Raw genomic sequence first — 144,179 nt, forward strand, 5'->3', positions numbered from 1 at the left:
TAAGCGTCCCCTTACCTAGGGGTTGCGCCTATAAATTCCCTAAAAATCCAAAAAAAATCAGGAGATCATCCAAAGTACTTTTCCGCTGCCGCAAGCTTCGGTCTCCGCAAGATCCCATCTAGGGCACGTTCTCGTGCCCTGCCAGAGGGGCGATTCAGACACGGAGGGCTTCTTCATCAACACCATGACCTCTCCGATGATGCGTGAGTAGTTCACCATAGACCTACGGGTCCATAGTTAGTAACTAGATGGCTTCTTCTGTCTCTTGGATCTTCAATACAAAGTTCTCCATGATCTTCATGGAGATCTATCGGATGTAATCTTCTTTTGCGGTGTGTTTGTCGAGATCCAATGAATTGTGGATTTATGATCAGATTATCTATGAATCTTATTTGAGTTTCTTCTGATCTCTGTTATGCATGATTTCATATCCTTGTAATTCTCTTCGAGTTGTGGGTTTTGTCTGGCCAACTAGATCTATGATTTTTGCAATGGGAGAAGTGCTTGGTTTTGGGTTCATACTGTGCGATGACCTCACCCAGTGACAGAAGGGGTAGTGAGGCACGTATCGTGTTGTTTCCATCAAAGGTAAAAAGATGGAGTTTTCATCATTCGTTTGAGATTATCCCTCTACATCATGTCATCTTGCTTAAAGCATTACTCTATTCGTCATGAAATCAATACACTAGATGCATGCTGGATAGCGGTCGATGTGTGGAGTAATAGTAGTAGATGCAAAACGTATCGGTCTACTTGTCTCAGACGTGATGCCTATAAGTATGATCATTGCCTTAGATATCGTCATGACTTTGCGCGGTTCTATCAATTGATCGACAGTAATTTGTTCAACCACCGTGATACTTGCTATTTTGAGAGAAGCCTCTAGTGAACACTATATGCCCCCCAGGGTCTACTCCACGCCATATTTTCAGCCTTACACTTTTTACTTCGTTGCACTTTCCGCCTTCAGATCTCACTTTGCAAACAATCTTGTAGGGATTGACAACCCCTTTGAAGCGTTGGGTTCAAGCTTGTTTGTGTTTGCGCAGGTACTCTGGACTTGACGAGACCCTCCTTCTGGATCGATACCTTGGTTCTCAAACTGAGGGAAATACTTACTACTCCTGTGCTGCATCACCCTTTCCTCTTCAAGGGAAAAACCAACACAAGCCCAGCCTCTGTCAACGTGTCAATTTCTGGTGCTCTTGTTTGTGGGATAGCAGAAGAATTTCTGGCGCCGTTGCCGGGGAGGAAGATCAAGTCAAGAACTCATCCAAGTAAGTGTCGCAAACTCATCTCTTGCATTTACTTTGTTTGCCAGTTGCCTCTCGTTTTCCTCTTCACCAATTTTCCTTTTTCGTTCGCCTTTTCGTTCGCCCTTTTATGTCGCTTGCTTTCTGTTCGCTTGTGTGCCATGTGCCTTCAATATGCTTGCATCTTCGCTTGTTGAAAATCTAGTGATATGGATCCTCATCCACTTGGTAATCTCTTTAAGAGATCCAATTATGTTGATCCAATTGCTAGTGAGTTGAGTGCACTTGACTATCTTTATGGAGTTTCGCTTGAGATGCGTGAATCTGAAAATTGTGAGGAAGAAATTTATGAAGTGATTCACGAGGGCTCCATGGATGAAAAGCATGATTGCAATGGTTTCACTATAAATTCTATTAGTGACAATCATGCTAAAAATATGCAAAACCCTAAGCTTGGGGATTCTAGTTTTGCTATGTCCACTACTTGTTGCAATGATCATTAGTGGGGAGATGCTTTTTCTTATGATCTTCAAAATTTGTTTAAGCCTCATGATGAATATGATATTTTCAATATTATTGAAAGTGGGTTTGGAGAAATCATGACTTTGGTTGATGATAATCCCATTATTTTTGAAAAGCGTCAACTTTGCATGCATGTGGATCATGAAAAGGATATCCTTTGGGATAGCTATATTGTTGAATTTGAATATGATCCCACATGTAATTGCTATGAGAGAGGAAAATATTACGGTAGAAACTTTCGTGTTACCAAATTACCTCTCGTCATGTTGAGATTGCTATCGTCTCTTTCTTCTTCCTTGCATTTGGTAACTATTGGCTTTCTTGCCAATTTGTTTTCCTATAAAATGCCTATGCATAGGAAGTATGTTAGACTTAGATGTGATTTTCACATGCTTTATGATGCTCTCGTTGTGCTTCAATTCTTGTCTTTTGTGTGAGCATCATTGAATTATCAATGCCCAGCTAAGGGCGTTAAACAATAGCTCTTGTTGGGAGGCAATCCAATGAATTTATCTTTTTATTTCTGTTTTTTTGCGTCCACACTTTCATAATTCTGTCGTGATTGAGTTTTTTGTGTTTCTTTTTGTGTTTGAGCCAAGCAAAGCCTTTATGACTAGTCTTGGTAATGGTTGTTTGATCCTTCTGGAAAAAGACAGAAACTTTTCGCTCATGAGATGATTTTTCATTTTTATTCAGAAAGAGCTTTTGAGTTGATTCTTTTTGCTGATGATTGATATGATTTTTGCCCAGGCCTTCGTAATTGTTCAGATGTTTTGAGGAAGCAGAAGTATACGAAGTATACAGATTGCTACAAATGGTCTGTTTTTGACATATTCTGTTTTTGTTGAGTTGGTTGCTTGTTTTGATGAAACTATGGTTAGTATAGGGGGGGGGGGTACTAGCCATGGAAAAGTGAGAATACAATATCCCATCATCAATATAGATGGAATTCAAGTTTGCTACAGTACCAAAAGAATTCGTAGTTTGTTTTCTTGTACTAATGTTATCACAAGTTTCTGTTTAAGTTTTGTGTTGTGAAGTTTTCAAGTTTTGGGTGATGTTCTCATGGACAAAGAGATAAGGAGTGGAAAGAGATCAAGCTTGGGGATTCCCAAGGCACCCCAAGCCAAATTCAAGGACACCAAAAAGCCTAAGCTTGGGGATGCCCCGGGAAGGCATCCCGTCTCTCGTCTTCAATCCATCGGTAACATTACTTGGAGCTATATTTTTATTCACCACATGATATGTGTTTTGCTTGGAGCGTCTTGTATCATAGGAGTATTTTCTTTTTGTTTGGTCACAATCATCCTTGCTGCACACCTTTTTGAGAGAGAGAGACATGCACTCATCGTGATTTTCCTAGAATGCTCATAGTGCTTCACTTATATCTTTTGAGCTAGACACTTTTGCTCTTGTGCTTCACTTATATCTTTAGAGCACGGCGGTGCGTGATTTGGTAGTTGGCTTATGCTATGAAAGTAGTCCCAAATGTGCTAGGTACCCAAAGAGGATGCAAGAACCTCCATCTTCATGTGCATTGAGTAGAAAGAGAAGTTTCGATTCCTCTCAATTAGTTTTAAGACGTGGATTCGGTAATATTGAGAGTTATGTTAGTAGGGTGTTGTGAATCTAGAGATACTTGTGTTGGAGTTAGTGATTCCTGTAGCATGCACGTATGGTGAACCGCTATGTTAGGAAGTCGGAGCATAATTGATCTATTGATTGTCATCCTTTGTGGTGAGGTCGAGATCGCGTGATGGTTTACACCTACCAACCCTTCCCCTCGGAGTATGCGTTTAGCACTTTGTTTCGATTACTAATAAAAACTTTCGCAATAAGTATGTGAGTTCTTCATGACTAATGTGAGCCCATGCTATAGATGCACTTTCACCTTCCACCATTGCTAGCCTCTCAAGTGCCGCGCAATTCTCGCCAGTGCACAAACCCACCAAATTCCTTCCTCAAAACAGCCACCATATCTACCTACTATGGCATTTTCATAGCCATTCCGAGATATATTGCCATGCAACTCCCACCGTTCCGTCTCATTACTTGTGCCGTCACTCTCATATTGCCATTGCATGATCGTAAGATAGCTAGCAAGATGTTTCAACATCATACGCCATGCTAGATCGTTGCACATCCTCGTACACTTCCGGAGGCATTTCCTATGGAGTCATCATAATTGTGATCTTTGAGCAGTGAGTAAATAAAAGTGTGATGATCATCATTATTAGAGCATTGTCCCATGTGAGGAAATAAAAAAAAGAGGCCAAATAGCCCAAGAAAAAAGAGAAAAGAAAAGAAAAGAAAAAAAAGAGAGGCCTAAGAGCCCAAATGAAAAAAATAGAAACAGAGAGAAGGGACAATGTTACTATCTTTTTCCACACTTGTGCTTCATGTTAGCACCATGTTCTTCATGATTGAGAGCTTCTTGGTTTGTCACTACCATATGCTAGTGGGAATCTTCATTTTATAACTTGGCTTGTATATTCCAATGATGGGCTTCCTCAATATTGCCCTAGGTCTTCGTGAGCAAGCAAGTTGGATGCACACCCACTAGTTTTCCTTTTGAGCTTTCACATACTTATAGCTCTAGTGCATCCTTTGTATGGAAATCCCTACTCATACACATTGATATCTATTAATGGGCATCTCCATAACCTATTGATATGCCGAGTCAATGTGACCATCTCCTCCTTTTTTGTCTCACAACCACTACCACACTCTATTCCACCTATAGTGCTATATACATGGCTCGCGCTCATGTATTGCGTGATAGTTATAAAAAGTTTGAGAAAGTAAGAGCGCGAAAACAATTACTTGGCCAATTCCGGGGTTGTGCATGATTTACATTAGTTGTGTGAGGATGATGGAGCATAGCCAGACTATATGATTTTTTAGGGATAACTTTCTTTGGCCTTGTTATTTTGAAAGTTCATGATTACTTTGCAAGTTTGCTTGAAGTATTATTGTTTTCATGTCAATAGCAAACTATTGTTTTGAATCTTACGGATCTGAACATTCATGTCACGTGAAAGAAGTTGCAAAGGACAACTATGCTAGGCAGCATTCCACATCAAAAATTCATTCTTTATCACTTCCCTACTCGAGGACGAGCAAGAGTTAAGCTTGGGGATGCTTGATACATCTCCAACGTATCTATAATTTTTGATTGTTTCATGCTATTATCTTGTCAGACTTTGGATGTTTTGCATGCCTTTTAAATATTTTTTGGGACTAACTTATTAACTCAGTGCCAAGTGCCAGTTCGTGTTTTTTCCATGTTTTTGACCCCTTTCAGAGGAGATATTGAAACGGAGTCCAAACGGAATAAAATTCCCGAAAAGATTTTTTCTGGAAATGAAGAAGATCGGGGAGCTTGGGAGCCAAGGCCGGGGAGCCCCAGGGGCCCCACAAGCCCCCACCCCGTGGCCAGGGGGAGGCCGTGCCATCCAGGCTTGTGGGCCCCCTGATCGTCCTCTGACCTAGGGGTTGCGCCTATAAATTCCCTAAAAATCCCAACAAAATCTGGAGATCATCGAAAGTACTTTTCCGGCGCCGCAAGCTTCTGTCTCCGCAAGATCCCATCTGGGGCACGTTCTGGTGCCCTGCCGGAGGGGGGATTCGGACACGGAGGGCTTCTTCATCAACACCATGAGCTCTCCGATGATGCGTGAGTAATTCACCATAGACCTACGAGTCCATAGTTAGTAACTAAATGGCTTCTTCTCTCTCTTGGATCTTCAATACAAAGTTCTCCATGATCTTCATGGAGATCTATCTGATGTAATCTTCTTTTGCGATGTGTTTGGCGAGATCTGATGAATTGTGGATTTATGATCACATTATCTATGAATCTTATTTGAGTTTCTTCTGATCTTTTTTATGCATGATTTCGTATCCTTGTAATTCTCTTCGAGTTGTGGGTTTTGTCTGGCCAACTAGATCTATGATTCTTGCAATGGGAGAAGTGCTTGTTTTTGGGTTCATACCGTGCGGTGACCTCACCCAGTGACAGAAGGGGTAGCGAGGCACATATCGTGTTGTTGCCATCAAGGGTGAAATGATGGGGTTTTCATCATTGGTTTGAGATTATCCCTCTACATCATGTCATCTTGCTTAAAGCGTTACTCTGTTCGTCATGAACTCAATACACTAGATGCATGCTGGATAGCGGTCGATGTGTGGAGTAATACTAGTAGATGCTGAAAGTATCGGTCTACTTGTCTCGGACGTGATGCCTATATGTATGATCATTGCCTTAGATATCATCATGACTTTGCGCAGTTCTATCAATTGCTCGACAGTAATTTGTTCACACACCATGATACTTGCTATTTTGAGAGACGCCTCTAGTGAACACTATGGCCTCCAGGTTGTACTCCACACCATATTTTCAGCCTTACACTTTTTACTTCGTTGCACTTTCCGCCTTCAGATCTCACTTTGCAAACAATCTTGAAGGGATTGACAACCCCTTTGAAGCGTTGGGCGCAAGCTTGTTTGTGTTTGCGCAGGTACTCTGGACTTGACGAGACCCTCCTTCTGGATCGATACCTTGGTTCTCAAACTGAGGGAAATACTTACTGCTCCTGTGCTGCATCACCCTTTCCTTTTCAAGAGAAAAACTAACGCAAGCTCATCCTCTGTTAACGTGTCAATTTCTGGCGCTGTTGTCTGTGGGATAGCTGTATCCACCTTGAGGATACTCGCTAAAGGATCTTGGTAAGATCACATGAGTTGGTATCACCCGAGTACGATGAGAGTAGTCTGATATAGTTAGTTCTCTGTTACTGATTTAGTAATAACAACCCTTTACTTAATCTTGATTGCTATGATGTTATCTTGGCTTAATGCTAATGTTTGTTGTGAGCTTGCGAGTACATTCAAAGTACTCACCTGGCTTGTCATGCCAGTTTGCAAGTCATGCCTTGATTGCTTGATTGTCGAGGATTCCGAGTTTCGAGCTAGGATGCGCGTTCCAGCCACAGTCCCTGCGGAGTGGAGTTCATCACATCGGTAGCTATTCTGCTGCTAGCGTGATTTACCGTAGGCAGGTGTAGTATCGCCATGGCGATGTAATCTATGTATTTATGTAATAATTTCGATGGTAATAAAGAGTTGATTTGTTCTGTGCCAACGGTTCCGTATTCCATAAGACTTGTCCTTGGGATGGAATACGGGGTGTTCCGGTTTCCTCTAAGCCGGGGTGCCACACCGACCAACCCCTCTCAAGCCGTCACATGGTTGCGATGGCCTCACACCTAAGTCCTTGCATGATGACATATGCTGTGACAATACCACGACACTGGATGAATGCCTTGTGTGTATCAAACATCACAACGTAACTGGGTGACTATAAAGGTGCTCTACAGGTATATCCGAAGGTGTTTGTTGGGTTGGCGTGAATCAAGACTAGGATTTGTCACTCTGTATGACGGAGAGGTGTCTCTGGGACCACTCGGTAATACAACATCACAATGAGCTTTCAAGCAATGTGACTAAGGAATTAGTCACGTGATCTAATACGTCTCCATCGTATCTACTTTTCCGAACTCTTTTGCCCTTGTTTTGGACTCTAATTTGCATGATTTGAATGGAACTAACCCGGACTGACGCTGTTTTTCAGTAGAATTGCCATGGTGTTGTTTTTGTGCAGAAATAAAAGTTCTCGGAATGTCCTGAAAAGTTACGGAGATTTTTTCTGCAATAAAAGAAAAATACCTACGCAAAGATCCACCGGAGGAGGCGTGCGAGTGGGCCACAAGCCCATAGGCCGCGGCCACCCCCTGGCCGTGCCGTGAAGACTTGTGGGGCCCATGTGGCACCACCGCCCCAAACTCAGCTCTATATCTTCCGTCTCGCCCGGAAAAAAATCAGAGTGAAGGATTCATCGTGTTTTACGATACAGAGACGCCGCCACCCCCTGTTCTTCATATGGAGGGAAGATCTGGAGTCTGTTTTGGGCTTCGGAGAGGGGAAATCGTCGCCATCGTCATCATCAACCTTCCTCCATCGACAATTCCATGATGCTCTTCATCGTTCGTGAGTAATCTCATCGTAGGCTTGCTGGACGGTGATGAGTTGGATGAGATCTATCAGGTAATCGAGTTAGTTTTTGACGGGGATTGATCCCTAGTATCCACTATGTTCTAGATTGATGTTGCTACTACTTGGCTATGCTTAATGCTTGTCACTAGGGCCCGAGTGCCATGATTTCAGATCTGAACCTATTATGTTGTCGCCAATATATGTGTGTTTTAGATCGTATCTTGCAAGTTGTAGTCACCTACTATGTATTATGACCCGGCAACCCCGGAGTGACAATAGCCGGAACCACTCTCGGAAATGACCATAGTATGAGGAGTTCATGTATTCACCGCGTATTAATGCATTGGTCCGGTTCTTTATTAAAAGGAGAACCTTAATATCCCGCAGTTTCCATTAGGACCCCGCAGCCACGGGAGGGATGGACAATAGATGTCATGCAAGTTCTTTTCCCTAAGCATGTATGACTACATACGGAATACATGCCTACATTAGATTGACGAACGGGAGCTAGTTACATATCTCTCCGTGTTATAGCTGTTACATGATGAATCACATCCGTCATACTCATCCATCACCGATCCACTGCCTACGAGTCTTTTACTACCGGTCCTCGCTATGTTACTTTGTCGAGGCTTGTCCCTTGCTACAAAAGGGATTGGGCCACTTTGCTGCCTTCTGTTGCTACTGCTGCTGCTGCTGTTCCTTGCTACTTCATTGTTACTTGTTGCAAGATCCTTTTCCGACACTGTTGTCGGGGAAGAATAGTTACTCACACACGTGCAACTTACTGGCGCCATTGATACAACAGTTAGGAATAGTCTGCCGTGAACAGATCGTTTCTGGCACCGTTGTTATCATACTACTTTGCTACTGATACTTTGCTTGCAGACACTAATCTTTCAGGTGTGGTTGAATATGACAAACTCAGACGCTAATAATTGAGAATATTCTTTCGCTTCCCCTTTGGCGAACCAACAAATTTGGGTTGAATACTCTACCCTCGAAAACTGTTGCGATCCCCTACACTTGTGGGTTATCATGATCTTGTATTACGGAACGAGTAAGGTAACTTGCCGGTAGCGAGATTGAACTAGGTATGGAGATACCGACGATCGGATCTCGCGCAAGTAACATACTAATAGACAAAGGGAATTGTATACGGGATTGATTGAATCCTTGACATCGTGGTTCGCTCGATAAATATCTTCATATAATATGTAGGAGCCAATATGTAAATCCAGGTCCGGCTATTGGTTATTGGCCGGAGAGTGTCTATGTTATATCTGCATAGTTCTCAAACCCGCAGGGTGTGCACACTTAAGGTTCAGTGACGATTTGGTATTACTCAGTTATGTGTGATGGTAACTGAAAGTTCTTCGGAGTCCTGGATGAGATCCGGACGTCACGAGGAGCTTCGAAATGGTCCGGAGGTAAAGATTTATATATGGTAAGTCATATTTTGGCTACCGGAAAAGTTTTGGGTTTTTTCGGTATCGTACCAGGGAGCTTCTAGAAGGTTTCCGAAACTTCCGGAGGAGTCCTGAAGTCCACCTAGGGTTTTACCACCAAGGGTTTTCATGGGCCGAGGGGAGACATTGTGCCCTTATTGGGCCAAGCACACAAGTCCCTCAAGGCCCATGCAGTTGGGAAAGGAGGAAAGGCATGAATCGAGACTAGGATTCCACCTCCTCCCCCCTTGGATGCGCTGTTCCCCATGCCCCACCACCTATATATAGAGGAGGAGGGGGCACCCCAAGAGCACACACGAAGCCCTTGGCGCCCTTCTCTCTCCCTAGATCGTTTTCTCCTCCGTTCGCGGTTTCGGTAGCGCTAGGCGTAGCCGTGCCGGGACAACACCACCACCACCACCGTCATGCCATCGCGCTGCCGGGGAATTCATCTACCGCTCCGCCCTCACTTGATGGATCGAGGCGGCGGAGACATCATCGAGTTGTACGTGTGCTGAACGCGGAGGTGCCGTCCGTTTGGCACTTGATCGAGAGTTCGTGGGACGGATCCTGATAGGATCGCGGAGACGTTCGACTACATCAACCGCGTTATATACGCTTCCGCTTAGCGATCTACAAGGGTATGTAGATACAACCTCTCATCTCGTAGATGGTCATTACCATGGATAGATCTTAGGAAAAATTTGTTTTCCATGCGACGTTCCCCAACACTTAAAGCAAAGATTGGTTTTGTTATACTAACGGATCTCACAAAGATTTTGTTAAGTTCTCTTTGATTGAAGTTTTGAAGTTTTGGGAGAGTTCATGATGGATGAAGGAATAAGGAGTGACAAAATCCTAAGCTTGGGGATGCCCATGGCACCCCAAGGTAATATCCAAAGAGGACCAAGCAACTAAGCTTGGGGATGCCCCGAAAGGCATCCCCTCTTTCTTCTAACGACCATTGGTAATTTTACTTGGAGCTATATTTTTATTCATCACATATCATGAGTTTTGCTTGGAGCGTCTTGTATTATATGAGTCTTTTCTTGCTTTTCTTGTTAGTTTGTCATAATAATGCTTGTTGGACACACCTATTTTAGAGAGACAAATTATGCTATGATCTGTTAGAATCGCTCTCTCTGCTTCATTTAATTTTTCTTGAGCCATGACATTGCTCTCATACTTCATTTATATCTTTTTGAGCACTATGGTTCTGTTATTTTTAAGAAATATGATCTCATGCTGTACTTAGATTATTTTGAGATTTATTAGAAACTTTGAAGAAATCCTCTCTTGCTTCACTTGTATTATTTTGAGAGTTGAAAATTTTAAAGAGACTTGTGCTCTCGTGCTTCACTTATATTTGTTTGAGAGCTTGTCATTATCAATGTAAATTTTCTTTAAATTAAATTGGTCCCAAAGTGATAGATATCCAGGGAGATATAATAAAACTTCCTTGAAGACCAATGGATGTTGAACTTGATTCTTTGCAATAGTTTTGCGATATGAAGATAGTGATATGTGAGTTGTGTTGATGAGTAATTATGCTTTACTAAGAATATTGGTATTAAGGTTTGTGATTCCCTATGCATGCACATGAAGACAATAATTATGCTATGAAATTATATCCTACTTGCGTTTAATTAGTCGGTGTTAGTTATGTTTAATGTTTGCTTATGATGGTTTTCGTTCCTTGGTTGGGTGCTTCACAATCTATTTGCTAGCCTTCAATTGTACTACGCGGGAATGCTCCTTGTGCATCCAAATCCTAAACCCAAAATTGCGCCAAATGAGTCCATCATACCTACCGATATGTGGTAGTTCAGTGCGGTTCTAAATAAATTTGTATGTCCCAACTCTATTATTAAAAATAAACTTCTGTTTTGTGTGTCCGTACCTCTCATGAAGCGGCAAGGGGTGGCCGGTATCTTCCATGTTAAATAGGTTATTCTCAATATGAGTGTTTTTCACTTACCATTGCACGAGAGTATGGGGGTAATAGGGATGCACAGTCCCCGAATGCAAAGAAAATTTATTTTATGTTGTCAAATAAAAAATTCCTTGAAAAGTGTTGGTATAGACGGTGCACATGGATGCAGCTAGTCGTGGAGTGTGAAAGAATGGTGGAAAAAGGAATAAACTTTATTTTTTGTTTGGGAACCGCCTATGATTTGTTTAGCATGGAAGATATTGGGAACTCTAACTCATTTTCGTTGAGCGGAAATGCATGCCACCCAAAATATTTTATCTCTCAATTGTTTTCGTTTTGAGCTGTGGCACCGCTACAAATCTTTGCTTCCCTTTCTGAAGGGCCTATCTACTTACTTTTATGCAATTTTTATTTTTATTCGAGTCTACATCTTCTCTTATAAAGCACCAACTACAAAACACTCTTATCATACTTGAGCATTAGATGTACCGAATATTTGGGTGTTGCATGAATGGATCAATGATGGAGCATGATAGGCTAGGGATAGCATTCTTTAGCGTTGATATTTTGAAAGACTTGGTTGCTTATTCATATGCTTGAGTATTAAAGTTTTCATGTCAAATTATAGACTATTGCTTTGAATCATCTAGAAATCCATATGTCCATGCCTTAAAAAAATAATATGATGAACATGTTAGGTAGTATTCCACATCAAAAATTCTGTTTTATCATTTACCTACTCGAGGACGAGAAGGAATTAAGCTTGGGGATGCTCACATGTCTCCAATGTATCTATAATTTTTGATTGCTCCATGTTGTTATATTATCATTCTTAGATGTTTTACAATCATTTTATAGCAACTTTCTATCATTTTTTGGGCCTAACCTATTGACATAGTGCCTAGTGCCACTTGCTGTGTTTTGCTTGTTTTTTTCCATAGAAAATCAATATCAGGTGAAGTTCAAATGCCACGAAACTGTCTGGAGATTTGTTTTGGACCAGAAGGAAACGTGAGAACCAAGGAAGCTCACCGTGGGCTCCTGGCATGCCCTGGTGGGTAGTGGGGGCCTTGGGCACCTCCTCCGCCACCTCTTGACTACATAAATACCCAGATATTCCAAAAACCCTAGAGGAGTCGACGAATAATCATTTCAGCCACCGCAAGTTCAAAAAGCCATGAGATCCAATCTAGAGACCTTTCCGGCACCCTGCCAGAGGGGAACACGATCATGGAGGGTTTCATCATCCTCACTGGTGCTCCTCCAATGATGCATGATTAGTTCACATCAGCCTTACGGGTCCGTAGGAAGTAGCTAGATGGCTTTCTCTCTCGTTTTGCTTCTCAATACAATGATCTCTTGGAGCTCTAGTTGTTGTAACTCTTTCTTTTGCGGTGTGTTTTTTGGGATCCGATGAACTATGATTTTATGATCAGATCTATGAAATTATATCCATATAGCCTCGTATTTCTTCTCCAATATTTGGGTTTTGTTTGGACAACTAGATCTTTCTAACTTGCAATGGGAAGAGGTGCTTTGTGATGGGTTCGATCTTGCGGTGCTCAGTCTTAGTGACAGAAGGAGACATGCCATGCATGTATCGTTTCTATTAAGGTTAAATAATGGGGTCTATTCCTACATGAATAGATCTTGTCTACATCATGTCATCGTTCTTAAAGCGTTACTCCATTTCTCCATGAACTTAACACACTAGATGCATGCTAGATAGCGGTCGATGTGTGGAGTAATAGTAGTAGGTGCAGGCAGGAGTCGGTCTACTTGTCTTGGATGTGAAGCCAATATACATGATCATTGTCTTGGATATCATCATAATTATTCGCTCTTCTATCAATTTCCCAATAGTAATTTGTTTACCCATTGTATGCTATTTTCTCGAGAGAAGCCACTAGTGAAACCTACGCCCCCAAGTCTATTTCTCATCATCTATTTGCAAGATCTATTTTTCTTATCGCGTTTCCAATTTATTTTCTCTTTTATTTTCAGATCTATATTATCAAAAACCCAAAAATACCTTCCCATGTTTTATTTGTCGTTACTTTATTTGCATCTATCAATCTATCTATTTACCATTTTGTCTTACCCACGAGGAATTGACAAACCCTACATGCGCTGGCTTGCGAGTATTTTTGTGTGTGTGCACGTACTACTTACATAGTCTTGTGGATCTTCCTACTGGTTCGATACATTGCTTCCAAATTGAGGGAATTCTTGTCGTCGCTGTGCTACATCACCCTTTACACTTGGAGGGAAAAACCAACGTATCAGCAACACCAAGCAATCTACAAGGGTATGTAGATACACTCCCCCTCTCTTAGCTATGCATCTCCATGGATTGATCTTGCGTGTGTGTAGGAAACTTTTTTTTTCCCATGCAATGTTCCCCAACATCAATATCAAGAATACTATCCCCACCCAAACTCAACTTCAGCCCCTTTTCACATAAGTGGTTGCCACAGGGGAGTACCATGTCATTTTCTCACTCCTCAATGTCACCATCATCAAGCCAAGTACAAATGCAACAAAAATACTTCATGTTTTCCTTTAATTTTATAGAAAAATGGAAAATGTAGAAAACTAAAACTTAAGCCATTGAGAATATTTGTAAAATTTGAGTTCATTTTGGTAAAGACTTTAGGGCAAAGCCACTTACTTAGGATTTCAACAAACCTTTGGTCCAAACTTCAAAGTTTCTCGAAAAATCCGCTTAAAAATAGTCATAATTTTTTTGATGGGTTAAAACAACAGGAGAGACTCCTAGTGTTACTTCATTGCCACAAAATAGTTACAAAATGTTTTACAAAGCCATAGCTTGTAGAGGATAAAAGAGATCAGTTACAAGTGGATTGTGGAAAGTAGCCTATTTACAAATGTAGATTTATCTGGTTGTAGTCTGAACTAAAGGATTTCTAGATGTTGCTTGAGCATTCTTGTCCAATCTGGTTTTGAGGCTTGGATTCCATCAAATACAACCCTGTTTCTCTGCTTCCTAATGTTCCAAGTTGCCAGTATCACAATTTCCTTGAAGAGTGGTTTGTCTCAAGTAGACTTTGCTAGGTCAATTTTTCTGTGTGTATGTGACTCTAGTTCCTAGACAATGTTCAACTTATCCAGCATGCAGTGGCGAAAGGGCAATGAAAGAATATGTGATCATTAGTTTCCAGCGTGTCATCATTGCATAGCATGCATGAGTGATCTTCCCCTATTACGAAGTGTTTTCTAATCAATAAATCCCTTGTGTTTACTCTATCCATTCACTTCAACTAGGAAAAAACTTTGTGCCTCAAAATACATTTGGATTTCCATAAGCTTGTGATGTAATTCGGCGCTTGCACATTTTTGAAAAGGAATCTATTGAATTTCTTAGGCTTTTAATCCACATCTCCTTAGCAGTAAATCCATTCATCTGTTGATATGGGTTCCAATTGTATTAGGTCCATGGTGATCATCAAATCATCGAGTTCCAAACGTGCCTCAATAGAACGCGGTAAGTGGAAGATTGACTTTGGATTAGGATCATTATAGAATTGGGCCAATAATGTGTCCTTGTTGGTTGCATAGGTGAACATATGCTCATGTGATTCCAAACAGACTTGGTTGTTGTGCCACTGGTCTTTCCATAGCAGAATTGTATCACCCGCATTCGGTATGCATGTGGTAATCCCCCTATAAATATGAGATAGGGATGATACATCTTTCCACCAAAACGAACCACAACTTTGGACAACATGTGGTGGTGTTCTGTCATAGTATGCATTCCAAACTAACATGACCCATGGTATATCTGCTTTGTGATAGAATTTATGTAAAACTTTCAGTAGCAGTGCCTTGTTATGGATTTTCAAATCAATAATACCAAGCCCACCTTTATCCTTTGGTCTGCAGACGAGATCCCATGCTGCCAAGGAGTGTGTTTTAGCATCTTTGTCTTTGATTTTGCTCCGAAGACAGTGTATGCAAGCTCTATAAAATATACCAATTAACTTGAGTGGAAGTTTGAGCACACACATTGCAAAAGATAATAGTGAATATAGAGCTGAATTTATAAGTTGCAACCTCTCCCCATATGATAGCCATATCGTAGTTATGGTAAGTCTCCTTTAAATTCTATCCACAAGTGGCATAAGGTCCCGAACAGTTGGTCTAGTAGTTCCCATTGGGAGTCCCACGTAGGTGAAAGTCATTGAACCAACCTGGCAGCCAAGAATTGAGGCAAGTTATGTGGCTTTGTCGTTGTTGACATTAATGGGCATGAGTTGTGACTTGGAGTAGTTGATCTTCAATCCCGTTATGTTTGCATAAGCATCCAAAAGTTTTTTATTCACCCATATCTCTATACATTTTGTTAGTAGGATAAGCAAAGCATCATCTGCATATTGAATTACTGGGTATAATTCTGAAGCCGGGTGTTCAATCGGTAGTGTTAGATGTCCTTCCATCCAAGCCCCATTTACCATCGATTGCAGCAGATCAACTGCTAAAACAAATAAAAGAGGTTAAAACGGGTCTCCCTACGTGACCCCACGTTTGCATTCAAACTCTTTCCCACGCACTCCATTCAGGAGGATAGAAGAGGATCAGATTCAAAATCATTTTAACCCATATACACCATCGCTCATCAAAACCCTTACATTTGAACATGTTGAGAATGAAAGAGTGGCTCATTGTATCAAATGTCTTAGCAAAATCTAGTTTTAGAATGACAATCTCTGTACTAGAGTGCTTGCATTGATGAAGAAACTCAAATGCCCAAGCGAGATAGTCATATTTAATCTAGATCTTAAAAACCCATACTGATTGCGGTGCACAATTTTCACGATCCATCGTTGAAGTCTTTCCGCAAGCAATTTCATCAATACTTTAAGCACACGGTTAATCAAGGATATTGGTCTAAAATCATTAACCTTTTCTGGAGAGGTGTTTTTGGGTATGAGAGTGATCAACGATGTGTTTAAGCAATTTAGATTGATTTTGCCTTCCCAAAAGTCGCGACACAACTCATAAAAATCCTCCTTGATGACATCCCAACACATCTTGAGAAATTGACCATTGAAACCATCAGACCCTAGTGCTCTATATACTAGAATAAGCATGATAACTCTATCTATTTCCTCATGAGAGAACGAAATAGATAATTCAGCTCTGTACTAAGTCAGCAAGGTCAAATTCAGCTCTCGTATCTTCTACAATGCCCATTCTATTCTAGAAACATGGATAGAAAGCCGCAGCTTACTCTTCATGATTCTCAATTGTTGTGTCATCCAAAAGTTGCAGAGAAGGAATGGCATTGCACCTATACCGCTCAGTGGACCTATATTGGAAGACTTTGAATTCTGTTCACCTTCCACCGCCATCAGTAGGTACACCTTTTCTTCCAGCAAGCACTTTGATATTTGAGTAGTCATAGCAGATGTTTCTTTACAATACGATGAAAATTAGCTTCACGTATGGTGAGCAACCTGTGATCTTCCGGGTATCTAGATGGGGTAGTTGAGTGTTACAATTGTCAATTAAGAACTTAAGATTTGACAGTCTTTTACTCCATTGTTTAACTGCATATCTCAATCTCTTCAGTTTGGTTGAGATACGAGTTGCACTAGAAGTTGCTCTTATTGGTTTGTTCCAAGAATTTTTAACCGTCTCCATGGAACCAAGGTGTTGGGGACAAAAGTGTGAGGTAAAAGTCTGTATGGATATGGCACAAGGAACATGATCATAAATGAGTTTCGCAAGCGGTTTTACCATAGTAGTAGGGAAGTGAGATGTCCATTCAAGTGTTGTGAAGAACCAGTCTAGCTGTTTAAGTAGTGGTGTGTCTTGCATATTACTCCATGTGTATCGTCTGCCTTTGATTGGGACTTCATGGAGGGCAAGTGAGCTGATAATTTCATTACATTTGATAATATCATCAATATTACCGCCCAGAAGATTGCGGTTTTCCATAGATCTAGTGAAGTTAAAATTGCCATGAAAACCCATAAATCATCTACTTCTATATTCACGCATTCAAACCATTGTGTGGATACTTCTCTCTCAGGGGCATTGGAAGGTCCATAAATATTTTATAAAACCCAGTTTTGATTAGATTTAACTAAAGTCATTTTTAGAGTCAGAGCAAAAGATAACTTATGAATAACCAGGCCTGTGAACTGACTACCGCACCAGATGATAATAAGTCGACCCGAAGCTCCAACAGAAGGTACATATTCAAATTTATCAAATCTGTAAGGGCAACATTTTCTAATAAAAGATGATCAAAATTCTCTCTTTTAGTTTCATGTAGGCATATAATAGAGCAATTTGATTCATCCACTTTGTTACGCAAAGATAAGCATTTTGAGTCATCATTCATAATACGCGTGTTCCAACATAATATGTTCCAAGCTACAAACGACATCGAAGCAAAATAGTCATAAATTCACTTAGTAAATGGTAATAATTTGCCTCATTTGGAAGCATTTTTTGATAAACACTCTAATTACTTTTCTACCTCAAATTAAGCCTATTTAGATAACTTGGGATGGTTATGTAGACTTTATCAAGTACATAGAAGATGATGTGTTACTGACAGTCTTGCCATGACCTAGATAAAAACCTCATGAACTTGAGGGACGGGGTAATATGAAGAGTATATTCGATGGTTTAGGAGTTTGTGGAGCCGCAAACTATAGAACAATCGTTCTATGGTAATTTTCATCAACTTAGAGAGTTAATAAATATATATACAAAATAAAGAAAATAAAAGAGCTATCTAATCCCAAATCAGACAAGGCCTTTTTCGGGGACAATGGTAACACTATCAAGGGGGTCTTGTTGTAGGTGCCGACATCATAAATGAGCATAAATCCATTCCTTTAACTGGTTCAATAATTGGCTTTTATCTGGCGTGGATGCCTCCTAAAGAGTCTCAATACAAAATTTACAAAACAACCATGACAATTCAATATAGAGTAGAACTAGTAAGCTTCACTTAAAATTATGTTAAATATCAGTGTATTAATGTAGTAAAAGGGGCACATGAATTTTTTTGCATGTCTTGTGCCATTATCCCAAGAAACTATTTGCTTTTCTATCGAGACATGTGTTTACATGGGTGTATGATACGTCCATTTTGCATCATGCTTTTATGTTGATATTTATCGCTTTATGGGCTGTTATGACACTTCACGGTACAATACTTATGCCTTTTCTCTTGTTTTGCAAGATCTACATGAAGAGGGAGAATGCCGGCAGCTGGAATTCTGGCCTGAAAAAGGAGCAAGTTTGAGATACCTATTCTGCGCAACTCCAAAAGCCGTGAAAATAAACGAGGAATTATTTTGGAATTCATAAAAAATACCGGTCGGAAGAAGTACGAGAGGGGAGCCACCAGGAGGCCACAAGCCTGCTAGGCGCAACCTACCCCCTGGCCGCGCCTAGGGGGCTTGTGGGCTCCCAATTGGACCTCTGGCCCCCCTCTTTTGCTATAAGGAGGGTTCCGTTCCAGAAAAATCAAGAGGAGGCTTTCGGGAGGAATCGCCGCCGCCACGAGGCGGAACTTGAGCAGAACTAATCTAGAGCTCCGGCAGGGTCTTCCTGCCGGGGAAACTTCCCTCCCGAAGGGGGAACTCGTCGCCATCGTCACCACCAACACTCCTCTCATCGGGGGGACTCATCACCATCAAAATCTTCATCAGCACAATCTCATATCCAAACCCTAGTTCATCTCTTGTAACCAATCTCCATCTCACGACTCCGATTGGTACTTGTAAGGTTGCTATTAGTGTTAATTACTCTGTGTAGTTGATGCTAGTTGGATTACTCGGTGGAAGATTATATGTTCAGATCTTTGATGCTATTCAATACCTATCTGGTCATGAACATAATTATGCTTTGTGAGTAGTTACTTTCATTCCCGAGGACATGGGATAAGTCATGCTATAAGTAGTCATGTGAATTTGGTATTCGTTCGATATTTTGATGCATTGTATGTTGTTTTTCCTCTAGTGGTGTTATGTGAACGTCGACTACATAACACTTCACCATTATTTGGGCCTAGAGGAAGGCATTGGGAAGTAGTAAATAGATGATGGGTTGCTAGAGTGACAGAAGCTTAAACCCTAGTTTATGTGTTGCTTCGTAAGGGGCTGATTTGGATCCACTAGTTTAATGTTATGGTTAGACTTTGTCTTAAATCTTCTTTCATAGTTGCGGATGCTTGCGAGAGGGGTTAATCATAAGTGGGAGGTTTGTCCAAGTAAGGGCAGCACCCAAGCACCGGTCCACCCACATATCAAACTATCAAAGTAGCGAACGTGAATCATATGAACATGATGAAAACTAGCTTGATAGTAATTCCCATGTGTCCTCGGGAGCGCTGTACCTCCTATAAGAGTTTGTCCAGGCTTGTCCCTTGCTACAAACTGGATTGGGCCACTTTTCTGCACATTTGTTACTATTGTTACTTGCTACCTGCTACGAATCATCTTATCACACAACTATCTATTACCGATAATTTCAGTGCTTGCAGAGAATACCTTGCTGAAAACCACTTGTCAGATCCTTCTTCTCCTCGTTGGTTTCGACACTCTTACTTATCGAAAGGACTACAATAGATCCCCTACACTTGTGGGTCATCAAGACTCTTTTTTGGCGCTACTGCCGGGGAGTGAAGCGCCTTTGGTAAGTGGAATTTGGTAAGGAAATATTTATATAGTGTGCTAAAATTTATTGTCACTTGTCGCTATGGAAACTAATCCTTTGAGGAGCTTGTTCAGGGTATCTTCACCTCGAACGGAAGCACAAGGAGTTTCTCCTCAACCTACTGCACCTACTGAAAATATTTGCTATGAATTTCCTTCGGGTATGCTAGAGAAACTGTTGGCTAATCCTTTTACACGAGATGGAACATCACATCCCGACTTGCATGTAATCTATGTTGCTGAAGTTTGTGGTTTATTTAAGCTTGCAGGTTTGCTTGAGGATGAGGTCAAGAAGAAGGTCTTTCCCTTATCTTTGAGGGATAGAGCATTGACATGGTATATGCTATGTGATGATACTGGATCATGGAACTACAACCGGTTGAAATTGGAATTTCATCAAAAGTTTTATCCTATGCATCTAGTACATCGTGATCAGAATTATATTTATAATTTTTGGCCTCGTGACAAAGAAAGCATCGCTCAAGCTTGGGGGAGGCTTAAATCAATGTTATATTCATGCCCCAACCATGAGCTCTCGAGATAAATTATCATTCAGAACTTCTATGCTTGGCTTACTCATGATGATCGCACCATGCTTGACACTTCTTGTACCGGTTCTTTTATGAAGAGAGATATTGACTTCAAATGGAATTTATTGGAAAGATTGGGAGTTTGATGAAGGTAAGGAGTAAGGTATGAATCTTAAGTTCGATTGCGTTAAATCCTTTCTTGAAACAAATACTTTTTGTGATTTTAGCGCTAAATATGCACTTGACTATGAGATAATAGCTTCATTGTGTGAATCATTTGCTGCTCATATTGATCTCCCTAAAGAGAAGTGGTTTAAATATCATCCTCCCTTAGAAGTCAATGTAGTTAAACCCAATCCAGTTTAAGAGAAAGTCATCGCTTATAATGATCCTATTGTTCCCAGTGCTTACATTGAGAAACCACCTTTCCCTGTTAGGATAAAGGATCATTCTCAAGTTTAAACTGTGATACGTAGGGGATACATTAGAACACCTACACCCCCTGAGAAAATTAGAGTTGAACCTAGCATTGCTATTATCAAAGATCTCCTGTCCGACAATGTTGATGGCCATGATATTCACTTCTGTGAAGATGCTGCTAGAATTGCTAAACCACATGCTAGAGACGAACATAGGCGTGTTGTTGGCACGCCTGTTGTTTCTATTAAGATAGGAGATCATTGTTATCATGGTTTATGTGACGTGGGTGCTAGTGTTAGTGCAATACATCAATCCTTATATGATGAAATTAAAGACGAGATTGCACCTGTTGAGATAGAACCTATTGATGTCACTATTCAGCTTGCCAATAGAGAAACTATCTGCCCTTTGGGAATTGTTAGAGATGTTGAAGTATCCTGCTGATTTTCTCGTTTTTTCTACCACACAAGATAGCTTTTGTCCCATCATATTTGGCAGACCCTTCCTCAATACTGACAATGCTCATATTGACTGTCAGAAGCAAACAGTCACTATTGGCTTTGAAGGTGTGGCACATGAGTTCAATTTCTCCAAGTTTGGTAGACAACCTCATGAAAAAGAGTTGCCTAGTAAGGATGAAATTATTGCCCTAGCTTCTATTGCTATGCCTCCGACTGATCCTTCAGAGCAATACTTGCTTGAGCATGAAAATGGTATGCATATGGATGAAAGGGATGAGATAGATAGAGTTATCTTTGAATAATATCCTATCCTTAAGAATAATTTGCCTTTTGAACTGCTTGGAGAACCACCCCCACCAAAGGGTGATCCTGTGTTCAAGCTCAAACAGTTGCCCAATACTCTTAAGTATGCTTATCTCGATGAAAAGAGATATATCCCGTTATTATTAGTGCTAGCCTCTCACAGCATGAAGAAAAGAAGTTACTAAAAACTCCAAGGAAGCACCGTGCTGCTATTGGATATACTCTTGATGATCTTAAGGGCATTAGTCCCACTCTATGCCAGCACAAGATTAAAACCGATCCTGATTCCAAACCAGCTGCCGATCATCAACGGACATTAAATCCGAAGACGAAAGAGGTAGTAAGAAAAGAAATACTAAAGCTCCTGGAAGCAGGTATTATCTATCCAGTTGCTCATAGTGATTGGCTGAGTCCGGTGCATTGCGTCCCTAAGAAGGGAGGTATTACCGTTGTCCCTAATGATAAGGATGAATTGATCCCATAGAGGATTATTACTGGCTATAGGATGGTGATCGATTTTAAGAAATTGAATAAGGCCACTAGGAAACATCATTACCCTTTGCCTTTTATCGACCAAATGCTAGAAAGACTGTCTAAACACACACACTCCTGCTTTCTAGATTGTTATTCTGGTTTCTCCCAAATACCGGTTGCACAATCTGATCAGGAGAAAACCACTTTCACCTGCCCTTTCGGTACCTTTGCTTACAGACGTATGCCTTTTGGCTTATGGAATGCACATGCCACCTTTCAAAGATGTATGATGGCTATATTCTCTGACTTTTGTGAAAAGATTGTTGAGGTTTTCATGGACGACTTCTCCGTTTACGGGTCTTCTTTTGATGATTGCCTCAGCAACCTTGATCGAGTTTTGCAGAGATGTAAAGATACCAATTTTGTCTTGAATTGGGAGAAGTGCCACTTTATGGTTAATGAAGGCATCGTCTTAGGACATAGAATTTCTGAAAGAGGTATTGAAGTCGATAAGGCTAAAGTTGAGGCGATCGAGAAAATGCCATGCCCCACAGATGTCAAAGGTATAAGAAGTTTCCTTGGTCATGATGGTTTCTATAGAAGGTTCATTAAAGACTCCTGTAAGATTTCTAGGCCTCTTACCAATCTCTTGCAAAAGGATATTCATTTTGTTTTTGACGATGATTGTGAGGAAGCCTTCGAAATACTTAAGAAGGCCTTGATAACTACGCCTATTGTTCAACCACCTGATTGGAACTTACCTTTTGAAATTATGTGTGATGCTAGTGATTATGCTGTTGGCGCTGTTCCAGGACAAAGAGTTCATAAGAAGTTGAATGTTATTCACTATGCTAGTAAAACTCTAGACAGTGCCCAAAGAAACTATGCTACTACTGAAAAGGAATTTTTAGCAGTCATGTTTGCATGTGAAAAGTTCAGATCTTACATAGTTGATTCCAAACTCACTATTCACACTGATCATGCTGCTATTAAGTACCTCATGGCAAAGAAAGACGTTAAACCTAGACTTATCAGATGGGTTCTCTTGCTAAAAGAATTTGATTTGCATGTTGTCGATAGGAAGGGTGCTGAGAACCCAGTAGCAGATAACTTGTCTAGGTTGGAGAATGTTATTGATGACCCACAACCTATTGATGATAGCTTTCCTGATGAGCAAATGAATGCCATCAATACTTCACCTAGTACACCGTGGTATGCTGATTATGCAAATTATAAGGTTGCCAAATATATACCACCTAGTTTCACATACCAGCAAAAGAAGAAATTCTTCTTTGATTTGAGACATTACTTTTGGGATGATCCTCACCTTTATAAGGCAGGAGTAGATGGTGTTATTAGACGTTGTGTACCTGAACATGAACAGGGACAGATCCTACAGAAGTGTCACTCCGAGGCTTACGGAGGACACCATGCGGGAGACAGAACTGCACACAAGGTATTGCAATCAGGTTTCTATTGGCTCACCCTCTTCAAGGATGCCCGTAAGTTTGTCTTGTCTTGTGACGAATGTCAAAGAATAGGTAATATCGGTAAACGTCAGGAAATGCCTATGAACTATTCACTTGTCATTGAACCATTTGATGTTTGGGGCTTTTATTATATGGGACCTTTCCAAAATCCAACGGGTATACTCATATCCTAGTTGATGTTGATTATGTTACTAAGTGGGTAGAAGTTATCCCAACTAGTAGTGCTGATCACAACACCTCTATCAGGATGCTTAAAGAAGTTATTTTCCCTAGATTTGGAGTCCCTAGATATCTAATGACTGATGGTGGTTCACATTTTATTCATGGCGCTTTCCGTAAAACGCTTGCTAAGTATGATGTCAACCATAGAGTTGCATCTCCCTATCATCCTCAGTCCAGTGGTCAAGTAGAGCTAAGCAATAGAGAGATTAAACTAATTCTGCAAAAGACTGTCAATATGTCTAGAAAGAATTGGTCTAAGAAGCTCGATGATGCATTGTGGGCTTATAGAACTGCTTATAAGAATCTCATGGGCATGTCTCCGTACAAAATGGTTTATGGTAAAGCATGTCATTTACCTCTTGAGCTAGAGCATAAGGCTTATTGGGCAATCAAAGAGCTCAACTTTGATTTCAAACTTGCTGGTGAGAAGAGGTTATTTGATATTAGCTCACTTGATGAATGGAGAGCTCAGGCATATGAAAATGCCAAGTTGTTCAGAGAAAATATTAAGAGGTGGCATGGCAAAAGGATACAAAAACGTGAGTTCAATGTAGGTGATTATATCTTGCTATGTAATTCTCGTTTAAGTTTTCTTGCAGGCAAGCTTCTCTCTAAATGGGAAGGTCCTTACATTGTTGAGGAGGTATATCGTTCCGGTGCCATCAAGATCAACAACACGGAAGGTAATTTTGCGAGAGTGGTAAATGGACTAAGAATCAAACATTATATCTTAGGTACTCCCATAAATGTTGAAAGCAATATTATCAATACGAAAACTCCGGAGGAGTATATAAGGGATATTTATCAGCCTGTTTCAGACTCCGAAAACGAGGAGGTATGTGATTCGGTAAGTAAACCGACTCCAAAAAATTTTGAGTAGGAATTTTTCTCTTATTTGGAATTTTTAGAAAAATAGAAAAATTGAAAGTAGTCTGGAAAGCGCACAAGGAGGCAACAAGCCTGCCAGGCGTGAGCCACCCCCTGGCCGCGCTTGGGGGGCTTGTGACCACCTCGTGTGCCTCCCGGACTCCGTTTTCTTGCGGAGTACTCCTTCTGGTTGGAAAAAAATCATTATATATTCTCCCGAAAGTTCTGACCCTCGTATAACGCAAATTTCCTCTATTTTCATTTTGAGCTGTTGTGCAGACAGATCTAGATCGCTATGGCGTCCCCAAAAGCTCCGAAGGACAAGTTCTTTGAGAAGGTCATCAGTCCCTACCTCGCGGGAGTGCTGCAACACCCTCAATCTATCGAGATGTGTGAGGGGGTGCTGCACATCCGTGATGTTGAGGGGCCCAAGAAGACCGGAAGCATGGAGGCGAGGCTCGAAGCGATGGAGCAACAAGTCTTCAAGTGCCAAGGGATGGTGGAACGTGGACTCAACGCCAACCACATGATGATCACGGAGTTCACCAACAAGCACAAGATCGATGCCAATGACATCGGGAAACACCTCTCCAGGCTCTATGACAGAATTGATCACCTCCAAGCCCAGATATATGACCTGCAGAACCAAAACTCTGAGTATGAGTATAGATTTAAATCAATACGGTTGGCTGCAGATTTGAGGATTCCGGAGACTCGATCATCTTTCCATGATGGAGCACCTATTGTTGGGTAACGTAGCATAAATTCAAAATTTCCTATGCTATATTCAGATCTTCCTATGGAGAGACCAGCAACGAGAGAGGGGTGAGTGCATCTCCAGATTGTTAAGAGGAAGCGTTGCTAGAACGCGCTTGATGGAGTCGTACTCGCGGCGATTCAGATTGTGGTGTGATTCCGATCTAGTGCCGAACCACGGCACCTCCGCGTTCAACACACGCGCAGCCCAGTGACCTCTCCCGCACCTTGATCCAGCAAGGAGGAGGGAGAGGTTGGGGAAGATCTCCGGCAGCACGATGGCATGGTGTCGATGGAGATACGAGGTCTCCTGGCAGGGCTTCGCTAAGCACCGTCGGAGGAGGAGGAAGGAGAGGCGCAGAGCTACGCTGAGGGAGAGAATAAATCGTGTGCCAAACAGCCCCAAACCCCTAGGTATATATAGAAGGAGGGGAGGGGGTGCCACCCCTAGGGTTCCCACCCTAGGTGGTGCGGCAGCCCCCCCAGATGGGAGGTGCGGCGACCAGGGCAGGGGGAGGGGGTGGCGCACCCCTAGGTGGGCCTTAGGCCCACCAACGCCTAGGGTTCCCCCCTCTCCACCTCCTGCGCCTTGGGCCCCCTTTGTGGGAGGCGCACCAACCCACTTTGGGCTGGTTGCCCTCCACCTTTTGTCCCATGCTACCTCTTGGGGCGGGTGGCCCCTCCCGGTGGACCCCCGGGACCATTTCCGGTGGTCCCGGTACGCTACCGGCGACGCCCAAAACATTTCCGGTGTCCAAAACCATCCATCCTATATATCAATCTTTACCTCCGGACCATTCTGGAGCTCCTCGTGAAATCCGGGATCTCATCCAGGACTCTGAACAACTTTCAGTAACCTCGTATAATAATTCCCTATAACCCTAGCGTCATCGAACCTTAAGTGTGTAGACCCTACGGGTTCGGGAAACATGTAGACATGACCGAGACGCTCTCCGGACAATAACCATAAGTGGGATCTGGATACCCATTGTGGCTCCCACATGTTCCACGATGATCTCATCGGATGAACCACGATGTCAAGGATTCAATCAATCCCGTATACAATTCCCTTTGTCTGTCGTTATAAAACTTGCCCGAGATTCGATCGTCGGTATACCTATACCTTGTTCAATCTCGTTACCAGTAAGTCTCTTTACTCGTTCCGTAGCACGTCATCCTATGACTAACTCCTTAGTCACATCGAGGTCATGATGATGTTCTACCGAGTGGGCCCAGAGATACCTCTCCGTCATACGGAGTGACAAATCCCGATCTCGATTCGTACCAACCCAACAGACACTTGAGGAGGTACCCGCAGTGCACCTTTATAATCACCCAGTTACGTTGTGACGTTTGATACACCCAAAGCACTCCTACGGTGTCCGAGAGTTGCACAATCTCACGGTCGAAGGAAAAGACACTTGACATTAGAAAAGCTTTAGCATACGAACAATACGATCTAGTGCTATGCTTAGGATTGGGTCTTGTCCATCACATCATTCTCCCAATGATGTGATCCCGTTATCAGTGACATCTAATGCCCATGATCAGGAAACCATGATCATCTATTGATTAACGAGCTAGCCAACTAGGGGCTTGCTAGGGACACATTGTGATCTATTTATTCACACATGTATTACTGTTTCCTGTTAATACAATTATAGCATGAATAATAGACGATTATCATGAACAAGGAAATATTATAATAACCATTTTATTATTGCCTCTAGGGCATATTTCCAACACCTATGCCTTGGAAGACGGAGGATCAAACCCAGATTGTAACAAATCCACCACCATCACCTTCGAAGGAAGACAACTAAGCACGGGTATGGGCAATCCCTTTGGCTTGTGCCAAGCTTGGGGGAGTTTCCCCGGTATCGTATCACCATCACATCTTTTGCCTTTCCCTTTTCTTAGTTCGAGCCTTTTTGGTTTTATCTTTCTCTAGTAGAATAAAGTTCTTAGTGATCTAGGCTTGAGTTTTGCTTTGTGTCACCCCTGATGTATTCGAGTTCGTGAGTCATATAATAAAGAGTGTTTTAGTTAAGGGCCTTGCTTCATGCCATGATCTGAAAGAAAAGAATGATGAAAGAACAAAAGCATGAAAAATCATGATGGCTTCACATATAAAAAGAATATTGATTGAAACTTGTTGTGCGTGGACAAACGTAGACCTTGGTCATTGTTGCAATTAATAGGAAGTAATAAGGAAAGAGAGGTTCACATATAAATATATCATCTTTGACACCATCTATGATTGTGAACACTCACTAAACTATTGCATGCTTAGAAGTAGATGTTGGACAAGGAAGACAACATAATGAATTATGTTTGCTTGGTTCCGAACAATGATTATATGACTAGAGATCCCTTAGCATGTGACGATTGCTTCCACCCCTTATCAGCCAAAACTTCCGCACCAAGTAGAGATACTACTTGTGCATGCATAAACCTTCAACCCAGTTTTGCCATGAGAGTCCACCATACCTACCTATGGATTGAATAAGATACCTCAAGTAAGTTGTCATCGGTGCAAGCAGTAAAAATTGCGCCCTAAATATATATGATCTATTAGTGTGTGGAAAACAAGCTTTGTACGAACCTGTGATGAGGAAGACCTAAAAGCTACAGACTGCATAATAAAGTTCTTTATCATAGGAGGCAATATAGAGTGACGTTCCTTCACACTAAGAGGACACACATCCAAACCTCAAAAGTGCATGACAACCTCTGCTTCCCTCTGCGAAGGGCCTATCTTGTACCTTTACTTTTTGCCCTTGAAAGAGTCATGGTGATCTACACCAATTCCTTATTTCGCCTTTATCTTGGCTAACGACATATGCTAGGGAAAGATCTATATTCATATGTCAACTTGGAAGTAAGTATTCATGGATTATTATTGTTGACATTACCCTTGAGGTAAGCAGTTGGGAGGCGAAACTATAAGCCCCTATCTTTCTCTGTGTTCGACTGAAACTTTGATCTCATGAGTACCACATGAGTTGTAGAAATTGTATAAGACAAAAGGATGATTGAGAATGTGGATTTGCTTTACAAGCTCTTATTTGACCCTTTCCTATGTTATGATAAATTGCAATTGCTTCAATGACTAAAGGCTATTGGTTGTTAATTCTCAATAAAGTTCTTGATCCATAATTTACTTTGTGAAGGAAATATCACTTTAGCATAACAGATTATATGATGATATTGTTGTTCTAATTATGATCATGATGCCTGCATGTCCATATCTTGTTTTGTCGACACCTCCCTCTCTAAACATATGGGCATATTTATTGATCTCAGTTTCCGCTTGAGGACAAGCGAAGTCTAAGCTTGGGTGAGTTGATACGTCCATTTTGCATCATGCTTTTATGTTGATATTTATCGCTTTATGGGCTATTATGACACTTCACGGTACAATACTTATGCCTTTTCTCTCTTATTTTACAATACTTATTAGGGTTTAGGGGGCTTGTGGGCTCCCAGTTGGCCCTCTGGCCCCCCTCTTTTGCTATAAGGAGGGTTTCGTTCCAAAAAAATCAAGAGGAGGCTTTCGGGAGGAATCGCCGCTACCACGAGGCGGAACTTGAGCAGAACCAATCTAGAGCTCTCGCAGGGTCGTCCTACCGGGGAAACTTCCCTCCCGGAGGGGGAAATCGTCGCCATCGTCACCACCAACACTCCTCTCATCAGAGGGGACTCATCACCATCAACATCTTCATCAGCACCATCTCATCTCCAAACCCTAGTTCATCTCTTGTAACCAATTGATGACCCACAAGTATAGGGGATCAATCGTAGTCCTTTCGATAAGTAAGAGTGTCGAACCCGGCGAGGAGCAGAAGGATCTGACAAGTGGTTTTCAACAAGGAAATATCTGCAAGCACTAAAATTGTTTGTAACAAGTGATTGTGTGGTGAGATGATTCGTAGCAAGCAACAAATAACAAAACAAGCAACGATGCAGCAAATTGGCCCAATCCCTTTTGTAGCAAGGGACAAGCCTGGACAAAGTCTTATAGGAGGAAAAACGCTCCCAAGGACACACGGGAATTTCTGTCATGCTAGTTTCATCGTGTTCATATGATTCACGTTCGTTACTTTGATAGTTTGATATGTGGGTGGACCGGCGCTTGGGTACTGCCCTTACTCGGACAAGCATCCCACTTATGATTAAACCCTCTCGCAAACATCCGCAACTACGAAAGAAGAATTAAGACAAAGTCTAACCATAGCATTAAACTAGTGGATCCAAATCAGCCCCTTACGAAGCAACGCATAAACTAGGGTTTAAGCTTCTGTCACTCTAGCAACCCATCATCTACTTACTACTTCCCAATGCCTTCCTCTAGGCCCAAATAATGGTGAAGTGTTATGTAGTCAACGTTCACATAACACCACTAGAGGAAAAACAACATACAACACATGAAATTACCGAACGAATACCAAATTCACATGACTACTATTAGCATGACTTATCCCATGTCCTCATAAACAAAAGTAACTAGTCACAAAGCATAATCATATTCATGACCAGAGAGGTAATGAGTAGCATCAAGGATCTAAACATAAACTCTTCCACCAAATAATACAACTAGCATCAACTACAAAGAGTAATCAACACTACTAGCAACCTTACAAGTACCAATCGGAGTCACGAGACGGAGATTGGTTACAAGAGATGAACTAGGGTTTGGAGATGACATGGTGCTGATGAAGATGTTAATGGTGACGAGTCCCCTCCGATGAGAGGAGTGTTGGTGATGACGATGGCGAAGATTTACCCCTCCAGGAGGGAAGTTTCCCCGGCAGGATCGTCGTGCCGGAGCTCTAGATTGGTTCTACACAAGTTCCGCCTCATGGCGGCGGCGAATCCACGAAAAAGCTCCTCCTTGATTTTTTTCCAGACGAAACCCTTTGTATAGCAGAAGAGGGGGGCAAGTGGGCCAGCAGGCTGCCCACAAGCCCTCATGGCGCGTCCTGGGGGGTGGCCGCGCCGTGCAGGCTTGTGGCCACCTGCACGCGCCGCTCTCGCACTTCTTTGGCCCTGTATTTTTTATAAATCCGGAAAAAAATCCTCGTTGATTTTACGGCGTTTGGAGTTGCGCAGAATAGGTATCTCAACTTTGCTCCACTTTCAGGCTAGAATACCAGTTGCCGGCATTCTTCCTCTTCATGTAAATCTTGCAAAATAAGAGAGAAAAGGCATAAGAATTGTACCGTGAAGTGAAATAACAGCCAAAGAGGCGATAAATATCAACATGAAAACATGATGCAAAATGGACGTATCAACTCCCCCAAGCTTAGACCTTGCTTGTCCTCAAGCGAAAGCCTAGCTCAATAAATATGTCCACATGTTTAGGGAGAGAGGTCTCGACAAAACAAGATACGAACATGCATGCATCATGATCAAGATCAGAACAGCAATACCAACATATAATCTCTCATGCTAAAGTGATAATTCCTTCACAAAGTAAAGCATGGATCAAGAACCTTACCGAGAAGTAACAACCGATAGCCTTTAGTCATTGAAGCAATTGCAATTTATCACAACATCAGAAAGAGTCAAATAAGAGCTTGTAAAGCAAATCCACATACTCAATCATTCTTCCGTTCTCCACAATTGCTACAACTCACGTGGTTCTCATGAGATCAAAGTTTCAGCTGGACACAGAGAAAGATAGGGTCTTACAGTTTTGCCTCCCAACTGCTCACCTCAAGGGTAATGTCAACAATAATAATTCAGGAATGCCTACCTCCAAGCTGACATATGAATATAGATCTTTCCCAAGCTTATGACGTTAGCCAAGACAAAGACGAAATAGGGAATTGGTGAAGATCACCATGACTCTTTCAAGGGCAAAAAGTAAAGGTACAAGATAGGCCCTTCGTAGAGGGAAGCAGAGGTTGTCATGCGCTTTTGAGGTTTGGATGCGTGTCCTCTTAGTGTGGAGGAATGTCACTTTATATTGCCTCCTGTGATAACGAACTTTATTATGCAGTCTGTCGCTTTTATGTCTTCTTCATCACATGTTCGTACAAAGCTTATTTTCCACACACTAATAGATCATACATATTAGAGAGCAATTTTTATTGCTTTCACCGATGACAACTTACTTGAGGAATCTTATTCAATCCATATGTAGGTATGGTGGACACTGATGGAAAAACTGGTTTGAATGTTTATGGATGCACAAGTAGTATCTCTACTTGGTGCGGGAGGTTTTGGCTAAAATGAGGTGGAAGCAATCGTCACATGCTAAGGGATCTCTAATCATATAACATTGTTCAGAGCCAAGCAAACACAATCCATTATGTTGTCTTCCTTGTCCAACATCTACTTCTAGGCATGTAATAGTTTAGTGAGTGTTCACAATCATAGATGGTGTCAGAGATGATATATTTATGTGAACCTCTCCTTCTTTATTACTTCCTATTAATTGCAACCATGACTAAGGTCTACGTTTGTCTACCCTCAACAAGTTTCAATCATCATTCTTTTTATATGTGAAGCCATCACTTCCCATAAGATCATTACATGATCTTTCATGCTTTTGTTCTATTCTCACTCTTTTGATCATGGCAAGAGGCAAAGCCCTTCAACTAAGACACTCTTTATTATATGGCTCACGAGCTCGAATACATCGGGGGTGACACAAAGCAAAACTCAAGACTAAAACACTAACACTTTTAATCTACTAGAGAAAGAGAAAACTGAAAAGGAAAACTAAAACAAAGGTAAAGGCAAAAGATGTGATGGTGATACGATACCGGGGCAACTCCCCCAAGCTTGGCACAAGCCAAGGGGATTGCCCGTACCAATGCTCAGTTGTCTTAATTTGGTGGTGATGCTGGTGGAGTTATTGAAGAGGTGTTGAGTTTGTTTAATTTCCACCTGAGCATAAAATTCTGCTCCCTCAGATGATCATTTTCCTATTCAAGCTTCAACACCCTTTGGCATAATTCCTGCTTATTCTCGTGCAAGAAACAGAAGGGATAAACAAGGTCTTAGGCTTCTTCCTTGAGTCAGGGAGGCTCGACTTCTTGAACTCCACATGAATGTGTCCAGGTTGAGGTAGAGGAGCCTCCTCTTCATCGGAGCTTGTTTGTTCCTTCCCCTTTGGATTGTAATCTTCTTCCTGATCAGTGGTCCAGCCATAAGGATCCAAGTCCCCATAGACCTTGGGATTAGCAAGGTAATCAGCCAGATAGCTCTCCCCCTCTGAATCTTGAGAAGACATCTTGACCTAGATCTGCGGCAGAAAACAGGCTCGAAATGAAAAATTGAGGAAATCTGCGTGATGCAGGGGTGAGACCAAACGGGAGTATATATAATGATTTTTTTCAGACCAGAAGGAGTACCCTGCATGAAAACAGAGTCCAGGAGGCGCACGAGGTGGCCACAAGCCCTCACGACGCAGCCAGGGGGTGGGCCCGCGCCGTGCAGGCTTGTCGCCTCCTCGCGCACTTTTCGGACTACTTCCAATTTTTGTATTTTTTCAAATATTCCAAAACGGAGAAAATTTCCTACTGGAAAAGTTTTGGACTCTGTTTTCTTACCGAATCACATACATCTTCGTTCTCGGAGTCTGAAACAGGCTGATAAATATCCCTTAGGTATTCTTCCGGAGTTATCATATTGATAATATTGCTTTCAACATTTATGGGAGTACCTCAGATATAATGCTCAATTCTCTGTCCATTTACCACTCTCGGACAATTACCTTCCGTGTTGTTGATCTTGATAGCACCGAAACAATATACTTCCTCAACAAGATAGGGACCTTCCCATTTAGAGAGAAGCTTGCCAACAAAGAATCTTAATCGAGAGTTATATAGCAAGACATAATCACCTACATTGAACTCACGCTTTTGTATCCTCTTATTATGCCACCTCTTAACCTTCTCTTTGAACAGCTTGGCATTCTCATATGCTTGAGTTCTCCACTCATCGAGCGAGCTAATATCAAATAACCTATTCTCACCGGCAAGTTTGAAATCTAAGTTGAGCTCTTTGATTGCCCAATAAGCTTTATGCTCTAGCTCAAGAGGTAAATGACATGCTTTACTGTACACCATTTTGCATGGAGACATGCCCATGTGATTCTTATAGGCAGTTGAATAAGCCCACAGTGCATCATCGAGCTTCTTACACCAATTCTTTCTAGACCTGTTGACAGTCTTTTGCAGAATCAGTTTAATCTCTCTATTACTTAGCTCTACTTGACCACTTGACTGAGGGTGATAGGGAGACGCAATTATATGGTTGACATCGTACTTAGCAAACATTTTACGGAAAGCACCATGAATGAAGTGTGAACCACCGTCGGTCATTAGATATCTAGGGACTCCAAATCTAGGGAAGATAACTTCTTTCAGCATCTTGATAGAGGTGTTGTGATCAGCACTACTAGTGGGATAGCTTCTACCCACTTAGTGACATAATCGACATCAACTAGGATATGAGTATACCCGTTGGATTTTGGAAAAGGTCCCATATAATCAAAGCCCCGGACATCAAATGCTTCAATGACAAGTGAATAGTTCATAGGCATTTCCTGATGTTTGCTAATATTACCTATTCTTTGACATTCGTCACAAGACAAGACAAACTTACGAGCATCCTTGAAGAGAGTGGGCCAATAGAAACCTGATTGCAATACCTTGTGTGCAGTTCCATCTCCCGCATGGTGTCCTCCGTAGGCCTCGGAGTGACACTTCTGTAGGATCTGTCCCTGTTCATGTTCAGGTACACAACGTCTAATAACACCATCTACTCCTTCCTTATAAAGGTGAGGATCATCCCAAAAGTAATGTCTCAAGTCAAAGAAGAATTTCTTTTTTTGCTGGTATGTGAAACTAGGTGGTATATATTTGGCAACGATATAGTTTGCATAATCAGCATACCACGGTGCACTACGTGAAGCATTGATGACATTCAATTTCTCACCGGGAAAGCTATCATTAATAGGTTGTGGGTCATCAAGGACGTTCTCCAACCTAGACAAGTTATCTGCTACAGGGTTATCAGCACCCTTTCTGTCGACAACGTGCAAATCAAATTCTTGTAGCAAGAGAACCCATCTGATAAGTGTAGGTTCAGCGTCCTTCTTCTCCATGAGGTACTTAATAGCAGCATGATCAGTGTGAATAGTGACTTTGGAATCAACTATGTAAGACCTGAACTTTTCACATGCAAACACGACTGCTAAAAATTCCTTTCCATAGTAGCATAGTTTCTTTGGGCACTGTCTAGAGTTTTACTAGCATAGTGAATAACATTCAACTTCTTATCGACTCTTTGCCCTAGAACAGCACCAACAGCATAATCACTAGCGTCACACGTCATCTTAAAAGGTAAGTTCCAATCAGGTGGTTGAACAATAGGTGCAGTTATCAATTCCCTCTTAAGTATTTCGAAGGCTTCCTCACAATCATCGTCAAAGACAAAAGGAATATCCTTTTGTAAGAGATTGGTAAGAGGCCTAGAAATCTTAGAGAAGTCTTTGATGAACCTGCTATAGAAACCAACATGACCAAGGAAACTTCTTATACCTTTGATATCTGTGGGGTATGGCATTTTCTAGATTGCATCAACCTTAGCCTTATCAACTTCAATACCTCTTTCGGAAATTTTATGTCCTAGGACGATGCCTTCATTAACCATAAAGTGGCACTTCTCCCTATTCAAGACAAGATTGGTGTCTTTACATCTCTGCAAGACTCGATCAAGGTTGTTGAGGCAATCATCAAAGGAAGCCCGTAGACAGAGAAGTCATCCATGAAAACCTCGACAATATTTTCACAAAAGTCAGAGAATATTGCCATCATACATCTTTGAAAAGTGGCGCAAAGGTACCGAAAGAACAGGTGAAAGTGGTTTTCTCTTGATCAGATTGTGCAACAGGTATTTGGGAGAAATCAGAATAACCGTCTAGAAAGCAGAACTGTGTGTGTTTGGACATCCTTTCTAGCATTTGGTCGATAAAAGGCAAAGGGTAATGATCTTTCCTAGTGGATTTATTCAATTTCCTAAAATCGATCACCATCCTATAGCCAGTAATAATCCTCTGTGGGATCAATTCATCCTTATCATTAGGGACAACGGTAATACCTCCCTTCTTAGGGACGCAATGCACCGGACTCACCCAATCGCTGTGAGCAACAGGATAAATGTTCTGCTTCCAGGAGCTTTAGTATTTCTTTTCACACTACTTCTTTTATCTTAGGATTTAATCTCCTTTGATGATCAGCAACTAGTTTGAAATCAGTATCTGTTTTAATCTTGTGCTGGCATAGAGTGGGACTAATGCCCTTAAGATCATCAAGAGTATATCCAATAGCAGCACGGTGCTTCCTAAGAGTTTTTAGTAACTTCGTTTCTTCATGCTCTCACAGGCTAGCACTAATTATAACAGGATATATCTATTTTTCATCAAGATAAGCATACTTAAGAGTATCAGGCAACTGTTTAAGCTCGAACATAGGATCACCCTTTGGTGGGGGTGGATCCCCAAGCAGTTCAACAGGCAGATTATTCTGAAGGATAGGATATTGTTCTAAGACAACTCTATCTATCTCATCCCTTTCATCCATATGCATATCATTTTCGTGCTCAAGCAAGTATTGCTCTAAGGGATCAGTAGGAGGTACGACAATAGAGGCTAAGGCAATAGTTTCATCCCTACTAGGCAACTCCTTTTCAGGAGGTTGTCTATCAAACTTAGAGAAATTGAACTCATGTGACACACCTTCAAAGCCAACAGTAACAATTTGCTTCTCACAATCAATATGAGCATTGACAGTATTGAGGAAGGGTCTACCAAATATGATGGGACGAAAGCTATCTTGTGCAGTAGCAAGAACGAGGAAATAAGCAGGATACTTCGTTTTACCACACAAGACTTCAACATCCCTAACAATTACCACAGGGCAGATAGTATCTCTATTGGCAAGCTGAATAGTGACATCAATGGGCTTTATCTCAACAGGTCCAATGTCATCTTTGATTTCATCATATAAGGATTGAGGTATTGCACTAACACTAGCACCCACGTCACATAAGCCATGATAACAATGATCTCCTATCTTAACAGAAACAACAGGCGTTCCAACAACAGGCCTATGTTTGTCTCTAGCGTGAGGTTTAGCAATTATAGCAGCATCTTCACAGAAGTGAATATTATGTCCCTCAACATCGTCGGACAGAAGATATTTGATATTAGCAATGCTAGGTTCAACTCTAATTTTCTCAGGGGGTGTAGGTGTTCTAATATAGCCTCTACGTATCACAGTTGAAGCTTTAGAATTATCCTTTATCCTAACAGGGAAAGGTGGTTTCTCGATGTAAGCACTAGGAGCAACAGGATCATTATAGGCACTGACTTTCTATACAACTGGAGTGGGTTTAACTACATTGACTTCTAAAGGAGGATGATATTTAAACCACTTCTCTTTGGGGATATCAATATGAGCAGCAAAGGATTCACACAATGAAGCTACTATCTCAGAGTCAAGTCCATAGTTAGCGCTAAAATCACTAAAGGTATTTGTCTCAACAAAGGATTTAACGCAATCAAACCTGAAATTCATACCTGACTCCTTACCTTCTTCAAGCTCCCAATCTTCAGAGTTGCGTTTAATTCTCTCCAATAAATTCCATTTGAAGTCAATATCTCTCTTCATAAAAGAACCGGTACAAGAAGTGTCAAGCATGGTGCGATCATCATGAGAAAGCCGAGCATAGAAGTTCTGGATTATAATTTATCTCGAGAGCTCATGATTGGGGCATGAATATAGCATTTATTTAAGCCTCCCCCAAGCTTGAGCGATGCTTTCTCTGTCACGAGGCCAAAAATTGTAAACATAATTCCGATCACGATGTACTAAATGCATAGGATAAAACTTTTGATGAAATTCCAATTTCATCCGATTGTAGTCCCATGATCCGGTATCATCACATAGCCTATACCATGTCAATGCCTTATACTTCAAAGATAAAGGAAAGACTCTCTTCTTGACCTCATCCTCGGGCAAACCTGCAAGCTTAAATAAACCACAAACTTCATCTACATAGATTAGATGCTAGTCTGGATGTGATGTTCCATCTCCTGTAAAAGGATTAGCCAGCAGTTTCTCAAGCATACCCGAAGGAAATTCAAAGCAAATATTTTCAATAGGTGCAGCAGGTTGAGGAGCAACTATTTGTGCTTCCGTTCGAGGTGAAGATACCCTGAACAAGCCCCTCAAAGGATTAGTATCCATAGTGACAAGTGACAATAAATTTCAGCACACTATATGAATGTTTCCTTACCAAGTTCCACTTACCAAAGGCGCTTCACTCCCCGGCAACGGCGCCAGAAAAGAGTCTTGATGACCCACAAGTATAGGGGATCAATCGTAGTCCTTTCGATAAGTATGAGTGTCGAACCCAAAGAGGAGCAGAAGGATCTGACAAGTGGTTTTCAGCAAGGAAATATCTGCAAGGAATGAAATTGTCGGTAACAAGTGATTGTGTGGTGAGATGATTCGTAGCAAGCAACAAGTAATAAAAGTAGCAACGGTGCAGCAAAGTGGCCCAACCCCTTTTGTAGGAAGGGACAAGCCTGGACAAAGTCTTATAGGAGGAAAACTACTCCCGAGGTTACACGGGAATTTCTGTCATGCTAGTTTCATCATGTTCATATGATTCGCGTTTGTTACTTTGATAGTTTGATATGTGGGTGGACCGGCGCTTGGGTACTACCCTTACTTGGACAAGCATCCCACTTATGATTAACCCCTCTCGCAAGCATCTGCAACTACGAAAGAAGAATTAAGGCAAAGTCTAACCATAGCATTAAACTAGTGGATCCAAATCAAGCCCTTACGAAGCAACGCATAAACTAGGGTTTAAGCTTCTGTCACTCTAGCAACCCATCATCTACTTACTACTTCCCAATGTCTTCCTCTAGGCCCAAATAATGGTGAAGTGTTATGTAGTCGACATTCACATAACACCACTAGAGGAAAAACAACATACAACACATCAAATTACCGAACGAATACCAAATTCACATGACTACTATTAGCATGACTTATCCCATGTCCTTAGGAACAAAAGTAACTACTCACAAAGCATAATCATATTCATGACCAGAGAGGTAATGAGTAGCATCAAGGATCTGAACATAAACTCTTCCACCAAATAATCCAACTAGCATCAACTACAAAGAGTAATCAACACTACTAGCAACCTTACAAGTACCAATCGGAGTCGCGAGACGGAGATTGGTTACAAGGGATGAACTAGGGTTTGGAGATGAGATAATGCTGATGAATATCTTGATGGTGACAAGTCCCCTCCAATGAGAGGAGTGTTGGTGATGACGATGGCGACGATTTCCCCCTCCAGGAGGGAAGTTTCCCCGACAGGATCGTCCTGTCGGAACTCTAGATTGGTTCTGCTCAAGTTCCGCCTCGTGGCGGCGGCGAATCCATGAAAAAGCTCCTCCTTGATTTTTTTCCAGATTAAACCCTTCATATAGCAGAAGAGGGGGGCAAGTGGGCCAGCAGGCTGCCCACAAGCCCTCATGGCGCGGCTTGGGGGGTGGCCGCGCCGTGCAGGCTTGTGGCCACTTGCACGCGCCCCTGTGGCACTTCTTCGGCCCAGTATTTTTTATAAATCTGGAAAAAATCCTCGTTGATTTTTACGGCGTTTGGAGTTGCGCAGAATAGGTATCTCAACTTTGCTCCACTTTCAGGCCAGAATTCCAGTTGTCGGCATTCTCCCTCTTCATGTAAACCTTGCAAAATAAGAGATAAAAGGCATAAGAATTGTACCGTGAAGTGAAATAACAGCCAAAGAAGCGATAAATATCAACATGAAAACTTGATGCAAAATGGACGTATCACCAATCTCTGTCTCACGACTCCGATTGGTACTTGTAAGGTTGCTAGTAGTGTTAATTACTCTCTGTAGTTGATGCTAGTTGGATTACTCGGTGGAAGATCATATATTCAGATCTTTGATGCTATTCAATACCTCTCTGTTCATGAACATAATTATGCTTTGTGAGTAGTTTCTTTCATTCCCGGGGACATGGGATAAGTCATGCTATAACTAGTCATGTGAATTTGGTATTCGTTCGATATTTTCATGTGTTCTATGTTGTTTTTCCTCTAGTGGTGTTATGTGAACGTCGACTACATAATACTTCACCATTATTTGGGCCTAGAGGAAGGCATTGGGAAGTAGTAAGTAGATGATGGGTTGCTAGAGTGACAGAAGCTTAAACCCTAGTTTAGGTGTTGCTTCGTAAGGGGCTGATTTGGATCCACTAGTTTAATGCTATGGTTAGACTTTGTCTTAAATCTTCTTTCGTAGTTGAGGATGCTTGCGAGAGGGGTTAATCATAAGTGGTAGGTTTGTCCAAGTAATGGAAGCACCCAAGCACCGGTCCACCCACATATCAAACTATCAAAGTAGCGAACGCGAATCATATGAACATGATGAAAACTAGCTTGACAGAAATTCCCATGTGTCCTCGGGATCGCTTTACCTCCTATAAGAGTCTGTCCAGGCTTGTCCCTTGCTACAAAAGGGATTGGGCCACTTTGCTGCACCTTTGTTACTATTGTTACGTGCTACTTGGTACGAATCATCTTATCACACAACTGTCTGTTACCGATAATTTCAGTGCTTGCAGAGAATACCTTGCTGAAAACCACTTGTCAGATCCTTCTGCTCCTCGTTGGGTTCGACACTCTTACTTATCAAAAGGACTATGATAGATCCCCTACACTTGTGGGTCATCAGTGTATGAACTGTACATTGCTTTTATCTATAAAGCATGGCATAGCCTATTTTGTGAACATGAATTTGATATAAGTTATGGTGTTTCTGGATTTTCATTGAATGAGATGCATTTTTATAATCCCTAAACCTGATTATGTTTTCATTCTCCATTTTTTGTTTTTTGTTCAATTTCCCACTTTTTTCAGGTCATTATGAAAACAACTTTCAATGGAACAAGAAAACGAATCTATCTGGTTTTGACACTTTAAGGACAATGAATATGCGATATATAATTGAAAAATTAAAGTTATTTTTCTCCTAGAAATAAAAGGTCTCTATTATTCGTTTTTAAATGACATTTACACTTTCATTCCGTATATAAATTGTTTACAAAGCCCCATGAATGATTGGGCATGGCATCGAGGATTCCTATATATGGTGATATTTCTATAGATTCTCTGCAATAAACACCTTAATTTTTTCGTTTGAAAAAGAAGTTCAAAACCTTGAAGGCGCTGCCTCCTTGAATGCAACAATCATAATTTTATACGAACTTATTATGGCGATTTGCATCGGATGGAGCCCAACCCAGACTCCAATAGTGATCTAGGGTTCCTCCCTAACCGCCTTCCTGCTCCGTAGAAAGATCACCAACCTCCTCCTGTATTGGCTCCACCAATGAGGGTGAGTGGTGAAACCCCATTATTCTGGTGGCCCCCGTATTTTTCCTCTCTTAGGTAATTAGGTAGCTCCTCGTAGGAGGTGGCGAGAAGATGGTATTATTCAGGTGAAATAGAGTCTCCCTACCTCGTCCCCATTATGGTGATGCTTAGTTGTATCTCTAGGAGGCGTGTAGTTGATGGTGTGTCTCGAATCCACTCCCTCCGTTCTGAAATATAAGACCTTTTAGAGATTTGACTACAGACTACATACGGAATAAAATGAATGAACCTACTTGATAAAATATGACTACTGTTGGAAATATGCCGTAGAGGCAATAATAAAATGGTTATTATCATATTTACTTGTTCATGATAATCGTCTATTGTTCATGCTATAATTGTATTAACAGGAAACGGTAATACATGTGTGAACAAATAGATCACAATGTGTCCCTAGCAAGCCTCTTGTGGCTAGCTCATTGATCAATAGATGATCATGGTTTCCTGATCATGGACATTGGATGTCATTGATAACGGGATCACATCATTAGGAGAATGATGTGATGGACAAGACCCAATTCTAAGAATAGCACTAGATCGTGTTGTTCGTATGCTAAAGCTTTTCTAATGTCAAGTTTCTTTTCCTTCGACCGTGGGATTGTGCAACTCCCGGATACCGTAGGAGTTCTTTGGGTGTATCAAGAGTCACAACGTAATTGGGTGACTATAAAGGTGCACTACGGGTATCTCCGAAAGTGTCTGTTGGGTTGGCACGAATCGAGATCGAGATTTGTCACTCCGTGTGATGGAGAGGTATCTCTGGGCCCACTCGGTAGAACATCATCATAATGAGCTCAATGTGACTAAGGAGTTAGTCATAGGATGATGTGCTACGGAACGAGTAAAGAGACTTACCGGTAACGAGATTGAACAAGGTATAAGGATACCGGGGATCGAATCTCGGGCAAGTTCTATACCGACAGACAAAGGGAATTGTATACGGGATTGATTTATTCCTTGACATCGTGGTTCATACGATGAGATCATCGTGGAACATGTGGGAGCCACCATGGGTATCCAGACCCCGCTGATGGTTATTTGCCGGAGAGGTGTCTCGGTCATGTATGCATGCCTCCCGAACTCGTAGGGTCTACACACTTAAGGTTCGATGACGCTAGGGTTTTAGGGAATTGTTATACGAGGTTATCGAAGGTAGTTCGGAGTCCCGGATGAGATCCCGAACGTCACGAGGAGCTCCGGAATGGTCCGGAGGTAAAGAATGATATATAGGATGGATGGGTGTGGACGCCGGAAATGTTTCGGGCACCACCGGCAAACTGCCGGGACCACCGGAAGGGTTCCGGAGGCCCACCCGGTGGGGCCACCAGCCCCAGGAGGCTACATGGGCCAAGTGTGAGAGGGAACCAGCCCCTGGGTGGGCTGGTGCGCCCCCCACACCCAGCCCAAGGCACCCAAGAGAGGGAAAGGGGGGAAACCCTAGCGCTAGTGGGCCTAAGGCCCACCTTGGGGTGCGCCTCCCCTCGTCCCCTCCTGGCCGCCACCTCCTCCCCCCGTCTAGGGCTGCCGCACTCCTTAGGGGTGGGAACCCTAAGGGGGCGCCACCCTCCCCTTCCCCCTATATATAGTGGGGTTTTGGCCATTGGAAACACGCAATTTCATATGTCTCTCGGCGCAGTCCTATCTCTCTTCTTCCTCCTCTCCCACGATGCTTGGCGAAGCCCTGCCGGGAGACCTCATCGCTCCATCGCCACCATGCCATCGTGCTACCGGAGCTCTTCCCCAACCTCTCCCTCCTCCTTGCTGGATCAAGGTGTGGGACACATCACCGGGCTGCACGTGTGTTGAACGCGGAGGTGCCGTGGTTCGGCACTAGATCGGAATCACACCGTGATCTGAATCGCTGCGAGTACGACTCCATCTACCGCGTTCTAGAAACAATTCCTCTTAGAGATCTTCAAAGGTATGAAGATTCTCTCACCCCTCTCTCGTTGTTGGTCTCTCCATAGGAAGATCTGAATATGGTGTAGGAAAATTTTGAATTTTTGCTACGTTACCCAACACTGGTATCAGCGCCACGTTTTCTATGCGTAGATCCTTTGCACGAGTAGAGCACAAAAAGGTTGTGGGCGCTGATTTTTTCAATTGCTTGCCGCTACTGGTCTTATTCTTTTCCGGCGGTATTGTGGAATGAAGCGGCCCAGACCGACCTTACACGTGCGCTTACGTGAGACAGGTTCCACCGGCTAACATGCACACGGTGCATAAGGTGGCTAGCGGGTGTCTGTCTCTCCCAGTCTAGTCGGATTGGATTTGATGAAAAGGGTCCTTATGAGGGTAAATAGCTTTGGCATATCATCGTTGTGGATGTCATGTAGGTAAGAAGGCGTTCTTGCTAGAAACCCAAATCAGCCACGTAAAACTTGCAACAACAATTAGAAGACGTCTAACTTGTTTTTGCAGGGTTTGACTTGTCATGTGATATGGCCAAAGGATGTGATGTTACATGTGTGATGTATGAGATGATCATGTTCTTGTAATAAAATTCACGACTTGCATGTCGATGAGTATGACAACCGGAAGGAGACATAGGAGTTGTCTTAATTTATTGTAAGAGATGCAACGCCATGTGTTTACTACTTTTACTTCATTGCTAACTGTTACCTATAGTAGTAGTAGTAGTAGTAGTAGTAGTAGTACTAGTAGTTGGCATGACGACTTCACGGAGACACGATGATGGAGATTATGGTGTCACACCGGTGACAATGATGATCATGCGATGCCCAAAGATGGAGATCAAAGGAGCAAAGATGATAATGGCCATATGATGTCACTATATGATTGCATGTGATGTTTATCATGTTTTTCATCTTATTGCTTAGAACGACGGTAGCATAATAAGATGATCCCTCATAAATATTCCGAGAATGTATTCCCCTAAGTGTGCACCGTTGCGAAGGATCGTTGTCTCGAAGCACCACGTGATGATCGGGTGTGATAGATTCTAACGTTCGCATACAATGGGTGTAAGCCAGATTTACACACGTGAAACACTTAGGTTGACTCGACGAGCTTAGCATGTACAGACATGACCTCGAATACGAGAGACCAAAAGGTCGAACATGAGTTGTATGGTCGAATACGATCAGCATGAAGTTGCTCACCATCGACGACTAGTCCGTCTCACCTGATGATCGGACACGGGTTAGTCGACATGGATCATGTATCACTTAGATGACTAGAGGGATGTCGATTTAAGTGGGAGTTCATACTTAATTTGATTAGATGAACTTAATTATCATGAACTTAGTCTAAAAGTTGTCTTTACAAGTATTATAGATCCAATGGCCAACGCACCTGTCAACCTCAATTTCAACACGTTCCTGGAGAAAAACAAGCTGAAAGATGATGATAGCAACTATGCGGACTGGGTCCGCAACTTGAAGCTCATCCTCATTGCATCCAAGAAGGCTTATGTCCTTGATGTGCCACTAGGTGACCCTCCTGTTCCCGCGACAGCCCAAGATGTTCAGAACGTTTGGCAGACTGATACGTCTCCAACGTATCTATAATTTTTGATGGTTTCACGCTATTATCTTGTCCGACTTTGGATGTTTTGCATGCCTTTTATATATTTTTTGGGACTAACTTATTAACTCAGTGCCAAGTGTCAGTTCTTGTTTTTTCCATGTTTTATACCCCTTTCAGAGGAGATTTTGAAACGGAGTCCAAACGGAATAAAATACCCGAAAAGAACTTTTCTGTAACGGAAGAAAATCACGAGACTTGAGAGCCAAGGCAGGGGGGCCAGGGGCCCCTCAAGCCCTCACCCCGTGGCTACGGGGAGGCCGCGGCCCACAGGCTTGTGTGCCCCCTGGACGCCCTTTGCCCTAGGTGTTGCGCCTATATATTCCCTAAAAATCCCAAAAAATCAGGAGATCATCGAAAGTACTTTTCCGCCGCCGCAAGCTTCTATCTCCGAAAGATCCCATCTGGGGCACGTTCTGGTGCCCTGCCGGAGGGGAGATTCCGACACGGAGGGCTTCTTCATCAACACCATGACCTCTCCTATGATGCGTGAGTAGTTCACCAAAGACCTACGGGTCCATAGCTAGTAACTAGATGGCTTCTACTCTCTCTTGGATCTTCAATACAAAGTTTTTCATGATCTTCATATCCTTTTAATTCTCTTCGAGTTGTGGGTTTTGTCTGGCCAACTAGATCTATGATTCTTGCAATGGGAGAAGTGCTTGGTTTTGGGTTCATACCGCGCGGTGACCTCACTCAGTGATAGAAGGGGTAGCGAGGCACCCATCGTGTTGTTGCCATCAAGGGTAAAAAGATGGGGTTTTCATCATTGGTTTGAGATTATCCATCTACATCATGTCATCTTGCTTAAGGCATTACTCTGTTCGTCATGAACTCAATACACTAGATGCATGCTGGATAGCGGTCGATGTGTGAAGTAATAGTAGTAGATGCAGAGAGTATCGGTCCACTTGTCTCCGACGTGATGCCTATATGTATGATCATTGCCTTAGACATCGTCATGACTTTGCGCGGTTCTATCAATTGCTCGACAGTAATTTGTTCACCCACCGTGATATTTGCTATTTTGAGAGAAGCCTCTAGTGAAAACTATGGCCCGCAGGGTCTACTCCACATCATATTTTCAGCCTTACACTTTTTACTTCGTTGCACTTTCCGCCTTCAGATCTCACTTTGCAAACAATCTTGAAGGGATTGACAACCCCTTTGAAGCGTTGGGCGCAAGCTTGTTTGTGTTTGCGCAGGTACTCTGGACTTGACGAGACCCTCCTTCTGGATCGATACGTGGTTCTCAAACTGAGGGAAATACCTACTGCTCCTGTGCTGCATCACCCTTTCCTCTTCAAGGGAAAAACCAACGCAAGCCCAGTCTCCGTCAACGTGTCAATTTTTGGCGATGTTCTCTGTTGCCGTAGCAGAAGAATTTCTGGCGCCATTGCCGGGGAGGAAGATCAAGTCAAGAACTCATCCAAGTAGGTGTCGCAAACTCATCTCTTGCATTTAGTTTGTTTGCCAGTTGCCTCTCGTTTTCCTCTCCCCCACTTCACAGTTTGCCTTTTTCGTTTCCCTTTTTCGTTCGCCCCTTTTCCTCGCTTGCTCTTTGTTTGCTTGTGTGCTTGCCTGCTTGCCGAAGTCACCATGAATGAAAACACCAAACTTTGTGACTTCTCGAATACTAATAATAATGATTTTATTAGTACTCTCATTGCTCCCGCCACTAGTGCGGAGTCATACGAAATCAATGCCGCTTTGCTGAATCTTGTTATGAAAGAGCAATTCTCCGGCCTTCCTAGAGAAGATGCCACATCCCATCTCAATACCTTCATTGAGCTTTGCGATATGCAAAATAAGAGAGATGTGGATAATGACGTGATTAAATTGAAGCTTTTTCCTTTCTCGTTGCGAGATCGCGCAAAAACTTGGTTTTCTTCTTTGCCCAAAATAGTATCGATTCTTGGGATAAGTGCAAAGATGCTTATATATCCAAGTATTTTCTGCCGGCTAAGATTATCTCTCTCCGTAATGATATCGTGAATTTCAAGCAACTTGATAATGAACATGTTGCACAATCTTGGCAGAGAATGAAATTAATGATTAGAAATTGTCTCGCTCATGGCTTAAGTCTTTGGATGATTATTCAAATCTTTTACGCTAGCTTGAATTTTGCTTCTAGAAATATCTTGGACTCCGCCTCAGGTGGAACATTCATGGAAATCACGTTAGGGGAAGCCACAAAACTCCTAGACAACATCATGACCAACTACTCTCAGTGGCACACTGAAAGGTCACCTACACTACTGAAATTCAGAAATTTTCCGTTGCCATGGCGGACGGCAAAGGGGGGAACCACGGACGGCAAAGCCTTTGCCGTCGGTCAGCAGACGGCAAATTAGACGGCAAAACAAAATCTGGTGAAAAGGTTCTTTGTCGTCTGCTTTTTTTAAAGCGGACGACAAAGAATCTTTGCCATGAGGGGGCAGACGGCAAATTAAATGGGACAGCACATACTGCAACGGCCCCGTTAAGTGTTAACGGCAGGTCTCCTCTCTTTGCCGTGTGCCATCGCCCCTTTGCCATGTGGGGGCAGACGGCAAAGAGGGGAGAGAGAGGGGGTTGATTCCCTCCTTTGTCGTCTGCCATCCCCCCTTTTCCATGTGGGGGAAGACGACTAAGAGGGGAGAGAGAGGGGGCTGATTCCCCTCTTTGCCGTCTGCCATCCCCCCTTTGCCATGTGGGGGCAGACGGCAAAGAGGGGAGAGAGAGGGGGCTGACTCCCCTTTTTGCCGTCTGCCATCCCACCTTTGCCATCTGGGGGCAGACGGCAAAGGGGGGAACCAACCCCTTTTTAATTTATTTTTTTATTATATCCAACATTTTTAGCAATAATCAGGATATATATATATATATATTTCACATAAATAACTTTCTTTCCGTACTCATAACCATATTAAAATAACTCTCATCCATGGTGCATACATATTATGCAAGTTGCATCCGTACCAAACCATATATTACACCAGTTTCATCCACATGCATACAAAGTTTCATATATATCCATATACTACAATAGTTTCAATACAAGCCATGGTACAAGAAATCATCTTCAAGCATTCCATCAATATAATCCAAGCTTCCCGTGAAGTGAATGTAATCTGCAAAATGACAAATAAGAAAGTTAGAAGAATAATACTAGATGAAGAAGTGTATATAGGTTATTTCACAGAGAAATTAGCTAAGTATAGGCCATTTAGGAGCTAACTAAGCTAATTATGTCATTTAGGTGGAACCCTAGCTAACTATAGGTGGTTTCGGAGCTAACTTGGGTAAAATAGGTCATTCCGGAGCAAACTATGCTTATTAAGCCATTTTGCATCTAGCTAGGCTAATTATAGGCCATTTAATACCTAAGTTAGGGGGAATAGGTCATCTTGCAGCTACGTAAGCCTTATTATGTCATTTAGGAGAGAACTTAGCTAACTATAGGTCATTTTTCATTAAATAGGTCATTTTGGAGCTAACTAAGCTAATTATGTCATTTCGTAGGATAATTAGCCAATTTAGCCTTTCTTGGATGAGTCTACGCTACGTAGAAGAAGAGAAAGAGAAGAATAAGTAAAAGAAGGAGGAGGGGGAGGAGGAGGAGAAGGAGAGGGAAGAGGAGAAGAAGAAGAAAAGAAGAAGGATAAGGAGAAGGAGGAAGAAGAAGGAGAAGGAGGAGCTCCTTCTCCTTCTTCTCATTCTTCTTATCCTCCTCCTTCTCCTTCTTCTTCTTCTCTTCTTCTTCTTCTTCCTTCCTTTCATTTTTCCTCTTTGTTCTCCTCTTGTCCCCTTCTTCGGGCTAAATTGGCTAAGAATGCCTTTTTGGAGCTAATTATGTCATTTCGAGGATAATTAGCTAAGTATAGGTCATGTCTTATTAAATAGACCATTTAGGAGCTAACTAAGCTAATTATGTCATTTAGGTGGAACCCTAGCTAACTATAGGTGGTTTCGGAGCTAACTTGGGTAAAATAGGTCATTCCGGAGCAAACTATGCTTATTAAGCCATTTTGCATCTAGCTAGGCTAATTATAGGCCATTTAATACCTAAGTTAGGGGGAATAGGTCATCTTGCACCTACATAAGCCTTATTATGTCATTTAGGAGAGAACTTAGCTAACTATAGGTCATTTTTTATTAAATAGGTCATTTTGGAGCTAACTAAGCTAATTAAGTCATTTCGTAGGATAATTAGCCAATTTAGCCTTTCTTGGATGAGTCTAAGCTACGTAGAAGAAGAGAAAGAGAAGAAGAAGTAAAAGAAGGAGGAGGAGGAGAAGGAGAAGGAAGAGGAGAAGAACAAGAAAAGAAGAAGGAGAAGGAGAAGGAGCTTCTCCTTCTTCTCCTCCTTCTTCTCCTTCTTCGTATCCTCCTCCTTCTCCTTCTCCTTTTCTTCTTCTTCTTCTTCCTTCCTTTCATTTTTCCTCTTTGTTCTCCTCTTGTCCCCTTCTTCGGGCTAAATTGGCTAAGAATGCCTTTTTGGAGCTAATTATGTCATTTCGAGGATAATTAGCTAAGTATAGGTCAGTATTTATTAAATATACCATTTAGGAGCTAACTAAGCTAATTATGTCGTTTAGGTGGAACCCTAGCTAACTATAGGTCGTTTCGGAGCTAAGTTGGGTAAAATAGGTCATTCCGGAGCAAACTATGCTTATTAAGCCATTTTGGATCTAGCTAGGCTAATTATAGGCCATTTGATACCTAAGTTAGGGGGAATAGGTCATCTTGCAGCTACGTAAGCCTTATTATGTCATTTAGGAGAAAACTTAGCTAACTACAGGTCATTTTTATTAAATAGATCATTTTGGAGCTAACTAAGCTAATTATGTCATTTCCCAGGATAATTAGCCAATTTAGCCTTTCTTGGATGAGTCTAAGCTAAGTAGAAGAAGAGAAATAGAAGAAGAACTAAAAGAAGGAGGAGGAGAAGGAGAGGGAAGAGGAGAAGAAGAAGAAAAGAAGAAGGATAAGGAGGAGCTCCTTCTCCTCCTTCTTCTCCTTCTTCTTATCCTCCTCCTTCTCTTGTTCTTCTTCTCTTCTTCTTCTTCATCCTTCCTTTCATTTTTCCTCTTTCTTCTCCTCTTGTCCCCTTCTTCGGGCTAAATTAGCTAAGAATGCCTTTTTGGAGCTAATTATGTCATTTCGAGGATAATTAGCTAAGTATAGGTCATGTTTTATTAAATAGACCATTTAGGAGCTAACTAAGCTAATTATGTCATTTAGGTGGAACCCTAGCTAACTATAGGTCGTTTCAGAGCTAACTTGGGTAAAATAGGCCATTCCGGAGCAAACTATGCTTATTAAGCCATTTTGGATCTAGCTAGGCTAATTATAGGCCAGTTAATACCTAATTTAGGGGGTATAGGTCATCTTGCAGCTATGTAAGCCTTATTATGTCATTTAGGAGAGAACTTAGCTAACTATAGGTCATTTTTTATTAAATAGGTCATTTTGGAGCTAACTAAGCTAATTAAGTCATTTCGTAGGATAATTAGCCAATTTAGCCTTTCTTGGATGAGTCTAAGCTACGTAGAATAAGAGAAAGAGAAGAAGAAGTAAAAGAAGGAGGAGGAGGAGAAGTAGAAGGAAGAGGAGAAGAAGAAGAAAAGAAGAAGGAGAAGGAGGAGCTCCTTCTCCTCCTTCTTCTCCTTCTTCTTATCCTCCTCCTTCTCTTCTTCTTCTTCTCTTCTTCTTCTTCTTCCTTCCTTTCATTTTTCCTCTTTCTTCTCCTCTTGTCCCCTTCTTCGGGCTAAATTGGCTAAGAATGCCTTTTTGGAGATAATTATGTCATTTCGAGGATAATTAGCTAAGTATAGGTCATGTTTTATTAAATATACCATTTAGGAGCTAACTAAGCTAATTATGCCATTTAGGTGGAACCCTAGCTAACTATAGGTCGTTTCGGAGCTAACTTGGGTAAAATAGCTCATTCTAGAGCAAACTATGCTTCTTAAGCCATTTTGGATCTAGCTAGGCTAATTATAGGTCATTTTGGAGCTAACTAAGCTAATTATGTCATATCGTAGGATAATTAGCCAATATAGTCATTTTGGAGCTAACTAAGCTAATTATGTCATTTAGATGGAAGTCTAGATATTTTTTATTAAAACACTAGAAATAACATACCATTATCGTCATCACAGCGGTGAAGCACGGTGGCTCTGGCTTGTTTCACCTGGAGAAGGCTGCCCTGGAGAAGGCTCGACTGTAGAAGGGTCGTGCGATGCGTTTCGGCAGATATTTTGCACCAAACATCGTTTGCAATGTGTAGTTAGCATGAGGACACTCTTAAGATCACTGCACTGAAATGAAACTCACCGTCCCCGCCACGTTAATGACTGGCATCGGTGGAGGGACTTGGCCCCTCTTCTCGCACATAGATTGTACATTTGGTTTCGACAAGTCAAACTTTTTATTTATTAATGAAACGTACATTCAAATGCAAGATTTGAAATAACATGAAGAAGAAACTTACCACGAAGAGCTCGTATATGGCCCTGTTAGACGCATCATTCCGTGCCCTCTCCGCCTCCACCAATGCAGTCGTCCTCTCCTCCAGCTCCCTAATTTCCTTATCCTTCTCCGCCATAGCTGCCTGCATTGCCTCTCTCTCTTTCTGAATAGCAGCCTGCAACACAACTCATTGTTAGCAATGTAATCATATTGGTTCCAACGCACAACATAATGCGGAAAGATAGTTGAGTCCATTAAACTAACCTCGATGGCGAGCTCGACTTGCCGTGGACGACGTGTTATCTCCGGACAAGAGCTCGTTTGGCGTGCCTTTATCTGCCGGAGAGTGCTAGGACAACGTATAAGGCCGTCTCCAATGGCGATCGAGCCATGGGGCCTCCCATTGCCAGCTATCATCACCAGCTCTGGATCAATAGGCCCCGCTCGGGTTAAAGTCCTCCCCTTTCCTCGCCTTCCCGTGATCTCTATACTTCACGAGCTTGTGGTGGGCGGAGATGTTGGTGAAGTTTTCTGGATGCTCGAGATCAGACTCAGAGAATGCCTTGACCTTCTTGTACGAGGCAGTATGGGCCATCGCATACATGTCATACATCTGTGGCACCTCCGTCTTATTGTGATGCGCCTAAAAGAGACAGAAAGGAAAATTGTATTAGTAAAGGGCTCAAGATAGCATTAAGAATGAATTGCATGAGGCATGAAGCAAACCACATACCCAGTTCTCGCCAAATTGGATTAAGTTGACGCTCCCTTGATGGTGTGGCACGCCAACCATTTTGCCACGCCTCTCCTTGGTGTTGTTGTGGATGGCCTCCCACGTTTCGGAGCACCATTGATCCACCGAGGCCTCCCAACAATCCATCTTATCCACACACCATCTCGGGGGCACCTAAGTTAATAAAGAGAAATTTGAGCGCGTAAGAACCAAATCAAGGAAACTAACTACAAAGCCTTAATAATATGTAATTACCTTCATGTAATGCTCCTTCTCCATCTTAGCATCACGGCACTTCGCCTTGTCAATCCTAATACGCCGCGTGGCATAGTAGTCTCGAACAGCCTGCACCCGAGCCTCGTGCCGAAAGTTTTGAAGTAGGCGGTGACATTCGGTTTCGATAACCTTTGCTGCGTCCTCCTCGTATCCCTCCTCACACGTGTAGTAGGTCTGCAAACGAGACAACACCGATTAGTACAATAAATAGCTATGCTTGATTTATAATTGTGTGAAAGAGAAATTACCTAGAACTTTCGGATCACCATGTCCGCCCTCGTGTCGCACAAAACACCGTCGATCTCCACCTCCGGTGGGGCCGGGGCACCCAAGTAGTGCTCCCAGGTCATTCCTACCTCTCGCTCCTGACCGGGCAACGTAACAAACCCTGGGAAGTTTTTACGGCAAAGCACACCAAGGACGTTGTTGGGCTTGCGGACACCCTTGGCAACAATCCAACCCCTACAGTATGACAAATTAAAGCCAAAACATTAGATATTTGAGAAAACGCGAAGGCAAAAGGTTAAATAAAAGTAAATTAACTTACTTGTCCCCATTTGGCCTAATCGACCACCTGTGATCGTGGGTCGTTGGCACGAGCGGGAGCCCCGAACTACCACGCTGGTAGACGGTAGCCCCCTCACCCAGCTCCTCGTTGCTACCAGCATGGCCACTTGGCTCAGCCCAGGTATCCCACTGGGTCTCTTGGGACGTACCCTCATCCCTGCTTTGCTCCGGAGTCACCTGGAATGAAGCCTCTGGGACACGAGTCTCGTGGGTCGAAGGCTCGTTGACCTGAGGCTCGTCATCCCAAGGCTCGTGAACCGGAGACCGTGTAGCCTCCACCTCAGACGAATCCACCCTAGAAGTCCTATGCTCAGGTGAATCAGCTTGGGGTGGTGGCGGAGACCGTATAGCCGCCACCTCAGAAGGCGTGGCAGCCACCGCCCTACCTCTCCCGCGGCCACATGTACCTTTAGTACAACATAAATACCAACATGAGTAATAAAATGTATATAAATACCATTATGCATACAACATGAGTACAACATAAATACCAACATGAATACAACGTGTACCTTTAGTACCTCTCGGCTTCACGGGGGGTCGACCTCCTCTCACAGGGGGCGCTCCTTGCAGAGTAGAGAGCAACGCTCTCCGAAGAGGCGAGGCAGGAATGGAAGTACCCATCCCATCACCCGCCGACGAAGAAGGAGCCGCGGAGTGCTTTCGACCCTTTCCCACCATCTTTCAACACCTCTCATGACAAAGAGTAAATGAAATTAGTACAATATAAATACCAACATAAGCAATAAAAAATATATAATTTAAGTGTATCATCGTCATAAATAGCAACATGACAAATAAAAATTGAATACCTAACATGAACTCAAAATTTATATATAGTATAATAGTTGAATACCTGACATGAACTAATAACAATCGTGCTCGTCTATATATGCTTCGGGGTCAATAAATGCATCATGATCATCACTATCATCAATAAATGCATCATCATCATCACTATCACGAAGAACATGTGGAAGGCCACCATTATGTAATCGGTCAAGAAGTGACAGGTCATCCGCAGCAGTAACCTCTTCTTCTTCCAGCTCTTCCTGTTCGGGCTCAGGGGTTAAGACGGATTCACTATCGCTGTCTACTTCAATGTTCTGGGGTGAAGTAGAGCGGTTCTTGAAACGTTTCTTGGACATACGTGTTTCTTGGAAGAATTCTCCTTCATATGTGTCTGGGTTAATGTGAGGTTCACAATCCTCTTCATTGAGGGTAGGTGGTCTAAAATGTGGTGGCACTTCATAAACGACATCCCAACCTTTGAGATTTGGATCAGTTTGGCAGGCCCACGGTAGATAGAAAACTTGTGTCGCCTGTTGAGCCGTAATATAGACATCGGGAACATCTAAGTGGGTGTTTTGGTTGATTTTGACTAGTCCTATATGTTCATGAGTCCTTCTAGTCTCCCTCGGCTCAAACCAATAACATTTGAAGACTACGACGGTCGGTGGGTTTTCACCATAGAATAGAAGTTCATAAATTGCTTCAACTCTTCCATAATACTCAGTGTCTCCTTCGCCGATAGCAGAGAGAGAACAATTTGTAGTCTTTAGGTCGGGCATAGATAGCTCTTTGCCAAAGGTACGAAAGCGATACCCGTTGATGTTGTATTTGTCAAATGAACGGACCTTATAGTCAAAACCATTAGCGACTTGTCTCAATTCGGCGTCCATAGACTGTGCATCAGCCTACAAGTTTAATATGAAAGAATGGATGGATTAGCCGCAAATTAGACCAAGAAATCAAATGGGCCCTTAATGGTAATTAATTACCCTTTTTTTGAACCAAGAGATGAAATCGGGATAGTCGCCTCCATGCTTTGCGAGAAGCTCATACTCTTCGACGGAATCCTTTTCGATGACCGCTCCATCCGAGAATTCGGCGACGTATCGACTATATCAAATATCCAGGAATAAGAGTAGTTCATAGCAATTAGAAGTTGCGGAACAATAAATTACCGAGAACTTACTCGATGTATGGCCGCACTTCTGTTAGGTTGGTGAAGATATACAAAGAAATGGTCCGCCATTGTTCGACATCCAACGATTTCCCTTTCGAAGCACCGGATGGTACGAGCTTACCTTTGAATAGGCTGAGGTTGGATCGAACTTTTTTTGGATCGCCATCATTGTACCGAGGCTTCGGGTTATGCAAATGATGATTTTTGGTTTCGTAGTGTGCTGTCATGAAGTTTTCCGCCTCCTCAGTAATGAATGCCTCGGCCATCGATGCTTCAATTCTACGTTTATTTTTACACTTAGCTTGAAGCGTCTTCTGCATCCTCTCAGTTGAGTAACACCGTCAATTTTGAACGGGCCCCCCATTCTTGCCTCGGTCGGGAGATGCAAAATCAAATGTTGCATTGGATTAAAGAAGCCCGGTGGAAAGATCTTTTCTAATTTGTAGATCAACTCCGGCGCCAACTCTTCCATTTCATCTAGCACGCCAAGCGATAGTTCTTTCGCACAAAGAGAACGGAAGAAATAGCTCAGCTCTGCCAGTACTAGCCATTCATCCTCAGGGATAAAGCATGCAACATCACCAGCATTACCCGCTCAATCCATATGTGCCAATCATGACTCTTCAGCCCAAATATTTTCAATTTCTCAAGACTCGCTCCCCTCTTTAGATTCGCAGCATACCCATCGGGGAACATCAACCGCATTTTCACCCACAATAGCATTTCCCTCATAGCTGGCCTTTCAAGATTGAACCATGCCTTTGGCTTCGCTATGCTTTGCTTTCCTTTCCGTTGTCGCAAGTTTTGCAACGTTCTATCACATAGAGCCTCGAGGTCGATTCTAGCCTTAAGATTATCTTTTGACTTCCCCTCTATGTCGAACAATGTACCAAAAATGGCCTCCGCAATATTCTTTTCAGTGTGCATCACGTCAATGTTGTGTGGGCAAAGGAGGTCTTTGAAGTAAGGAAGATCCCATAAGCATGACTTGTGAGTCCAGGCGTGTTCTGTATTATACCCTTTGAAGTATCCTGGACGCAAAGGATCAGGCTCGAGAGCGTTTAACTGATCAAGGGTCTCTTGGCCTGTCAACAAAGCTGGTGCAGTGTTTTTGACAACTCCACCTTTGATGAAATTCTTCTTGTCTTTTCTAAACTTATGGTCAGGATCCAGGAATTGTCTATGCATGTGGAAGCAAGAATACTTGCGACCAGCCTGCAGCCAACGGAACTGAAGAGCTGCCTTGCATGTGGTGCATGGGAACCTTCCATGCACACACTAGCCAGCGAATAGCGCAAACGCCGGATAATCATGCGTCGAGTACATGTACCACACATGCATTTTAAAATTTGTTTTGGTAGCCGTGTCGTAGGTCTTGATCCCATTATCCGAGGCTTCTTGCAACTCATCCTTAAGCGGCTGCATGTACACATTCATATTCTTCCCCGGATAGTTGGGACCTGGAATTATCAACGTCAGGAAAATGTTCTTTCTTTTCATAATCTCTCCGGGTGGCAAATTTAGTGGAATGACAAATACAGGCCAATAACTGTATTGTGCTGCCGTCATACCATACACATTGAACCCATACGTGCTGATGGCAACTCTAGGTTGCCTTGGATCTTCCGATTTATCCTTATGTAATGCATCAAAGTGCCTCCACGCAAAACCATCTGAAGTGTGTACCAGCATCTTGTTCCCATCCGCATCTAGTTCGGTTCTTTTGCCCAATTTGTGCCATGTCATCTGTCTGGCCGTCTCTTCGACCATGAAAATGCGTTGAAGCCTTGGTACAATTGGCAGATACCAAAGAACACTAATGGGGATTTTGGTCTGATTCTTCTCACCCATGCCGTTGTCTACCACAATATACCTGGAAGAATTGCAAATGGGGCAATAGTTCAAGGACGCATACTCAAGCCTAAATAAGGCACATCCATTCTCACAGGCATGTATCTTCTCATAGGGCATCTTAAGTACACGGAGGATTTTTTCTGACTGGTACAGGTTTGCAGGCAGTACATGGCCTTTGGGTAGAAAGCGTCCAAATATCGTCATCATCGTGTCGTAGCATTCTCTGCCTAGGTTGAATTGAGCCTTCAGAGCCATTACTTGCGCGATGGCATCCAGCTGACAAAGCTCAGTCTGCTCGTGGAGAGGACGTTTTGAAGACTCTAACATGTCATAGAAGGCCTTTGCAGATTCCTCCATCTCATCGTCCGAATCCCGAGCATTATCAAAGTCTTGCACCATGTCTTCAATCCCGGTACCATGCTCGTCGGTGCAACGACGAATCACCTCACCTCTAGCACGTTGGTTAGACTCACCATGAAAAGTCCACACCGTCTAATTAGGCGTAAAACCCCACTTCTATAGGTGTTTACCCATTTCAAACTTTGTCTGCTTTTTCCAGTTGTCGCAGTTGGGACAGGGGCACCATGTTTATTTGCTGGCCATTTGCAAATGCGGCTCTCACAAACCCCCTGGTTTTTGTTAACCATTCATGGGTCATGTCTTTCTGACTAGGGTGACCAGTGTAAATCGAAGAACGATCACTCATGTTGCCTAGCTACCTATGGGGGCACAAGAAATAAATATATAATTCATCATCTATATTCATACGCTAATCAAGTTTGTCAGTTTTATTACGTCCATGCAACCTACACGCTAATAGGTAAAGATAGGTCCTAATCCCACCCAAGTATGTGTAGATTGGGTTCGTTTTCCCATGCTCTGCTCCAGATGCGACGTAGAATTTCTCCAGCACCTCCCCGCTGTTTTCATGATACACGTCTCGGCAATAAGCAGAGAGGATGTGTATCCGGAGAACAACAGGGGAGGCACTGACAAAATTCCGCATCGGATCCGGAGCACAGCATATGGGAAAACAAACCCAATCTACACATACTCAGGATGTCCATGGATAATGTTGGACAATTCGAAAGGATGGCGGTTATAAATATGCAAAGAAATGCATATTTATAGATGTCGCCCTTTCGAACGGGAGACGCATACTGGTCATGCATACTCATGATTGAAGAAACCTATAGCTAGCAAGTTTCATCGGCACGAAGACCGGAACATAGCAAATTAAGGGGTAGGAGGAGAAGTCATTTGTGCTCACCAACAAACGCAGGGGCGGAGCTCGTCCAACGCACGTGGAGGTCGTCGAACAACTGCACATCGAAATTCACACGATCAACACAAATATGATGTTTTTATAATTAACATAATAGGAAAATATGTGGCCTAACTCATAATTTACAAAACTATGACCCCCGTCGGCTTAGTGGTGTCGATGGTCGATGGTGTCGGGTATCGGTCGCGTCGATGGTCCGCGGTGTCGGGTGTCGGTGGCGTCGAGGGTCGGGGGTTAGTTGTGTCGGTGGTCGGGGGGTCAACGTCGTCGGGGGTCGATGGTCACTGGCGTCGGGGGTTGGGGTCTTTTCGGTCAACAGGAGGCCGAAGAGGTGTCGGGGGTCGGGGTTGGGGGTCAGGGTAGGGGGTCGGGGGTCGATGGTCAGTGGCGTCATGGGTCGGGGGTCGGGGCGCGAGGGTTAGTGGCGTCAGGAGTCGAGGGTCAGTGGCGTCGGGCGTCGGGGGTTGGGGGTCGAGGGTCAGTGGCGTCTGGAGTTGAGGGTCAATGGCGTCGGGCGTCGGGAGTCGGCGGTTAGTGGAGTCGGGTGTTGGGAGTCGGGGGTCGGGGGTCAACGGTCAGTGGTGTCCGGCATTGGGGGTCGGGAGTCGGGTGTGAGTGGCGTTGGAGGTCCGGGGTCGAGGGTCAGGGGTTGGTGGCGTCGGTCGTCGTGGGCCGGGGGTCGGGGTCCTCTTCTTTCTTCTTCTCCTCTCTCCTCTTTTTCTTCTTCTTTTTCTTCTTCTTCTTCTTCTTCTTCTTGATCATCTTATTATTCTTCTTCTTCTTCTTTTTTCTCCTCCTCCTCTTCTTCTTCTTCTTCTTCTTCTTCTTCTTCTTCTTTCTTTTATCTTTCTCCTCCTCTCCTCTTTCTTCTTCTTCTTGTTCTTCTTCTTCTTCTTTCTTTCTTTTATCTTTCTCCTCCTCTCCTCTTTCTTCTTCTTCTTCTTCTTTCTTCTTCTAGTTTATTATTCTCTTATTTTCTTCTAAGTTTTTTTCTATCTATTTTTTTTATTTTCTATCTACTTTTTGTACTTAATAAACTAACTCACTAATTTAACATAAAAAAATAAAAAAAAACTAACTATCCCATTTAACAGAAAAAACACAAAATAAACTAACTATCTAATTTAAAAAAACAAGAAATAAAGCGAAAAAGAAAAAAAAACTTACCTGCGCAGGGGCAGTGGGCGGCCGGGGCAGACGCCAGTGGGAGGAGGGGAGGGCGAGCTCCGGCCCTGGGCGGCGGGGAGGAGGTGCGGGGGGAGGAGGGGAGGGCGAGCTCCGGCCGCGCGGCGGTGGTGGGCCGGAGCGGCTCCGGTGGCGGCGGCGGCACTCGGGTGGGAAGGGCGTGGGGAGGAGGGGCGCGGGAAGGAGGGGCGCGTGGAGGACGGGCGCGGGGAGGAGTTGCGCGGGGAGGAGGGGAGGGCGAGCTCCGGTCGCGTGGCGGTGGTGGGCCAGAGCGGCTCCTGTGGTGGTGGCGGCGGCGCTGGGGTGGGCAGTGTGTGAGGAGGAGGGGCTCGGGAAGGAGGGGCGCGGCGAGCTCCGGTGGTGGTGGCAGCGGTGCTAGAGTGGGAAAGGGGTGCGCACGAGAGGCAAGAGGTCGAGGGGAGCGGCTGGGGTGGAGTGTGCCGTTAGGGGAGCGGGGGGTGGGGGCTGGGCGCCGTTAGGGGGAGCTCCCCTTTGCCGTCTGCAAAGGCTGGGAGGCAGGCGGCAAAGGGGTGGGTGGGGTGGGGCGGGAGTTGGCCGTTAGGGTGGCGCCCCTTTGCGGTCCGCATGCTCTTTGCCGTCCGCCTGTAGGGCCTTTGCCATGCGTCAGCAGACGGCAAAGAGGTGGCAGACGGCAAATAAAACCTTTGCCATCAGCAACCTCTTTGTCGTCCGCTTTGTACCAACTCACGGCAAAGAGCATCTTTGCCATGCGTCAGCAGACGGCAAAGGCACGGCAGACGACAAATTTATCAATTCATGTAGTGCTACTAGTAAGAAGGTACACGCTATAGAGGAAATTAACTCGTTGAGTGCTAAGATGGACGAGTTAATGAATTTGGTTGCTAGTAGAAGTGCTCCTTTGGATCCTAATGATTTGCCCTTGTCTTCTTTGATTGAGAGTTGTAACGCTAGCTTGGACGTTAATTTTGTTGGTAGGAATAACTTTGGCAACAACAATGCTTTTAGAGGAAACTATGTTCCTAGGCCTTTTCCTAGTAACTCCTCTAATAATTTTGGCAACTCCTACAACAATGCTCATGGAAATTACAATAGATTACCCTCTGATCTAGAGAGTAATATCAAAGAGTTCATCAACTCTCAAAAGATTTTCAATGCGTCCATAGAGGAAAAACTACTCAAAATTCACGATTTGGCTAAGAGCGCTGATAGAATTTCTAGTGATGTTGATGCTTTGAAATTTAGATGTGCTCCTCCCAAAATCAACATGGATGAAACTTTGAAAGCTATGCGTGTTTCCATGATTGAGAGCCAAGAAAGAACCGCCCAAATTCGTGCTAGACATGAATGGCTTAAAAAGGCATGTTCTCGTGATGAAAATCACGAAGATCTTAAAGTGCTTTGTGTGACTCCCATTGAATCTTTGTTTTCTTATGTCAAACCTAATGATTATGGGGCTGGATATGAATCCACTTTGGTTGAAAAGTTCCCCAATGATTCGGAGTCCATCTATCTTGATGCTAAAAGCATTGAAAGTGGAGTAGAGGTCGTTAAAACTTTGAGTAGTAATGAAATTACTACCGTGGATTTGAAGGAATTCAATTACAATTTTTTCTCCTTGATTGAATGCATTTCTTTGATGCAATCCATGTTCAACTCTCCACACGCTTATAGCCAAAACAAGGCCTTTACCGATCATATCGTCGAAGCTATGATAAAATCTCTTGAAGAGAAACTTGAATTGGAAGTCTCTATCCCTAGAAAACTTCATGATGAGTGGGAACCTACCATCAAAATCAAAATCAAAAACTATGAGTGCAATGCTTTGTGTGATTTGGGTGCTAGTGTTTCTACGATTCCAAAGTCTTTATGTGATGTTCTGGGTTTTAATGAGATTGAAGAGTGTTCTCTTAATTTGCATCTTGCTGATTCTACTATCAAGAAACTCATGGGAAGGATCAATGATGTTCTTATTATTGCAAATAGGAACTATGTACCCGTGGATTTCATTGTGCTAGACATTGATTGCAATCCTACATGCCCTATTATTCTTGGTAGAACTTTCCTAAGGACTATCGGTGCTATCATTGATATGAAGGAAGGGAATATTAGATTTCAATTTCCTTTAAGGAAGGGCATCGAACACTTTCCTAGAAAGAAAATAAGATTGCCTTATGAATCCATGATGAGGGCCACTTATGGTTTGAGCACCAAAGACGACGATACGTGATTCTACCGCTTTTATGCCTAGCTAAGGGCGTTAAACAATAGCGCTTGTTGGGAGGCAACCCAATGAATTTATCTTTTTATTTCTGTTTTTTGCGTCTACATCATCACAATTCTGTTGTGATTGTGTTTTTGTGTTTTTTTTTGTTTGAGCCTAGCAAAACCTTTATGACTAGTCTTGGTAATGATTGTTTGATCCTGCTCGAAAAAGACAGAAAATTTTCGCTCACGAGATGATTTTTCATTTTTATTCAAAAAGAGCTTTTGAGTTGATTCTTTTTGCTGCTGGTTGATACGCCTTTTTCCCAGTCCGTCGTAATGTTTCAGATTTTTTGAGGTAACAGAAGTATACGAAGTATACATATTGCTATAGACTGGTCTGTTTTTGACGGATTCTGTTTTTTGTTGAGTTGGTTGCTTGTTTTTATGAAACTATGGTTAGTATCGGCGGGTATTAGCCATGGAAAAGTGAGAATACAGTAGACCAACACCAATATAGATAGAATTCAAGTTTGTTACAGTACCAAAAGAAGTGGTAGTGTTATCACGAGTTTCTGTTTAAGTTTTGTGTTGTGAAGTTTTCAAGTTTTTGGTGATGTTCTCATGGACAAAGAGATAAGGAGTGGAAAGATCTCATGCTTGGGGATGCCCAAGGCATACCAAGCAAATTCAAGGACACCAAAAAGCCTAAGCTTGGGGATGCCCCCGGAAGGCATCCCCTCTTTCGTCTTCAATCCATTGGTAACATTACTTGGAGCTATATTTTTATTCACCACATGATATGTAATTTGCTTGGAGGGTATTGTATCTTAGGAGTCTTTTCTTTTTGTTGTGTCACAATCATCCTTGTTGCACACCTTTTTGAGAGAGAGAGACATGCACTCATCGTGATTTTTGCTAGAATGCTCATAGTGCTTCACTTATATCTTTTGAGCTAGATACTTTTGCTCTTTGTGCTTCACTTATATCTTTTTAGATCACGGCGGTGCGTGACTTGGTAGTTGGCTTACGCTATGAAAGTAGTCCCAAATGTGATAGGTACCCAAAGAGGATGCAAAAACCTCCATCCGCATGTGCATTGAGTAGAAAGAGAAGTTTTGATTCCTCTCAATTAGTTTTGTGACGTGGATTTGGTAATATTAAGAGCTATGTTAGTAGGGTGTTCTGAATCTAGAAATACTTGTGTTGAAGTTAGTGATTCCCGTAGCATGTACGTATGGTGAACCGCTATGTTAGGAAGTCGGAGCATAATTGATCTATTGATTGTCATCCTTTGTGTTGAGGTCGGGATCGCGCGATGGTTAACACCTACCAACCCTTCCCCTAGGAGTATGCGTTTAGCACTTTGTTTTGATTACTAATAAAAACTTTCGCAACAAGTATGTGAGTTCTTCATGACTAATGTGAGTCCATGGTATAGATGCACTTTCACCTTCCACCATTGCTAGCCTCTCTAGTGTCGTGCAATTCTGGCCGGTGCACAAACCCACCATATGCCTTCCTCAAAACAGCCACCATACCTACCTACTATGGCATTTTCATAGCCATTCCGAGATATATTGCCATGCAACTCCCACCGTTCCGTCTCATGACTTGCACTATCACTCTCATATTGCCATTTCATGATCGTAAGATAGCTAGCGAGATGTTTCAACGTCATACGCCATGCTAGATCGTTGCACATCCCAGTACACTGCCGGAGGCATTTCCTATAGAGTCATCATCATTTTGAGTTGTGAGTAAATAAAAGTGTGATGATCATTATTATTAGAGCATTGTCCCATGTGAGGAATAAATAAAAAAGAGCCCAAAAATATAAAATAAAAAGAGAAAAGAAAAAAGAGGCCTAAGAGCCCAAATAAAAAAAGAGAAAAAGAGAGAAGGGACAATGCTACTATCTTTTTTCACACTTATGCTCCATAATACCACGTGTTCTTCATGGTTGAGAGCTTCTTGCTTTGTCACTACCATATGCTAGTGGGAATCTTCATTATATAACTTGGCTTGTATATTCCAAAGATGGGCTTCCTCAAAATTGCCCTAGGTCTTCGTGAGCAAGCAAGTTGGATGCACACCCACTAGTTTTCCTTTTGAGCTTTCACATACTTATAGCTCTAGTGCACCATTTGTATTGCAATCCCTACTCATTCACATTGATATCTATTAATGGGCATCTCCATAGCCTTTTGATACGCCGAGTCAATGTGACCATCTCCTCCTTTTTGTCTCACAACCACCACCACACTCTATTCCACTTATAGTGCTATATCCATGGCTCACGCTCATGTATTGCGTGATAGTTATAAACAGTTTGAGAAAGTAAGAGTGTGAAAACAATTACTTGGCCAATACCGGGGTTGTGCATGATTTACATTAGTTCTGTGAGGATGATGGAGCATAGCCAGACTATATGATTTTGTAGGGATAACTTTCCTTGGCCTTGTTATTTTGAAAGTTCATGATTACTTTGCAAGTTTGCTTGAAGTATTATTGTTTTCATGTCAATAGCAAACTATTGTTTTGAATCTTACGGATCTGAACATTCATGTCACGTGAAAGAAGTTGCAAAGGACAACTATGCTAGGCAGCATTCCACATCAAAAATTCATTCTTTATCACTTCCCTACTCGAGGACGAGCAAGAGTTAAGCTTGGGGATGCTTGATACATCTCCAACGTATCTATAATTTTTGATGGTTTCATGTTATTATCTTGTCAGACTTTGGATGTTTTGCATGCCTTTTAAATATTTTTTGGGACTAACTTATTAACTCAGTGCCAAGTGCCAGTTCGTGTGTTTTCCATGTTTTTGACCCCTTTTAGAGGAGATTTTGAAACGGAGTCCAAACGGAATAAAATTCCCAAAAAGAATTTTTCCATAACGGAAGAAGACCAGGAGACTTGAGAGCCAAGGCAGGGGGCCAGGGGCCCCACAAGCCCTCACCGCGCGGCCAGGGGGAGGCCGCGACCCATAGGCTTGTGGGCCCCCTGGACGCCGTTTGCCCTAGGGATTGCGCCTATATATTCCCTAAAAATCCCAAAAACATCAGGAGATCATCGAAAGTACTTTTCCGCTGCCGCAGGCTTCTGTCTCCGCAAGATCCCATCTGGGCCACGTTCTAGTGACCTGCCGGAGGGGAGATTCGGACACGGAGGGCTTTTTCATCAACACCATGATCTCTCTGATGATGCGTGAGTAATTCACCATAGACCTACGGGTCCATAGCTAGTAACTAGATAGCTTCTTCTCTCTCTTGGATCTTCAATACAAAGTTCTCCATGATCTTCATGGAGATCTATCCGATGTAATCTTCTTTTGCGGTGTGTTTGTCGAGATCCGATGAATTGTGGATTTATGATCAGATTATCTATGAATCTTATTTGAGTTTCTTCTGATATCTCTTATGCATGATTTCATATCCTTGTAATTCTCTTCGAGTTATGGGTTTTGTCTGGCCAACTAGATCTATGATTCTTGCAATGGGAGAAGTGCTTGGTTTTGGGTTCATACCATGCGGTGACCTCACCGAGTGACAGAAGGGGTAGCGGGGCAGGCATCGTGTTGTTTCCATCAAGGGTAAAAAGATGGGGTTTTCATCATTGGTTTGAGATTATCCTTCTACATCATGTCATCTTGCTTAAGGCGTTACTCTGTTCATCATGAACTCAATACACTAGATGCATGCTGGATAGCGGTCGATGTGTGGAGTAATAGTAGTAGATGCAGAAAGTATCGGTCTACTTGTCTCGGACGTGATGCCTATATGTATGATCATTGCCTTAGATGTCATCATGACTTTGCGCGGTTCTATCAATTGCTCGATAGTAATTTGTTCACCCACCGTGATATTTGCTATTTTAAGAGAAGCCTCTAGTTAAAACTATCGCCCGAGGGTCTACTCCACACCATATTTTCAGCCTTACACTTTTTACTTCTTTGCACTTTCCGCCTTCAGATCTCACTTTGCAAAAAATCTTGAAGGGATTGACAACCCCTTTGAAGCGTTGGGTGCAAGCTTGTTTGTGTTTGCGCAGGTACTCTGGACTTGAGAGACCCTCCTTCTGGATCGATACCTTGGTTCTCAAACTGAGGGAAATACTTACTACTCCTGTGCTGCATCACCCTTTCCTCTTCAAGGGAAAAACCAATGCAAGCCCAGTCTCCGTCAACGTGTCAATTTCTGGAGCTGTTGTAGCTTACTTGATCCGAAGCTTCATGACGTTGCATCTTGGGCATTTGATTCCGGTGTTGTTGCTTACATTTGCAACTCAAAGCAGGAACTGCGGAATAAATGGAGGCTGGCTAAGGACGAGGTGATGATGCGCGTCAGGAATGGCTCCAAGGTCGATGTGATCGCCATCGGCACGGCGCCTCTACATCTACCTTCGGGATTAGTTTTGAACCTTAATAATTGTTATTTAGTTCCAGCTTTGAGCATGAACATTGTATCAGGGTCTTGCTTAATGCGAGACGGCTACTCATTTAAGTCAGAGAATAATGGTTGTTCTATTTATATGAGTGATATGTTTTATGGTCATGCTCCGCTGGTGAATGGTTTATTCTTGATGAATCTCGATCGTGATGTTACACATATTCATAGTGCGAATACCAAAATATGTAAAGTTGATAATGATAGTCCCACATACTTGTGGCACTGCCGCCTTGGTCATATCGGTATTAAGCGCATGAAGAAACTCCATACTGATGGACGGTTAGAGTCTCTTGACTTTTACTCATTTGACACATGTGAACCGTGCCTCATGGGCATGATGACTAAGACTCCATTCTCAGGAATAATGGAGAGAGCAACCGACTTATTGAAAATAATACATACTGATGTGTGTGGTCCAATGAACGTTGAAGCTCGCGGTGGGTATCGTTATGTTCTCACTCACACCGATGATTTCAGTAGGTATGGGTATATCTACTTGATGAAGCACAAATCTGAAACGTTTGAAAAGTTCAAGGAATTTCAGAATGAGGTTGAGAATCAACGTGACAGGAAAATAAAGTGTCTACGATCTGATCGTGGAGGAGAATATTTGAGTCACGAGTTTGGCACACACCTAAGGAAATGTGGAATTGTTTCACAATTGACGCCGCCTCGCACACTGCAACGTAACGGAGTGTGTGTACATCATAATCACACTTTATTAGATATCGTACGATCTATGATGTCTGTTACCGACTTACCGCTATCATTTTGGGGATACGCATTGGAAACTACAACATTCACTTTAAACAGGGCACTGTCTAAATCCGTTGAGACGACACCGTATGAATTATGGTTTGTCAAGAAACCTAAGCTGTCGTTTCTAAAAGTTTGGGGCTGCGATGCTTATGTGAAGAAACTTCAACCAGAGAAGGTCGAACCCAAAGCGGAGAAATGCATATTCATAGGATACCATAAGGAAACTATTGGGTATACCTTCTATCTTAGATCCGAAGGTAAATTTTTTATTTCCAAGAACGGATCCTTTATAGAGAAAGAGTTTCTCTCGAAAGAAGTAAGTGGGAGGAAAGTAGAACTTGATGAGGTAATTGTACCCCCCTCTCGAATCGGAGAGTAGCGCAGCACGGGAAATTGTTCATGTGGCGCCTACGCCAACTGAAGAGGAAGTAAATGATGATGATCATGAAGCTTCGGATCAAGTTGCTACTGAACCACGAAGGTCCACAAGGGTACGTTCCGCACAAGAGTGGTACGGCAACCCTGTGATGGAAATCATGTTGTTAGACAACAGTGAACCTTTGAACTATGAAGAAGCGATGGCGGGCCCGGATACCAACAAATGGTTGAGTCCATGAAATCCGAGATAGGATCCTTGTATGGACAAAGTATGGACTTTGGTGGACTTGCCCGATGATCGGCGAGCCATAGAAAATAAATGGATCTTCAATAAGAAGACTGACGCAAACGGTAATGTGACCGTTTATAAAGCTTGACTTGTCGCAAAGGGTTTTCGACAAATTCAAGGAGTTGACTACGATGAGACTTTCTCTCCCATAGCGAAGCTGAAGTCAGTCTGAGTCATGTTAGCAATTGCCGCTTTTCATGATTATGAAATCTGGCAAATGGACGTCAAAACAGCGTTCCTTAACGGGTATCTTAAGGAAGAATTGTATATGATGCAACCAGAAGGTTTTGTCGATCCTAAGAGAGCTAACAAGGTATGCAAGCTCCAGCGCTCCATCTATGGGCTGGTGCAAGCATCTCGGAGTTGGAACATTCCCTTTAATGAGGTGATTAAAGCGTTTGGGTTCATACAGGTTTATGGAGAAGCCTGTGTACAAGAAAGTGAGTGGGAGCTCTGTAGCTTTTCTCATACTATATGTGGATGACATATTATTGATGGGAAATAATATAGAGTTACTGGAGAGAATTAAGGCCTACTTGAACAAGAGTTTTTCAATGAAGGACCTTGGAGAAGTTGCATACATATTAGGCATCAAGATCTATAGAGATAGATCGAGACGACACATAGGTCTTTCACAAAGTACATACCTTGACAAGATATTGAAGAAGTTCAATATGGAAAAATCAAAGAAGGGGTTTGTTGCGGCAACAAAAGTCCTTCCCTGGCGCGTAGGAATTCTTCTTGTTACTTCTTTCGTTTGCGTCGGTTTTTCCCTTGAAGAGGAAAGGGTGATGCAGCACAGGAGCAGTAAGTATTTCCCTCAGTTTAGAACCAAGGTATCGAACCAAAAGGAGGGCCTCGTCAAGTCCAAATTACTTGCGCAAAAACCAACAACTTGCACCCAACGCTTCAAAGGGGTTGTCAATCGCTTCAAGATTGTTTGCAAAAGTGAGATCTGAAGGCGGAAAGTGCAACGAAGTAAAAAGTGTAAGGCTGAAAATATGGTGTGGAGTAGACCCTCGGGGCCATAGTGTTCACTAGAGGCTTCTCTCATAATAGCAAATATCACGGTGGGTGAACAAATTACTGTCGAGCAATTGATAGAACCGCGAAAAGTCATGAGGATATCTAAGGCAATGATCTAGCATATAGGCATCATGTCCGAGACAAGTAGACCGATACTTTCTGCATCTACTACTATTACTCCACACATCAAAACCGCTATCCAGCATACATATAGTGTATTGAGTTCATGACGAACAGAGTAACGCTTTAAACAAGATGACATGATGTAGAGGGATAATCTCAAACCAATGATGAAAACCCCATCTTTGTACCCTTGATGGCAAGAACACGATACGTGCCTCGCTACCCCTTCTGTCACTGGATGAGGTCACCGCACGGTATGAACCCAAAACCAAGCACTTCTCCCATTGCAAGAATCATAGATCTAGTTGTCCAAACAAAACCCACAACTCGAAGAGAATTACAAGGATATGCAATCATGCATAAGAGAGATCAGAAGAAACTCAAATAAGATTCATAGATAATCTGATCATAAATCCACAATTCATCGGATCTCGACAAACACACCGCAAAAGAAGATTACATCGGATAGATCTCCATGAAGATCATGGAGAACTTTGTATTGAAGATCCAAGAGAGAGAAGAAGCCATCTAGTTACTAGCTATGGACCCGTAGGTCTATGGTGAACTACTCACGGATCATCGGAGAGGTCATGGTGTTGATGGAGAAGCCTTCCGTGTCCGAATCCCCCCTCCGGCAGGGCACCATGACGTGCCCCAGATGGGATCTTGCAGAGACAGAAGCTTGCGGCGGCGGAAAAGTGATTACGATGTTCCCCTGATTTTTTGTGGAATTTTTGGGGATATATAGGCGCAAACCCTAGGGCAGACGTGGCCCAGGGAGCCCACAAGCCTGGACGGCGCCCCCCCCCCCCCCGGCCACGCCATGAGGGCTTGTGGGGTCCTTGAGGACCCCCTGCCTTGGTTATCAAGTCTCCCGATCTTCTTTCGTTCCGGAAAAAATATTTTCGGAAGTTCTATTCCGTTTGGACCCCGTTCAAAATCCTCCTCTGAAAGGGGTCAAAAACATGGAAAATACAGGAACTGCCACTTGGCACTGGATTAATAAGTTAGTCCCACAAAATAAATAAAAGGCATGCAAAACATCCAAAGTTTGACAAGATAATAGCACGAAACCATCAAAAACTATAGATATGTTGGAGACGTATCAGGGTTCTTGCGAGTTTTGCAAGGTAAGAGATTGAGTAAGACTCAGTCATCGACCACGGCAGCAGATAGAGAGAAGATGAGTACTGTCCCCTACGCTTCAGCCATTGGCTCTCTAATTTATGCATGCTGTGTACCAGACCTGATATAAACCTTGCCATAAGTTTGGTAGGAAGCTACCAAAGTGATCCCGGTATGGAACACTGGACAGCGGTAAAGAATATCCTTAAGTATGTGAAAAGGTCTAAGGAGATGTTTCTTGTTTATGGAGGTGACGAAGAGCTCGTCGTAAAGGGTTACGCCGATGCTAGCTTCGACACAGATCCGGATGACTCTAAGTCACAAACCGGATACGTGTATGTCTTGAATGGTGGGGCAGTGAGCTGGTGCAGCAGCAAGCAAGACATCGTGGCACCATCTACATGTGAAGCGGAGTACATAGCTACTTCGGAAGCGGCTCATGAAGGGATCTGGATGAAGGAGTTCATCACCGACCTTGGAGTGGTTCCAAGTGCGTCAGGTCCGATGACACTCTTATGTGATAACACCGCGAGACCAAGCACATCCAATGCCGCTACAACTCCATCCAGGACCAGGTCCAGAGAGGCGTAATAGATATTTGTAAAGTACACACGGATCTGAATATTGCAGACCCATTGACTAAACCTCTTCCTCGAGCAAAACATGATCAACACCACAATGTTATGGATGTTCGATTCATCAGAATGTAACTAGATTATTGACTCTAGTGCAAGTGGGAGACTGTTGGAAATATGCTCAAGAGGCAATAATAAAATGGTTATTATCATATTTCCTTGTTCATGATAATCGTTTATTTTTCATGCTATAATTGTATTAACAGGAAACAGTAATACATGTGTGAACAAATAGATCACAATGTGTCCCTAGCAAGCCTCTAGTTGGCTAGCTTGTTGATCAGTAGATGATAATGGTTTCCTGATCATGGACATTTTATGTCATTGATAATGGGATCACATCATTAGGAGAATGATGTGATGGACAAGACCCAATCCTAAGCATAGCACTAGATCGTGTTTTTCGTATGCTAAAGCTTTTCTAATGTCAAGTGTCTTTTCCTTCGACCGTGAGATTGTGCAACTACCGGATACCGTAGGAGTGCTTTGGGTGTATCAAACGTCACAACGTAACTGGGTGACTATAAAGGTGCACTATGGGTATCTCCAAAAGTGTTTGTTGGGTTGGCACGAATCGAGATCGGGATTTGTCACTCCGTATGACGGAGAGGTATCTCTGGGCCCACTCGGTAGAACATCATCATAATGAGCTCAATGTGACTAAGGTGTTAGTCATGGGATGATGTGCTACAGAACGAGTAAATAGACTTACCGGTAACGAGACTGAACAAGGTATAAGGATCCCGACGATCGAATCTCGGGCAAGTTCTATACTAACAGGCAAAGTGAATTGTATACGGGATTGATTGAATCCTTGACATTGTGGTTCATCCGATGAGATCATCGTGGAACATGTGGGAGCCACCATGGGTATCCTGACCCCGCTGATGGTTATTGGCCGGAGAGGTGTCTCGGTCATGTCTGCATGCCTTCCGAACCCGTAGGGTCTACACACTTAAGGTTCGATGATGCTAGGGTTATAGGGAATTGTTATACGAGGTTACCGAAGGTAGTTCGGAGTCCCGGATGAGATCCCGGACATCACGAGGATCTCTGGAATGGTCCGGAGGTAAAGATTGATATATAGGATGGATGGGTTTGGACGCCGGAAATGTTTCGCGCACCACCGGCAAAGTGTCGGGACCACCGGAAGGGTTCTGGAGGCCCACCGGGAGGGGCCACCAGCCCCACGAGGCTACATGGGCCAAGTGTGAGAGGGAACCAGCCCTTGGGTGGGCTATTGCGCCCCCCACACCCAGCCCAAGGCGCCCAAGAGAGGGAAAGGGGGGAAACCCTAGCGCTCGTGGGCCTAAGGCCCACCAGGGGGTGCGCCACCCCCTCCTCCCCTCCTAGCCGCCACCTCCTCCCCCCCATCTAGGGCTGCTGCACCCCTTAGGGGTGGGAACCCTAAGGGGGGCGCCACCCTCCCCTTCCCCCTATATATAGTGGGGGTTTTGGCCATTGGAGACACGCAATTTCATCTCTCTCTCGGCGCAGCCCTGTCTCTCTTCTTCCTCCTCTTCCACGGTGCTTGGCGAAGCCCTGCCGGGAGACCTCATCGCTCCATCGCCACCATTATGTCGTGCCGCCAGAGCTCTGCGCCAACCTCTCCCTCCTCCTTGTTGGATCAAGGTGCGGGAGACGTCACTGGGCTGCACGTGTGTTGAACACGGAGGTGCCGTGATTCGGCACTAGATCGGAATCACACCGCGATCTGATTCGCTGCGAGTACGACTCCATCAACGCGTTCTAGCAACGCTTCCGCTTAGCGATCTTCAAAGGTATGAAGATTCTCTCACCCCTCTCTCGTTGTTGGTCTCTCCATAGGAAGATCTGAATATGGCGTAGGAAAATTTTGAATTTTTGCTACGTTACCCAACAACTACATACATTCATATGTACTATATAGCGAAATCTCTAAAAGGTCTTATTTTTAGGATCGGAGGGAGTAATTCTTTGGATCTGGCGTTTTCTTCTGTAGGCTTTTCTCGTTCACGCAGTCATACACAGTGGACAACGTGGTTGTATATTTTGGTCCTCCGCCTCTAGTTTTGATCAAAAAGATTGGCCAAACCCGGTCTTGTTGGGAGAGTGGGAGGTTTGTGTTTTCCAACTCTGGCTAGCCGGAATTGGGGTATTCTACATGCCCTCTTTGTCATTTTATTCTTCAAGGCGATGATATTTTTATGCATATTACGGTCACCGACATGTTTTGGTCTACATTAGGCACTTCCTCTTCTGTTGCCTTTATAAATTTCTGGGTTTAGACAAGTTTTCTACTTTGAGACAGAGGCCCAGAGGCGGCAACGAGTTTCTGTCACGATGTGTCGCCCATGGATGTCGGAGGAAGATGCCTTCGACACCCTCAAGGATTTTGATGTAATTTTCAATTGTCATAACTATGTTTTTGGAAGGGTTTCTACTACTTAATATATGCCCTTCGGTCCTTTCACAAAGAAAACATAATTTTATTAAAATACTACTTAAAAGGAGAGTACATGATGTGGACATCATTGGCATAAATACAATAAAGTTGAGGGGAAACACATGCCACTAAGTTGCAATACTTCCGCAACAAAGCCTTCACGAAGAAGGTGACCTCAACATCGCGGGGATCAACCTATAGATGTTCTATTTTACACTCAACTTACCTAACTTTTATGGATAAAAGATAGAGATCTTGAAAAATTTATGATGTCCTAGCTTAATTAAACATGGCATGGAACTAACCCGAATGAAATTCTTGGAATTTGTCAAGTTATACCATTTTTTAACGGATGCAAAAGTATTGCCTCATCAATTAATTAAAAAATTAAACAATTAATTTACAAAAAAGAGTGTAACCCAATATAATTACATCATAACTGGGCTACACGGAAAGCATGAAACCCCATGATGGCACATGCAGCCCATCAAACTCTACCAACACACAACAACTGCAATCATCGAGACTCGTAGAACACTGCGAGACCCTGAGGAGAACACCTCAGCAAGTTACAATCCGCATCCAAAACCCCAATAAGACCCAAACCGTTAGGGAAAGCCGAGAGACTGGTGATCTTCAATCAAGCAACTGCGAGCGTCTTTTCAATGATGCCATTCTTCTTGCATTTGCACTTGAGTAACTTCTTCTTCAGGATCCCGGTCCGAGGGCAATCCTTCATCTTTTTTTACTTTTGTTCCTCCATATCGTCCTGTTAGAAGGCAAGCAATCGCCTTTTAAAATGAAGTCCTTGCAATCTTCAAGCTGACAAGCATGTATCATACATTCTTGAGCTCGGGGTTCCCTTCTAATACAAGTAACTCCGTACGTGCAACGTGATATTAGAAAGGAAACTAATTGCAAGTTGATATTAGGTAGGATATCAATTAATGATGATTATGTGAATAGTATGGATGTTGACATTTGGTATGATATTAATTGCATGCTAAACATATTGAACGCTCACCATTGAAGCAATGTAAGTCATTGAATTGATATAACACACATGTGTGTAAATTTTGAGGACAAAATGAAGATTATGTAAAAGGACAAATATGTGGCTTTTACACAGAAGTCCATGTCAAGGTATTTCATCCTTAAATTTTAGACACACACACATCACGTCCTGTTGTACTTGTACAATTTTTGTAGATTTTTTTGAAACTGAAAAGTTTGAATTTGGATTTTCTTCAAAAAATCGATCTCCATGGAGGCCAAGCTCCAAGACTCCGTCAACTTAGGGCTCCTTTGATTCGAAGGAATTTTATAGGATTTTTAGAGGATGGAAATTCTTAGGATTTTTCCTATTTTGGTCCTTTGATTCATAGTATTGAATTTCATAGGAATTGTTTTATGGAATCTTTTGTACTACTACATTTTATGGAAAATCTAACATCCACTCTAACCTTTTTTTACAATTTCTTTGTTTTTCTATGACATTAAGCACTCCTTGCTAATCCTATAGAGTTCATATGGACATGACACTTCAATCCTCTACTCTTTCTATTTTCGTGTTTTTAAAATCTCGCGAATCAAAGAGGCCCTTAGAGCATCTCTAGCAGACCCGTACATCGCCGACCCGCAAAAGTAGTTTACGGTTTGCGGAAAAACGCTTTTGCGGGCCGGCGTGGGTGACGGCTGAGCAGACCCCGCAAAACGGACCCATATAAAAGAATATTCCGCACGACCACTCACCCCGGGCGACGGCCGCAAGAGTCCTTGCCGGCAAACCGACGACGGCGACTAGAGAATGAACTGTTGGAATTATGCCCTAGAGGCAATAATAAATATAGTTATTATTATAATTCCTGTATCAAGATAATGGTTTATTATCCATGCTATAATTGTATTGAATGAAGACTTATATACATGTGTGGATACATAGACAAAACACTGTCCCTAGCAAGCCTCTAGTTGGCTAGCCAGTTGATCAAAGATAGTCAGGGTCTTCTGATTATATACAAGGTGTTGTTGTTTGATAACTGGATCACGTCATTAGGAGAATCACGTGATGGACTAGATCCAAACTAATAGACGTAGCATGTTGATCGTGTCATTTTGTTGCTACTGTTTTCTGCGTGTCAAGTATTTGTTCCTATGACCATGAGATCATATAACTCACTGACACCGGAGGAGTGCTTTGTCTGTATCAAACGACGCAACGTAACTGGGTGACTATAAAGATGCTCTACAGGTATCTCCGAAGGTGTTCGTTGAGTTAGTATGGATCAAGACTGGGATTTGTCACTCCATGTGACGAAGAGGTATCTCGGGGGCCCACTCGGTAATACAATATCACACACAAGCCTTGCAAGCAATGTGACTTAGTGTAAGTTGCGGAATCTTGTATTACGGAACGAGTAAAGAGACTTGCCTGTAAATGAGAATGAAATAGCTATGCGGATACTGACGATCAAATCTCGGGCAAGTAACATACCCAAGGACAAAGGTAATGACATACGGGATTATATGAATCCTTGGCACTGATGTTCAAACGATAAGATCTTCGTAGAATATGTGGGATCCAATATGGGCATCCAGGTCCCGCTATTGGATATTGACCGAGGAGTCACTCGGGTCATGTCTGCATAGTTCTCGAACCCGCAGGGTCTGCACACTTAAGGTTCGACACTGTTTTATGCGTATTTCAGTTATATGGTTGGTTACCGAATGTTGTTCGGAGTCCTAGATGATATCACGGACGTCACGAGGGTTTACGGAATGGTCCGGAAACGAAGATTGATATATAGGATGACCTCATTTGATTGCCGGAAGGTTTTCGGAGTTACCGGGAATGTGCCGGGAATGACGAATGGGTTCCGGGTGTTCACCGGGGGGGGGGGGGGCAACCTACCCCGGGGAAGTCCATAGGCCTTGGGGGTGGCGCACCAGCCCTTGGTGGGCTGGTGGGACAGCCCAAGAAGGCCCTATGCGCCAAAGGATAAGAAATCAAAGAGAAAGAAAAAAAAAGGGGAGGTGGGAAAGGAGAGAAGGACTCCACCTTCCAAACCAAGTTGGATTCGGTTTGGAAGGGGAGGACTTCCCCCTTGGCTCGGCCGACCCCCTTGGGGCTCCTTGAGCCTCAAGGCAAGGCCCCTCCCCTCCCAGCTATATATACAGAGGTATTAGGGCTGATTTGAGACAACTTTGCCACGGCAGCCCGACCACATACCTTCACGGTTTTTCCTCTAGATCGCGTTTCTGCGGAGCTCGGGCGGAGCCCTGCCGAGATCAGATCACCACCAACCTCCGGAGCACCGTCACACTACCGGAGAACTCTACCTCTTCGTCTCTCTTGCTGGATCAAGAAGGCCGAGATCATCGTCGAGCTGTACGTGTGTTGAACGCGGAGGTGCCGTCCGTTCGGCACTAGATCGTGGGACGGATCGCGGGACGGTTCGCGGGGCGGATCGAGGGACGTGAGGACGTTCCACTACATCAACCGCGTTCACTAACGCTTCTGCTGTGCGATCTACAAGGGTACGTAGATCGGAAATCCCCTCTCGTAGATGGACATCACCATGATAGGTCTTCGTGCGCGTAGGAAAATTTTTGTTTCTCATGCAACGTTCCCCATCATGAACCAGTACCTGCATGTGGCGCTGGCGCTTTGCCGGTGCTATGCGGGGTGCTCCTCAACCAATCCATGGCTTGACGCAGCCGCCGGTGGCCGCGACAAACAGTTGCCGATCTGCAGCTTTCCGGCCAACTGAGGCACGAGGGAATGATGGAGGTCAATCTTGGGCGTGTGACGGCCCGCATGCGTGATTCCGGCGGCTGGTATGGTCGGAATCGAAGTCGGCGCCCGGCGGCGGTGGGTGATGGAAAAGCGCGGGCTGAAATGTCCCACCCACCAACCACTCCCGATATATACAGGGCACCGACGAGGCGAAGGGGAGAACCTGCATTTTTGCAGGTTGGGGTGGGCATTTTGCCGCGTCCCGCAAGAACTTTTACGGGTCGGATACGTTTACGGGTTGTGGTCGGACAACTTTTTCTTTGCTGACCCATATTTTAATGGTTATTTTGCAGATCAGGGCACTATACGGGGTCTGCTAGAGATGATCTTAAGATGCCTACGTTCCAAACCAGCCCTGATTTCTTTTTTTCTTTTTTCAGGGGAAAAACCAACCCTGATTTCGTGTGGTTCATCATGTGTATAAAAGAGAGAGTGGGCGGAGGGGGGAGTGAGAGAGAGAGAAAGGTTCGGCTATCCCTGGTGAGTATTGGTCCATCCAGCCGAAACTTTCGCATATGCTGGTTTGATTTCTTTGAAGTCCCCAGTTGCTGACAGTGATAGAGAGCCAGCAGTGGAGCAGCAGAACATCGGTCTTACCATCATGGCGTGCAGGGCAAACCGAGCGGATCATACGGCGCATGATGACCTGCGCACGCACACCACACTCTGATTCTCTTTGCCGTCCACCCTTTGGCACAACTCCACCCACGTATGTCCATACATATCTACAGTTTGTTTTGGCATTCGTTTTCCTTTTATTATCCTTTTGAAAAAAGGATGTATATGGGATGCTGCTGCACACATACTTGAGAAGGAAAATCTGTCCGAAGGAGATGGTTTTGCCGGACCATTTTCTTTCTGTGCAACATATCATCGACCACCGAACCCATCTCAAAGAATACGTGCGTGAAAAAATCGATTGCATTGCATTTTTAACGCATCTCCAAAGCCGATCATTAAATATACCATATACGTCTGAATAGTTCTTTCAAACGTATCTTGTCCTTCAACTCATACCGACATACATCCGTAAACGCGTCACACACGTGTGTTCTCCTCCAAATCGTAAGAAAAATAGGGGGCTTTTCATACCTCTGTCATATAGGACTCGGAAACCCATGTTTCACCCAAAACCACATCAAGAGCCCCGGTCGCATTCCCTCCCCACTTGCTCCCATTTGCTCTACACCTGCTTCCTCCCTGACCAACATCGCCGCTATACCACCCCGGCTGTCCGACAATCCCTTACCAAACCTTCGTCGTTCCACTCCTTCGCCACATCACTTTGCCTACACAATCATTCCACCTCTCGTCGGTTCGCTATGCAGGAATCATCCGCTTCCGTGGATGCCATCGATGGGGTCATCATGCCCGACAAGTGCTTGCTGAAATGCCCGTGCTAATATTTCAACATTTTTCTTCCGTCTTTGTATCAATGGATTCAGACACAGAGTACTTGTATGAGAAGTCGAGAACAATGTTGAGTCGTCTGACGACTCGTCTGACAAGGATGAGTATGCAGATGAAACAATGATGATCGAGACGTTCCTTTCAGACGTAGAGCGTGCGAAAGAGCATGTCATTAATTTTAAGGGATCAGTCAAGTGTCATCGCTGAATCGGAATAGGGCACGAGGGGGGGGGGGGCTGATGGATGACTACTTTGCCCCCTGACGCCCATTCACAAATAATTTTCACCGACGCTTTTGAATGCGGAAAAATGTGTTTGATTTGCTATACAATAGTGCCTAGGCCTACAGTGACTACTCACTAGTAGAGAAACGATTAGCCATAACTCTTGTTGGTGGCGCGTCGTTTTCATCCGACGTCAGCACTATATTTTTTAAATAGCACCGGCCTTGCTCATTTTCATTCGCCATAGCTACTTACTTAGTGTTGGCGTTGAACTTTCATGGAACGTCATTTGTATGTGGACTTCAATATTGTGTGCAGACGTAACTTACTGTTGGCGTAGTAGATTAGTATCACGCCGATAGTACTTCCTATAACTATGGTGTTGCTTTCTTCCGAAAGCCAACAGTATATTTTGTGGATCCATTTTTATCTGTCCACTTTAAGACCCACATAACACCGGCATCTAGTACTATGACACGTCACGAATATACACAGCAGTGATGGCGTTGACTTGTTTAGAGACGCCAGTAATAAAGTAGCAGCACTATTCCCGCGTGATAAACTTGTCCATTCACCTACTATATTCCCTTTTTCTTCCTTTCTCTTCCTCTTGCTCTTGCTTTTCCTCCTCCCTCTCTCCTCTTCATCTTGAGAAACTCAATTTTTTAATCATGATTGTTAATTAGGTAGTTAGATCTAGCTAGGTAATTCATTAATTAACTTTGTTAGCCTTCATACACCCACTCTCGAAGATAGCTAGCTCTCTCCTCCATCCACTTGCATTAAATTTTCCATCATCCTTCATTAATGGCACCCTCCAACCTGCGTACGATTGACTGGCTTCTCACGCGATCGATCGAAGACTAGCTCGACTCATGTCTCGTCTTTGAGGTAATTAAGACAAACACTTTCTTGTTATTTAATTATGTGTGTGATTACTATATATGGCGAAACGTGGATGGGAAATGCCTAGAGAGAGTTGCCAACGTTTTAGCGAAACGTTAATTCATTCTTGTTTCATCAAATTTCTGGTACTCAATATGTCCATCTTTTAGCAAAGGTAATACCGGAATTTTGTATTGCCTTGTTGGTAATATATGTAATTGTTTTTGTATGTATATCCTTTGCACGCTACTTTGATCTATCGAAAGATTCAATTTGGATCGAGTTGTCAAGGCCTATCTTAATTTCACGGTGACGAATATGATACAAAAGTGTAAAACACAGATATTATGTCCACGTAAGATATGCAAAAAAATGGAATTTTCTATAACTCGTTAGATGGTAGCGTCCTCGCACACTTGCTCCGTCGTGATTTTGTTGAAGGTTATACATGATGGACAAAACATGGTGAGGAGAATGAGAATGTTTGTGATGACGACGATGGAGCGGAGCATATGGAAGCGGAAAACCCTTTTGATGTAGTAGGGTCGTCAGAAGGAGGAAACAATAATGAACATGGGCTTGGAGGAGGAAATGATGAAATGCCACCTGAACATGAAGAGGATCATGTCAACCGAGGATAGGCCGTTGGCTGAAATGTTGCAGGATCCTCATATTAAAGAACTGCTCCAGAAGAAGATGACAAGTGAGAGAGATGCTATTAAAGATGCTCTCAGGTTGGCGCAATTGGAGTTAGCGGCGAAATCTCCATTGTATGAAGGTTGCGATCCTGAGCACACCCGCTTGTACGTCACACTCAAACTTCTAGACATCAAGGCAAGATTCAAGAGCACAGACGCAAGTCTGACGATACATTGGAATATTCACACAAAGTTTTGCCCAAGGGTATTTTGTTGCCTAAGAGTGTCGATGAGGCAAAAAAGATCGCGTACCCTCTTGATTTACCGCAAGTAAGATATCACACATCGTAAATGATTTCATCTTATATCATAACAAGCATGAGCACAAAATTGAGTGTCCAACTTGCATGGAACCCCCATACAAGCATGGAAAGAAGGAGCCTCAAAAGGTTCTATGGTACCTTTTGTTGATTCCACGCCCACAACGTTCTTCACGGACGTGAAGGAAGCAAAGAACGTCACTTGGCACAAGACATGGACATCCAAAAATGATGGCATTCTAAGACATATTGCAGATCGTTGTGAGTGGAAAGCGCTCAATTGGACAGAACCAGCATTAGCAGCAAAAGCAAGAAACCCCAAATTGGGTGTCTGTAGTGATTGACTAAATCCATTTGGCAACCAGAGTAGCACACATAGTACATGGCTCGTGTTTGTTTGGGTGTACAACCTCCCGCCTTGGCTCTGCATGAAACAAAAGTACATACACATGGTAATGCTAATTCAAGGGTCGGTCCAACCAGACAATGATATCAACACATATATTGAGCTATTGAAGGAGGAGTTGTACATATTATGGCAGGATGAAGGGGTTAAAACATGAGCCACTAGCACTGGAAACTATTTTCCCATGAGAGCAGCATTGCTCACGATCGTTCACGACTATCTAGGTTACAGATATATTGTCTAACAAGCGTGTCATTGACATTGTGGATGTGTTAAATGTATGGACGACACATCTTTTCTCCGGCTATCAAAAATGGGCAGTTGCAAAACCATGTTCATGGGCCATCGAAGGTGACTTGCCAAACATGATGAGTAGAGAACTCGTGGAGATATGTTTGACAACACAGATGAGACCCAAGTGCCGCCACGTAAGAGGAGTGTGGAAGAAATCCTTGAGATGTTAAAGATTTAGAAAGATTGCCCTAAGCCAGGAAGGAAGAGAAAGAAGGCCTCTGAAAAAATGTTGCTAAAAGTATGGAAAAGGAAGTCTGTTTTCTCGGGCTTGATGTATTGGGAACTACTCAGTTGAAAGTGCAGTCATGCCCTTAATCATGTTTTGGTGTTGCTGACAACACACATATAGATAATTAATCACTAACCCTTCTTAAGCTATTGTGAATGATCATGTGTTGATAAGGACAAGCTCATGTGCTAACAAGGACAAGATCAAGATAAGCATTCATGAGCACTACATCCTTGATCCTTGTGGATGTTCACATGGTGGACAAATGAAGATAAACATATAAGCTAGGCTTTCTACATTGTGTATGGGAGAGCTACTTGAAGACTTCATCATGTCTTGCTTTCAACATTGAGCCAAGACAAAACAACAACATCAAGCTCAAGTGAAAGGGCTAACTCAAGGTATCAGTTACTTTGATGTTAGCGGTGCGGAGTGATGATCAGCGAATAAAAGTACACACTCAAGTATGGATCATCGGTATCCCTTTTACAATTCTTGAGTCTTTAGGGATCCCGCACTACTAAGAGGGGATCACAGGTTTTTGTGATGAACTTGCTCAAACTAGATATTCACTATCCTACTCAATACCACATATTCTCTACTCTGCTCCTATCTCAAAACAGGTCTATTGCCTCGGACTTCCGGCTCCCCCCCGGATGTCCAAGGGCCGGACAACCGGCAGGCTTCGGAAATCCAGAGCCCTCCACCAGAAGTATTTGAGTCATATAACTCGGATTTCCGGCTCCCTCCGGACATCCGAGGGCCGGACGTCCGACCAGCGTCGGAAATCCGGAGCCCTGCACCAGAAGAACATGAGCTCTATAACTCGGATTTCCGGCTCCCTCCGGACGTCCGAGGGCCGGACGTCCGTCCTCTTTCGGAAATCCGGAACCTCCCACCAGAAGAAGTTGAGTCGAATAACTCGGATATCCGGTCTTCTCCGGACGTCCGGTCGCTGTTCAACTCAAGTGTTTTCAGTCATATCTACAGGCCTCGGACGACCGACCCTTGTCGGACGTCCGACCCCTTGCGGACGCCCGGACTTCCGGAAACTGTCGGACGTCCGGACCTTGTGTGTCTTAAAGTGTCCCCAACGGCTGTTTTACACTCCCCACTATATATACCCCTCACCCACTTCGTGAGAGGGCGCCCAGCACAGCCATATCCTCATAAGAACACATTTCCACCTCACACACATTTGCTCACACCAAATTTTAGATCCCAAGAGCATTTGTGAGCCCCTTTGAGAGTTGTTCCAATCAAAAGATAGATCGTCTCCCTCTCCTTCTTCCCACCAAAGTGATTTGTGATTTGAGCAAGTTTTGAGCAATCCCCGTGATCTTGTTACTCTTGGAGGTTGGTGACTCCTAGGCGGTAGGAGTTCTTCGGAGAGGAATCAATCCGTGTGATTACCCCCCAGAAAAGTTTGTGAGGGTTTGGAAGCCACCTCAAAGGCTTACCACTAGTGGTTGAGAAACGCCTTCGTGGTGTTGTCTCAAAGGGAGAATAGGGTGAGCCTTCGTGGCGTTGGTGTGCCTTCGTGGTAACATCCACCTCTCTAACGGTGACTAGCTTCCCTCCAAGGAAGTGAACATTGGGATACATCTTCGTCTTAGTGACCTTGGTTATCCTTAACCCTAACTCCTTACTTGTGGTTTACTTGTGTTACTTGAGCATACATACATTGCATATTATTTGTGCTCATTATATTGTGTTGGCTATTTCTTGTACAAGATTAATCATCCAAGCATACCTTCTATATCCACACGTTCATACTTGCAGCCTTTGATATATCGTGTGATATAGTGTGATCAAACAAGAACAAGAGTGGCCTAGAACGAGTTAAGAATTCGGCCAAAATCATTTGCTTCAAGTGCAAAGTTAAAGGGCACCATGTTAGGTCTTGACCTCTGAAGACGAAGTCACAAAGTCACAAGCAACAAGGGAAGCGGCCACAAACTCAATCACACACTCAGCTACAAGTTGAAGGAAGGCCTCTTCCCAATAAGACCCAAGCCAACACTCCCCGAGGTGAGATATCAACTAGGAAGAAAACAAAGGGTAGGTGTTGCTACTTATGTCGTGAGAAGGGTCACGTCACTTCGTCTTGCACGAGAGGTAACTTATCCAACCCAATCTCTATTGATGATAGCTATTCCCTTGGGAAGGATAAGGTTGGCAATGTGTTTGCCAAGTTTGTTGGAACTCAAAATTGTCAAGAAAAGAACCATTTGGGTTGCCAAGCCTATTGTGACTAACTTCTTAGGACCCAACGTAGTTGGGGACCAACAAACTCAAACTTGATCAATAGGTGACTTTGGAGGACATTGGAGACTTGGATACACAATGAAGATTTGAGGACTCTTCATCATTCGTATCATCTCAAGCCAAGTCACTTGGATTATCGAGCCCATATCCCATATCCAATGTGCCTCTTTGCGGTGACTTGTACTTAAATTGTTTACATTGAAAGTTGCCTACCCCACTCCTTCTCATGTTTAGGTTTGGTACCTAGCATGTACTTTGACATGTTGCGCCTACTAGTATGATTGTTATATGTTATCTATCATGTGTAGGTCGCTATGTATGTCATGTAGTTGTGTGTAGTCCCGATCATTAGTTGCATCCTAGTTGCACCGTTGTGTGGGTCTTTTGAGATGTTAATAGCTCATCACATTAAGGTCGGTGTTCTGCTCTACGCTCATCACTAACCCAAGATGTGTACATATGTATTGGACTCCATGTAGTATTCGGTGCAAGATTATCCAATCAATTAGTTTGATGTCAAAGCCATCCGAAGTTTAAATTGGCATCCACTTATCACTTTAGTTGGTCGATTGATTGCCTTGTATGATAAATACATGGATTATCACGTTATGTGAGGATGATATGTTTTGTGCATGTCACATCCCCTCGTAAGACAAAACATCCGATGCATGCCACTCAGAATCCACCACATGTGGTTATCCTATAACTGTGTGGTGTGTCATGCTACACATATCTTAATTCGCATAATAAGCCTTGTTGGTATCTAAATTACTTAGATGTGCGTGAGTATAATGTCCTACCACACCAAGGCTCATGGCTTGGCCGCTAGATCGTATCTAAAAGAAGGGCATTGTTGATACATGCCTTTCGAATTAATCCTCCACACTATGATCTAACTAATTGGGATGTTAACGTATGTCATCTAAACATTATGCTTATGGTTGAACTCCCATATCACACTTGTGTAAGTATAAAATAATTCTTGTGCTCGTTTGGCACCTACCACCACTGATAACTCTAAATGTCATTATGTTCTCTCACACATGGTATCTCTGACTTGGTAGTGTTTTTCATGGTCATTTTATTTCGGCTCTATCTTCAGTTGACCTACACAACGTGTCGAGCAATTCATGTGTCTCCCGGTAGAGCTCGCACTACTTATTTCATAATGTTGTGGGAGTTATAATCATATTACCTACACTTATAAATCTACTGGGGCGAGACATACATGTAAGGTTGTGCAAAATGCATGCCTTACATGGCTTGATGCCTTGACCAGTTCATGTGTTGAACTTGGGGTGCTACCATGTGTTGATTTGCCACCCTGATCCATTTTGGATGACATGAATGTTATGTAATAGAAAATTATGTGTTCATTCATCCAAATTGTATATCCTTGGATTTTGATAGGATTGTGTAGGCATATCTACTATGTGTAGATGCACATGCCGTGTCTATCGTATCTTTGATCCAATATATGTATATGGTAAATTAGACGTATTCATTAAAAAGGTTAGGGTGTGCTTGTAAGTAAAACTTATATCTATATGCACATGATTGAGTGATCTTACCCTATATATATATATATATATATATATATATATTGTAGTTGGACTAACTACTTCGGACCCAATAAGTTTGGGGATCATATTATGCTTAACTGGTGGTTTAGGTACTTTGGAGAAGCATTGCTATCTTGACTTATTCTCAAAAAAGGATGGTGCTAGTCACGAAGAAATTAGAGTCAAGACAGGACTCGTCTATCTCCACGTCTTACCAATGTTTTTCCGGTAACAAGTATTTACTTCATGCATGTACAATATTAGAGTCAACACTGTGTAGGTTGCATCATGGCATGAACATAATACTTTTTCCACTTTGTAATTTCCTGCATGTCCTTGTCAATCACATTGATGAAATGCTTAGGGTTGGTTTTTCTCTTAGCTCTTCATGGTCATATGAATGAGACAAATTTGTGCCATGACCCTTGTGTCATGTGCCTTGCTCTTATTAGAGGATAACTTGTGCATGATTCTATGCACTCGTGCGTTTGACGTGTTTTGGACCCACATTTAGCGTAGAAATCGTATTAAAAGACTTACATCAGACCATGTCCAAAATATGTTAGTTGAGAGGTCCCTTTGGCTGCTACACATGCGAGAATACTTAGTATCACCTCATCATATTAAAAAAAATCAGAATCAGCTTCTGCCTCCTCCTCTCTCTCTCGGTCGTCCGACGTGTCTCGGACGTCCAGCGGCAAATCTCATTCCGGTCGTCCGACCAGTGTCGGTCGTCCGACGGCACAATTCGCTCCGGACGTACGACGCTTCGGGGCCTATAAATAGCTGGGCGCGGGGCTGGGCTTTCCCTAGCCCTCACGCGCCCCCTTTTTCCCCTGCCGCCGTCGCCAGCCCCAGGAGCTCTCGCCAGCGCCGCCTCTCTCGAGATCTGCCCGATCTCCTCCGCAGATCCTTCTTTCCTTCCTCTTCTGACTCCGAGGGATCCGTCTACAGGTACTCCTCCATTCCCCTCGCGTTTGGTTCCCTTCGCTCCCAAGCCTACATGTCCGTTCCTATGGTTTGACCATGTTCGTTCCTTATTTGGGATTTCCATCCGTGTAGGATATTGTGCACCATGCCCAAGACCAAGCACGCCGCACGGAAGAACGTTGCTGGATCATCCTCTCGCGCCCCTACTAGCACGGGGTCGGACTCGGATGGGCCACGTCGTCCGTTCAAATGAACTGCCCGGCGTTCTCCGTCTCCACAGCTCCCCTCGTCGTCTGATGGTGATGACCCCGACTTCGAGGATGAGCTTGCCGCCGAGGACCTTCCTGACCAGCCCGTCGATCGGAGGTGCAAGCCAAAGCCCAGGACTCGCAGGGCGTCCTACATGCCACCACCTCCTCCTGCTCAGCCCGCAGGTGAAGCTCGTCGCATTTCACTAGAACCTCCTACTACTTTAAGTCGTGCAATCACGAACTTCACCACACTTGGCGCGGCTTCATACCTCACTTGCCACCGCGACATTGATCCATACGATGTCGTATGTGACTCTACGGACTCACGTTTCCGCACACACGTCCAGGCGGACATTTTTACCACAGTCATAGTTCCTAAGGGTTTATCTCTTCATCTCTATATAGATCTTGAGCATATTCGCATGCACCCGGCGAAATACCTGGGTGCCATTGAGCTTATTGAGGCATCAGGGTTTGCCGCCCCGTTTGCCTTTCATCGCGACTTTAATGCTGATGCCATTCACCAGTTCTATGCCACATGCTACTTTGCTCCAAACCACACTGTCAGCTGGATCACCTCTGACGTTCGCTTCACAGCTTCTTGTGATACATTTGTTGCCACACTTGGTTTCCCCAACTCCGGCTTCAAAATACATAGGGATGATCCTAACCATGCGCCTAAGTCCATTGAGGTGTGTGGGTATGTTCTCAAACAACTAAGTGAGCTTGATGCGAATGAACGCATGAAGGATCTTAACCAGGTATCCATCTGGCGCTCACCTTACTTCATCATCTTTCAGTGTCTTATCCGCACCCTCTATCCCAAGATGGGTGATAAGGGCTCTTGCAGTGGCTACTGCATTGACATCATGTCTCACTTATACGAGCACCCCAGGAGAAAAATTAATGTGCCTCACTTTCTATCGCATGAGATTCAGCTTGCTAGCTTTCAATACAAGCGAGCCTTTCCTCATGCCCCCTTCATCCAGGCTCTTATTAATCATGTTGCTGATTTCTCTATTGCTGTCACTCACACACATCGCATGTGGGTCATTCCAGCTCACATGGAGGATAACTATGCTCCCAAGAAAGTCCCATCCTCCACATCCACTCGCCGCACTGCTGCCCGGTCAGTCACCCCCTCATCTAGCTCTGCTCCTCTCGGTCGCATTGCCAAATTCCTTGGCAAGGCACATTTTGCTATGATGAAGGTCGTCTCTTTCCAGTGTGGTCAAACCCATGATGTGGTTTCTCGCTTAGTATCCTCCAAGAATGCCCTCAAGGCTCGTCTGAGAGTCTCGGGCGCTCTTGATGTGAGTGATGATGAGGGCCCTCCTGCTGCTCCTCCGTTTGACTTTGGCTTCCCATCTGGTCCTGAGTGGACTGATTTCCTTGACGAGGCTGATGGTAGTGGTTTTCCTGATGATGAGGATGATGGTGTTGAGGATGATGTCTGATGGATGATGATATTGATGAGGGTGATCCTTGAGTATGTGATAGCATTGCCGGTTTTTTCCTCCTTTTTGGTCCTTGATGCCAAAGGGGGAGAACATTATCTTATCTTAGTTTTCGATTTTAGTTCCTCTCACAATGTATGGTTTGATGTATTATGTCGAACTTAATGATGTATCATCATGTAACGATACTCATGGATGGTGTGATATGCCATCACCTATGGATGATGTATTGTTGAACTATCATGTGGAGTTTTATGATATCCTAATGATTCATATGTTATGCTATGTATTGTTGAACTATTATGGTGTTATATCATGCTATTATCTTCAATGCACACATTAAGGGGGAGCTCCCGCACTTACCTATTTTACTATGCATATAATAAGGGGGAGCCTCATAAGCATCGTAACAGAACTCTCCTAAGCCACACATGTCTATTACTATTGTTGAGAGCTATATGTATGTTGTCATCAACTACCAAAAACGGGGAGATTGAAAGTGCAGTCATGCCCTTAATCATGTTTTGGTGTTGTTGACAACACACATATAGATAATTAATCACTAACCCTTCTTAAGCTATTGTGAATGATCATGTGTTGATAAGGACAAGCTCATGTCCTAACAAGGACAAGATCAAGATAAGCATTCCTGAGCACTACATGCTTGATCCTTGTGGATGTTCACATGGTGGACAAATGAAGATAAACATATAAGCTAGGCCTTCTACATTGTGTATGGGAGAGCTACTTGAAGACGTCATCATGTCTTGCTTTCAACATTGAGCCAAGACGAAACAACAACATCAAGCTCAAGTGAAAGGGCTAACTCAAGGTATCAGTTACTTTGATGTTAGCGGTGCGGAGTGATGATCAGCGAATAAAAGTACACACTCAAGTATGGATCATCGGTATCCCTTTTACAATTCTTGAGTCTTTAGGGATCCCACACTATTAAGAGGGGATCACAGGTTTTTGTGATGAACTTGCTCAAACTAGATATTCACTATCCTACTCAATACCACATATTCTCTACTCTGCTCCTATCTCAAAACAGGTCTATTGCCTCGGACTTTCGGCTCCCCCCCGGACGTCCGAGGGTCGGACGACCGGCAGGCTTCAGAAATCTGGAGCCCTCCACCAGAAGTATTTGAGTCATATAACTCGGATTTCCGGCTCCCTCCGGACATCCGAGGGCCGGACGTCCGACCAGCGTCGGAAATCCGGAGCCCTGCACCAGAAGAACATGAGCTCTATAACTCGGATTTCCGGCTCCCTCCGTATGTCCGAGGGCCACACGGTCGTCCTCTTTTGGAAATTCGGAACCTCCCACCAGAAGAAGTTGAGTCGAATAACTCGGATTTCCGATCTTCTCCGGACGTCCGGTCGTTGTTCAATTCACAGTGTTTTCAGTCATATCTACAGGCCTCGGACGACCGACCCTTGTCGGACTTCCAACCCCTAGCGGACGCCCAGACTTCCGGAAACTGTCGGACGTCCGGACCCTGTGTGACTTAAAGTGTCCCCAACGGCTGTTTTACACTCCCCACTATATATACCCCTCACCCACTTCGTGAGAGGGCGCCCAACAGAGCCATATCCTCATAATAACACATTTCCACCTCACACACATTTGCTCACACCAAATTTTAGATCCCAAGAGCATTTGTGAGCCCCTTTGAGAGTTGTTCCAATCAAAAGATAGATCGTCTCCCTCTCCTTCTTCCCACCAAAGTGATTTGTGATTTGAGCAAGTTTTGAGCAATCCCCGTGATATGGTTACTCTTGGAGGTTGGAGACTCCTAGGCGGTAGGAGTTCTTCGGAGAGGAATCAATCCGTGTGATTACCCCCCCAGAAAAGTTTGTGAGGGTTTGGAAGCCACCTCAAAGGCTTACCACTAGTGGTTGAGAAACGCCTTCGTGGTGTTGTCTCAAAGGGAGAATAGGGTGAGCCTTCGTGGCGTTGGTGTGCCTTCATGGTAACATCCACCTCTCTAACGGTGACTAGCTTCCCTCCAAGGAAGTGAACATAGGGATACATCTTCGTCTCAGTGACCTTGGCTATCCTTAACCCTAACTCCTTACTTGTGGTTTACTTGTGTTACTTGAGCATACATACATTGCGTATTGTTTCTGCTCATTATATTGTGTTGGCTATTTCTTGTACAAGATTAATCATCCAATCATACCTTCTATATCCACACGTTCATACTTGCAACCTTTGATATATCGTGTGATATAGTGTGATCTAGTATCTTGTGTTGTTCACCTACTTGTCGTGTGATACAGCTCAAGTAAGTTTGTGTAACTTACTTGTGCTTGTTAGTAACTGTATTGTGCCCATCTTGGTAGATCGTGTTGTTGATACACGTTGCAGTGCCTAGTGCATTTAGGATTTGTGCTTGACAAGTACCCTCTTAGTTTATTTCCGCATTAGTTTCAAGCCTAATCCGAAGAAGTTTTTAAATAGCCTATTCACCCCCCCCCTCTAGGCGTCATCGAGGTCTTTTCATCAGTACACTGCATTATCTTGATATGATGCATATCACAAAAAGTGTGTGTGAGATTTTGCTTGGAACACTGTTTGACATGCCAGAAGAAAGTAAAGATGGTCTAAGGGAAATTCAAGACTTGAAATATATTGGTATTAGGGAAGAGCTCCAACCCACATCCCTTAAAATAACCAAAGAAACGCCCAGGGGCAAAAAATCGACATAGTCGTTGAGACAAAGAAGGATGTCAAAAACCAAATATGATTATTGCCCCCAGTTGCTTCACGCTCGACGAGGATGAGCTTTATCAACTTTTCAAGTGCCTCGATGGCATCAAAGTTCCTTCTGGTTACTCGGGGCTAATGCGCAGATATCTTGACACAAAAAAGAAAATGTTTAGCAACATGAAGTCCCATTATTGTCATGTGATAATGACACAATTACTTTCGATAGATCTCAAAGGGATAATGGGGATCACATCTGCAATACACTTCTTGACTTCTACAACATTTTCGACGTTCTCTCTTGAAAGTCAATCAGTGTGTGACATCTCACACGACTACAAGAGGAGATCATTCCAATACTATGTGAGGTTAAGATATATTTCTCACCATCATTCTTTGATGTGATGGTGCATCTCCTAGTTCATAATTTTTCTGAGGTTAAAGACCTTGGACCGACATTCTTGCATACCAGTTCCCCTTTGAACGGATGAGTCATACTGTGAAGGGTTATGTTCATAACAGGCCCCGTCCAGATGGAAGCACCGTCCAGGCCTATTTGACCGAGGAGTGTATATCATTCTGCAAGAATTATATAGATGATGATCAATATCTTGGTTTGCCCACGAGGAAGTGTATCGATAGGCTCGAAGGAGTGGGTCACTCATGGTTGAAGCGTGATTTAAATGTGGTATACAAAACCGTCGAGACGACTTTGACAGAGTGCACACAGTGGTGTAAAAACAAGCAGATATAATCACTCCTTGCTAACATACTTACAAGCACACCTTAAAGAGAGAGCATGCAATGGTAGGGAGGCACTGGACCGAAGCCTAGATAATTAGAGAGCACAACTCTAGATTTGTCGCTTGGTTAAAAAGGCAAATTCGGGATAAACCACTTCCAATGGGTATTGCCAATGCAAATCTCATATGTGCATTAGCAGTAGGCCTCGCATGCACTGTCGCCACCTACCAATCATATGATATCAATGTATACACATTCTATATTGAGGCAAAAGACAAAAACTCTGATTAGAAGAACTCAAGCGCCACGATACTTGCCTTCACCCAGAATGAGAATAACACATACTAGAGAAGGATCAAAGAGATATAGGAGCTTGAGTACGGCGAAGATCACACGGTGCCACTGTTCTAGGTCAGATGGGCGAAGAATGTCGAGAAGGAAGAACATGATGTCGTTACCATGTCTCTTCCCGAAGAACAACTTGCTGGTGCAAAGGGTGTGAAAGGAATTACCGCAAAATATGAGCCTTGGGTATTCGCTAAGGACATGTCACAATGCTTCTACATAAATCACTAGGCAAAGCTGAATCGTTTTGCCCTCAAAAGATCCAAGAGGAGCATCATCGGGGTGGACTGAGTGGCCAACGAGGATGACTATGATCAGTTTGGCATGGACCCAAAAGAAGATAAGAACTATGATGAAGATAAAGATTACACCACCATAAGGAGCAGAACTATGTTGCTCAGAAAGAATGTCCCTTCTTAAGAAAGAGTCTTAGTGCGAGCCGAAAGTATTCATGCAAGATTAAAAAGACACAAACCGTCGTTGAGAGGATTCTCAAACGATGTCGTACTTGATTTGTGTACTTGATTTGTGTGCTTGATTTGTGTACTTTTCTGTACTTCACATGCATTTGTATACTTCATTCGTGTGTATCTTCTAAATTACATTATTATATACTTTGATCCACACATTTTATTTGTATCGATATAATATATGTAATATGCATTTACACTACCAATTGATGAAATGCATTATATATGTGTGTATGCATATGTTTTATAAAAAATACATATATTTTGGTGTGTGGCATGTTAGAGCCAATGCAACATTGTATCGTGTTTTCTTGTGAATTGTGATGTTTCTTTTTGCAGGGAATGTCAAGAGAGTTGTCAATGTTTTGGCGAAACATGGATTCATCTTCGTTTCATCAAATTTCTATCAATCAACATGTCCATTTTTTTACCAAAGGTCATGTCAATTTTTTCCGTTGTTCTTTTATTCTATGAATGCAGCACAAAATGGAAGAGTGTTCGTGCTACTTCAACACATGCAGTATGTGCGACGATCCTCACCTTGACAACAATAAGTGCCTCTCCATCATGCTACATTGTGACTACAAATATTATACGGTAATCAATCTTAACATTGCTGGCAAATATAACTTATGTTTCTTTTTCAAAGTGTAACTTATGTTTCCTATTTGTCAACTAGTGTGTCCCTTGCTATGCAAGATCTTTTCTCCTAGACAGATTTTTTGTCCACGACATGGAAGAGGTGACTCATATGACTGCTTACCTCAAGACAAAAGATGGTTTCAATTTCAAATGTATGATCTATAATGAGGTAGATCACACATATTTTGGTTGTGCTAATTGTAAAGGATTGACAAAGCTTGCGGATTTGAGCCTGGTATGAATATAACATTTGATATCGACACGTATTCTCTAATTAATAAAGGTATATGGGTGGATTTAGACTTGATGTGTGTAAGTTTCATAAATAGACTTGTTAAATAACCTTTATATTACACTCCGAAATAGATGTTATTCAACCATAACTTATCTTGTTTATTTAAGATTCACATCTTATCTTCTATCTCCTAAAAACATACGGAATATAGTAGACGACACCTACTACACTGTCCGCACTATGCTTACTTGGCAGGAAAAAATGTTACCTCGTGTTCTTTTTTGTTGACGTTGAGTCCCTTAAGGACATTTATGGAGCTAGTCTAAATGATGCAAGATAACTGCCACTAGTCCATACCTTGAACAAAGGCAACATTTATAGAAAATGCATGGTATAGGAATTTCGAGTATAAATTAATTCATCGACCATAGCATGTCTTTCACATATATACATTCTTCTTACACATATCAAGTGCGGTTACTATATTGCTTACTATAATATTATTTTGTTCAAGGAGAGAAACTCACAAGATGTGTTATGACTTCGACGATGGATGACCACTAGGGTGATAGGACAACTATTTCCGTCGACAAGATCTCTTTTAGAGGTACATATTGATTGCACGAGATGGACGACTCAAAATAAATGAGAAGAAAACCACAAAGTGACTGCAACTTGAATATTGGAGATCGGTAGATCTCTGTGCTCCACCATGAAGATGAAGGATTTTTCCTATTTTTGAAGTTTTTTCCTAAAGGAAAGGAGCACAGTACTAGTAGTTATGATGGTTGACAGTATATATAAGTGTATTATTAGCTAGATACGATAACTAATGAACATGTTTTATGCATGGTTTAGTTGTGTGGTTGTTTATTAGTTATGATTGATAAAAAGCTAGTGGTTAATGTATGCATATATGTAAATGATGTGTATTACAATATTAATTATGTTGTATGTATCATAATATCATATCAGAATCAATGTGGGACGCAAACGCCTTTATGTGTATATTGATACAAAATTGCATTGCCATGACATCATTTTTTGCTGCTTTTCAAAAACTAGTAATGGCATGCGGAAGAAGATACGACATTTCTAATGATCTCTTTTGTTTCTAACGTTGGGAAACATTGCACGCCATAGATATGTAAGATAGTGTCGTCGTAAAGATATAATCAATGTCATATATATCTGGAATACTAATGACGCGGGCTTCAACGCCATCATTATTTTCTAACACTGACGCCATATTGGTGACGTCGAGTGTCCACGCCATCAATGCCATTTTTGACACGTCGTAGCTAGGCTTTTCTGCACTAATGACTTCATCTTGAACAAGGATGTCATAGGAAGAATTATTTCTCTAGTTTACCAGAAGTAGACAACTACATTGCGTATGCTTGCATATGTCACGGTCGTGGATTCACGAGACTAGTACCTCCGGAAAGCTTAGGACACTCTCGAAAGCAAGAGAATGGCCAAGTATGCTCTTATCTCTTGATTGCAGGGGCTAGATATGGACAAAGTGTTCATATACTCTACAAGGGCAATATCAAGGTCATGTTAAGAAACTCATACCATTCTTGAACCATTTAAATGCGTAGATCTATGTACGGGGGAGGATCCATGTTCACCAGTATTTTATACGGATGAAACTCATCATGTTCATATACTCTACGAGTTCAAATGCGTCGGCGTGCTTGATGGGTGGCTTTAATGATCCAAATATGTCATCAACAAGCCTCAGCAGTGAGTTATATGTCTCAAATGTTGATCGTTAGAGGTTATCGCTTTTGATTTTTTTTGTAGCACATGTCATGTTGTTTTGATATAGTGCAAGCACACACATATTTCGCTCCATGTTGCATGCAGACAGACAATATATTAAAACACCCTTGGTGTCCATTGTAAGCAGTTACTTTTCTTGATTTTTTGAACGAGAATAGTTTTCACGTTGAACTGTGTTATTACATTGTTGTGTAGAGTTGTATTCACGTTGTAGAAGATGTCGTAGCATTCTCAATGATTTGTTGAGACGAATAGTATTTTGTTGACATATACTTTTTGTTTTGCATGCCCATGTTTGAAAATTTGCAACTCTTTTTAGAGGAATTTTGTTGTATGAGGTTTTGCGATGTTTATTTATTTATTTCTGTGACCATGGACATATTAAATCATCGATGGGAAACATTAAGAGGCGAACGTTCCCCGGGGGTAACCCTGGCGAACGCTCTCTCCACCGTTGCATGGATCTTGGAGTAGGCCCTCGGCCACGTATGATTGTGGAAGTTGTCTGCTATGAGCTAATCTCTTGCGCACTCTCTTCTTGCTCTTTAAAAAAACAACATGACCAAGGTTCCGCGATGTTTGGGGTTCGAACTGGCACCTCATGCGTTTGGGGGGGGGGGGTGAATGTTTGGGACCAAAACTTTTATATGTTTTCAAAAGAAAAATTAGTTCTAAACTTGATTTTTCATGTATTGTTTTTACAAAAACACCAATTTTTACATTTTTCTGAAAGAACAAAAATCCCTATTTTTTAGAGGTTTTCTTATAACTTGCGATGTGCATTTTTATTTGTATAGGTTGCCTTGCATTTTAATTATTTATTGTTATTATAGGTACCATGTAACTTTTATTAGAGGTGACATTGTCGTTTATTATTAAGATATTTACATTTTCATTAGTATTAACATGTCATTTTTATCATCAAGATGGCGGTTTATTATTAAGAGCATGGCATTTTATTGTGAATTTTTTTTACTATTAGAAAGATGACATTTTTATTATGAATATTTTTTATTGTTAGAAAGATGACATATTTATTATTAATAGGATGACAACTTTGTTATTGGGGACATGCCATTTTCATTATTTGTTGACATGGCATTTTTACAATTAGAGGGATGATATTTTTATTATATAGGGGGGGTATTTTCATTATTGCTGACATGACATTTTTATTATGAGGAGGATAGCTAACTTAATAGGAGGATGAAAATTCTATTATATGGAGTATGCCATTTTTCATTATTGTTAACATGGTATATTTATTATTATGAGGATGATAGTTTTTATTTATTTATTGGCATGAAAGAAAATAGATTGACATAGCATTTTTTATATGAGATTTTGCACAACATAGCAGCTCAAGAAAAAAAAATCACATCATGGCCTTTTCATGTTTTCCATAAGAAATACATTGCTTTTTGTTCATTGCATTTTTGTTAAGACGGTGGCATTGTTTATTTTTAATGGCATGGCAGTTTATGAGAAATGCTTTATTAATGTTGAAGGGATGGCATTTTTATTTTAAAAATAGCATGACAATTTTATTTGGGACGTATCTAGATAAAACATTTTATCTAGAGGATTGCGGTTTTATAGAGTAGTACAACAATTTTCCTATTTTCCAGAGCATGGCATTTTGTAGATTTATGCTATTTTTTCATGGCATTTTTTTAATCTATACAGGATGGCAGTTTAAAGTTCTATGTCATTTCTTATCTATATAGGATGGCAGTTTCAAGTTCCATGGCATTTATTCTCTAAAAGATAGTAGTTTTAAAGTTTAGCATGGCAAAAATGATTTCTAGATCACTAGACCATTTTTGTTTGGGAAAAGCTTCTGTTCGACTGGCTGATCCAACTGATGCATCTGGCTGTTGCCCAGTCGTTGGACTATACGTGGATCAAATGGTCTTGTGCTCTTTTGGTCCCACCTTTCTCTACAAATATCGGACGTGGATGAACAATGGCCGCAACATCATTTCTACATCATCACTTTTGTTGTAATTTTTTCCGTAATATAATCTTTGTTGTGGGATTTTTCGGTGGTATGATTTGTATTGCAAATGTTATAAAAAAAACTGCAACATCACCTGTGGTACAAAAAATAATTTGTAACACGATCCTTGTTGTAAATGTTTTTGTAACACGAGCTCTATTGCGAAGGGTTCTACAACATTCCTTTTGTTGCAATGTGAGGACGGGGTTTGACCGTTGAATGATGTTAAATGTGACGCCTCGTGAGGTGGCGGATCTTTAAAAGGATCCATGGATGGACGCATAGCACGTTTCATCTTTGTTACAGAAAATATTCCATAACAAACTTTATTAAAAATATGACATGTATTTCTGCAACACAATCTTTTTGTAGAAATATATTATAACAAACTCTATTGCAAAAAAATACATGGATTTCCGCAATATGATGATCTTTATTGCAGAAAATATTTTATAACAAATTATGTTATAAAAGAATCTACACACGTTTTCGTAACATAGTCTCTGTTGTAAAAAACTCCGCAATACAATTTATGTTTTAAAAGTTAAGATGCTCGTCAACCACTTGATGATGCTAGATCCGACGGCTAGCGACCCGATCGATCTTTTAGAAAAATCGGCCGGCGGACGCGTAGCCGCGCCCTTTTTGTTTTGTTTTAAAGTGTAACGTGGATTTTCTTTAGAAAAAGTAACTAGGTTTTTTGGGTAATTTTGGATCGCCGTGTCCTCCCAGGGTGAACTACCGGAAACGATGGTCGTTGGATCGGCCCTCTTTCCTGGCGGTCGAACGCCAGCTATCACGGTTATACCTTGCCACTCAGTCCGGACCGGGCCTCGGGTCGGGACTAAAAAAGCATGTGGTACAAAACGCAGGTCCTAGCCCGGCCCGGCCCAACCATCTGACCTAATTTTTGGATCCAAGCCCAGCTCAAGCCCGAAGAAGCCCGGCCGGATCCAATAAGCCCGGCCTGACGTAGACGTAATGTCTTGTTTTTTCAGGCCCTAGCCCAGCCTGATAAGCCCGACGGGCTTAAAATCTAGGTCCGAGTCCGGCTCGTGGGCAAGGTCGAGTCGGGTTTGGCCGGGTAGGGTTGGGCCGAGCGGGCCGGGTTTTTCATGGTCAGGTATAATTGGTGTCTATCATCAATTAAGTGAGATCAGTCCGGACGGCGTGAGAGGCGGCCATTTCGCCCCACAGTCGCCCCGCAGTAATACATACTTGCGGCATTAGCCATGTGAGACGACTGCACCCGTGCACCTGATCTGCTGACCGGAGCCCAAATGCGACAGGCAGGCCGATCAGAGATCAGAAGCATGATTGCACGGGAGAAGGGGAACAGCCGGAACAGGGGCTCATTCAACACTCGGGTGCGGTTCTCTGCCCCGCTGCGGTCGACCAACCCCGGCCTCTCTCTCCCCTCACCTCGCCTCGTACCTTTTGTGCAAATCAGATCATAATTCCGTCGTTCATTTCGTTTCACATGGCATCGTGGTCGTTTGCACAACTCACGGCTCTCTGCGCGCCTGGTCCCTCTCCCATCGTCGCCCGGAACAAGGAGAAAAGCGATTGGTGCATGCATGGCAACGCCATGGCGGGCGGCGAATGGCATGCTGCCGCGCGTGGAACTTTTCGGCTGTTCTTTTGCCTCCCCCTCTTGGCAGGTAAGACGCCGCATGTTTCCGGCAGATGGCATCGTGGATGCAGAATCACCTGTACTGCACGATCCTACCCTAGACGTTGTGCCAAGCACGTTGGGATGAATCATGAATGGTTGGAACGGTGGATGGGTTTATTAATCTCGGTTTCCCATGCCCGCATCATAGCCAGTAAACACCGTCCATCCTCTCATCTTGGCAACAAAATCCGCAAGTAAGTTGTACAAGTTGTCCATCCTAGGCCTGCTCGATTAGAATTTGGAAACCAGAGGCAGCGTAGAGAGCAGAGCTAGATACTAACACAACCACGGAATCAACCATGTCGATCCATGTCTTATTCAGGAAACTTCAGGTCTAGAAGGGCTTGGAGGGGAGGTTCTGGTTGGCTAGGAAGAAGCGCTTGAAGAGATCGAGCGACTGCTCGGGCAGCTAGTTGGCACCATGTATTTTAGGCTGTTTGGTTCATAGTCACACCTTGTCATACTTTGCCACAACTTACCTTAAACAAGTTTGATCAAGTTAGGTGGGTGTTTGGTTCTAGCCACACCTAAGGTAAGCATTTTTTAATGAGTACCAAACCCCACATGTCATAGACATAAAAAATGTGATAAGATTTCCTTAGGCAAGCCAATGTGTGGCTAACAGTTTAAGCTAACTTAAATAAGGCAAGTATGACAAAAATAATGTGATAAGATATGATAAGAATAGTCATAATCCAAACAGCCCTTTGTCAGCCGAAGGAAGAACGGAAAATGATACTACCGAAAATCCTATAGACAAGACAAAACGCAAAGACAAAATACATGTCTGATGCTCTACCTGAAAATCCATATGCGAAGCCCTTCCTGTGCGAGCTTCTTGACCATCGGAAGCACCGTCATGTCAGAATCGTGCCACAAAACGTTGGTTGAGTCGCGGCAAACAAACGGAACAATATTCAGCCACCAAAACGACATGGTTCCGAGTCCAAGTATTTCAGCTAGGAGAAAAAAGGGGCACGCCCGTGGTTCGTGGGGATCGGGCCGGTCATCGACGCCCTCAGCTCCAACCATGACCTGGGCTCCTCCAGAGGCTACATCCCACTCCGTCTTCATGATATTGTCAGGTAAAATGACATGTGTTAGTAACACAACATTGATGAAAGAAGTGAATGACGCCTAGAGGAAATGATGAATAAACGCTTTAAAATAATTACGGTTTATTGCTTAAACAAATGCAGAATAAAAATAACGTTTAATTAGTCAAGGACAAAACCTAAAACAATAAGACTCATCTATGTGCACCAACAATTATGTTAAGCAGGATAAGCAACTAAGTGATAGCAAGATACTCCCTTCGTTCTAAATAGTTGTCTTTCTAGAGATTCAACTACGGACTACATACGGAACAAAACAAATGAACTTACACTCTAAAATATGTTTATATACATCTGATGCAGTCTGTAGTGAAACCTCTAAAAAGACAAATATTTAGGAACAGATGGAGTATATAACAAGAAATAATATGACAACCATAAAGTAAAGTGCATAAGTAAATGGCTCAAGTAAGAGATAACCGAGGCATGCAGAGACAACGATGTATCCCGAAGTTCACACCCTTGCGGATGCTAATCTCCGTTTGGAGCGGTGTGAAGGCACAATGCTGTCCAAGAATCCACTAGGGCCACTCTAATATTCTCATTCCCTCGCACAATATAAGATGTAATGATTCCACTAAGGGACTCTTGAGGGTGATCACCGAACCCGTACAAATAAGGTTGGGGCAATCTCCACAACTTAATTGAAGGCTCCCAACAACACCACAGAGCTTCACCATAATGGATTGTGGCTCCGAGGTGACCTCAATTGCTCGGGGCAATCTCCACAACCTAATTGGAGACCCCGACACTTGTCGGGAGCTTTACAACACAATGATTGAGTATCGTAGCATCACCAACCGTCTAGGGTGCCAAATCACCCAAGAGGCACAAGCTCTAGGGTGCCCAAACCCCAAAGAGTAATAAGCTTCTCAAACTTCACTTCCACGTATCACCATGGGAAACTCAAACCTATGCACCAAATGCAACGGCAAGGGTACACGGAGTGCCCAAGTCCTTCTCTCCCAAATCCCACCACAACAACTAATGCTATGAAACAAAATAAGAGAAAGAACGAAGAAGAACACGAAGAACTCCAAGATCTAGATCCAAGGGGTTCCCCTCACAAAGAGAAGAAAGTGATTGGTGGAAATGTGGATCTAGATCTCGTCTCTCTTTTCCCTCAAGAATAGCAAGAATAATTGGAGAGACTGAGAGTTAGCAAGCTCGAAGAAGTCAACAATGGAGGAAGAACACGAGCTCAAGAGTTCAGGAGCAATGGGGAAGAAGACCCCCTTATATAGGCCACCCCAAATCCAATCATTATGTGCATAGGTCGTGCACAAGTGGTACTACCGCTAAACTGAGCGGTACTACTGTTTAGTGTTGTAGTTCCCGGAAAAGGTATGCAAACGGTAGAAATCGAGGCGGTACTGCTGCCGGAGCGGTACTACCACTTCCACCAATGGTACTACCGCTAGGTGATGCAAAAGCGGGTGAAACCGCGGTAGTAGACAAAAACAGGGCGGTACTACCGCACAGAGCGGTACTATCGCCCATTACTGTCGTTCTACTACCACTCGAAGGAAAGTGCTAACTAGAGAACAAATATAAGCAAAAGTAAGGCAGAAGTGGAGAGCGGAAGTACCGCCCAAGTGGTACTACCGCTTCCACCGCAGCGGTAATTCCGCTTAACACAGAAAAGCTGTGCTCGCACTAAAACTGGCATAACTTTCGCATACAAGCTCCGGAATGAGCAAACTCAAACTTGTTGGATAGCACACAACAAGCACTATCCAAACAGCTTGTTGGTTATGTTAAGAAGAGGCGATTATGAAAATGATAATGATATAGAGATGTGAAACCTGTGTGATTGAAGAACCGACAAGAACTCCAACATCGAAAATATCATAAAATATGCATATGGGCGATTTTTTTTTCAAAACTAATACAAAATTTGTAATAAATTTGAAAACAATGTATGTGTTTTATGGCAAAATAGCACCCCGTCGGCCTGGGAGTGGCCGATGGGGGACCTGTCGGCCTCTGGGTAGCCGATGGGGACCTGTCGGCCTGCAGGTGGCCGAAGTGTCACTTGTCGGCCTAGGGGTGGCCGAAGAGGGCCATCGGCCTCCAGGAGGCCGAAGAGCCCCTGGATAGCCCCTGGTGGCCCCTTCTTCCTCCTCCTTCCTCCTCATTTCCTGTTTTCTCTGGTTTCTCTTTTCTCTCATTTTTTCCACCATTTCCCCCCTCCGATCTCCTCCCTCCTCCGCCCATTTTTGTATTCAATCCACGGAATCAATAGATCCTACCCATCTTCACCGGCCTACGGTCTCATTTTGTGCGATGCGGTAGTTGGATGGTGGAGTTGTGGATGGTGAGGTGAGGAGGTGGTGTGGTGTAGAGGAAGAAGAAGGTGGAGAAGAAGAAGAAGGGGACACACGCGTGGAAGGTATACCATTTTTTTACTTTAGGTTATTTTTAGTGTTGGTTTATTTAGTGTACGTAGGTTTATGTTTGTATAAATTTGTTCTTTGCGAATAATGACAAGCTCGCAATATCTGACAGGTGAAAATGTCTGAATCTGTAAATTTGACTGTTTATTACGGCCCTGGTAATGTTCTGTGTAATGAGTTGGGGGTTGATCTTAGCGAGTTTAAGAAAGGCATGCTGACACTTTGAGACCTGGACAGACTGGACATTAGGCAGTTGAAGCATTGGTTGACTACTAGTTTTGGGATGTATCCTGAAGTATGTTCCGTCATTATTCATGCATTGTGGACCAAATCCTGTAAAAATGTCAAGTGGGAGTTGATACCGATAGATAGGAGCCAACATTGGTTGTCCCTGTTAAGTTGTTCCAGACACTGAATAATCCACCCATATGTCCTAGTGCAACCAGTGGCGAAGGAGGAGAATTTCGTACAGGTCAACGTGGGGTATGAACCAGGACAAGTTCAACCTATGTTCAACATTGAAGACGTTGAAGGAGTAGATTTTCTCCAACCCTTCCTCCACGTGATGTCTCCATCCTTGATTGAACTCTTGAGATTTTGCGAAACAACTCGTGCTCACAATATTTCCCTTTCTCGTGAAGTTGTTTTGTTGGAAAACCATGTCACAGATCTCAAAGGTATAAATCAAAGATTGATAGCTCTCTTGGAATCAAAGGCAACAACTCCACCACCTTCACCATCAAAGGAAGAAAACTAAGCATTGGTATGGGCAATCCCCTTGGCTTTTGCCAAGCTTGGGGGAGTTGCCCTGGTATCGTATCACCTTTATATCTTTTGCTTTTACCTTTGTTTTAGTTCTTTCCTTTTTAGTTTTTATTTCTTTTTTTAGAGGAATAAGTCTTTAGTGTTTAGTTTGAGTCTTTTGCTTTTGTCTCTCCCCCGTTGTATTCGAGCTTACGAGCTATATAATAAAGAGTATCTTAGTCAAGGGCTTTGCTTTGTGCCATGATCAAAAGTATGAAAAGAACGATAGCATGAAAGATCATGAGACGATCTTATGGAGAGTGATAACTTCACATATGACACGTATGATGATTGAAACTTGTTGAGAATAAATCAACATAGACCTTAGTCATTGTTGCAATTAATAAGAAGTAATAAGGAAAGAGAGGTTCACATACAAATATATCATCTCAGACACTTTTTACAATTGTGAGCACTCACCCAACTATTACATGCGTAGGATTAGATGTTGGACAAGGAAGACAACATAATGAATTGTGTTTGCTTGGTTCCAAACAATGTTATATGATTAGAGATCCCTTAGCATGTGACGATTGCTTCCACCTCACATTAGCCAAAACTCCCGCACCAAGTAGAGGTACTACTTGTGCATCCATAAACCTTCAACCCAGTTTTGCCATGAGAGTCCACCATACCTACCTATGGATTGAATAAGATCCTTCAAGTAAGTTGTCATCGGTGCAAGCAATAAAAATTGCTCTCTAATATGTATGATCTATTAGTGTGTGGAATATAAACTTTTTAAGAACCTGTGATGAGGAAGACATAAAATCGACAGACTGCATAATAAAGTTCTTTATCACAGGAGGCAATATAAAGTGACGTTCCTCCGCACTAAGAGGACACGCATTCAAACCTCAAAAGCGCATTACAACCTCTTCTTCCCTCTACGAAGGGCCTATCTTTTACCTTTACTTTTTGCCCTTGTAAGAGTCATGGTGATTTTCACCAATTCCCTATTTTTGCCTTTGTCTTGGCTACCGTCACATGCTTGGGAAAGATCTATATTCATATATCAAGTTGGAGTTGAGTACTTATGCTTTATTGTTGTTGACTTTACCCTTGAGGTAAATAGTTGGGAGGCAAAACTATAAGCCCCTATCTTCCTCTGTGTCCAGCTGAAACTTTGACACCATGAGTACCACGTGAGTTGTAACAATTGTGGAAAACAAAAGAGATGATTGAGTATGTGGGTTTGCCTTACAAGCTCTTATTTGACTCTTTTTGATGTTGTGATAAATTGCAATTTCTTCAATGACTTTGGACTGTTGTTGGTTACTTCTCGGTAAGGTTTTTGCTTCATGCTTTGCTTTGTGAGGGAATTGTTACTTTCCCATAAGAATCTTTATGATGTATTGTTGTCCTATGTGTGATCATGATGCCCTCATGTCTGTATTATGTTTTATCGACACCTTCGTCCCTCAACATGTGGACATGTTTATGGAACTTGGTTTTCGCTTGAGGACAAGCGAGGTCTAAGCTTGGGGGAGTTGATACGTCCATTTTGCATCATGATTTCATGTTGATATTTATTGCTTTATGGGTTGTTATATTACTTCGTGGTACCATATTTATGCCTTTTCTCTCTTATTTTGCAAGGTTTATTTGAAGAGGGAGAATTCAGGCAGCTGGAATTCTCGACTCGAAAAGGAGCAAATCTTAGTCCACTATTCTGCACGTCTCCAAATGCCCTGAAAAGTTACGTGGAATTTTTTGGGATTATATAAAAAATAGTGGGTGAAAGAAGTACCAAGGGGGGCTACCAGGGTGCCACAAGCCCTGCCACCGCCACCCCCCTGGTGGCGGAGGGCAAGCTTGTGGGCTCCCTGACGGCCCACTAGCCCCCCTCTTTTGCTATATGAAGGGTTTCGTTCCAGAAAAAAAATCATTCGGGAGCTTTTTCATGGTTTCGCCGCCACCACGAGGCGGAACTTGAGCAAATCCAATCTAGAGCTCCGGCAGGACGATCCTGTCGGGGAAACTTCCCTCCCGGAGGGGGAAATCATCGCCATCGTCATCACCAACACTCCTCTCGTCGGAGGGGAGGCATCTTCATCAACATCTTCATCGGCACCATCTCCTATCCAATCCCTAATTCATCTCTTGTAACCAATCTCCGTCTCACGACTCCGATTGGTACTTGTAAGGTTACTAGTAGTGTTGATTACTCTTTGTAGTTGATGCTAGTTGGATTACTTGGTGGAAGAGTTTACGTTTAGATCCTTGATGCTATTCATTACACCTCTGATCATGATTATGATTATGCTTTGTGAGTAGTTACTTTTGTTCCTGAGGACATGGGATAAGTCATGCTGATAATAGTCATGTGAATTTGATATTCGTTCAGTTTTTTGATATGTTGTATGTTGTTTTTCCTCTAGTGGTGTTATGTGAACGTCGAGTACATAACACTTCACCATATTTGGGCCTAGAGGAAGGCATTGGGGAGTAGTAAGTAGATGATGGGTTGCTGGAGTGACAGAAGCTTAAACCCCAGCCTATGCGTTGCTTCGTAAGGGGCTGATTTGGATCCACTAGTTTAATGCTATGGTTAGACCTTGTCTTAATTCTTCTTTCGTAGTTGTGGATGCTTGCGAGAGGGTTTAATCATAAGTGGGATGCTTGTCCAAGTAAGGGCAGTACCCAAGCGCCGGTCCACCCACATATCAAACTATCAAAGTAACGAACGCGAATCATATAAACATGATGAAACTAGCATGACAGAAATTCCCTTGTGTCCTCGGGAGCGTTTTTCCTCTTGTAAGACTTTGTTCAGGCTTGTCCCTTGCTGCAAAAGGGATTGGGCCACTTGCTGCACCATTGCTACTACTTGTTACTTGTTACTTTTCGCTTGCTACATTTCACCTCACTACACCATCACTTGTTACCGCTACTTTCAGTGCTTGCAGTTATTACCTTGCTGAAATCCGTTTATCAGAGCCTTCTACTCCTCGTTGTGTTCGACACTCTTACTTATCGAAAGGACTACGATGTATCCCCTATACTTGTGGGTCATCAAGACTCTTTTCTGGCGCCGTTGCCGGGGAGTGAAGCGCCTTTGGTAAGTGGAAATTGGTAAGGAAACATTTTTATACAGTTCTGAAATTTATTGTCACTTGTCACTATGGAAACTGTTCCTTTGAGGAGTTTGTTCGGGGTATCTTCACCACAAACGGAAGCACGAGGAGTTGTTCCTCGACCTCAGGTATGATATGTCTCAAACATATCTATAATTTTTGATGGTTTCACGTTGTTATCTTGTCTTCTTTGTATGTTTTATGTACCTTTTTATATCTTTTTTTGGGACTAACTTATTGATTCAGTGCCAAGTGTCAGTTCTTGTTTTTCCGTGTTTTTGACTCTTATCGGATCTGATTTTGGAACGGACTCCAAACGGAAGAAAAACCCCGAAATGATTTTTTCCCGAACGGAAGAAGTCCAGGGAGCCTTTGGGCCAGGCCAGGTGGGCCCCAGGGAGCCCACAAGCTCCCACCCCGCCACCAGGGGGGAGGCGGCGGTGGGCAAGCTTGTGGCTTCCCTGGCTGCCTCCTGACCTAGGTCTTGCGCCTATATATTCATGGAGATCTATCCGATGTAATCTTCTTTTGCGGTGTGTTTATCGAGATCCGATGAATTGTGGATTTATGATCAGATTATCTATGAATCTTATTTGAGTTTCTTCTGATCTCTCTTATGCATGAATTCATATCCTTGTAATTCTCTTCGAGTTGTGGGTTTTGTTTGGCCAACTAGATCTATGATTCTTGCAATGGGAGAAGTGCTTGGTTTTGGGTTCATACCGTGCGGTGACCTCATCCAGTGACAGAAGGGGTAGCGAGGCACGTATCATGTTGTTGCCATCAAGGGTAAAAATATGGGGTTTTCATCATTGGTTTGAGATTATCCCTCTACATCATGTCATCTTGCTTAAGGCGTTACTCTGTTCGTCAAGAACTCAATACACTAGATGCATGCTGGATAGCGGTCGATGTGTGGAGTAATAGTAGTAGCTGCAGAAAGTATCAGTCTACTTGTCTCGGACATGATGCCTATATGTATGAGCATTGCCTTAGATATCGTCATGACTTTGCGCGGTTTTATCAATTGCTCGACAGTAATTTGTTCACCCACCGTAATACTTGCTATTTAGAGAGAAGCCTCTAGTGAACACTATGGCCCCGGGGTCTACTCCACATTATATTTTCAGCCTTACTCTTTTCTTCATTGCACTTTTCGCCTTCATATCTCACTTTGCAATCAATCTTGAAGGGATTGACAACCCCTTTATAACGTTGGGTGCAAGCTCTTTTGTGTTTGTGCAGGTACTCTAGACTTGACGCAATTCTCTTACTGGATTGATACCTTGGTTCTCAAACTGAGGGAAATACTTACTGCTCCTATGCTGCATCGCCCTTTCCTCTTCAAGGGAAAAACCAATGCAAGCTCAAGAGACGACATAAGATCTCTGTCGCGGTAGCAGAAGAATTTCTGGCACCGTTGCTGGGGCGGATCAAGTCAAGGACTCATCCAAGTAAGTGTCACAAACTCATCTCTTGCATTTACTTTTTTTCCTCTCGTTTTCCTCTCCCCCACTTCTGGAAAACAAAAATTTACAAAAAGATTTGCCTTTTTCGTTTACCTTTTTCTCTCACTTGCTCTTTGTTCGCTTGTGTGCTTGCTTGCTTGCTTGCTGAAGTCACCATGACTGAAAACACCAAACTTTGTGACTTCTCGAATACTAATAATAATGATTTTATTAGTACTCCGATTGCTCCCGCCACTAGTGCGGAGTCTTACAAAATCAATGCCGCTTTGCTGAATCTTGTTATGAAAGAACAATTTTCCGGCCTTCCTAGTGAAGATGCCGCATCCCATCTTATTACCTTCATTGAGCTTTGCGATATGCAAAAGAAGAAATATGTGGATAATGATGTGATTAAATTGAAGCTTTTTATTTTCTCGTTGTGAGATCGAGCAAAAACTTGGTTTTCGTCTTTGCCCAAAAATAGTATCAATTCTTGGGATAAGTGCAAAGATGCTTATATATCCAAGTATTTTCGCCGGCTAAGATTATCTCTCTCCGTAATGATATCATGAATTTTAAGCAACTTGATCATGAACATGTTGCACAATCTTGGGAGAGAATGAAATTGATGATTAGAAATTGTCCCGCTCATGGCTTGAGTCTTTGGATGATTATACAAATCTTCTACGCTGGCTTGAATTTCGCTTCTAGAAACATCTTGGACTCCGTCTCAGCTGGAACGTTCATGGAAATCACGTTAGGAGAAGCCACAAAACTCCTAAACAATATCTTGACGAACTACTCTTAGTGGCACACTGAAAGGTCACCTACTAGTAAGAAGGTACACGCTATAGAAGAAATTAACTCGTTGAGTGCTAAGATGGATGAGTTAATGAATTTGGTTGCTAGTAGAAGTGCTCCTTTAGATCCTAATGATATGCCCATGTTATCCGTGATTGAGAGTAGCAACGCTAGCTTGGACGTTAATTTTGTTGGTAGGAATAATTTTGGCAACAACAATGCTTTTAGAGGAAACTATGTTCCTAGACCTTTTCCTAGTAACTCCTCTAATAACTTTGGTAACTCCTACAACAACACTCATGGAAATTACAATAGATTACCCTCTGATCTAGAGACTAATATCAAAGAGTTTATCAACTCGCAAAAAAATCCAATGCGTCCATAGAGGAAAAACTACTCAAAATCGATGATTTGGCTAAGAACGTTGATAGAATGTCTAGTGATATTGATGCTTTGAAAGTTAGATGTGTTCCTCCCAAGATCAATATGGATGAAACTTTGAAAGCTATGCGTGTTTCCATGAGTGAGAGCAAAGATAGAACCGCCCAAATTCGTGCTAGACATGAATGGCTTAATAAGGCGTGTTCTCGTGATAAGAATCACGAAGATCTTAAAGTGCTTGGTGTGACTCCCATTGAATCTTTGTTTTCCTGTGTCAAACCTAATGATGATGGGGCTGGATATGAATCCACTTTGGTTGAAAAACGCCCCAATGATTTGGAGTCCATCTATCTTGATGCTAAAAGCATTGAAAGTGGAGTAGAAGATATCAAAACTTTGAGTAGTAATGAAATTACTACTTTGGATTTCAAGGAATTCAATTATGATAGTTCCTCCTTGATTGAATGCATTTCCTTGATGCAATCCATGCTAAACTCTCCACACACTTATAGCCAAAACAAGGCCTTTACCGATCATATCGTCGAAGCTATGATAAAATCTCTTGAAGAAAAACTTGAATTGGAAGTCTCTATCCCTAGAAAGCTTCATGATGAGTGGGAACCTACTATCAAAATCAAAATCAAAAACTATGAATGCAATGCTTTGTGTGATTTGGGTGCTAGTGTTTCCACGATTCCAAAGTCTTTATGTGATGTTCTGGGTTTTAACGAGCTTGAAGAGTGTTCTCTTAATTTGCATCTTGCGGATTCTACTGTAAAGAAACCCATGGGAAGGATCAATGATGTTCGTATTATTGAAAATAGGAACTATGTACCCGTGGATTTCATTGTGCTTGACATTGATTGCAATCCTACATGCCCTATTATTCTTGGTAGACCTTTCCTAAGGACTATCGGTGCTATCATCGATATGAAGGAAGGGAATATTAGATTTCAATTTCCTTTAAAGAAGGGAATGGAGCACTTTCCTAGAAAGAAAATAAGATTGCTTTATGAATCCATGATGAGGGCCACTTATGGTTTGAGCACCAAAGACGACGATACGTGATTCTATCGCCTTATGTCTAGCTAAGAGCGTTAAACAATAGCACTTGTTGGGAGGCAACCCAATGAATTTATTTCTTTTTATTTCTATTTTATTGCGTCCACACCATCATAATTCTGTTATGGTTGTGTTTTTTGTGTTTCTTTTTGTGTTTGAGTCAAGCAAAACCTTTATGACTAGTCTTGGTGATGGTTGTTTAATCCTGCTGGAAAAAGACAGAAACTTTTCGCTCACGAGATGATTTTTCATTTTTATTCAGAAAGAGCGTTTGAGTTGATTCTTTTTTCTGCTAGTTGATATGCCTTTTTCCCTGGCAGTCGTAATTTTTCAGAATTTTTGATGTATCAGAAGTATAGGAAGTATACAGATTGCTACAGACTGGTCTGTTTTTGACAGATTCTGTTTTTGTTGGGTTGGTTGCTTGTTTTGATGAAACTATGGATAGTATCGGGTGGTACTAGCCATGGGAAAGTGTGAATACAGTAGCCTAACACCAATATAAATGTAAATCAAGATTTCTACAGTACCTAAAGAGGTGGTAGTTTGTTTTCTTGTGCTAATGTTATCACGAGTTTCTGCTTAAGTTTTGTGTTGTGAAGTTTTCAAGTTTTGGGTGATGTTCTCATGGACAAAGAGATAAGGAGTGGAAATATCTCAAGCTTGGGGATGCCCAAGGCATCCCAAGCCAAATTCAAGGACACCAAAAAGCCTAAGCTTGGGGATGCCCCGGGAAGGCATCCCCTCTTTCGTCTTCAAGCCATCGGTAACATTACTTGGGGCTATATTTTTATTCACCACATGATATGTATTTTGCTTGGAGCGTCTTGTATCTTAGGATTCTTTTATTTTTGTTGTGTCACAATCATCCTTGCTGCACACCTTTTTAGAGATACATGCACTCATCATGATTTTGCTAGAATGCTCATCGTGCTTCACTTATATCTTTTGAGCTAGATAATTTTTCTCTATGCGCTTCACTTAGATCTTTTAGAGCACGACGGTGTGTGACTTGGTAGTTGGCTTATGCTATGAAAGTAGTCCCAAAGGTAATAGGTACCCGAAGAGGATACAAAAACCTCCATCTTCATGTGCATTGAGTAGAAAGAGAAGTCTTGATTCCTCTCAATTAGTTTCGAGACGTGGATTTGGTAATATTAAGAGTTATGTTAGTAGGGTGTTGTGAATCTAGAAATACTTGTGTTGAAGTTAGTGATTCCCGTAGCATGCACGTATGGTGAACCGCTATGTTAGGAACTCGGAGCATAATTGATCCATTGATTTTCATCATGTGTGTTGAGGTCGGGATCGCGCGATGGTTAACACCTACCAACCCTTCCCCTAGGAGTATGCGTTTAGCACTTTGTTTCGATTACTAATAAAAAATTTCGCAACAAGTATGTGAGTTATTCATGACTAATGTGAGTCCATGGTATAGATGCACTTTCACCTTCCACCATTGCTAGCCTATCTAGTGCCGCGCAATTCTTGCCGGTGCACAAACCCACCATATGTCTTCCTCAAAACAGCCACCATACCTACCTACTATGGCATTTTCATAGCCATTCCGAGATATACTGCCATGCAACTCCCACCGTTCCATCTCATGACTTGTGTCGTCACTCTCATATTTCCATTGCATGATCGTAAGATAGCTAGCAAGATGTTTCAATGTCATACTCCAAGCTAGATCGTTGCACATCCCGGTACACTGCCGGAGGCATTTCCTATAGAGTCATCATCGTTCTATGATTTGAGCTGTGAGTAAATAAAAGTGTGATGATCATCATTATTGGAGCATTGTCCCATGTGAGGAAATAAAAAAAGAAGAGGCCAAAGAGCCCAAATAAAAAAAAATTAGGCCAAGAGCCCAAATAAAAAAAGAGAGAAAATGAGAGAAGGGACAATGCTACTATCTTTTTCCACACTTGTGCTTCATAATAGCACCATGTTCTTCATGTTTGAGAGCCTCTCATTTTGTCACCACAATAAGCTAGTGGGAATCTTTATTATATAACTTGGCTTGTATATTCCAATGATGGGCTTCCTCAAAATTGCCCTAGGTCTTCGTGAGCAAGCAAGTTGGATGCACACCCACTAGTTATCCTTTTGAGCTTTCACATACTTATAGCTCTAGTGCACCATTTGTATTGCAATCCCTACTCATTCACATTGATATCTATTAATGGGAATCTCCATAGCCCTTTGATACGTCGAGTCAATGTGACCATCTCCTCCTTTTTGTCTCACAACCACCACCACACTCTATTCAACCTATAGTGATATATCCATGGCTCACGCTCATGTATTGCGTGATAGTTACAAAAAGTTTGAGAAAGTAAGAGTGTGAAAACAATTACTTGGCCAATACCGGGGTTGTGCATGATTTACATTAGTTGTGTGAGGATGATGGAGCATGGCCAGACTATATGATTTTGTAGGGATAACTTTCTTTGGCCTTGTTATTTTCAAAGTTCATGATTACCTTGCTAGTTTTCTTGAAGTATTATTGTTTTCATGTCAATAGCAAACTATTGTTTTGAATCTTATGGATCTGAACATTCATGTCACATGAAAAAAGTTGCAAAGGACAACTATGCTAGGTAGCATTCCACATCAAAAATTCAGTCTTTATCACTTCCCTACTCGAGGACGAGCAGGAGTTAAGCTTGGGGATGCTTGATACGTCTCCAACGTATCTATAATTTTTGATGGTTTCATGCTATTATCTTGTCAAACTTTGGACGTTTTGTATGCCATTTATATGTTTTTTGGAACTAACTTATTAACTCAGTACCAAGTGCGAGTTCCTATTTTTTCCATGTTTTTGACCCTTTTTAGAGGAGAATTTTAAACGGAGTCCAAACGGAATAAAATCTGCGGAATGATTTTTTCCATAACATAAGACACGCGGGAGACTTGAGAACGAAGGCAGGAGACCTCGGAGGAGGTCACAAGCCCACCAGGCCCGGCCTAGGGAGGGTCGGGCCTAGCAGGCTTGTGATCTCCCCGTAGCTCACCTGCCCTAGGTTTTTCGCCTATATATACCCTAAAATCCCAGAAAAAATCAGGAGATCATCGAAAGTACTTTTCCGCCACCGCAAGGTTCTGTCTTCGCAAGATCCCATCTGGGGCACGTTCTGGTGCCCTGCCGGAGGGGGGATTCGAATACGGAGGGCTTCTTCATCAACACCATGACCTCTCCGATGATACGTGAGTAGTTCACCATAGACCTACGGGTCCATAGCTAGTAGCTAGATGGCTTCTTCTCTATCTTGGATCTTCAATACGAAGTCCTACACGATCTTCATGGAGATCTATCCGATGTAATCTTCTTTTGCGGTGTGTTTGTCGAGATCCGATGAATTGTGGATTTATGATCAGATTATCTATGAATCTTATTTGAGTTTCTTCTGATATCTCTTATGCATGATTTCATATACTTGTAATTCTCTTCGAGTTGTGGGTTTTGTTTGGCCAACTAGATCTATGATTCTTGCAATGGGAGAAGTGCTTGGTTTTGGGTTCATACCGTGCGATAACCTCACCCAGTGATAGAAGGAGTAGTGAGGCACGTATCATGTTGTTGCCATCAAGGGTAAAAAGATGGGGTTTTCATCATTGCTTTGAGACTATCCCTCTACATCATGTCATCTTGCTTAAGGCGTTACTCTATTCATCATGAACTCAATACACTAGATGCATGCTGGATAGCGGTCGATGTGTGGAGTAATAGTAGTAGATGCAGAAAGTATCAGTCTACTTGTCTTGGACGTGATGCCTATATGTATGATCATTGCCTTAGATATCGTCATGACTTTGTGCCATTCTATCAATTGCTCGACAGTAATTTGTTCACCCACCGTAATACTTGCTATTTAGAGAGAAGCCTCTAGTGAACACTATGGCCCCCGGGTCTACTCCACATTATATTTTCAGCCTTACTCTTTTTCTTCGTTGCACTTTCCACCTTCAGATCTCACTTTGCAATCAATCTTGAAGGGATTGACAACCCCTTTATAGCGTTGGGTGCAAGCTCTTTTGTGTTTGTGCACGTACTCTGGACTTGACGCGATTCTCTTACTGGATTGATACCTTGGTTCTCAAACTGAGGGAAATACTTACTGCTCATGTGCTGCATCGCCCTTTCCTCTTCAACGGAAAAACCAACGCAAGCTCAAGAGACGACAAAACATCTCTGTCGTCGTAGCAACCCCCAGGCCGACAGGTGGCATTTCAGCCACCTGCACGCCGACAGCCCCCACCGGCCACCCAGAGGCCGACAGGTCCCCCATCGGCCACCCCCAGGCGGACGGGGTGCTATTTTTGCCATTTTTTAAAACACATACATTGTTTTCAAATTTATTACAAATTTCGTATTAGTTTTGAAAAAAAGTCCATATGGGCCCTGTTTTCAATGAAATCGAGCTTGTCATGAAGATGACCTTAAACAAAAGAACCCACATAGAGAAAAGCCAACCAAGAACCAAGAAAGATGATGATGCCAAGAATGCAATGGTTTAAGCTCACAACGAACGATACGATCAAGCTACTCACTTGAGAGCTCCCCTTGAGTACGACAATCGATCCTATAACCCGGTCTCCCAACTAACACCATGAGACCTGTAAAATAGAAAACCTATCAATGAAAAACCTTTGCCTTGCACATAGTCCACTTGAGCTAGATGATGACGATGTTGTCCTCCTCAAGATGGACCACCTTTCTTGATTGCGTCGGCTCAATGAAGAATAGTAGATTGCTCCCCCATACTCCACTATGGGTGAGCCAATCTTCAGCACATCTTCACAAGTCCATTTCCACCACAATGGACGACAAGCTTCAAGCATGATCTCTTCGTGATGCTCCACTTGAACTTGTACGCCGCAATCTTCCATTGATTGAATGAGATCTTCCTCTTGATGCAAACCATGGAAACACACCTAACCCCACATAGAACTCTCACAAAGACCATGGGTTAGTACATAAAGTGTAATGGACAATGCTTACCATACCATGGAATCATTTGATCCCTCTCGGTACATCTTGTATGCTTTGTGTGTTGATCAACTTGATTCACTCTTTAACTTAATCTTGATCAACCTTGTGCCTTTATGACCAATCTTTGGATAAACCTTGAATACCACCTTGATCACCATATAAACTCCTTGAAACCAACAAATGGACTTCAAGAAGTGCCTATGGACAAATCCTTCAAATATAAATCAAGGAAACCATTAGTTCATAGGGATTGTTATCAATTACCAAAACCACACATTAACAAATATGCTCTTAAAATTGGGATCTGACACTGGTCAGTGGCAGTTGCCCAAGAGAAGTGTCACTGTGTTGGAAATATGCCCTAGAGGCAATAATAAAATGGTTATTATTATATTTCCTTGTTCATTATAATTGTTTATTATCCATGATAGAATTCTATTGATTGGAAACTCAAATACATGTGTGGATACATAGACAACACACTGTCCCTACTAAGCCTTTAAATGGACTAGTTCGTTGATTAAAGATGTTCAAGGTTTCGTGGTCATAGACATGAGTTATCATTTGATAACGGGGTCACGTCATTAGGAGAATGATGTGATGGACAAGACCCAAACTATGAACGTAGCATATAATTGTGTAAGCTTATTGCTATTGTTTTCTGCATGTCAAGTATGTGTTCCTATGACCATGAGGTCATGCAAATCACTGACACCGGAGGAATACCTTGTGTGTATCAAACGTCACAACGTAATCGGGTGACTATAAAGGTGCTCTACAGGTCTCTCCGAGGGTGTCTGTTGGGTTGGCATGGATCAAGACTGGGATTTTCCACTTCGTGTTACGGAGAGGTATCTCAGGGCCCACTTGGTAATACAACATCACAACAAGCTTTTAAGCAATGTGATTAAAGAGTTAGCCACGGGATCTTGTATTGCAAAACGAGTAAATATACTTGTCGATAACGAGATTGAAGTAGGTATGCAGATATCGTCGATCTAATCTCGGGTAAGTAACATACCGGTGGACAAAGGGAACAACATACGAGATTAATTGAATCCTTGACATAGAGGTTCAACCGACAAAGATCTTCGTAGAATATGTAGGAATCAATATGGGCATCCAATTCCCGCTATTGTTTATTGACTGGAGAGTGTCTCGTTCATACCTGCATAGTTCTCGAACTCGCTGGGTCTGCACACTTAAGGTTCGGTGATGTTTCGATATTATGGAGTTATGTGTGTTGGTGACTGAAGGTTGTTCGGAGTCTCGAATGAGATCCCGGACATCACGAGGAGCTCCGGAATGGTCCACGGGTAACGATTTATATATAGGAAAGTGATATTTGGGTTCGGGAAAGGTTTCAGTTATTTCCAGGGGTCCACCAGGCGGGCCCACCACCCCGGGGGGGTCACATGGGCGCAAGAGGTGGCGCACCACCCCTGGTGGGCTGGGCGGCTGACCCCATAAGGGGCCCATGAGCCCAAGAGGAAAAAGGTGGAGGGTGGGAGGAGTCCTTGTTGGAGTAGGACTCCTCCCCCACGCCCCACCTCCTTGTAGGAGGTGGACTCCACCTCCTTGGCCGGCAACCAAAGGCCCTAGGGGAAACCCTAGGGCGCCTCCTCCCACCCCTTCCTCCTATATATAGTGGAGGCGTTGAGGGCAGCCACCACCTGAAAAGCCACTTGCTGCCCTCTCCTCTCTAGATCGTCTTCCTCCTCTAGATTAGTTCGGTAGAGCTCGGCGAAGCCGTGCTGGATTAGTTCAGAACCACCACCACCATGTCATTTTGTTGCCGAAGAACTCATCTACCTCTCCACCCTCGCTTGCTGGATCAACGAGGCAGAGATCTTCATCGAGTAATACGCGTGCTTAACGCGAAGGTGTCGTCCGTTCGGCACTAAATCATGATTGGCTCGCACGATGGCTTGCAATTTGGATCGCAAAGATGTTTGACTACATCAACCGCGTTTCTTAATGCTTCCCGCTTGGCAATCTACAAGGGTATGTGGATCCGATCTCTCCTCTCGTAGATGCTTGATGTCTACTACACAACCTTCTTCTTGTAGACTCGTGTTGGGCCTCCAAGCGCAGAGTTTTGTAGGACAATAGCAAGTTCCCCGCAAGTGGATGACCTAAGGTTTATCAATCCGTGGGAGGCGTGATACGTCTCAGTCGTATCTACTTTTCCGAACTCTTTTGCCCTAGTTTTAGACTCTAATTTGCATGATTTGAATGGAACTAACCCGGACTGACGCTGTTTTCAGCACAATTGCCATGGTGTTGTTTTTGTGCAGAAATAAAAGTTCTCGGAATGTCGTGAAAATTTACAGAGAATTTTTCTGGAATTAATGAAAAATACCTGCGTAAAGATCCACTGGAGGGGGTGTGCCAGTGGGCCACAAACCCAGGGGCCGCGGCCACCCCCCAGGCCGCGCTGTGAGGGCTTGTGGGGCCCACGTGGCTCCACCGCCTCCAAACTCAGCTCTATTTATTCCGTCTCGCCCGAAAAAAAATCAGGGAGAAGGATTCATTGCGTTTTATGATACAGAGGCGCCGCGACCTCCTGTTCTTCATCTGGAGGGTAGATCTGAAGTCCGTTTTGGGCTCCGGAGAGGGAAGATCGTCGCCACCATCATGATCAACCTTCCTCCATCGCCAATTCCATGATGCTCTTCATCGTTCGTGAGTAATCTCATCATAGGCTTGCTGGACGGTGATGAGTTGGATGAGATCTATCATGTAATCGAGTTAGTTTTGATGGGGATTGATCCCTAGTATCCACTATGTTTTGAGATTGATGTTGCTACTACTTTGCCATGATTAATGCTTGTCACTAGGGCCCGAGTGCCATGATTTCATATCTAAACCTATTATGTTGTCGCCAATATATGTGTGTTTGAGATCCTATCTTGCAAATTGCAGTCACCTACTATGTGTTATGACCCGGCAACCCCGGAGTGACAATAGCCAGAACCACTCCCGGAGATGACCATAGTATGAGAAGTTCATGTATTCACCAAGTGTTAATGCGTTGGTCCGGTTCTTTATTAAAAGGAGAACCTTAATATCCCGTAGTTTCCATTAGGACCCCGCTGCCATGGGAGGGATGGACAATAGATGGCATGCAAGTTCTTTTCCCTAAGCACGTATGACTACATACGGAATACATGCCTACATTGGATTGACGAACGGGAGCTAGTTACTTATCTCTCCGTGTTATAGCTGTTACATGATGAATCACATCCATCATACTCATCCATCACCGATCCAATGCTGTCACGCCCAAGATGCGACCCTATCCTCAATTTGGCACGAGGGCCTCGTCAGGGATAGAAGCGCATCTCGTCGTGTCGCAAGAATGGATATCGTTACAAGTACATGTACTGAAAAGAAGAGATATATAGAATTGGCTTACACTCGCCACAAGCTACATCAGAGTCACATCAGTACATTACATAATCATCAAGAGTAAGAGCAGGGTCCGACTACGGACGAAAATAAACGACAAAAGAAGAACGACGTCCATCCTTGCTATCCCAGGCTGCCGGCCTGGAACCCATCCTAGATCGATGAAGAAGAAGAAGAAGAGGCAACTCCAAATGAACAATCAATGCGCTCGCGTCATGTAACCTTTACCTGTACCTGCAACTGGTGTTGTAGAAATCTGAGCCACAGGGGACTCAGCAATCTCATTTCCAAAGGTATCAAGACTAGCAAAGCTTAATGGGTGAGGCGTGGTTAAGTGGTGAGGTTGCAGCAGCGGCTAAGCATATATGAGGTGGCTAACTTACGAGTACCAGAAGTAAGAGGGGAAGAACTACGCATAGCGGGCGTGAACTACAAATGACCAAATGAATGATCCTGAACACCTACCTACGTCAGTCATAACCCCACCGTGTCCTCGATCGGAGAAGGAACTCACGAAAGAGACAGTCACGGTTACGCACATAGTTGGCATGTTTTAGTTAAGTTAACTTCAAGTTATCTAGAACCAGTGTTAAACAAAGCTTCCACATTGCCACATAACCGCGGGCACGGCTTTCCGAAATATTTAACCCTGCAGGGGTGCTCCAACTAGTCCATCACAAATTACCACAAGCCGCATAGAAATCCTCAATCACGAAGCTCGCGATCTTGTCGGATTCCCTAGTGGAAAACCTCAACTCTGAGATTACCCAAAGCATCACCGGAATCCCGATGCACAAGATATCTCGTCAAAGGTAAAACTAATCCAGCAAGGCCGCCCGACGTGTCGACGATCCCGATAGGAGTCGCGTACCTCGTTCTCAGGACACGGCGGATGGGTCACACTAGGAGTACCAAACCTCGGGTTGCCCCGCGGTGGCCTCGTAGTCTGCCAATTTGGACCAACACTCATGAGGAGCACTGGCCCGGGGGTTGATTAAATTATCCTCGGGGTCCGGAAGTTCCCTATGCAATTTTATTAGGTGTTTAGGCAAATGTAGTACCAAAGTTGGGCCTTGCCAGACCAGTCTTAATCAAAAACGAATTATCAAGGGGGTCCCCATAACAACCCCGATCGTGTTAGGAGCGCTCAAATATGGAACATAACACCGGTAGCCGGAAACTAAGGGGGCAAAGGTGGAACAAAACACAAGGCTAGAAAGGCCGAGCCTTCCACCTTTTACCAATTATATAGGTGCATTAAAATTAGATAGCATTAAATATGATGATATAGCAATGAACCCATGTTATCACATGGAAGCAACTGCACCTGCAACTAGCAACGCTAACAACAGGGTTAAGCAAGCAGTAACATAGCCAATCAGTGGTTTGCTAGGTTGAACAGGTCGAGGGTTAACATGGTATTGTTGAGAGGCTGACATTTACAGGTGGTAGGCAACGAGACATAATCGATAGAAGCGTTAATACTAGCATGGCAATGATAGTAATGGTATCTGGGGAAATGATCATCTTGCCTGAGATCCCGCTTGGAAGAAGAATGCCTCCGTGAAGCAGACGAACCGACGTAGTCGAACGGGTCCTCACATCTGACACGCTTGCGGAACTCTATCGAGACGGGGAAAACCGGAAACAAGAATCAACACCCGATATTCACCACACGATGCCCAACACATATGATGCATGAGCTACTGAATACATGCAAGTCACGGCATGACAAATCACACAATCACACCTACACATTAAGTGAAGTTCAATATGCACGAGTTGCATATTGACGAAACTCCACGGTAATTATTTAGTTCACTCCCGGTTATTTACACGGCAATATTAAATGTGGTTAAACATGCAAGTGGTGAAGCGGAAATTAAACTACCTATCTAAGCATTTTAAGTGAGGTCGGAAATGACATATAGCACCTCCGAAATGACCTCACGGGTTAATTTACAATTCTGTCCAGATCTGAATTAATGCATTTAATTAGTTGTTAAACAGCAAAACAAATAGGTTCACGTGATTCTACGCGTCAAGGCAAGAAATCTACACATAAGGAACATCTCCAACGGAGCTACGGATCAAAAGTTACAAGCATCGCAAGATATGATGGCATGAATGCAAAATGTGTGCAACGGCGGCTACGAGCACTTCATCACATGCAACCAGCAAGAGAAAATGAAACTTCACGAGATTATAAGCAAGTTTCATGTAGGACACGATCAAATCAGAGCTACGGTTAACTACGAGCAAAACAAGAAAACGCTACAATCTGCCAAAACAGCCACATAGCAATTTCTACGCCTCATAACTACGGCTACACAACTCCGGTATGCTCAAGCAAGGCATGGCATGGAAGAGGGCAAGACGCACTACTACAAACAACTAACAACTACTAGCATGGCAGCAAGGTGCACTAGGAAAAGAAGTCACAAAATGACATCTCACACACTATTTCAGACTTGGTGAAAATAACACCTCAAGAAGGTGCAGTTTTCAGCCTGAAGCAATATTGAAAGCAGAAAAACCTATAGCTACAGGACTCCAAATGGCATGAAACTTAACATCATGCTAGAGAAACATAAGGGGAACAACTACCTCCATTGGGCCAACTCCAAAAGAGCTACAGATCACAAGATGCAAGCAAGACAAGACAGCAACAAAATATAACAGATTCCAGACTTGGAAATATTTCAGCTCTTCCAAAACAGCACTATTTCTAGCAACTTGGGAGCAAGAAAATCACACCTAAACATGCATTTCTATTGCAACTAAAAATACCAGGGACTACACAAAACATCCAAGATCAACTCTCTAGTTGACAACTAATTCGAACGGGGCTCGGAATAAATCCTACGAATTAAAAAAAAGGGCTTCACGGCAATATATCTCGCGAACTAACTCACTCGAAAGCCAAAACTAATTGCATAGAAAAATCCCTGGGATTTTTCTACCCCGGAAACATATATAATATGTGGGGTTTGCCACACCAAATAACACCACACAATAATGCGGGAGAATTAAACCTAGACACGAAAAAATAATCTTACGGGCAAACCCTACACGCAAAAATACACTTGACCCCTCTAAACTACATGGAAAATAGCTCCCTAGAGCATGGACATTTTATCTACGACGTACGAGCAAAACAAACACGGGAGGAAAATAAATGCGGGCACCTACTTATGGAGACAGCACGTAAATCCATGCATTAGACACTCTAAACGGCGTTAAACAAATATGCTAGTGTCAAAAACATATTCTACGCGCGAAACTACCACAAAAACATATACTACATGCCTCGTTCCGACTTACGGGTAAAAAGATACGGTCGTTTGAAAAACGTCTATTTCCCTGAAATAGACTTAAATTCTAAAACCTGAAAAAAAGGTTATTGGGCCGAATTCGAATCAGAGCCGGTTCGGTCATTGAGCGCAATTGAGAAGTAGTCGCCTAGGGCGGGGAATGGCTCACCTTGGGGGGCTCTCGGGCCGCTGGTGGAGCTGGGCCAGGCGCCTGCGTGGGGGAGCAGGCCGGGCGAGGCCTACTGGGCCGGGGCGACCGGCTACGGTGGCCACCTGGGCCGGGAGGCGAGGCGGTGGCCGTCCCGGCTGGGCCAGCTCGGGCCCACGCGGGAGAAGGAGGCGCTCCCGTCTCCGCTCTCGATCCCGAGCAGCGGCGCGACGGCTCCTGCCGCGGCGGCCGGCGAGGGGGAGGACCACCACGGGGCGCAGCGAGGCGGGGCTTGCCGGAGGGGAGGCCGCGGAACGGCGGCGCTGCGGGATCCTGTGAGGAGGCAAGGTGCGGTCGGCGACGAGGCTCGATCTGGCGCGGGGAAACTCGCAGCGGGCGGCGCGACGGCGCTAGGGCGCGGGCAGGGGAGCAGGAGGCCGGCGTGGCAACGCAGGCGACGACGGCTTGCGGCGGCACAGCAAGGGCGAGCTGCGGGGCGCGGCTCGGGCGGCAGGAAGGGCGACGAGGCCCCGGCAGCATGGGGCGACGCGGCGGCGCGGGCTTGCTGGGGAGCTCGGGGCAGGGAGCTCGAACAGGGGCGGCGGCGGCTCGGGCTTGCGCGGCGGCGGCGGCGCGATTCGGGCTCGGGCGGGCCTGCGATGGGCTTCGCGGGCCCGGCGGAGCTGGCAGAGGAGAGAGAGTGGGGCGGCGCGGCTAGGGTTAGGTCTAGGTGGGGCGCGGATTCCGAGGAGGATTAGGGGGGCGCCCAAAATAGGCAGGGAGGGGTGCTTAAATAGGGAAATGGGCTAGGGTGCACGGTATCTGGGGGTTTTTCGACCCTCCGGACGCGTTCGTGCGGTCCGTTCGGGGAGGCGGGATAGGGTTAGGTGTGTAGAGTGGCGTTGGCTAAGATGAGAGGAAGTGGTGCGGTGCGGCATCGACTTTTAAAACACCGACAGACGTCCGACGAATAACCGAAGACGGTGCCGCTACGGTCGACCGTTCGGGTACCAGACGGTCTCCGATCGCGACGAAATTCGACACGCGGCCTAGCTATAATTGATCGCGACCGCGTGCCAAGTCTCACCTCGACCAGAGAGAGTTTTAAACACACTTTAAAAAACAGGGCTTCAACGGTGCCGCGGGCGCGTGCGTGTGCGGTCGGACTCAGAACAGACAACGACGAGGACCGGCAACTACTAGCGGATGCAAGTTTGAAAACTAGCGGCAACGGAGATGCCGATGCAATGCAGATGATGCGAATGATGCGATGATGACGCGACAAATAAAATTAGACACACGACGAAAACGGAAAGAGAGGGGAATCTTCTGGAACGTCGGTCTCGGGCCGTCACAAATGCCTACGAGTCTTTTACTACTGGTCCTTGCTATGTTACTTTGTCGCTGCTACTATTGCTACTGATGTTACTCTGTTGCTGCTGTCACTACTGTTGTTCCTTGATGCTGTTGTCACTACTGTTGTTACTTGTTACTTTGTTGTTACCTATTCCAAGACTTTTCTGGAGCCGTTGACGGGGAAGCATTATTCTCAAGAATAGTCCCCCGTCAAACGTGCTATTTTCTGGCGCCATTGATACAACAAGTTAGGAATAGTCTGCCGTCAACAGATCTTTTTTTGGCACCGTTTCTATCATACCACTTTGCTACTGATACTTTGCTTGCAGATACTAATCTTTCAGGTGTGGTTGAAATTGACAAACTCAGCTGCTAATACTTGAGAATATTCTTTTTCTTCCCCTTGTGTTGAATCAATAAATTTGGGTTGAATACTCTACCCTCGAAAACTGTTGCGATCCCCTACACTTGTGGGTTATCAAGACTATTTTCTGGCGCCGTTGCCGAGGAGGCACAACTATATTCTCTGAGTCACTTGGAATTTACGTCTGCTGGTCACTATGAATAATCTGAGAGATCCAAGAACTAAAGTCTTACCCTCAACTACGAGGACAGGTAAGGAACTGCCATCTAGCTCTGCACTTGATTCACCTTCAGTTATGAGTAAGTTTGCGACACCACCTCCTGCTAAAAATCTTGATACGTCGCCTGTGCTTGATGATGCTACTTCTGCTACCCATGATGCTTATGATGATGTTATGCTTGATACTATGCCTGATGATGCTATGCTTGATACTGCTTTGCCAATAGGTGCATTCCTTGATGCACAAATTGCTAGAATTGCTGCTAGATGTGATGATACTTCCGAAACTGTTGATACTATTGAAGTAGAACATGCTATTATGCCTGAATTGCCTGTTATGCCTGAGCGTTATGTTATAGAGGGAGAGATAGCTGAGGACTTTCTTGCGTGTAAGGATAGCTATGATGTTGAGAAATTACTGCACAAGTGGAAAGAAAAATCTCTGAACGCTAGGATGAAATACGACCCGAAGTTTGCCACTTCGCCTATCTTTGTGACCGATAAGGATTATGAATTCCCTGTCGACCCTGAGTTAATCACTCTAGTTGAATCTGATCCTTTTCACAGTTATGAGTCTGAAACGGTTGTAGCCCATCTTACCAAACTGCACGATATAGCCACCCTATTCACTAGTGAGGAAAAGATCCGCCACTACTATATGCTCAAGTTGTTTCCTTTCTCGCTAAAGGATGATGCTAAGACCTGGTTCACTTCTCTGAAAAATATTTCCCTGCCCATAAGAAGCAAGCTGCCTTGCAGGAAATATACAACTTTGCACAAGCTGAAGAAGAGAGTCTCCCACAAGCTTGGGGGAGGCTCATCCAGCTACTAAATGCTTTGCCTGATCACCCTCTTGAGAAGAATGAAATAATTGATATCTTCTATAATGGACTTACTGATGCTTCTAAAGACCACCTAGATAGTTGTGTCGGTAGTGTTTTTAGGGAACGAACTGTAGAACAAGCTGAGATTCCATTAAATAACATCTTGTGCAATGAGAATGCTTGGACTATTCCCGAACCACCTCCTAAGCCAACTCCGAAGAGAAGAGGTATTCTATTCCTCAGTCCTGAAGATATGCAAGAAGCCAAGAAATCTATGCAAGAGAAAGCAATTAAATCTGAAGATGTCAAAAATCTACCACCTATCGAAGAGATCCATGGTCTTGATAACCCGATACACGTAGTAGAAGTAAATTCCCTGCGTAGGTTTGATGAGAGTGATATTCCTTTTGATAAACCTCCTAGCCTCTGCCTGAATGAACTTGATAACTTTGTTGTCAAACAACAGAGTTTCAATGATTATGTTAGCAGACAATTGGAACAGAATGCTCGTATGCTTAGTCATCTAAGTGCTTGTGTGGACACAAATGTCAACGATCTTAAGCTTCTTAGTAAACATGCTTCTATGGTTACTACTCAGGTAGAACAAGTACTTAAAGCTCAAAATGACTTTCTCAATGAGTTGAATGACAATTCTGTCAGAGTCGTTACTAGAGGCGGTAGAATGACCTAGGAACCTTTGTATCCCGAGGGTCATCCGAAGAGAATTGAACAAGATTCTCAAGGAGTTAGCACTGATGCACCTAGTCATCCTAGAAAGAAGAAGAAAGATGATAGGAACCTGCACGCTAGCAACCCTGTTGCTGCTACACCTGAGAGTACAAACGACATCTCTGTCTGTGATGCTGAAACACAATCTGGTGATGAACATGAGCTTGATGATAATATCAATAGTGATGTTCATGTTGATGCTCAACCTAGCAATGATAAGGATGTGGAGATTGAACCTGATCTTGATAACCCACAGCCTAAGAATAGAAGATACGATAAGAATGACTTCGCTGCTAGGAAGCATGGTAAAGAAAGGGAACCATGGGTTCAGAAACTCATGCCCTTTCCTCCCAAACCATCCAAGAAAAAGGATGATGAGGATTTTGAGCGCTTCATTGAAATGATCAGACCTGTCTTTCTGCAAATGTGTTTGACGGTTATGCTCAAAATGTCTCCGTATGCTAAGTACATGAAAGATATTGTGACTAATAAGAAGAGGATACCTGAGGTTGAGATTTCCACCATGCTCACTAATTATAACTTCAAGGGTGGAACTCCTAAGAAACTAGGTGATCCCGGTGTGCCCACTATACCTTGCTCCATTGAAGGCAACTACGTTAAAACTACGTTATGCGACCTTGGAGCCAGTGTTAGTGTTATGCCTCTCTCTCTTTATCGTAGACTTGAACTGGATAAGTTGACATCCACTGAAATCTCTCTGCAAATGGCCGACAAATCAACTGCTTTCCCTATCGGCATTTGCGAGGATGTGCCTGTTGTGATTGCTAACGTCACTATCTTAACAGACTTTGTTATCTTGGATATTCCCGATGACGATGCCATGGCTGTCATCCTCGGAAGACCCTTTTTAAACACTGCAGGGGCTGTAATAGATTGCAACAAAGGCAATGTCACTTTCCATGTCAACGGTAATGAGCAAACGGTGCACTTTCCAAAGAAACAATATCGAGTACATTGCATCAATGCTATCGAAAAGACTTCATCGATTCTTATTGTGAGCTTTGAATGCCCTATTCCTCATGTCAAGATGAAGTATGACTTGCATGTTGGGGAGATACACATCCCCATTGAGGTAACCTAGCGACTATTCTAAAATTCTCCATTCTCTTTTGCGATTCGAGAAGTTTTGTCGAGGGGATTTGATCAACCCCATTGACGGATTTATTTCGATGACCATGAGATGGATGAATCAAGGACTCACAAACCTCTGTTCCAAGCTTTCACTTTAGGTTGCTTAGAAGAAAAATGATAGATTTAGTTTAGTTTTCCCTGTTTTCTGTCTTAGCGTCCCGTGGAAAAGTACCCCGAAAATAAAAGTTCTCCGAACGTCCTGAAAATCAAGTATGATCTTTTCTGGATTTTTTGAAAAATGCTGAGACGAAGAGCTTGTCTGGGGGCTACATCAGTGGGCCACAAGCCCTGACAGCGCGGGCACCCCCCTGGCCGTGCTACCCAGGCTTGTGGGGCCCACAGTTACCCCCTCCACTCATTCTTGCTCTCATCTAGTTCTCCTACCTCCAGAAAAAATTGTTTCGCAGCTCAAACCTGTGTTCTTGCTCCTCTTGCTGGGATTTTTGATCTCTTTGCTCAAAGCACCATTCTCTGAAATGTTTTGGGGAAATTATTCCTTGGTAAGTGACTCCTCCCTTGGTCCAATTAGTTTTTGCTCTAGTGCCTTATACTTCGCGTATTTTTGCTGGCTTGGTGACCATGTTCTTGAGCTTTGCATGCTAATTTTAGCTGGTCCCAAGTAGTTTTGATGCGTAATATGGCCTCTCGGCACTTGTGGGAGTAGTTGCTACGAGTTTTGTGGAGCCTTGTTCACTTTTCCTTAGAGTCACTAAAAATTTCAGAAATTTTCAGAGATAGAAAAAGGGAAAAGATGAGGAGGTTCTTAAGAGGCTCGTCAAGCCGTGACCCCAAGGATGATGGGAGTGAGAAGAAGCCCAAAGATCTGGTCCCTCGAGTCACAGAAGTTCGAGCGTGCGAGTGTCCAAGCACGTGTTCTTATGCGCTGCTAGAATTTATGAGGACTTTTATCACTTGGTGGAGAACGCAGGTCTTACCGCCTTCATTGAAGATAAGTGTCCGCAATACCTCCTCCTCACTAATATCTTTGTACAAAGCTTTAACTTCTATCCGAGGAAGAATCCTCCTATGGTTGAGCTTAAAGTTTATGATATCCCCTAGAGAATGTCACTCCAGGATTTTTGCAATGTTTGCAAATTGCCTTTTGTTGGGGATATTCATGAACCTCGTCCATGGGACTTGGAAGCTTTCATCGATACAATTGTTGTAGGAGAGGAGAGAGGAGTGTCTTGCGCTAGAGCTTCTAGCATACATTTTCCCGTACTTCGGTACTTCTCATTATTCGTGGGAAAATGTTTGATTGGCCATGGGAAAGCTAGGTCACTTTATAACGATAAAACTTATAGCTTGGGCGGTATAGTAGCTCAACGGTTGAACATGAACCGTTCTAAAGGTGTTGTCTTTGGAGGTATCTATGCTACTCGTCTTGCTAGACACTTTGAGATACCTATTAGACTGGACGAGGAAGAAGAGATTCTTCTTCCCGAGAGATATCTAGATTATGATAGCATGGTTCGCCATGACTTTCTGGATAGAGATATAAATAGAAGGATGATTTAGAACCTGGTATTTAGTCAGGGTACTCGTGAGACTATTACTTTGCCTGCTCCTTCTTTGTTCAATCTTCATGCAGACAGGTACATTATTATGCCCTCGGACATCTATGCATATTGGGGCCTAGCCCAACCACAGGTGCCCGTGCCCGAGCCACCAGTCGAGTACCAGATGCCAGTTTATCAGTGGGAGCCAGAGGAGCTCACACAACAGTGGCATCCTCAGTCCACTCCGGAGTACCCCGGAGCTGGTTATTCCCTCCTTGGGAGTAGACCAACTTAAGCCAAAAGCCTAAGCTTGGGGGAGTACATGTTTCTCACCGACTTTACATTCTTCCTTATGCTTTCACTTTGTTCGTCGGTGTTCACACTTTGCCACTGTGTCATCCATGCTAGTTTATTTTCTTTTTCTCGTTTTCTTTTCGTGTGTCTGTCTAGTTTGAGAAAACCGAAAAATATTTTCCTTTTCTTCTTTTGCTTGTTGGGAGCTTTCCCGTGTAAATAGTCTTCTTTTTCTTTGGGTCAAGGTAGAAGACCATGGTTACAATGTTTAGTGGCTCTTGCATGCATACATGTTTAGCTTTCAAAGAGCCATATTACTTTGTCTTCTCCTTTGTGTTTGCCTGCAGATTCCAGCTTTAGTCCAATGCACGATCACTCTTATTATTGTTCACATCGTTCGGTCGTGCAAGTGAAAGGCAATAATGACGATATATGATGAAGTGACTGAGCCTGGAAAAGCTGGTATGAACTCGATCTATTTTGTTTTTGTAAATATGACTAGCTCACTGTTCCTAGTTCATCTTTGTGGTGAGAGAAACATGTTTGCAATGACAACTTAGAGATCATAGTTGCGTATGCCATGCTTACTTAGCTAGGAGCTTATAATGGTTTGTCTTGGTTGCCAACATGAATTTTGAGATGACTATGATGTAGTATGATAGGATGGTATCCTCCTTTGAATGATTCAAGTGGCTTGACTTGGGGCATGTTCACGCATTAGTTGAAACAAAATCAACATAGCCTCTATGATATTCATGGTCATGGTGATTTATGTCCTACTCATGCTTGCACTCAATGTTAGTTAATCTCAATGCATTTTGATGACTGTTGTCTCTCTCTAGTTGGTCGCTTCCCAGTCTTTTGCTAGCCTTCACTTGTACTAAGCGGGAATACTGCTTGTGCATCCACTTCCATAAACCCAAAGTTGTTCCATATGAGTCCACCATACCTACCTATGTGCGGTATCTACCTGTCGTTCCAAGTAAATTTGCATGTGCCACTCTCTAAACCTTCAAGAAATAATCTGGTTTGCATGCCCGAACCGCTCATGTGGTGACAGGGGGCTATTGGTATCTTCCATGCTAGGCGTGTTATCCTCGATATGTGTTTATTCACTATTATGCACGAGAAAGGGGCCGGTAATTGGAATTCCCAGTTCCATGCTCAAATTGAAAAGATAATTGCAAACAAAACTCCCCCTGGATTAATGTTGGTATGGATGGTACCCGAGGATTCGGCTAGCCGTGGAGTGTGATTGATTGGTGGTGGGGGAGTCAAAACTTTACTTTTTTGTTTGGGAACCGCCTATAGCATGTGTAGCATGGAAGATGTTGAGAACTCTTAGTCATTGCGTTGACAATGAAAGCATGCCACCCAAAATTATTATCTCTGTTTTCAAAGCTTGAGCTCTGGCACCTGTGCAAATCAATGCTTCCCTCTGCGAAGGGCCTGACTATTTATGTTCCTGTTGAGTCATCCTCCTCTTACGAAAGCACCAATTAGAGAGCACCTCTATCATTTTTATGCTTTTCTTTTAACTGTGTTGAGTATGACTGTGACTGGATCTTCTTTTCCATGAATTACAATGTTTAGTCAGCCCTTGGTCTTTGAAGGCGCTCTGCATTTATGCTTTGCGGTCTCAGAAAGAGCTAGCGAGATACCATATGTTCGCACTGTTTCATGTTGTTTTGGTTGAAGTGTTGACATTTGAGGCTTATTATTATTTGCTCGCTAGCTGATTATGCCATTGATATGAGTTTACCGTGAGACCTAGATGTCATTTGCTTTTGTGGTTTGCTTGTGATCTTGCTGAAACTCTAGATATGAGTTCGACATAGTTGCAACAACAAGATCAAACAGAGTTCGTCAAAGTTTTTCTTTTGTCTCTTTCAGTTTGTCAACAGAATTGCTTCAGGACAAGCAAGGCTTTAAGCTTGGGGGAGTTCATACGTCTCCGTCGTATCTACTTTTCCGAACTCTTTTGCCCTTGTTTTGGACTCTAATTTGCATGATTTGAATGGAACTAACCCGGACTGACGCTGTTTTCAGCAGAATTTCCATGGTGTTGTTTTTGTGCAGAAATAAAAGTTCTCGGAATGTCCTGAAAATTTACGGAGAATTTTTCTGGAATTAATGAAAAATACCTGCACAAAGATCCACCGGAGGGGGTGTGTGATACGTCACCAACGGATCTACTTTTCCAAACTCTTTTGCCCTTGTTTTGGACTATAATTTGCATGATTTGAATAGAACTAACCTGGACTGACGCTGTTTTCAGCAGAATTGCCTTGGTGTTATTTTTGTGCAGAAATCAAAGTTCTCCAAACGCCCTAAAAATTTACGGGGAGCAGTTTTGGAAAATATCAAAAATACCTATGCCAAGTTCCACCTCAGGGGGTGGGCCAGTAGGCCACAAGCCCCTGCTCCGCCACCACCCCCTGGTGGCAGTGGGCAGGCTTGTGGGGCCCACAAGCACCTGCCGCCCCCAACTCCAGCTCTATAAGTTGTCTTTTGTCCCAGAAAAAATAAAAAGAGAAGTTTTCGTCGCGTTTTCGATACGGAGGTTCCGCCACCACCTGTTCTTCATCTGGAGGGCAGTTCTGGAGTCTGTCTTGGGCTCCGGAGAGGGTAAATCGTCGCCATCGTCATCATCAACCTTCTTCCCTCTCCAATTCCATGAAGCTCTTCGTCGTTCGTGAGTAATCTATTCGTAGGCTCGCTGGGCGGTGATGAGTAGGATGAGATCTATCATGTAATCGAGTTAGTTTTGATGGGGATTGATCCCTAGTATCCACTATGTTGTGAGATTTGATGTTGCTACTACTTTGCCATGCTTAATGCTTGTCACTAGGGCCCGAGTGCCATGATTTCAGATCTGAAGTTATTATGTTGTCACCAATATATGTGTGGTTTAGATCCGATCTTGCAAGTTTTAGTTACCTACTATGTCTTATGATCCGACAACCCCGGAGTGACAATAACCGGAACCACTCCCGCTGATGACCATAGTTTGAGGAGTTCATGTGTTCACCAAGTGCTAATGCGTTGGTCTGGTTCTTTATTAAAAGGAGAACCTTAATATCCCGTAGTTTCCTTTTGGACCCCGCCGCCACGGGAGGGATGGACAATAGATGTCATGCAAGTTCTTTTCCCTAAGCACGTATGACGACACACGGAATGCATGCCTACATCACATTGACGAACGGGAGCTAGCCACATATCTCTCCGCGTTATAGATATTGCATGATGAATATCATCCAAACAAATCACCGACCCATTGCCTACGAGTTTGTCCTACTGTTGTTACTTGTCTTGCTCTGGTGCTGCTACTACTGTTGCTACTGCTGTTACTTGTCTTGCGCTGCTGCTGCTGCTACTACTGTTGCTACTGCTGTTACTTGTTTTGCTCTGCTGCTAATGTTGCCACTACTGTCGCTTGCTACTGTTGCTACTTGCTACTGCTGTCACTACTGTTGTTCCTTGCCACTCCTATTGCTCGTTACACTGCCGTTACTCGCTACTTTGCTGTTACTACTGTGCTTGCAGATACTAATCTTTCAGGTGTGGTTGAATCTGACAAATTCAGCTGCTAATACTTGAGAGTATACTCTCACCTACCGTCGTGCAAACCAACAAATTGGGTCGAATACTCTACCCTCGAAAACTGCTGCGAACCCACGCGCTGGTGGGCCATTAACAACATTCTTCTAGTCTCATTACTGTGGAGTGCTTTCAGCATTCTTCTGGTGCCATTGCAGGAGAAGGTTAGTTGTCACAAGCATTCGCCTAGCTAACACTAGAGATTGCAGGATCAGCACTTTTCTGGAGCCATTGCCAGGAAAGCACAGCTGACGTCAGCATTTTTCTGGCGATGTTGTCAGGGAGGTATTGCTATATTCTCTGAGTCACTTGGGATTTATATCTGCTGATCACTATGAAGAATATGAAGGATCTGAAGACCAAAGTCTTGCCCTTAACTACGAGGGGAGGTAAGGAATTGCCATCTAGCTCTGCACTTGATTCACCTTCAGTTATGAGTAAGTTTGCGACATCACCTCCTGCTAGAAATCTTGATATGTCGCATGTGCTTGATGATGCTTATGATACTAATGCTAGAGATGCTATGCTTGATACTATGCCTGATGATGCTATGCTTGATGATGCTATGCTTGATACTATGCCTCATACTGCTAGAAATGCTATGCCTGATACTGCTAGAGATGCTATGCTTGATACTGCTTTGCCTGATGATGCTAGAGATGCTATTTTGCGTGATGATGCTATGCTTGATACTGCTAGAGATACTCATTTGCCTGATGTTCCACTAGGAGTGTTCCTTGATGCTCATATTGCTAGACTTACTGCCAATGCTCGTGATGCTTCTGAAATTGCCGATGCTATTGAGATAGAACCTGCTTTTGCTCCTGCTAGATCTAGCACTCCTAGATATGAATTGCCTGATATACCTGAGGGTTACGTTATGGAGGGAGAGATAGCTGACGATTTTCTTGCGTGTAAGGATGCCTATGACACTGAGAAATTAATTCTCAAGTGGAAGGAAAAATCTCGGGAAGTTAGGATGAAAAATGATCCGAAGTTTACCACTTCGCTTATCTTTGTCACCGATAAGGATTATGAATTCTCTGTCGACCCTGAGATAATCTCTCTAGTCGAATCTGATCCTTTTCACGGTTATGAGTCTGAGGCGGTCATAGCCCATCTTGCCAAACTATCCGAAATAGCCAACCTTTTCACTAATGAGGAGAAGATCCGCCACTACTATATCCTTAAGCTGTTTCCTTTCTCTCTAAAGGATGATGCTAAAGCCTGGTTCACCTCTCTTGCTCCTGGATGTGTGCGTAGTCCCCAGGAGATGGTCTATTACTTCTGTGAGAGATATTTCCCTGCCCATAAGAAGCAAGCTGCCTTGCAGGAAATATACAACTTTGCTCAACTCCAAGAAGAGAGTCTTCCACAAGCTTGGGGGAGGCTCGTCCAGCTACAGAATGCTTTGCCTGATCACCCTCTTAAGAAGAACGAGATACTTGATATCCTCTATAACGGACTTACCGATGCCTCTAGAGACTACCTAGATAGTTGTGTCGGTTGTGTTTTTAGGGAACGAACTGTAGAACAAGCTGAGACCCTGCTGAATAACCTCTTGATTAACGATAATGCTTGGACTATTCCCGAACCACCTTCTACGCCAACTCCTAAGAAAAGAGGTATCATATTCCTCAGTCCCGAAGATATGCAAGAAGCCAAGAAATCTATGCAAGAGAAAGGCATTAGAGCTGAAGATGTCAAAAATCTACCACCTATCGAAGAGATCCATGGTCTCGATAACCCGATACAGGTAGTAGAAGTGAATTCTCTGCGTAGGTTTGATGAGAGTGATATTCCTTTTGATAAACCTGCTAGCCTATGCTTTGATGAATTTGACAACTTTGTTGCCAAACAATAGAGTTTCAATGATTATGTTAGCAGACATTTGGAACAAATTACTCGTATGCTTAGCCATTTAAGTGCTTGTGTAGACAGAAATGTCAATGCTCTGAAGCTTCTGAGTAAACATGCCTCTATGATTACTACTCAGGTAGAACAAGTACTTAAAGCTCAGAATGACTTTCTCAATGAATTAAATGACAACTCTGTTAGAGTCATTACTAGAGGAGGCAAAATGACTCAGGAACCTTTGTATCCTGAAGGTCATCCTAAGAGAATTGATCAAGATTCTCAAGGAATCAATGCTGATACACCCAGTCATCCTAAGGAGAAGAAGAAGGATGATAGAAACCTGCACGCCAGTTCACCAAATACTATCACACCTGTAGAACCTAATGATATTTCTGCGTCTGATGCAGAAACACAATCAGGTGATGAACATGAACCTGGTGACAATATGGACAGTGATGTTCATAATAATGCTAAACCTAGCCATGATGAGGATGTGGAGATTGAACCTACGGTTAATCCTGATAATCCACAACCTAAGAGATACGACAAGAATGACTTTACTGCTAGGATGCATGGTAAAGAAAGAGAGCCATGGGTTCAGAGACCTATGCCCTTTCCTCCTAAGCCATCCAAGAAAAAGGATGATGAGGATTTTGAGCGCTTCGTTGAGATGATATGACCCGTCTTTGTGCAGATGCGGTTAACTTATATGCTCAAGATGTCTCCGTATGCCAAGTACATGAAAGATATCGTGACTAATAAACGGAAGATACTAGATCTTGAGATCTCCACCATGCTTGCCAACTACACTTTCAAAGGTGGAACTCCTAAGAAACTTGATGATCCCGGAGTGCCCACTATACCTTGCTCCATTAAAGGAAACTACGTAAGAAATGCCTTATGTGACCTTGGAGTCGGTGTTAGTGTTATGCCGCTCTCTCTTTATCGTAGACTTAAGTTGGATAAGTTGACACCCACTGAAATTTCTCTGCAAATGGCTGACAAATCAACTGCTTTCCCTATCGGTGTTTGCGCGGATGTACCTGTTGTGGTTGCTAACACCACTAACTTAACAGACTTTGTTATCTTGGATATTCCTGAGGACGATGCCATGGCTATCATCCTTGGAAGACCCTTTTTAAACACTGCATGGGCTGTTATAGATTGCAACAAAGGCAATGTCACTTTCCATGTCAACGGTAATGAGCACACAGTGCACTTTCCAAAGAAACGATATCCAGTACATTGCATCAATGCTATCAAAAAGACTTCATCGATTCTCATTGGGAGCTTTGAATGCCCTATTCCTCATGTCAAGATGAAGTATGATTTGCTTGTTGGGGAGATACATATCCTCATTGAGGTGACTTAGTGGCTATTCGAAAATTCTACATTCTCTCTTGCGATTCGAGAAGGTTTTGTCATAAGGACTTGATCAACCCCATTGACGAATTTCTTCTGATGACCATGACACGAATGAATCAGAGAGTCACATACCTCTGTTTTGAGTTTTCCTTTTCTGTTGCTTAGAAGAAAAATGATAGAATTAGTTTAGTTTTTCCTGTTTTCTGTTTTAGCGTCCTAGAGAAAAATACCTCGAAAATAAAAGTTCTCCGATGATCCTGAAAATTTAGTATGATTTTTTCTGCAATTTTGAAAATTTCTGGGCCTGAGAGCTGGTCAGGGGACCTGACCAGTGGGCCCCAAGCCCCCCCCCCACACCGCCACCTACCCCCCTGGTAGCGGGGTGCAAGCTTGTGGGGCCCACATGCACCCCTTCCACTCGTTCCAGCTCCCAACCTCTTCTTCCACCTCCAGAAAAAATTATTTCGCAGCTCAAACCCGTGTTCTTGCTCATTTGGCTGTGATTTTCGATCTCTTTTCTCAAAGCACCATTCTCCGAACTGTTTTAGGGAAATTGCTCCTTGGTAAGTGAGTCCTCCATTGGTCCAATTAGTTTTTGCTCTAGTGCTTTATCCTTCGCGAATTCTTGCTACCTTGGTGACCTTGTTCTTGAGCTATAAATGTTGATTTTAGCTGGTCCCAAGTAGTTTTAGCGCGTGATACGGTCTCTAGGCACTAGTAGGAGTATTTACTACAAGTTCGGTTGATCCTTGTTCACTTTTCTTTCGAAGTCTCTAAAAATTTCAGAATTTTTCAGAGCTAGAAAAAAGAAAAGATGAGGAGGTTCTTGAGAGGCTCTTCAAGCCGCAACCACAAGGAGGATGAGAAGAACCACCTCAAGTACGTAGTCCCTCGAGTCACAGAAGTTCGAGCGTGCGAGTGGCCAAGTGATGAATTTATGCGTGCTGCCGGACTCTATGAAGACTTTTATTACTTGGTGGAGAACGCAGGTCTTACTGCGTTCGTTCAAGATAAGTGCCCACAATATCTCCGCCTCACCAATATTTTCGTTCAAAGCTTCAACTTTTATCCGAGGAAGAATCCTCCCATGGTAGAGTTCATGATATACGATGTTCCCCAGTGCATGACGCTGCAGGATTTTTGCAACGTATGCAAATTACCTTATGTTAGGGTTATCCGTGACCCTCGTCCACGGGACTTGGAGGATTAAATTGGTTCTATTGCTGTTGGAGAGGAGAGAGGAGTGTCTCGCGCTAGAATTGCTAGCATACATTTTCCTGTGCTTCGGTACTTCTCACTATTTGTGGGAAAATGTTTGATTGGCCGTGGGGAGGCTAGATCACTTAGTTCTCCAGACCTTGCGGTCTTGCGCGAAGGCCTTTATAACGATAAGACTTATAGCTTGGGCGCTATAGTCGCTCAACGGTTGAACCTGAACCGTTCTAAAGGTGTCGTCTATGGAGGTATCTACGCTACCCGTCTTGCCAGATACTTTGAGATACCCATTAGACTGGGAGAGGAAGGAGAGATGCCTCTACCTGAGAGATATCTGGATTATGATAGCATGGTTCGCCATGATTTTCTGGATAGAGATGCTAGTAGACGGATGATTTATAACCTGGTGTTTAGTCAAGGTACTCGAGAGACTATTACTTTGCCTGCTCTTTCTTTGTTTGATCTTCATGCAGGCAGGTACACTATTATGCCCGCGGACATCTACGCATATTGGGGCTTGGCCCAACCACAGGCGCCCGCGCCCGAGCCGCCAGTCAAGTACGAGATGCTAGTTTATCAGTGGGAGCCACAGGAGCTCACACAACAGTGGTATCCGCAGTCTGATCCAGAGTATCCTGGAGCTGGTTATTTCCCACCTTGGGAGTAGACCAAGCTAGGACAAAATCCTAAGCTTGGGGGAGTATGTGTTCTCACCGACTTTACATTCATGCTTATGTTTTCGCTTTGTTAGCCGGTGTTTACACTTTGCCGATGTATTATCCATGCTAGTTTCTTTTCGTTTTCTTGTTTTCTTGTTTTGTGTCCTTTTGAGAAAACCCAAAAAGATTTTTCTTTCTTCTTTTGCTTGTTGGGAGCTTTCCCGTGTAAATAGTTTTATTTTTCTTTGTGTCAAGGTAGAAGATATTGGTTACAATGCTTAGTGGTTCTTACATGCTTACATGTTTAGCTTTCAAAGAGCCATATTACTTTGTCTTGTCCTTTGTGTTTGCCTGCAGATTCAACTTAGTCCAATGCGCTTATTATCGTTTTCATCGTTCGATCGTGCAAATGAAATGCAACAATGATGATATATGATGAAGTGAATGAGACTGAAAAGCTGGTATGAACTCTATCTATTTTGTTTTTGTAAATATGACTAGCTTGTCGACCCAGATTTAGCTTTGTTGTGAGAGAACCATGTTTGCAATGACAACTTAGAGATCATAGTTTCTGATGCCATGCTTATTTAGCTGAGAGCTTATAATGGTTTGTCTTGATTGCCAACAAAGATTTTCAGATGACTATGATGTAGTATGATAGGATGGTATTCTCCTTTGAATGTTTCAAGTCGCTTGACTTGGCGCATGTTCATGCATGTAGTTGAAACAAAATCAACATAGCCTCTATGATGTTCGTGTTCATGGTGATTTATATCATGTTCATGCTTGCATTCAATGTTAGTCAAACTCATTGCATCTTGATGACTGTTGTCGCTCTCTAGTTGGTCGCTTCCCAGTCTTTTGCTAGCCTTCACTTGTACTAAGCGGGAATGCTGCTTGTGCATCCACTTCCATAAACCCAAAAGTTTTTCCATGAGAGTCCACCGTACCTACCTATTTGCGGTATCTACCTGCCGTTCCAAGTAAATTTGCATGTGCCATTCTCTAAACCTTCAACAAAAAAATCTGTTTTGCATGCCCGAACCGCTCATGTGGTGACAGAGGGCTATTGCTATCTTCCATGCTAGGAGTGTTATCCTCGACATGTGTTTATTCACAGTCCTTCACGACAAATGGGCCGGTATTTGGGATGCCCAGTTCCATGCTTAAATCGAAAACATAACTGTAAAACAAGACTCCCCCGAATTGATGTTAGTATGGAAGGTACCCGAGGATTCGGCTAGCCGTGGAGTGTGATTCATTGGTGGTGGGGGAGTTAAAATTTTACTTTTCTGTTTGAGAACCGCCTATAGCAATAGTAGCATGGAAGATATTCAGAACTCTTGGTCATTGCATTGACAATGAAAGCATGCCACCCAAAATTATTATCTCTATTTTCAAAGCTTGAGCTCTGGCACCTCTGCAAATCAATGCTTCCCTCTGCGAAGGGCCTGTCTATTTATTTTCCTGTTGAGTCATCCTCCTCTTATATAAGCACCAATTAGAGAGCACCTCTGTCATTTCTATGCTTTGCTTTTGATTGATATTGAGTATGACTATGACTGGATCTTCGTTGCTATGAATTACAATGTTTAGTCAGCCCTTGATCTTTGAAAGTGCTCTGCATTTATGTTTTGCGGTCTCAGAAAGAGCTAGCGAGGTACCACCTATTCATATTGCTTCATGCTTGTTTTGATTGAAGTGTTGGTATTTGAAACTCATTATTATTTGCTTGTTAGTTGATTATGCCATTGATATTAGTTTACCATGAGACCTTTGTGTCATTTGCTTATGTGGTTAACTTGTGATCTTGCTGAAATTTTGGTTATGAGTTAGACATAGTTGCAACAACAAGATCAAACAGAGTTTGTCAAAGTTTTTCTTTCTCTCTCGGTTTGTCAACTGAGTTGCTTGACGACAAGCAAGGTTTTAAGCTTGGGGGAGTTGATACGTCTCCAACGTATCTATTTTTCCAAACTCTTTTGCCCTTGTTTTGGACTATAATTTGCATGATTTGAATGGAACTAACCTGGACTGACGTTGTTTTCAGCAGAATTACCTTGGTGTTATTTTTGTGCAGAAATCAAAGTTCTCAAAACGTCCTGAAAATTTACGGGGAGCAGTTTTGGAAAATATCACAAATACCTGCGCCAAGTTCCACCTCAAGGGGTACGCCAGTGGGCCACAAGCCCCTGCTCCGCCACCACCCCCTGGATGCGGTGGGCAGGCTTGTGGGGCCCATAGGCACCTGCCGCCCCCAACTCCAGCTTTATAAGTTTTCTTTCATCCCAGAAAAAATAAAAAGAGAAGTTTTCGTCCCGTTTTCGATACGGAGGCACTGCCACTACCTGTTCTTCATTTGGAGGGCAGATCTGGAGTCCGTCTTGAGCTCCGGAGAGGGGAGATCGCCGCCATCGTCATCATCAACCTTCTTTGCTCTCCAATTCCATGAAGCTCTTGGTCGTTCATGAGTAATCTATTCGTAGGCTCGCTGGGCAGTGATGAGTAGGATGAGATATATCATGTAATCGAGTTAGTTTTTATGAAGATTGATCCCTAGTATCCACTATGTTCTGAGATTTGATGTTGCTACTACTTTGCCATGCTTAATGCTTGTCACTAGGGCCCGAGTGCCATGATTTCAGATCTGAAATTATTATGTTGTCACCAATATATGTGTGGTTTAGATCCGATCTTGCAAGTTGTAGTTACCTTCTATGTGTTATGATCCAGCAACTCCGGAGTGACAATAACCGGAACCACTCCCGGTGATGACCATAGTTTGAGGAGTTCATGTGTTCACCAAGTGCTAATGCGTTGGTCCGGTTCTTTATTAAAAGGAGAACCTTAATATCCCATAGTTTCCTTTTGGACCCCGCTGCCACGGGAGGGATGGACAATAGATGTCATGCAAGGTCTTTTCCCTAAGCACGTATGACGACACACAGAATGCATGCCTACATCACATTGACGAACGGGATCTAGCCACATATCTCTCCGTGTTATAGCTGTTGCATGATGAATATCATCCAAACAAATCACCGACCCATTACTTGCGAGTTTTTCCTACTGCTGTTACTTGTCTTGCTCTGCTGCTGCTACTACTGTTGCTACTGCTATTACTTGTCTTGCGCTGCTGCTGCTGCTACTACTGTTGCTATTGTTGTTACTTGTTTTGCTCTGCTGCTACTGATGCCACTACTGTCGCTTGCTACTGTTGCTACTTGCTACTGCTGTCACTACTGATGTTCCTTGCCACTGCTATTGCTCGTTACACTGCCGATACTCGCTACTTTGTTGTTACTACTGTGCTTGCAGATACTAATCTTTCAGGTGTGGTTGAATCTGACAAATTCAGCTGCTAATACTTGAGAGTATACCCTCACCTCCCGTCGTGCAAACCAAGAAATTGGGTCGAATACTCTACCCTTGAAAACTGCTGCGAACCCACGCGTTGGTGGGCCATCAACAACATTCTTCTAGTCTCATTACTGTGGAGTGCTTTTAGCATTCTTCTGGTGCCGTTGCAGGAGAAGGTTAGTTGTCATAAGCATTCGTCTAGCTAACACTAGAGATTGCAGGATCGGCACTTTTCTGGAGCCATTGCCAGGAAAGCACAGCTGACGTCAGTGTGCCAGTGGGCCACAAGCCCAGGGGCCGCGGCCACCCCCCAGGCCACGCCGTGAGGGCTTGTGGGCCCCACGTGGCGCCACCGCCTCCAAACTCAGCTCTATTTATTCCGCCTCGCCCGAAAAAAGTCAGAGAGAAGGATTCATCGTGTTTTACGTTACGGAGGCGCCGCCACCTCTTGTTCTTCATCTGGAGGGCAGATCTGGAGTCCGTTCTGGGCTCCGGAGAGGGGAGGTCGTCGCCATCGTCATCATCAACCTTCCTCCATCGCCAATTCCATGATGCTCTTCATTGTTCGTGAGTAATCTCATCGTAGGCTTGCTGGACGGTGATGAGTTGGATGAGATCTATCATGTAATCGAATTAGTTTTGATGGGGATTGATCCCTAGTATCCACTATGTTCTGAGATTGATGTTGCTACTACTTTGCCATGCTTAATGCTTGTCAATAGGGCCCGAGTGCCATGATTTCAGATCTGAACCTATTATGTTGTCGCCAATATATGTGTGTTTTAGATCCTATATTGCAAGTTGTAGTCACCTACTATGTGTTATGACCCGGCAACCCCGGAATGACAATAGCCGAAACCACTCCCGGAGATGACCATAGTATGAGGAGTTCATGTATTCACCAAGTGTTAATACGTTGGTCCGGTTCTTTATTAAAAGGAGAACCTTAATATCCTGTAGTTTCCATTAGGACCCCGCTGCCACGGGAGGGATGGACAATAGATGTCATGCAAGTTCTTTTCCCTAAGCACGTATGACTACATACGGAATACATGCCTACATTAGATTGATGAACGGGAGCTAGTTACTCATCTCTATGTGTTATAGTTGTTACATGATGAATCACATCCGCCATACTCATCCATCACCGATCCAATGCCTACGAGTCTTTTACTACTGGTCCTTGCTACGTTACGTTGTCGCTGCTACTATTGCTACTGTTGTTACTCTGTTGCTGCTGTCACTACTGTTGTTCGTTGCTCCTGGTGTCACTACTGTTGTTACTTGTTACTTTGTTGTTACCTGTTGCAAGACTTTTCTGGAGCCCTTGCCGGGGAAGCATTATTCTCAAGAATAGTCCCCCGTCAAACGTGCTATTTTCTGGCGCCATTGATACAACAAGTTAGGAATAGTCTGCCGTTAACAGATCTTTTTCTCACACCGTTGCTATCATACCACTTTGCTACTGATACTTTGCTTGCAGATACTAATCTTTCAGGTGTGGTTGAAATTGACAAACTCAGCTGCTAATACTTGAGAATGTTCTTTTGCTTCCCCTTGTAAAGAATCAATAAATTTGGGTTGAATACTCTACCCTCAAAAACTTTTGCGATCCCCTACACTTGTGGGTTATCAAGGCGTAGGATCAAGATGGTCTCTCTCAAGCAACCCTACAATCAAATAACAAAGAGTCTCTTGTGTCCCCAACACACTCAATACAATGGTAAATTGTATAGGTGCACTAGTTCAGCGAAGAGATGGTGATACAAGTGTAATATGGATGGTAGATATAGGTTTTTGTAATATGAAAATATAAAACAGCAAGGTAAATAATGATAAAAGTGAGCCAAAACGGTATTGCAATGCTTAGAAACAAGGCCTCGGGTTCATACTTTCACTAGTGCAAGTTCTCTCAACAATACTAACATAGTTGAATCATATGTAAATACCTCTCGTGCGACAAAGAGTTCACTCCAAAGTCACAAATAGCGGAGAACTAACGAAGAAATTATTGTAGGGTATGAAACCACATCAAAGTTGTCTTTTTCGACCAATCTTACGAGCTATCCCTATAAATGTCACGAACAGCCCTAGAGTTTATACTAAAATAACACCTTAAGACACACATCAACCAAAACCCTAATGTCACCAGGATACTCCAATGTCACCACAAGTACCCATGGGCTTGATTATACTATATGCATCACACAATTTCAGATTCGTCATGTTCAATCCAACACAAAGAACTTCAAAGAGTGCCCCAAAGTTTCTACCGAAGAGTCAAGATGAAAATGTGTGCCCACCCCTATGCATAGATTCCCAAGGTCACGGATCCCGCAAGTTGATCACCAAAACATACATCAAGTGGATCAATCGAACACCCCATTGTCACCACGTATATCTCATCGCAAGACATACATCAAGTGTTCTCAAATCCTTAAAGACTTAATCCGATAAGAGAACTTCAAAGGGAAAACTCAATTCATCACAAGAAGAGAGAGAGGGGAAAACTCTATATGATTCATCTATGTTAATAAAGCTCGCGATACATAAAGATCATGCCATCTCAAGAACACAAGAGAGAAAGAGAGTGATCAAACACATAGCTACTCGTACATACCCTCATCCCCGAGGGTGAACTACTCCCTCCTCGTCATGGAGACCACCGAGATGATGAAGATGGCCTCCGGTGATAGTTTCCCCCTCCGACAGGCGGAACTCCTGATCCCGGTTTCTTTACGGAGGTTTGGGTATTTATAGGAGTACTTAGCGTTAGAATCACGTCAGGAAGGTTCTCGAGGAGCCCACAAGACAGGGGAGCGCGCCCTAGGGGGCGCCCCCATGGCTTGTGGCCAGGTGGTGGACCTCCTCCGATTGATTCTTTCGCCAGTATTTTTATATTTTCCAAAAATATTCTTTGTAAATTTTCAGCTCATTCTGAGAACTTTTATTTGTGCACAAAAACAACACCACGGTAGTTCTGCTAAGCGTCATCCAGGTTAGTTCTAATCAAATCATACCAAAATAATATAAAATTATTGTAATCATGGCATGAATACTTTATAAATTATAGATACGTTGGAGAGGTATCAGCATCCCCAAGCTTAATTCCTGCTCGTCCCCGAGTAGGTAAATGATAAAAGAAATAATTTATGAAGTGGATATGCTAGCAAGTGCACAAGTTTGATCGATGATACTTCCAACCACTTTTTCTAGAATCAATATAAACCATAAACTGTAGCTCATCTTATAAAACTTCTCATGATCAAGTAACAAGCTATTCACATGTTAAAGTATAGACCAAAAATTTTCTTGAAAACGAACATACCATAATCCTAGTCATCGAACAATTGCAGTTCATCATATTTTCACGAAGGGTCTATGTAAGAGCTTTGATTTAGCAAATTCCACATACTCAACTATCATATAGTCTTCCATGATTATTGACACTCAAAGCATATTTTAAGAACAAATAGTATCCATCGAACACAGAGAAAGATACGGGCTTAATGTTTTGTCTCCCAACTTATTTATCACATAGATAATTGTCAACAATAATAATTCATGATCAAATATATTTGTGTGGATATATATGCCTAGATCATTCCCCAACACATGAAGCTTGCCAAGAGAAAAGGCGAAATATAGGAAGTGGTGAAGATCACCATGACTATTGCAGAAAGGTAAGTAATAGAAAGTAAAAGATAGGCCCTTCGCAAAGGGAAGCATTGATTTGCAGAGGTGCGAGAGCTCAAGCTTCTAAAACAGAGACGAATAATAATTTTGAGCGGTATGCTTTCATTGTCAACATAATCAACCGAGAGATCTCGATATCTTCCATGCTAGATACATTATAGGCGCTTCCCAAACAGAATGGTAAAGTTTTTACTCCCCCTCCACCAATAAATCACACTCCACGGCGAGACGAATCCACGGGTACCGTCCATACAAAAAACAATCCCGGGGGTGTTTTGTTTCACTATATTTTGATTTGATTTTTTGACCATGGGACTGGGCATCCCGAATACCAGCCACTTTCTCGTGAACGATAGTGAATCAACACATATCGTGAGAATAACGCACCTAGCATGGAAGATACTGACAACCCCTAGTTACTATATTGAGCGATTTGTGCATACAAAACAAAATATTATTTGAAGGTTTAGAGTTTGACACATGCAAATATACTTGGAATGGCAGGTAAATACCGCAGATAGGTAGGTATGGTGGACTCATATGGAACAACTTTGGGTTTAAGGGTGTTTGTATGCAGAAGTAATATTTCTACTTGGTGTGGAAGTTTTTGCTAGTATGAGGTGGAAGCAAGCACCACATGTTGGAGGATCCATAAAAATATAACTTCTATACAAATATACCCAAACATAACTCATTAAGTTGTCTTCCTTGTCCAATTTTAACTAATTTACTTGAGTTTGAAAATATTTAATGATCTCACAATCATAGAAGATCTCCAATATAATATAGTTATATGTGGAATCTCTCTTCCTTCAATATTCTTTCATGAATTGTTCAAGTGACTAATGCGGTGCTTGCTAACTTCAATAAATTTTACCACCTATACTTATTATGTGTGAAGTCATTACTCCCCATGGGATAAGTATATGAAGCATATTTAATTTCAGATTTATTATATTCAATTCAATCAACCATTTACTCATAGGATATAAGTGAAGCACGAAAGTAAATGACAAAACTACTCCAAAACATATAAGTGAAGATCAATGGGTAGTCAAACAATTAAGTAGCTATGTGAGGACTTTCTCTCTCACTCTTAATAAATATTTTGCAGATCTGAGTATTTTATTTAAACAGCAATCATAAGAAAAATAGCACTCCAAGAATAGGACACATCATGTGAACAAATAAAAATTTAGGCTCAACATAGGCTAACCGATAGTTGACGAAGAGAGGTGGGATGCGTAGCATCCCTAATCTTAGATGGTTAAGAGTTCTTGAAATATTTACTTGTGGTTACTTGGGCATCCCCAAGCTTGAGCTTTTGTATCTTGTTCAATCCTCTCGTATCCCGGTCTCACCTATTCTCAAAAACTTCATCCACACAAAACTTGATAAGAACTCGTGAGATAGGTTATGCACATAATAATAAATCAACTCTTTATGTACTACCAAGACAAGTTGCATAATAATTGCAAACATCATCTACTTTTTACTATCATTTCCACAATTTATATCTATCAATATAGGCTATGGAAACTATAGGATAAGTA

Source organism: Hordeum vulgare, chromosome 1H, assembly GCF_904849725.1.
Source record: "Hordeum vulgare subsp. vulgare chromosome 1H, MorexV3_pseudomolecules_assembly, whole genome shotgun sequence".
NCBI classification, from domain to species: Eukaryota; Viridiplantae; Streptophyta; class Magnoliopsida; order Poales; family Poaceae; genus Hordeum; species Hordeum vulgare.